The sequence below is a fragment of the Nothobranchius furzeri genome, chromosome 6 (assembly GCF_043380555.1).
Source record: "Nothobranchius furzeri strain GRZ-AD chromosome 6, NfurGRZ-RIMD1, whole genome shotgun sequence".
Taxonomy (NCBI): Eukaryota; Metazoa; Chordata; class Actinopteri; order Cyprinodontiformes; family Nothobranchiidae; genus Nothobranchius; species Nothobranchius furzeri.
The window spans coordinates 25300402-25444580 of record NC_091746.1 but is presented as its reverse complement, the minus strand read 5'-3'; the positions used below and the strand labels follow the sequence as shown (position 1 = coordinate 25444580).

General features: G+C 43.4%; 4 protein-coding genes, 1 long non-coding RNA gene and 1 pseudogene across 10 annotated transcripts in view; 5 read left to right on the top strand and 1 right to left on the bottom strand.

Annotated features, from left to right (window-relative positions):
* grk4 (G protein-coupled receptor kinase 4) overlaps positions 1–23887 on the bottom strand; it is a 73519-nt gene extending 49632 nt beyond the window's left edge. For 2 of the 3 annotated variants that reach the window (XM_015971447.3, XM_015971438.3), the window contains exon 1: positions 23641–23887. In XM_015971447.3, coding sequence (XP_015826933.3) covers positions 23641–23692 — 52 coding nt within the window. In that variant the 5' untranslated portion in view covers positions 23693–23887. Of the gene's footprint in view, positions 1–12036; positions 12157–23640 lie in introns of those variants that run through there. The other variant, XM_070552063.1, reaches the window with a different exon arrangement.
* A 6089-nt stretch (positions 23888–29976) lies between these two features.
* On the top strand, positions 29977–46100 carry LOC107393193 (target of Myb1 membrane trafficking protein). 4 transcript variants are annotated; one of them, XM_015971417.3, is made up of 15 exons: positions 29977–30170; positions 36068–36152; positions 36230–36308; positions 37623–37772; positions 38160–38294; positions 39354–39503; positions 39692–39808; positions 41918–42051; positions 42136–42178; positions 42248–42380; positions 42540–42606; positions 45249–45324; positions 45413–45475; positions 45544–45583; positions 45686–46100. In XM_015971417.3, exons 1-15 carry the CDS (start codon positions 30098–30100, stop codon positions 45829–45831), a joined length of 1491 nt encoding a protein of 496 aa, XP_015826903.3. In that variant the 5' UTR covers positions 29977–30097; the 3' UTR covers positions 45832–46100. The 4 variants fall into 4 exon arrangements, with proteins under 4 accessions (XP_015826903.3, XP_015826894.3, XP_070408166.1 ...); XM_015971408.3 differs by having other exon boundaries at positions 45541–45583; XM_070552065.1 differs by lacking the exon at positions 29977–30170 and having other exon boundaries at positions 35855–36152.
* Positions 46101–46321: 221 nt separating this feature from the next.
* Positions 46322–47331, top strand: LOC107393207 (noggin-3-like; annotated as a pseudogene).
* A 2432-nt stretch (positions 47332–49763) lies between these two features.
* Positions 49764–61714, top strand: get3 (guided entry of tail-anchored proteins factor 3, ATPase). The gene is made up of 7 exons (XM_015971375.3): positions 49764–50338; positions 56686–56833; positions 57089–57237; positions 57324–57474; positions 57583–57690; positions 60579–60776; positions 60888–61714. Exons 1-7 carry the CDS (start codon positions 50190–50192, stop codon positions 61014–61016), a joined length of 1032 nt encoding a protein of 343 aa, XP_015826861.1. The 5' UTR covers positions 49764–50189; the 3' UTR covers positions 61017–61714.
* A 116-nt stretch (positions 61715–61830) lies between these two features.
* LOC107393182 (bestrophin-2a) lies at positions 61831–72982 on the top strand. Its single transcript, XM_015971388.3, has 9 exons — positions 61831–62431; positions 62510–62604; positions 66948–67181; positions 67447–67601; positions 67706–67783; positions 69936–70088; positions 70158–70238; positions 70323–70477; positions 70568–72982. Exons 1-9 carry the CDS (start codon positions 62280–62282, stop codon positions 71301–71303), a joined length of 1839 nt encoding a protein of 612 aa, XP_015826874.3. The 5' UTR covers positions 61831–62279; the 3' UTR covers positions 71304–72982.
* Positions 72983–102284: 29302 nt separating this feature from the next.
* On the top strand, positions 102285–143476 carry LOC107393168 (uncharacterized). The gene is made up of 3 exons (XR_011520816.1): positions 102285–102381; positions 108584–108667; positions 143362–143476. It is a non-coding gene; the product is annotated as an uncharacterized lncRNA (long non-coding RNA).
* The last annotated feature ends 703 nt before the right edge of the window (positions 143477–144179 follow it).

The window sequence follows — 144179 nt, the reverse complement described above, 5'->3', positions numbered from 1 at the left end:
TAGAAGATGAAATTTCAGATTCTCAAATGATTACATATGGAGTCCCACAGGGTTCTGTGTTGGGACCTAAGCTCTTTCATTTGTATATTAATGATGTTTGTGATGTGTCCAAAATATTACAGTTCATTTTGTTTGCTGATGATACAAATATATTTCGTTCTGGGAATGACTTACAAAGTATTTGGGAAAATATGGATTGTGAGATGACTAAACTTAAGTGGTTTATGGACAATAAACTATTTATAAATTGGAATAAAACAAAATTCATGATTTTTGGTAACAGGAAGACAGATGATTCTGTTACATTTTCCATAGATGGTACTTCAGTTGAAAGAGTAAATGAAGTAAGATTTTTAGGGGTCATCTGGGATCATAAACTTCAATTGGAAACCTCATATAAAACAAAAACTGTGTTAAAGTATTGGACTTTTAAATAAATTAAAAAGTATTTTGGAGTCATCAACACTTCATATATTATATTATTCATTTATTGTTCCATACTTGACTTATTGTATAGAGGTTTGGGGCAACACATATAAAACAAACACTAATCCTTTGTTTTTATTACAGAAGAAAGCTATGAGAATTATATATAAAGTAGATGCTAGAGAACATACCAATAGACTTTTTATTGAATCAAAAATTATGAAATTCAGGGATTTGGTTCATTTGAAAACTTTACTAATTAGGTTCAGGGCAAAAATGAGGTTACTGCCAGTTAAGTTACAGAAGTTTTTTGTTTTGATTTCAAATGATGGAAAAAATAGAAAGAAGCCTGAGTTTAAAAGAGTTTTTGCACAAACAACATTAAAGCAAATGTGTATTTCAGTATATGGAGTAAAATTATGGAATAATCTGGATCATGACCTGAAAAAATGTTTAACTACCGATCAATTTAGAAAAAATCATAGAATCGTACGATTGATAAGTAAATATTGAATGAGTATATCGATAAGTTTTATTGTGATTTTGTTTACAAAGATAAGGAAGTTCTATACTTGGTTTGTGCATAAAGCCATTCTGTAAATTAGGGATGCACCGATACCTCTCTTTTCCAAACCGATACGATACCGATACCTGGATCTGAGTACTCGCCGATTACCGATACCGATACTTCCACCACACAAAAAAAATGCAATGATTTGGAATACAGATTTTATTTTCTTCTCTGCTTTCAACAGGAAAGATAAAAAGTAAACTATATGAATAGAAATCATCACAAAACTAAAATATTAGGTGAACAGAAATGACAAGTTACAGTGAAGCCATTTTCAAGCAACTGCATTGGTATCGGTTCCTGGTATCGGTTAACTTATACAGATACCGAAACTGGTATTGGTATCGGCACCGATACCGATACCAGTATCGGTGCATCCCTACTGTAAATTATATTATATGAAGTAGGAAGGGGTAGGTCATATAAGACTTCTTCTTCCTCCCCCCTTTTTTTCCACTTAGGAGACTGTTGATTGTATTTTGCATGAATGATGTATGAAACTGCTGAGTGAGAAAATAAATTAACAATTAAGAACCCAGATCTAAATCCTGTAAAACAAAAGCTACTAAACCTAAACGCTGTAGAACAAAGACACAGGAGATCTAAAAATAAGTTAACTAATGACCTCAATGGGGAAGGAAACAACACACTAAAGGAGATATGAACTAGAAAATCTGAACCTATAGAAAACTGAAGTGAAGTGACTGGGGGGGACCAGGAGGGGGCTGGGGACCAAAGGGACACAGAACATGACACATGGAGAACAAGGACAGCAAATGTTTCTCAAAAGTACCATAAAACTTCACAATTTGCAAAGAGAATGTTACGCTTTTATTTTTTAATCAAACTTCAGATCCACAGGAGCCGCTTAGCTCAAACTCCTGGTGGACGTTCAGAGCTTGTGGCACACTGAGGTCAGTTCACGTTCCCACCAAACAATCCAACTCAGTGACTGTTTATGGCCCGCCTCTCAGCGGTCTTGGATCAGTTGTTCTGACTCACCTTCTCTGTGTTCACACCTACACAGATGAACCAATCCAACAGCTCTGGTGTGCTGCAGTTTGATCTAAACTCGTTAAATCCTGCAGCTGCGAAGGCGCCGTAAAACTCACAGCTGGCTTTGATTTTAGGATGTTATCAGCAAAAAGTAAAAGGATGAAAAACAAACCCACCAAGAAACGTTTTTCATTTTACTCAACAGAAACAAATAAATGCAGGATCATTATTTCCTGGGTTTTATTCATGTAGAAAATAAGTGGCTTTTATTTTGAAAAAGGAACAATCGAAGCCTGGTCACGATTTCAGCAAACCCTCCAGGATCTTTGTGCACGCATTTGTCCCTCAGCTACTTAAAAACACCAAGTTGAAACCAGTCCAGGCTTGCAGTTCGACACCGACAGAGAGGGAAATCCTCTGCCCTGAAGTTCACGAGACACCAGCTGTCCCACCCGTGACATCTGACCGCTTTAACATGTGCAGGAGGCCAACACCTGCACAACAACAGTCTGACCGACATCCACAAGGTTATCCACCATCGCACCATTTTTATTATTGGATCTTTTATTAGAAAGCTCCATAAAAACCTTCATTTCATTCACGTCATTTAAGATTACAATGGAGCTTCATGTTTTTAAAGCCACCTGAGAGGACAGCTATTACCATCCACTTGGATTGACAAGCTAACAGCTAGTCTGTGTGGATTTTCCTTCTGTTATAAAGCAGCTCCAGTGCAAAATATTTTATAACAGATTATGCAAATTCTGCTTCATAAACTTTTATCATTTTGCATTAAATGGTTATTTATGTAGATTTATACGATAGCTTGCTAGCACAATTAGCAGCAGCTAGCAGCAGCATTTCCGGTGAACCCAGGAGTATCATAGGGTATGCTGGCACAAACCAATACCATAACTATCACAATACAGGAGAGACGGTACCATGTATCACGATAGTAAAAACCAGATGACCGTTTAAAACGGAATTTAATCAGAAAACTCAGGCCAGACGCTTCAGAGACTCATCCAGTGTCAGAATCAAGGCGGTACAACTGTCGCCACCTAGCTGTCGGAGTTAGAATTGACCGGAGTTGTTTTAAGACAACAACCATCCATTTGTTGGACTTGGCATTGCAGTGACTAGCTGTTAGCTCATCAATCCAGTCAGAGTTGATCTCCAAACTCATCTTAAATTTTTCTTTGCAAAATCATAATTTACAAAAAATTCATGAATCAGAAAAAAATTCTGGTAAATTTTGTTGTTTGAGATCAATTTTTCTGGATGTGAAAACTTAATCAATCATTAAAAAAGACCCTGATTAATCTCCGTATGAAAGAACTGCTCGTTTTTTATCTTAACCAAGCTTTGAAAACCTCATCCTGCATCAGAATGTTGACGGACCAGTTGTAGGACTGCAGGGTATAAACATGTTCATATACAGGCATGTAGCCAAAGGCGCGCGCGCATGCACACACACACACACACACAAATTCATTCTTGCTGCAAAGAAAGGATAAAGACAACAAACATTTGCAGAAGAAATGTGTGAAGCTATAAGAGCAAAAACATCAGAGTAACGATCAAGTTTCTTTTGAAAATTACAGAAAATACTTTAAATTTGAGATGAAAGAAAAATCACTGAACTGGCAAAGATCCTGGCGAGGAACAACAGGCGTTACTAGCGAGCTGTGGAAGCGTGCATGTGCTTTAATGCCTGTCACAGCCAGCTGGGCCACCCCACCCTGTTTAATGTCACTCTGACGTCAAAGCCATGTGTGCAGGCCCCTAATGCAGACAGGATGGAGCAAGTATTTATTTTACTTTGGCCCTCCATAAACACCGGCTTCAGAGCAGCTTCGCTCACTCATAGCCGAGCAGCAGCCAGGGCTGAGATCATCACGTAGCATCACGGGAACGGGCCGGAGCAGCGCAGACGGGGTTTTCAGATCTGCTGCTCAACTACGGGGACGCGCATTCCTACGGACCACACGGTCGCCCTAGTAACGGAAAAAATAAGATGTGCAACTTGTCGAATGCATCTCCGGTTTGCCTCACACCTCCTCCCCGTGTTTTGTGTCACTCGCCGCCGTCTGCCGTCCAACAAAAGCAAAAACGCAACAAGACATGGTTTGACTCTGGCCACAGCAAACAAACAAACAAAAACTTGAAGTTTCAGCTCGTTTAAAACCACTCTGGAATAAAAACTAAAGCTTTTCACAGTAAATCTTATTTATCCATCTTCCTTTGAGTGGCATGGACACTTTCTTCCTCTTACTTGAAGGTGAGGTCTAACTGGTCGTGTTCAAACTGAAACCAAATAAACATCGAGCAGAAGCGCGCCCTTCACGTCCGTAATTCACGCGTGTCTTGTTTATTTGTCTCACACTGTCTGTCTGCGGCGAGTTAAGACGATGGACCTTCATGGTCTCTGCTTTGTGTCCCGCTCTGGAGATTCTGCTCGTGATGCACGTGTGGTCCGAATAAACTCACAACACCTTCCCAGATATGCTCCAGGCCCTTTCACGGCTCCGTCTCAAACTGCTCCGACTCATCCGACTCGGTGCAGCTTCACACCTAAAGTTCTCGACCCAAACGTGGCTCACAGTTAATCAACATCCAGAGTAGGGTTGTCACGACACTAAAATTTCAAACTCGATTCGATACTTGAAAAAAAAACTCGATACTCGATTTCGATACTATTTAAAAACACCAATTTATTGAACAAGTTTATTCAAAAAATAACATTCCTCAATTTATATTGCAAAAATTAAATGTTAAGAATTAAGTGTATGAAGTGCTTAAACCTTTCAAGTATCAGCATTTTTTAAAACGTGCGTACAAAAACTGGCGAAAGTTAACACTTTAAATCATGAATTGTCTCACTATATATACACTATTTGCAGAGTGATGTTTTGCTGCTTAAACTCTGTTTAAGGTGCATTTTTGTCATAAGATGTAATGCCATATGTTTCGTTCTGTACTTTTGAACAACTCTGTTGGTCAATAAAGGGAGAAAACGAATTTCTCCACCGTAGGACAAAGGTACATCTACCGGTAATCTTAATAAAAACAGATTGGCGCACGGCAGTGACGTCATTAAAAGCGCCGGTTAGATTAGCCGCAGCTAGTCTGTTTACGCCTAGAAATCCCAGACTCGCTCCAAACGAACAGGGGAATCACGTTAATGATTCCTAACTAAACCTTTTGACATGAGGATGTTTTGGTGCAGATAATGTCTTATTTCGAGGCTGCACCATGGGTGCCCGTCCGCACCCGTTATATGGATATACACTAATGGCGATTCGCCGATGGATTTAAATACCCCGGCGAATCCAAGTAGCACCAAAGTTGTCAGCGTGAGTAAACAAACGTACTGCATGCTAGAAATTAAGTCTGGGTTGCAATAAACGGGAGTTTTCCTTTAAGCACATAAGCGTGAATATACAACTACGTGTCGGACTTGGTATGCTAATTAAGTTGGGCTGTGAAGCGCCTCCTAAATTCGCTGTTTATGTTTTTGTTTTTTTTATTTGGCAGACAAAACTTGGATCGGAGACAACTCGCGTGGGAAATTGCAATTTAGCCATGTGGCGTCTTCTTCTTCTGTTTGTCTGGGAGGCGGAGGCTGCTTTACGGCATCTGGCTGTCGTGCGTGTCGGTGTACTTGAAGAAGGCTGTGTATAATAGTCCATAATATCGATACCACAGGGATGGAATATCGAATTTAGATACCACTTTTAGTATCGATTTATATCTAGGTATCGATTTTTTTGACACCACTAATCCAGAGGCTGACGCGAACAAACGCAGAGCTTTGAAAACGTGGCATCGTCTGAAAACATGTGTATAATAGTCCATAATATCGATACCACAGGGATGGAATATCGAATTTAGATACCACTTTTAGTATCGATTTATATCTAGGTATCGATTTTTTTGACACCACTAATCCAGAGGCTGACGCGAACAAACGCAGAGCTTTGAAAACGTGGCATCGTCTGAAAACATGTGTATAATAGTCCATAATATCGATACCACAGGGATGGAATATCGAATTTAGATACCACTTTTAGTATCGATTTATATCTAGGTATCGATTTTTTTGACACCACTAATCCAGAGGCTGACGCGAACAAACGCAGAGCTTTGAAAACGTGGCATCGTCTGAAAACATGTGTATAATAGTCCATAATATCGATACCACAGAGATGGAATATCGAATTTAGATACCACTTTTAGTATCGATTTATATCTAGGTATCGATTTTTTTGACACCACTAATCCAGAGGCTGACGCGAACAAACGCAGAGCTTTGAAAACGTGGCATCGTCTGAAAACATGTGTATAATAGTCCATAATATCGATACCACAGGGATGGAATATCGAATTTAGATACCACTTTTAGTATCGATTTATATCTAGGTATCGATTTTTTTGACACCACTAATCCAGAGGCTGACGCGAACAAACGCAGAGCTTTGAAAACGTGGCATCGTCTGAAAACATGTGTATAATAGTCCATAATATCGATACCACAGGGATGGAATATCGAATTTAGATACCACTTTTAGTATCGATTTATATCTAGGTATCGATTTTTTTGACACCACTAATCCAGAGGCTGACGCGAACAAAAGCAGAGCTTTGAAAACGTGGCATCGTCTGAAAACAAGTGAAATCTCTCCTTAAAAAGAAGCATGTGACCGATAACGACGCTGACGTATTTAAAAACCAAAAAACTTTTCGGATAAAACTATTTTACATAATTCACAAACATCGTTTCATGTCTGCGAAACAAAAACTGCTGATTTTTACAGCTCCTCTAAGCCAGAAACGCACCGATTGTGGACAGGAAGGCCAATTTCCACTTGTGATCTGCTGATTGGTGTTTACTCCTCTGTGGGTTTGAAACTGCGCTTAAAGACGATAAGTAAACTTGCCCACGGTGCATTCATGGACTAAAACACCAGAGGCTCGATCGTGTCAAATGTGGGTTGATTTTGCTCATCTGCGGTTTTTAACGTAGATACATCATGAAAATAGAAGCTCAACTAATCTGAAGGAATGTCTTCTGATGAGCAGCACTATGAATACCAAAAGTCTGTTAAAATGCAGCGAGCATTTCCACCTTAACACAATACACATCCAGTAAATATGTCACACTGACTTGTTTGTGCAATACAAAAATGAGTGATGTAAAAAAACAAGTTATGCGATTTTAAATGATTCAACAACAACATCAGTCTAAAATAACACCGCCGTTAGCAGCATTTACATTTATTGCCAAAGTAATCCCAGCCTGACTAATGTGAGCCCGCCCATGCCTCCTTCCAGTCTCAGCTCGCACCGCCGCCCCAGAAAACAGGACTCTGATGGAAGGGGAGGGGTGGCCAGATGAGGCCAAATGATTTTTTGGGGTGGCACACCAAATTGGTCCTCGAGGTAACTCTGGTTGAATTTAATCTGTATTGCATTGCGCCTTTATTCGTTTTAATTAAAATAACAGTACAGATCCAAAACATTTAACTTAAATATTACAAACATAAACATTTTAGAAAAATACATTTCAGTAATTTAAAATGTTATCCCAACTTTAATTCAAAAATGTATTTTTTTTAGATTAATTCACCTGCTGTGTTCACAAAAAAAATTAAATAAAAACTGTGGAGATAAAAACTTTTTTTAAATGGTGAGCAGCAGAAACAAATGTATTTTTAAAAATTCTGATTATTTCTTTACTCGTTAATTGAAATATTTGATTTTGTTTTACAATTATGTCCTGAATAAACAAGATTAATTTATGGTTTGACTGAACATTAATAGGATTTGTTAACACTGGCTTTTCCTGGGGGGGGGGGGCAGCAATTTCCTAGGGGTAGCCATGGCCACCCCTTGGGGGCGTCCTTGTTAGATGGTGGGAAATAAAGGGTCAGCCGTGGCTGAGGCCCACTGTAGCAACAGCGTGGACGTCGGTAGTCTGGGTTGTGAAAAACAAACGCCCGGCTGCTTCTCCACTCTGGCACGGCGTAGCTGACTCTGATGAGGAAAACATTAGCTGTGAGTATCTGCAATGCCAACTCAAAGTAAAGACGCAGTGTTTGCATAAGGTAATCCATCTGTGTCCTGACACTAAAACAGCTGAGAGGGAGTGAAACATCAGGCAGCTGGGCTCTCTTCTGCTCCTCACCTCTCTCTCTCTCTCTCTCGTTCCATTTAAATGCTTTCCCTTCATTAATTCTTTACGAGAAGACTTCCCTGTGCCGCCATACGGCCGAGGGCAAACGTGACGGGTTACGCGCACAACTGTGAACAACATTACAACACCGGAGTGAACACCGGGACTCCACCACAAGCAGGCATGGAGGTGGGGCTCACACGAGCGGAGCAACGCACAGGAACGTGTGCTCTGGTCCATTCCAGCGGCCTGCTGTGGTGTTGTGCTTCCTCCTTCCCATTATACTTCCAAGATGAGATGTGTCTGAAAACAGACTTGTGTTTTCTCTAGGAGACCGTCAAGTACGGCTGGGCGACTGGACGAAGGTATCGACCATCAACGATAGGCCGAGCCCTTCACCGATCGCTTTTTAAAGAGCGATATTATTAATAAGCCTATGAATTATTCTGTGGATGGACACCACAAACCTCAGTGTCATTCTTGCAAAGCTCTATGTACACACACATATTAAACATCGGCAAAGAACCAGCATTTTTCTGATTTCAACGATTTATGACAGCCAGGATACAACCGTAACTGTCAAACCACTCAAAATAATGTCCAATGTCACCGTTTAAAGCCCATCATTGACAGATCAGAGTCGCCTAAAACAAAAAAGTGCAGGGGTTCTGCTGTCCTCCAGGTCTCGTCTCGTTTTCAACCCCTTTGTTTGGATGAGTTTTTACTTTTATAGTTCAAACTCTGAGTGATCCAGAGGGATCTTTTTGTGTGTTTGTTGGTTAAAAAGTTTAACTTGGTTTGTTGCAATTTTATTGACTCCGGTTTTAACACCTTCGGTTCGGTAAAGCTTTTAATATGAGTTTTTACCAGGTGTTTTTGTAGTAGATAATTTGTGTCATGTTAACCTTTTTGAGAGTTTTGTTTGTTTTTGCAATATCTTTATAATGCTCGCCATCTGTTTGCTTGTTTTTAGAACCTTTTACAGCAATTAAAACCATTTTAAACTCCACTGTCATATTTCTTATGTTACCCCCTCCTTCACATTTTAACATCTCCTGTCGGGGACGTAACGGGGTCAAATAAAAGTACTCCAATCAAAACCAGTTTGTCCACAACAAGTCTTGCGTCCACAATCCAACGTGATGTACCACCGAAGTCCTTCAGACGAGTCTGTTCTTCATTCTAACCTCCGTCACCATCGTCATATTAGCTTCAAACCTTTAATCGCCATCTTAACCTGATCCAACAGGTGAAGAGTTACACCTCTCCCTGGGCTGCCACCTTACCGTGGTGGAGGGGTTTGAGTGTCTCAATGATCCTAGGGGCAAAGTTGTCTGAGGCTTTCTGCCTCTGGTAGGGTCACCCATGGCAAACAGGTCCTAGGTGAGGGATCAGACAAAGTGCAGCCCGAAGACCACTTATGATGAATTATATAAATGGAAACCATGTTCCCTCGCCCGGACGTGGGTCACCGGGGCCCCCCTCTGGAGCAAGGCCTGGAGGTGGGGCACGTTGGCGAGCGCCTGGTGGCCGGGCTTTCACCCATGGAGCCCGGCCGGGCACAGCTCGTAGAGGAAACGTGGGTCCCCCTTCCCATGGGCCCACCACTCATGGGAGGGGCCAAAAGGGTTGGGTGCAGTGTGTGACGGGTGGTAGTCGAGGGCGGGAACCTTGGCAGTCTGATCCTCGGCTACAGAAGCTGGCTCTTGGCACATGGAATGTCACCTCTCTGGTGGGGAAGGAGCCCGAGTTGGTGTGTGAGGTTGAGAGGTTCCGACTAGATATAGTCGGACTCACATCAACACATGGCTCTGGCTCTGGAACCAGTTTCCTTGAGAGGGGTTGGACTTTCTACCACTCTGGAGTTGCTCCCACTGAGAGGCGCCGAGCAAGGGTGGGCATACTAGTTGCCCCCCATCGTGGTGCCTGTACCTTGGGGTTTACCCCGGTGAATGAGAGAGTAGGCTCCCTCTGCCTACGTGTGGGGGGACGGGTTCTGACTGTGGTCTGTGCTTAAGCCTGATTCATGCTTCCCCATCTGGGTCAATGCGGAGACACGCAACGTCCTTGCGGGCCTGCCGGAGAGCTCCACAAGGACGGACGGAGTCGAGCTCTCTTTTCTAAACATCCTTCAGTCGAGACGGACAACGCAAGCTTGTGATTGGTCGGATGCTGCTGCTGTCTACAGCACCGCCCTTGCGCCCTCAAAAACATAAAGAGAGCCGAGGATAACAAGCGGCAGACACGGAGCAGCTTGAAGAATACCTCGCAAAAAAACTCTAAAATATGAACGTTTAATTCCCCCGTGACTGGAGGAGTGAAAAGATACGCAGCAAGCGTTTTATTTGTGGACAGAAATGATGGGAAACGTGAGTTTAGTGGTGGCTAGCGCATGAAGAGGTGGAGGAGAATGAGAGACACATCTGTCTGTGTTAAAAAGTCTCTTATATAAAAAAAAACACAATATAAACACTATCTTGGACCGATACATGACAGGATACCACAGAACAACATTATGCCCTCTGTTGTCCTGCTGGGCAATTGCTTTGCAACACTCTCCAGGAGATGGAGAAGTATGAGAGCAAAACGCTTCCGTCAATCCGTGCGTGTCTGTCCCTTGCGGAGCTGACAGAGAAGCATGAATCAGGCTTTATGCACTACAGTTCGGACTACTCACCCTTTTTGGAGACCTTGGAGGGGGTGCTGGAAAGCGCTCCTTCCGGTGACTCCCTTGTTCTGCTGGGGGGACTTTAACGCTCACGTGGGCAACGACACTGAGACCTGGAGAGGTGTGGTTAGGAGGAACCGCCCCCCGATCTGAATTTGAGTGGTGTTTTGTTATTGGACTTCTGTGCCAGTCATGGATTGTCCATAATGAACACCATGTTCAGACATAAAGGGGTCCATATGTGCTCTTGGCACCAGGATACCTTAGGCCACAGCTCGATGATCGACTTTGTTGTTGTTTCATCTGACCTGCGGCCACATGTCTTGGACACTCGGGTGAAGAGAGGGGCGGAGCTGTCAACTGACCACTACCTGTTGGTGAGTTGGCTCAGATGGTGGGGGAGAAGAAAGAAGAAGAAAATATCATTTCTATACCGCCTCTCAAGATAAAAATCACGAGGCGCTTCACAAAAACAAAAAATGTAAAAATATTAAAAAGAATTTAGAAAATGGTTAAAAATATATTTAAAATGAGCAAAAAAACAGACAATCGTGATTAAAAAATGTTAAGAAAGAGAGAGAGTGACTAGGAAAGAGGAAAATCAGTGGATCCTGAGGAAGGTGGAATAGGTGGGGAGAGCAGAATAAAGACAGAATGGTGAAGAAGGTCATACAGGATGCCGGTCAGACCAGGCAGGCCCAGACGTATCGTGAGGAGAGTCTCCTGTCAGAAGGAGTTTCAATTCCCACCTCCGACAGAACTTGCCAAAATGTTCCGGGGGAGGCGGGGGACATCGAGTCTGAATGGACCCTGTTCCATGCCTCCATTGTTGACGCGGCCGACCGGAGCTGTGGTCACAGGATCGTCTGTGCCTGTCATGGTGGCAACCCCCGAACCCGCTGGTGGACACCGGCGGTTAGGGATGCTGTCAAGATGAAGAAAGAGTCCTATCAGGTCTTTTTGGCCTGTGGGACTCCAGAGGCAGCTGACGGGTACCGCCAGTCCAAGTGGAACGCGGCTCGGGTGGTCGCCAAAGCAAAAACCCGGGCATTAGGAGGAGTTTGGTGAGAACATGGAGCAAGACTTCCGTACGGCTTTAAGGAGATCCTGGTCCACCTTCCGGCACCTCGGGGGGGGGGGGGGGGGGGGGGGGCAGTGCGCTACCAACACTATCTATAGTAGGGACAGTGTGCTGCTTACCTCTACTCAGGACGTTGTGGATCGGTGGGCAGAATACTTCAAAGACCTCCTCAATCCCACCGACACGTCTGCCAGTGAGGAAACAGAGTCTGGGGACTTTGGGTTGGCCTCTCAAATCTTTGGTGCTGAGGTCACTGAGGTGGTTAAAAAGCTCCTCTGTGGCAAGGCTCCAGAGGTGGATGAGATCCGCCTGGAGTTCCTTAAGGCTCTGAATGTTGTGGGGCTGTGTTGACCACAGCTGGGATGAGAATCAGCTGCAATTTCGCGTGGACATCGGGGGCAGTCTTACTGGACTGACAGACCGGGGTGGTGGTCCCCTTATTTAAAAAGGGGGACTGCAGGGTGTGTTCCAACTACAGGGGGATCACACTCCTGAGCCTTCCTGGTAAGGTCTATTCAGGGGTTCTGGAGAGGAGGGTCTGTCGGATTGTTGAACCTCAGATTCAGGAGGAGCAATGTGGTTTTCGTCCTGGCCGTGGAACACTGGACCAGCTCTATACCCTTAGGGGGATCCTGGAGGGTACGTGGGAATTAGCCCAACCAGCCTACATGTGTTTTGTGGATTTAGAGAAGGCATTTGACCGTGTCCCTCGGGGGGCCCTGTGGGGGGTACTCCAGGAGTATCGGGTACCAGACCCTCTGATATGGGCTGTAAGGTCCCTGTATGACCGGTGCCAGAGCATGGTCCGCATTGCCGGCAGTAAGTCGGGCTCGTTCCCAGTGAGAGTTGGACTCTGCCAAGGCTGCCCTTTGTCACCGATTCTGTTCATAACCTTCATGGACAGGATTTCTAGGCACAGCCAAAGTGTGGAGGGCATCCGTTTTGGTGACCTGAGGATCAGGTCTCTGCTTTTTGCAGATGGTGTGGTCCTGTTAGCTTCATCAGAACGTGATCTTTTAACGTGATCTTTAGCTTTTACTGGAGCGGTTCGCAGCCGAGTGTGAAGCAGCTGGGATGAGAATCAGCTCCTCTAAATCTGAGACCATGGTCTTGATTCAGAAAAGGGTAGAATGCCTTCTCCGGGTCAGGGATGAGGTCCTGCCCCAAACGGAGGAGTTTAAGTATCTCGGGGTCTTGTTCACGAGTGAGGCAAAACTGGAGCGTGAGATCGATAGGCGGATTGGTGCTGCGTCTGCAGTGATGCGGGCGTTGTACCGGTCTGTCGTGGTGAAGAGAGAACTGAGTCAGAAGGCGAAGCTCTCGATTTACCGGTCGATCTACGTTCCTACCCTCACCTATGGTCACGAGCTTTGGGTAGTGACCGAAAGAACGAGAACGCGGATACAAGAGGTCGAAATGAGTTTTCTCCGAAGATTGGCTGGGCTCTCCCTTAGGGTGAGAAGCTCAGTCATCCGGGAGGGGCTCGGAGTAGACCCGCTGCTCTTCCACATCCAGAGGAGCCAGTTGAGGTGGCTCGGGCATCTGGTCAGGATGCCTCCAGGACGCCTCCCTGGTGAGGTTTTCCGGGCACGTCCAACCAGGAGGAGACCTAAAGGTAGACACTGAACACGGTGGAGGGACTATGTCTCTCACCTGGCCAGGGAACGCCTTGGGATTCCCCTGGAGGAGCTGGCCCAAGTGGCTGGGGAGAGGGAAGTCTGGGCCTCTCGCCTTAGGCTACTGCCCCCGCGACCCGACTCCGGATAAGCGGATGAAAACGGATGGATGGATGGATGCTGAGGCAATATCTTCAACTCTTGGCTGATAGGTCAAAAGTCCCCCCCCCAACACACACACATATTCTCACGGGCGTAGTTTGAACCAGTTGCATCCCAGCCTGTTGACTGATGCATCAAACAGACCAGTGTTGCCAAACTCCCTTCTCGAGGGCCGGTATCCTGCCTGTTTTAGTTATTTCCCTGCTTCAGCACAGCTGATTTTGCCCAGCGGGTGATTAACATGCTTCTGCAGGGCTGCACGAGATAATGAACAAGTGAATCAAGTGTGTTGGATTAGGGAAACAACTAAAACATGCTGGATACCGGCCCTTGGGGAAGGGAGTTGGGAATCAATGAAATGGACAAAGAAATCTGGAGAACAACAATCTCTCACGAGGACCCCTCATGGTCTGCTTCTGCAAACTGATTAAGAACATCTGTGATTGGTGAATGGCTGCGTGCAGTATGGGCCAGGCCAACAGGAAATGTAAATGTCACCGGTGCGAATCGCTATTTGTTGGACTGATGATTATCGGTTGGTAAGCTTTTACATATCGCTCAACCTTCCTGTGAAGGGAAGGCCGGAGAAGGAACAGAGTGGGACTAAGATACTGCCTGACACCGCGGCTCCAAAAGGGCAAACTGGAGGTGGATCACCTGTAAGTTATCTGCAGCTGCTTCTCTGAAGAGGAACCCACAGGTTAATTTCAAGGCCAGGCAGAAGGAGCAGAAACACACTAAAGCATCCTCGCGAGCACCGAGCCCTTGAGGCAGGAACACGCAGCACTTATTACTCTTCACCGATTATCTCTGATAAGACAAGGCATCATTTACCAAGGGCAGACGCTCAAACTGTGGATTTGGGAACATTTTCAAAGCTTAACTAATAAATCAGGAAAGACTGACATTTATCATACTTGCCACAGGACTTTTCAACTTTAATTTTCACAGTTAAACAATAATAAAACAATTTTTAACGTACAAGGTACAACCTGTTTATATCCTAGACGTAATTAAAATAGAGCTGCTTCGCATTTAGTCAGCTTTCCAAGAAGCTGTGAATGAATGCCCCGGTTTTGCTGCCAGTGCCATGCAGCGGAGCCGAGCATGCAACACACTGCATCACGCTCCCTCCACAGGCCATTTGTGGGTGTAATAAATGTGAAATGAGTCCCACATCAAGGGACAGTCACAAAGCGATGTGTTTTACGAGCCTCAGCTGGAGGAAACACCCCAGAGTGATGACAACAAGTGTTTGCCCAGCTACAACCACAAAACTAATAAAGCTACGCCGGCTAACGTCACAGATGAGCTCTCTCTAGTGGTCTGAAAGACCTGCTAGCCTACAATTTGAAGGCTGGAGGCAAACAGGCAGAGCACACAGAGGTTTTATAACTGCAGCAACAAAGGTGTGCCCTGCCTTTACCTGTACTATTCTTCAGTAAACATCAATGATTCGATTACACAATTCAGAAAGCTGTTGCATAAGGATTTACAGGATAAAGTTACTTGAGTTTGTGCCATGGACAAGTGCACCGGATTAAATTCCTCCTTTTTAATGTGGGGCAACAGGATCCGAGAGAATCACAGCAGGGAACAACGTTAGATATGAGGAAGTGCGGGAAAAAAAGACAAATGCATAAGAATGCCCGTGGAGAATCGGTCCGTATAGAAAACATTCTGTTCCATGACATCCGATGCCTGTTTGCACCAGTTTTCTAAACTAGAGCTCAGATAATAACAGTTCATGTTAGTCATTTTCCATCATGAGGTCTGCAGCATGTGTGAGATCCCAGAAAAACTTATTTTTAAATGAGAAAATCATTGTGAGTCAAACTAGTCGTCACGGTTCCCGTCTTATTTACCATAGTAGCTTTATAATTTACCGCCTCAGTTTGTTTAGTTAACAGGAAAACGTAGACCATAAAGTACACCCACTATAACGTCAAACGGGGATTCGAGATGAAACAAGCGCCCCCTTGTGGCTGGTTACAGTGCACTTTTTAGGCCCCGCCTCCCCCATAAAAGTAAAACATTCTCCTGAGTAAAGAATAAAAATGCACATCTTATATTTATTCCAGATGTGGACTTCTGTTGGTTTGTGTCGTTTTCTCCATGACTGCTTCGTGTTCGAATGTTCTTGATTTTTTTTTAAAATGATAAATGATAAATGACCCGCACTTGTCTAGCGCATCTCAGAGTAAGGACTCCAAAGCGCTTGACACTACAGTGTATCATTCATCCATTCACACACACATTCACACACTGATGGTGATGAGCTACAACGTAGCCACAGCTGCCCTGGGGCACACTGACAAGGGCGAGGCTGCCGAGCACAGGCGCCACCGGTCCCTCCGACCACCACCAGCAGGCAAGGTGGGTTAAGTGTCTTGCCCAAGGACACAACAGCAGAATTCTCTGTCCGGAGCCGGGATTGAACCTGCAACCTTCTGATTACTGGACAACCTGTTGAGCTACTGCTGCCCCTTTTTTACATTAGCTTGTAATAATAAAATATTGTTTTCAGCTAAATTATCATCATCATTTTATCATAACTAGTTGATGAACAGCACAACACAGTTTCTCTGTGACGAAACAAATAAAAGAAGAAATTAATCTGCAACTAATAATTAGCTGCCTTATGCTAGCGTCCTAGTAATGCCAACATGTTCCCATCTGGTGATAAAAATCACCAACCTACTGTTAAGTCGTCAGTAGGTCAGACGTCATCACAAGTAAACACGACTTGAGCATCACTAGCTTTATTTTTTCAGAATACAAATTAAAGCCATCAGACTCACGGTGCGTCAAGACTTTCAGGCAGAAACAGTTTTCTGTTCTCAAGCTTCCTAATGCAAGACAAATCATTGATAACAGCATATCGCCCACCGCTAGTTGTAATTAGATAGGATTGCATCCAGTTAAGCAGGCAAAACCAGATATAGGGAAGCCTAAGTCTACACCCTTTCCGGTCGGCTCACGGGTCCCCGAAAGAATGAAAAAATGAATGCAAGTCAACGGGGCTAAAAAGTTTTGAATCCGCTTTGCCTTAGACCCTGGATCACACATGTGTTGTACTGCAATTTAAATGAAAAGTAATGATGGGTGTTTCGACAGTCACGTACTTAGAGATTTATCAGCTTGTTAAAGTTTGTAAATAGCATGACTACACACCAGAAATCAGCACGTCGCATATGTGATGCCACCACATAATCTCCTCTCACCTAGCGTAGCTCCTACTTACCACATGACCAGAATTATGGTGGTTCTTTCCTCCTGTGGGAAGTTTGCTAAACTTACAGTAAACTTACAACTATTTTTGCTCAGTTTTCTCCATGTCTGGTTCGATGACGTCACTTTCGTGAACTAAACCTAGAAATGGCGTTTACCCCTGTTCGAAAATAAGCGTGTTCTTGGTATCAAAATGTGTCTTTAAAATTCATGGACATCGTACGTGAAATCCATGGAACATAACGAGCAGAATTAGAAAAAAGCATTTTTAGCCCCGTTGACTTGCATTCATTTTTTCGTTCTTCCGGAGACCCGTGGTCCGGAAGTAGGTGGGCGTGACTTAGGCTCCTTATTACATACAAGTCTATAATTTAACTTTTAAGTGGTAGTCATAAGTGGATAAGTTGTAGAGGCCGACCAATATGTTTTTTAAGGCTGATGCCGATACTGATTTAAAAATATTTTTGTTGCTGATAGCTAAAGCCGATTATTAAGGCCGATATATAGACATATACACGTTTTAGCAGCACATTGATCGTGAAAAACAACTGAACACTCACTGTGTGCAACATAAATTAAATAAGTCAATAAATCACTTAATATTTATTGATCTTCAAATATAAAAAACTCAAAACATTTTCAAAAGAACAGTGGTCCTTCGAATCCTTTCTTCAGCATAGTAGTGACAGCAGTTGGTCACACAGGTGCCTCAATATATCAGGCAGATATATTCAAATTTTTTCCTATATCGGCCGAAATTATTTTCAAACGCTGATAAAAAAACCACATTTGCTTTTTAAAATTATTTTATTTATTTTTTATCTGCTTTTGAAAATAATTTCGGCCGATATAGAAAAAAATTGAATATGTCGGCCCGATATATCGAGGACGATATATCAGTCAGCCTCTAATAAGAAGTCATATGAGGCACAACACAAATTAAAGCCCTTTGTGTTTTTATTCCACACTTGCTTATTTCATTAATGTTTTAATAACTCAACCACGATATTTGCGACTGTAGGGACAGTTATGTTGGTTAGAAGCTAAAATATTTGAGAATGACTGAAGGAAAAAAAAAACCAATAGGTCCTTTGATAATTGGATCCATTATTTGGCGTCTAATGCCTGGAACATACTGGCTTTTTAATGACCGAGTGTTTAAAATGGCTGCCTCACGTAACTTGCAGTGATTTGAAGCTTTGTGTGCGTCCCACAAAATTAACGCAATGCGTTCACACACTGTGATATATGAATAGACGGAGTTGACACGACATTCAGCATGGTAACTCCGTCTGGTGTTTAGAGGTCTAACATCTACGATACCGTTGCTGTCTTTTTTTTCTGTCATGACCTCAAAACATACCAGTAACTGATCTCTTCTATTGACGCCATGTTTGTTCGGGATTCTGAGTCTGAGTAATTTTTTTTTTTACCAAATAACCAAACTTGCACTGGCCTCCCACCAGTTTGAACTGCAATGCAGCATTTAATGACAAGAAGAACTGTTCATAATCTCCAAGATCATTAACATTAAAACCAACAACACATGACTTTGGCAGCTTTAAAAACAACTCTACTGGCGTGGCTTTGGTGTGAGAAACAAAACTGGACGCTGCCATCAGTAGAACTCGCCTATCTGTGTTTCATTTAAGCCTTTTTAAGATATGAGAGCCAGAGAACAAAAATCAAAACAACAATCTTTACTTTGTTTTACTTCCTGATTAAATGGACAGAAGTGAACCATGTGGTAGCAGCCAGTTCAAACAAACGCCTTTGTAGTTTATGGCATAATCAGATAATGCAAACGGACAGCTGAGAAGGCCCAAAACATTGTAAAACTTCAAATCGTACATATCTTAATGTAAAGCCACTAAACCTGGACTTTTAGTTCTCGCTTTCTCATAGCCAACGTCTGAAATTGCTTATTCTCCTTTGCAAGAGCATGACGTAAAAAGTTAAACCATAAATGAAATGGGGCTTGGTATTTTACAGCTCGGGAATGAACCTTCATTTTTAATCAACATACTTTACGTGGCCATCTGCTGCAGCGTGACACTTTTACTTAGCCAACGGATCACCTACAGCGTTGTCAACCGTGAAGTCGGCAGGACGAGCGATGATGACACCGTTTCAAAAAGTGATTTCAATTAAAGAGTCAAACAGAATTTCTCTGAACATTGGTCAGCAGAACAGGGGCCGATTTAGGACTGAAGAAGATCCGGGGCTTAACACACACACACACACACACACACACACACACGTGACACTCACTAGTCAACATCATATATGTTTGTCTTGTACCACATAATTTTTAATCTGAAGCTACATATTAAGCATATTCAGGGCAGAGTATTGTTCCTGTTAGTGTTTAGTGTGAGATGATAGTAAATATTCCCTTTCTTTCGCACGTGTGCGTATGAATAAATGATGTGAGAATAATAATTGTTAAAGTGTTTTAGCTCTGTTGACCAGCTACAGGTGTGCGTTCACAAACAAGGGACGTCACCTACAGTTGTAATCGCGGAAGTAGGGAGAGGGGCTTTTCGTGCATTACATTTTTTTCATCTGTGAGAAAAAAAATCTCCAGAATTTGCTTTTAAATTCTTGACAAATACGTAAAACTTTTCCGTCAATAGACTGATAAAATGACTCGAGTGTGTTCAGGGACAAAAGTCTCAAGTTTGCTCACAACCGGCTGAAGCTGAGAAGTAAAAAGCAACCAGAAGTGTCAACAATCTTTCCTCCTCCTCCTCCTCCTCCTGCGCGAGTCCCTCACTTACTTTAACTGGGAGAATTGAGTCAGATTAACACAGATGTTAGTCTACCCAAGACTTGAGCAGCAGTTGGCCTTTGTGAAAACTTTAAAGTTTCAAAGGTTTTCAGTTTGGACTTTGGAAAACAAATGAGATTAAAACATTTTTTATGCCTCTTAACAATGTTACAACATAGCTATAAAAATATTGGGAAGATAAAAATAATAATACTAAAGTGATCCTCTTGCATTTGTCTTAAAACCTCGGCTCGGTCCAAAAGCAACTGTTGAACCATCCAATTGCCATCTCACCAAAATGCTGCACTTCCCTGGGTCCTCCACTCATCACACACTCAGGTGTTCAGCACCAGAACACCAATGGTGAGAGAGGTTCTCCGCTCAAAAAACGCAGAGAGGAGAAAGAGCCGGCTGCTACCACTTCAGCTTTAGGACAATCTACCAGAGTCCCAAAAAGAGAATCACCGTTTCAATTCACGGACAAAAAAAGATGTTTGGACCTAGAAAACGGCGACTGGTGTTTAGCGCTATCTTGTTTCCTCTGTTACCTGAGCAAACTTTTTAAATATAGCTTTAAGGAAATATGTTGACTTGCATTGATGTAACATTATTCATCTTTAGTTTGAGTGTCTCTCGTAATTTATGGCGGACCACTTTTCGTTATCTACTCAATGCCTCATTGTACTCTGTTAGTTTTAGTCACCTTACACTTACGGACTCCTGGTTAGCCTTCCTACCTGATCTCTGCTAGTTTTAGTCACCTTACACTTACCAACTCCTGGTTAGCCTTCCTACCTGATCTCTGCTAGTTTTAGTCACCTTACACTTACCAACTCCTGGTTAGCCTTCCTACCTGATCTCTGCTAGTTTTAGTCGCCTTAAGCCTGAGTCATGCTTCTGCGCCTGCGTCAGCGCGGAGACGCGCAACGCCACTATCCGTCCTTGCGTAGACCCCCCGGCAGGCACGTAAGTACGTATGGAGTCGAGCACACTTTTCATAACATCCGTCGAACGAGACGGAGAACGAATGCTTGTGATTGGTCGGTCCAGAAACCTGAGATCACTTCCGATCAAAGACCTGTTTAGCAGACAGACATCCCACCGACGCCGCCGTCTCCTTTTATGCTCTCACTGGTATTTCAGCAAGATAAGCATTTCTTCGTCTACATCACGGAGTTCGCTTCCAACTCCGTCAAACTTCTCTTTCTCGTGTTGCTTGCCATTTTTCAGACCGCGGAAGTGATTTTCAAGGAAATAGTAACGTCACTGTACTGCTACCTACGCTACGCCCTCCGTTTTCCTGGCGGGGAATAGCTTTGCAACACCCCTTTCATCAAACGGGGAAGTATGAGAGCAAAATGCTTCCGTCGATCCGTGCGGGTCTGTCCGTTGTGGAGCTGACGCAGAAGCATGACTCAGGCATTACACTTAAGCCTGGTTTATGATTCTCCATCTGCGTCAGTGCGGAGACACGCAACGTCCTTGCGTAGGGCTCCGGCAGGCACGCAAGTACGTACGGAGTCGAGCCCACTTTTTTTAAACATCCGTCGAACGAGACGGATTACGCAAGCTTGTGATTGGTCAGGACACCGCTGTTGTTTACAGCACCGCCATTGCAAAGAGAGCCGAGGATAACTAGCGGCAGACATGGAGAAGCTTGAAGAATACCTCGCGAAAAAACTCTAAAAATATGAACGTTTCATCCTCCCGTGACTGGAGGAGTGAAAAGATGCGCAGCAAGCGTTTTATTTGTGGACGGAAATGACAGGAAATGTGGGTTTAGAGGTGGGGAGCACATGAAGAGGTGGGAGAATGAGAGACAAATATGTCCGTGTTAAATGTCTCTTATATACACAAAAAACACAATATAAACACACGATCTTGGACCGATACATGGCAGGATACCACAGAACAGCACTACGCCCTCTGTGGTACTGCCGAGCAATTGCTTTGCAACACTCTCCAGGAGACGGAGAAGTAAAAGAGCAAAACGCTTCCGTCAATCCGTGCGTGTCTGTCCCTTGCGGAGCTGACGGAGAAGCATAAACCAGGCTTTACTACAGGGGTGGGCAATCTCACTCCACGAGGGCCGGTGTCCCTGCAGGTTTTGGATGTGTCCTCGAACAAACACCGCTGATTTAAATAGCTAAATTAGCTCCTCAACATGTCCTGAAGTTCTCCAAAGGCCTGGTAACGAACTAATCATGTGATTCAGGTGTGTTGAACCAAGGTGAGATCTAAAACCTGCAGGGACACCGGCCCTCGTGAACAGAGATTGCCCACCCCTACTTTACTAACTCCTGGTTAGCCTTCCTACCTGATATCTGTTAGTTTTAGTACCAGTTTCACAGCTTTAGTTATGGTCTGCAGTTCTCCTTACACCAGGTTTCACCTACTTAGGAATTCCTTAGGAGTTCTCTTCTCAACCTCAAATCGATATGTTAATTTTAGTTTTAGTCTTCAATGTTTTCTCTCTTTTTTGTAATCATTGTTCATTTTTGTGTTTGTTGTGTCTCGTTATTGCTGTAAAGCACATTGAGTTGCCTTTGTGTAGGAAATGTGCTATAAAAATAAATCCAGGTTCTGCTAAAAGGGAGTTTTCCTCTCCACTGTCGCCGCATGTTTGCTTAGTGTGAGGATTGCTGTAAAGACTGACACTAGTCAGTGACTCGATGCAACCTTCCTTATACAGGAAACTTTTTACTGATTGGTATAATGAACTGAACCCAACGCACTGATAGGTCCAATTGGAAGGTTTACTTTATGAAGTGCCTTGAGACGACTCTGGTTGTGATCTGGCTCAATATAAATAAACTGAAACTAAAAAATGTTAAATAACTTTTTTTAAATGACGTAATGCCAGGGGAATTTATTCATCTGTTGCAAATTACATTATTCTCAAAGGGTTAACATTATTATAGAAATCTTTTCAATTCCCTAAATAAACAGTAAGTTATCCATAATTATACCAGGATGATTAGTATGGAAATTTAAGATGATAGCGTCCACAAATACCGCAACAACCATCTGATTAACTCACCGTTTGTCAAACATCTACCTGCACTAAATATCAAGTGAATCATATGAAGACGATGAAGAAGCACCTTCTAATCTCTGAACACACTCGTGTTTATCGCCGAGGGCCCTTTTCAGGCTCCAGCGATAAAAAATAAAGGTTATGTGCCTAGGCAGGGCAGTTTGTGTACAATAACCCCCACCAGACGCACATGAGACAATCCCAGCAGTATTTAACAACAGGGAGGACAAAGTAGTGGCCAGTAAAGACAAAGTGGTCCCATTAAACCGAGCCAGTGGTGCTGTGGGTGATCCATTTCACAGAGAAGGCACAAACGATGAGCTGCTGGGGTTTAAATGGATGCTTCAGCATCAGGAGTGGCAAAAGGTTGGGATGCACTTGTATTATTTCAGATTTAATATCACACACCCACTCACTGGCCGCTAAAGGGGCCTCTCTGCTTCGCCACCTCCTGGAGAATCAGATGGATCAACCAGCCCAGAACCCTCAAACCATCCTAATCAAAGCAGCAATGCAGCGGTGGAAGTTCTTCATGACCACCCTTTAGAAAACCAGGATTTTGGTTAAAAAGGCACCCGGTTCCAGTGTGAAAAAATGTGCTCGACAGCCTTCAATGCAGAGCTATGCTGCAAACCCTCCCTGCGCCGCAGCCTTCTCCTGCCTGGGCCTTCACGCTCCAACCTGCCTTACTAGTGCGCAAACGGATGATTTCATCTGAAGGTGTTTGCCGTTTGCCTGGAGACAAGAGCGCTGCGCAGTGATGGGAGACGAGCGGAGGAATAAAGCCCAAGAAAGCCAGCGAGGATTTTAAAAGCCTCCGGACACGACTGGAGCCGCGTCGGTGACAAATGGAGGTGGAAGAAACAGCGACTCACAGAAGATTTGGTGCGTTTTTGGTGTAGCTTACCTTCCCTCGCCTTCAGGAGAACCGTGTTAGCCACGATGTTTTCTATCTCCATTGTCAGAATCCCGAGCAGTCTCGATGCATTTCACTCAGCGGGGAAAGGAAGGGAAAAAAAAACGCTTTAACCGATCAAAGGTGCCGACGACGGTGAGCCTGCTGCACGCGCGCAGAAGGAACGCGGCGCTGACGCATAATAGGACTCTAATAATGCGCGGTATTCCTTCTCATTGCGTTTTGTTGGGTCGAACCCGAACCCACGGAGTGATACGGTAACAACGGAGCTTGTTAGCATTCACAGCCTGCCTGCTTTCCTTCCTTCCTGCTTCGGTTCCCACCTCCTCCTCCTCCTCGACCCTCCTCTGCACAACGAAGCGAGGGAGAGTAGGAGGGATCAATTTACAACCACTGCACACACACACACACACACACGCACGCACACACACACACGCACGCACGCACACACACACACACACACACGAGATGCGTTTCCGAAATTTGGTTTTATTGACAGCTCCGTTTTGCCAGGGGCGGTCCTACACTGAATTACTCCTTGGGCCTGATCATCTCATCTGTAGCTGTTTGAGATTTTCCTTTATGTTTCCGCTCAGAGTTATGATAATCTTTCTGGAGATCTTTTAAACTGATGGTTTTTGGCCACTTTCTGTACACCGTAGCTTCAGGCGTGTGCAGGCCGGGAGGCCATTTGTGGCCCTCTGAGTGTGTTTGTGCGGCACCCAGTCACTGTCATGGCAGCTGATCATCAGGGGAAGTCACACACTTTGAACTTGTGAGCTAATTTTAAAATGAGTAGTTGACTGTGATCCATGGGGGTCTGCAAAATAATGAAGTAGTGGTGACGGGGGTGTGATCGCTGACGCATAGTGCATTGACCTAGCCTAGAAATCTAGACAAACCGTAGAGGTAGCAATACAATCGGTCTGCTCAATGACGTGCCAGGTCTGACTGGCATCCTACCCTATCGAAGCCAACTCACCACCAGGTAGCGGTCACATGACAGCTCCACCCCTCTCTTCTGCCGAATCATCGAGAAATTCTGGCTCCCAGAAACTGAAGCATGGTTTAAACTTTTGCACGGAGCTGTATTAGCGCAAATGTCTTCTTGTATTTACGAATGAATGAGCAGCAAACGTTTGCATGTGTCAGTAATTCAATTCAATTCAATTTTATTTATATAGCGCCAAATCACGACAAGAGTCGTCTCAAGGCACTTCACATAATAAACATTCCAATTCAGGTCAGTTCATTAAGCCAATCAGAAATAATGTTTCCTATATAAGGAACCCAGCAAATTGCATCAAGTCACTGACTAGTGTCAGTGACTTTACAGCAATCCTCATACTAAGCAAGCATAAAGCGACAGTGGAGAGGAAAACTCCCTTTTAACAGGAAGAAACCTCCAGAGGATCCTGGCTCAGTATAAGCAGCCATCCTCCACGACTCACTGGGGATCGAGAAGACAAAGCAGACACACACACTCACACACACACACACACACACACACGCACGCACACACACGCACACACACACACACACACACACACGCACACACACACAAAGACAAAGTAATGTGTCTACAGTTATATTGTGATTTCTTAGTAAATATTCTTAAATATTCTATTTGGTGAGAGATAAACTTTATTGTATTTATCCTCGTGAATCTATAATTAAACGGATAAACTAGTAGTAGCACATCCGACGTCAAGGAACCATCAGCGCCATCAACCCCAGATACCCTCTCATTTATGAACAACGGCTCTGAGCTGTCACATTACGCCATGTTGTTGCAGTCTGCAGAGAAGAGATAAGGCTTTTTTTTTAATCTTCCACTTCACAAGCCAGCAGCACCCGGGGCTTTCGCATCTGACTTTTCTGAACTTTGTTGTACTTAAGAGAGTTACAGTAAGTGTCTGCAGAAACAGATGCTGCCCACATTGTGAAATGATGAGGTGGCTCCAACGTTTCGAACAACTGAGGTTTTAAGTTTCATTAGTGAGAGTTTGTAGCCTGTTTTCACTTTGGTTCTAGCTGCAAAAGTCATAAAACAATTAGAGGAGAGCCGGGAATATCCTTGAAGTGGCTGGGAAAAGCTGCTAACTTTGATCTTTACTTAAGTATGACAAGTGTCAAGCTGCTGCATAAATCAGATGTTCTCTGTCTGCACCAGAGCTGCTTTGTGTAATATAGAATAAATAAGTTAAAATATTTAGATTAAAAAGGTGTTTTAATGTAGGACTTTGTCATAAAAGAACCATCAGAAACAGTGTAGGTTCACTGCTGCCACCTAGTGGTCATGACGCAGAACTACAAGATGCCACTCCTGTCCTCACCCAGACTTTAGCTAAATCCTCCAGCAAATAATCTTCTTAATCTTCAGATTTTTCACAAAACAACATAATTATATAAATCCAGATTTAAATACACTATTTTTTCATGCTTATAGAAATAAAACAGATGAATAAATCAGGTTTTCAATGTCTCTGTGACACACTTAAATCCTGGAACGTGGCTGTAAAAGCAGACATTAATAAAGCTACATGTACAAATTTAAATTGTTATTGTTTTCTGTGTAACGGGAGCTTTTGTTTTCCTTCTGTGGGGTAGAAAACTTTTTGGACACCAGGTGGTGCTGTTTGCATAATAAGGGTCTTGGTCCTTTATCATCACTGATCATTTATTTGTGGTTTAACATCCTTTCATCTTTATAGTTCATCTTTCAATAAATTAAAATAAAGTCAAATATTTATGATACATTAAATCTGCTCTCTTTTTTTACCAAAAGCAAAGAGTTGCATGTGGTTAGGGAATTTGAAAAAAACATGGAATATTGTATAAACTTTTCCAGTATTTCAACACTTGCAGGAGTTTTTTCATGCAAAACCAAATGGTTGGGTAAAACAGGAGTATTCGAATCTTTAGATAAATAACTTCAAACATCGCTTTTATTAAATTTGTGAGAAATGGTGATGAAGAGCTTAGATTTGTCCTATCTGAAGCGAACAAGGTAACTAAACGCCAAGATACTAAAATTATAACAATAAAATATGTTTGGTAGCACTTTACAAGGGTCCCTTTACTAACGTTGCTTAGTGCATTGTTACGCATTAATAAACTATTAAATATATAATTAACAACTGCTTAAACGTGTTATGTGATGCATTTCTAAGAAGAAACCCCCAGTCCTTTGTCCTAACCTGATGTGACAGGGTGAGGATGTGACAGGGTGAGCATCCTGTCACATCCCGGTTGGTCATGCACCTGAGTGAAGTTGGCCCCCCCACCCCCACATTAATGGAATCAAACAAAACTGTCATCCTGGCAACCTGTCCAGGATGTACCCTGCCTCTTGCCCTATGACAGCTCGGATAGGTTCCAGCGCCCACACGCGACCCTTAGAAGGATAAGTGGAAGCGAATAGATGGATGGATGGAATTTTATTAATATCTTTAAAATTAAACATTAAAGAAAGGGGCTGGTTGAGCTTTAGAAACTTTTGGTTTCCAAATGAAAGCGGCACAAACGAAAATTTTTGCAGCACAAGCCAGCACAAACGTAGCACAATTGATTTACACCAGTTTTGTTCGATTTAATTAATGTGGGGGGACTGGTTGACCTCTGATGACCTTTAGAAATTTTTATTAATATCTTTAAAATGATAGTAGCACAAACGAAAATTTTTGCAGCACAAACGTAGCACAATGGTTTGATACCACTTTTGTTGGATTTGAAGAAGGTGGGGGGGCTGTTTGACCTTTTGACCTTTACATTTTCATTAATATCTTCAAGACAGAAGCAGCACAAACCAGCACAAACGTAGAACAGTTGATTGACACAAGTTTTGTTTGATTCCATTAATGTGGGGGGGCTGGTTGACCTCTGATGACCTCCAGAAATTTTTATTAATATCTTTAAAATGATAGTAGCACAAACGAAAATTTTTGCAGCACAAACGTAGCACAATGGTTTGATACCACTTTTGTTGGATTTGAAGAAGGTGGGGGGCCAACTTCACTCAGGTTGGTCATGCACCCTGGCCACTTGGCCGAGGGGATGTCCCTTTAGTGTGCATGACTCTCATCTGGGAGTCTGGGGATCGAATCCCGCCCGGTCCCTCGTTCCTCCACCTTGCCACACTAAGGACACTTAATAGTCACCAATAACGCTAATGAAGGTTTCTGAGTTTGCGATGACTCTGGAGGACTTCTGCATTACGGTTCTTTTTTGAACACAGCAAAAGTGTTATTTTTACCCGGTTTTTGCTGATCACAGTATCCTTCCACAGAGCTTTGCCTTCCTTCTCCGTTCATCACCACCAACCATAAAGGCTGCCATGCACAGGTGCTACCAGTCCCTCTGACCACCACCAGCAGGCAAGGCGGGTTAAGTGTCCTGCCTAAGGACACTACAGCAGCATTCTCTGGCGGGTGCCGGGATCTAACCTACAACCTTCCCATTAGTGGACAACCTGCTCCTCCTGAGCTGCTGCTGCTAACATTTATGCATTTGGTAAACACGTTCCGCCAAAGCGACTTAGAGGTGTGGCAGCTACGCAGCTGGCGCGTGCCGTCCAAGGACACCGTGGCAGAATAGGATGAGCTGGAATTGAACCGGCAACCCTCCTATTACTGTACAGGCAGAAACCTGAGTAAAAAAAGAGAAATAAAAATGGTCATTAAGGGCTTCCAGTGCCTGCAATAAAATAGATTTAACATAAAAAATGAAGAAAAAATATCTAAAAAAAATTATTCAACAAATATAATAAAAAAATATCTAAACATTTTTTTCAAAATATAATCAAAAATATCTAAAAAAAATTTCAAAATATAATAAAAAATCTAATTAAAAAGTTGATTATTACATAAATAATGAATCTGACAAGCCTCTGTGTCACAACAACACTGTTCAATAAGAAAACATAATAAAAAAGGAACAGAGAATAGAACTAATGGGTCACAAATGGTAAAAATACTAATTCACCTTCCTAAAATGTGTATTTGAATACGGGGGGCAATCTATTCATGTTGGGTGCAGTGGTGCCCCCAAGGAGTGGCCAGGGGTGGCCAGAGGACCACCGCAGTAAAATAATTGACCCCCCCAAAGGAAGACCCCCCACCCCCTTTGATGAATGTCCACACAAACTATACATTCTGTATATTTGGACATCTTTTCTCTGATTGGCTAACAGCAATACAACTCACTGTTTTTTCTGCAACATTTAATTTTTGATCTGCACAAATAACTCAAGCCTGAAGGAGTTCTGCTGTGTAATGAATTTGCTAATGCTAACGGTTAGCTTCCACTAGTCGAGACGTTTTCTGCTGTTTCCTGAACGCTAAGCCAGCAACAGCGTTTCCTGTCTTGAGCCAGTTTGGATGAGTCCGAGTGACAGCTTGGTGCAGAATGGTCAGACTTTTCTAATTCTAGAGTTTCAGAAGCTAATGCAGGAAGTTTGTGTGGGAGACTGTTTTCATGTTCAGCCTGCATGGTAAACCCAGCGACTGATCATTTCTAAGGATAATAAGTAAGAGATGGCAACAGGTGCGCAACCAGAAGCATTTCAGAGACAAAATGGGGCCAATTGTAATTCTGGGGGAGTTTAGCCTGTAGCAGTAAAAATGTCCTTCAGTGAGAACCCATCCCGTGGATTCATGAGACAAACAGAATTTTCTGGAAGTTGTGCATCATGCTGGTGATCCAGCCATCCACAGGTCATGGTAATCCAAAGAGGTCAAATTAAGGCAACTGGACATCTTTGGTTTCTTGAAGACATTTTGCTTCTCATCCAAGGAGCTTTGTCAGTTCTGACTGGAATATGGCCATTTTCTGCTCATTACGCAACAGTGGACAGCGACAGTTCCTAAGCGTGACCCTCCCATATTCCAGTCAGAAAGGACAAAGCTCCTTGCACGAGAAGCAAAACGTCATGAAGAAACCAAAGAAGTCCAGTTGCCTTCATTTGAACCCCATTTGGAAGCTGTACATCCTGTTAGGCTGGAGTTAAACTAACACAAGGACATATTGACAGTCAAGCACGGTAGTGGTAGTAGCATGATGGATTGGGGCCCATTTGGTGCTTCAGGACCTGGACCAGTTGCTGTAATTGAAGGAACCATGGAATTTGCTCTCCAACAGAAAATCCTGAAGGTAAATGTCTGACCTTTGACCTTAAAAAACTCCAACGTGGCTGAAATTCAAACAATTCTGCACAGAAGTCTGAGACAACTCCCCTCCAGCTCCTACTCAGGTAAATTTGCACGTCATGTGTCATGAAATGACGTCACAGCAGGGTTTTAAATTCATGATGTGATCAGCGCTGCTTCCTGTTTCTGTTCTCACGTGACCTCTGAGCTCCGGAGCGCCTCTGAAAACAAGTCTTAAAGCTGAAGGAAACTCGGCGGTCAGGCGCACAACTCTGCTAGAAAACCTAGCTGTTGAACTGAGGATGTTTTCTCTCGGGGAGACGATGGAGTTCCTCATCGGAAACCACTTTTCTACGCCCGTCGGCCAGAGAATCGGTAAGTTAGCTGCGGATTTCACCGTTTGAGCAGCAGCGCTTGAAGCCTTTTTTATTTACAAACTCACCGACACGTTTTCGGGATTTTAAACCCACGTTGCCGATTATTTTACTCGATTCGACAAGATTTTGGTGTAAAACGCTTCCCGCTTAACTTAAAAAATGAGTTAAAAACAGAAAAGTAAGTTTCAGAGGCGACGAGACTGGCGGGTGGGGCTTATTTGGGATCCTTGCATGCGATTGGTTACTGTAGCTTCATTGACAGCTCTTGTAGCGAATCAGGAATCGGCTCGGTGTCCTTTCACTTCCTCAGTGACTGGAGTGTTTTTATCCTGCCAGAGTTTCACATGTCTTCTCAGGAATTAAACGGATTTCACCCAACGAGCGGGTTTCAGCAGTAATTCCCGCCTTAATTTCCAGCTACTAAACAAATCCTGAACTTTTTTATTTGCGTCTGACTGCAGGCCAGCTGTGGGATGACTGCAGCATGCGTGAATACACTCCCATCTCAACACTTCCTTCCTCTTTATTTTATCGACTGGGTTTCTCTCGCATGGATGTCAGCTAGTTCTCAGGCAGATGAGAACAGAAGCAGCTGACAGTCACATGAAATGGAGGTAGCTGGAGGGGGAGTCAGAGGGGAGGGGAGGGGGGAGGATAGGTTGAGGCTGTGGTGTTTGGTGGAAAGGAATGAGATTTAGTCTTATGAGGTGGAGGGTTGAGTTTAAAAGCTGGCTGATTGGGAATAAATCTTACAACTTTGACTTTGTTTTATAGAAAAAGTTTTTTTTCATCCTGAGGATTCCAGTAGTATGTTTAACCTCCTCCGATTGGTCAAAGTTTCTCTAATTTATTTATTTTTTCTAAAATATATTTATCAAACAAACCAGACGTCCTGATTTAGGTGGGTCATCCATCCATCCATTTTTCATAGCTTATCTGGGGACGCGTCACGGGGGGGCAGCCTAAGCAGAGAGAGGCCGAGACTTCCCTCTCCCCAGCCACTTTGACCAGCTCCTCTAGGAATTCCTAAGGCATTCCCTGGCCTGACAAAACCTCCGCCCAGTTGGGCATGCCCAGAAGAACTCACCAGGGAGGTGTCTAGGAAGCATCCTAACTAGATGCCTGATCCACCTCAACTGGCACTTGGCGATGTGGAGGAGCAGCGGATCTAGTCTGAGCCCCTCCTGGATGACCGACTTCTCACCCCATCTCTAAGGGAGAGATTTGGCCGCTTGTATCTGAGATCTCGTTCTTTCAGTCAGTACCCAAAGCTCATGACCATAGGTGAGGGAAGGGACGTAGATTGACCGGTAAATTGAGAGTTTCACCTTCTGGCTCAGCTCTTTCTTCACCACGACAGACCGGTACAACGCCCGCATCACTGCAGACGCAGCACCAATCCAACTATCGATCTTTCACTCCATTTTCCCCTCACTCGAGAACAAGACCCCGAGATACTTAAATTCCTCCACTTGAGGCAGGACCTCGTCCCTGACCTGGAGAAGGCATTCTACCCTTTTCCGACTCAAGATCGTGGTGGGTCTACAGTTTCAAATGTCTCATGATGAGGCTAAAAGAGCCTGAGATCAAAGATAATACCTTCTGCAAAATGTTAATTTACAAGACAAGATCACACCCTAGAATGTTTTATTTCTGGTGCACCAGCACCATGCTGCTGGGCCTTCAGACGGACAGGGATGTAATTAAAAAAGCACAGAAGTGCAGCGTGGTTTGCAGACCTTCAGTAATCGTCTCAGAGGATGAAAATTCAGTGCTGCTGATCTTATTCCTCAGAGTCACGAGAAGCTGCTGCCTATTCAGTATGTGCTCAACACCAGATTTACATTGTGTGTCTCTTACAGTGTGCTGCATAGTGTTGGACCCAAGTTTTCCTTTTTTATTCGTGGTTTTTGTGGTCGAAGGTTACAGTTCTAGCTTACTGCCTATGTCTATACAGTGGTGTGAAAAGCTATTTGTCCCCTTCCTGATCTTATTCTTTTGCATGTTTGTCACACAAAATGTTTCTGATCATCAAACACATTTAACTGTTCGTCAAAGATAACACAAGTAAACACAAAATGCAGTTTTGAAATGATGGTTTTTATTATTTAGGGAGAGAACAAAATCCAAACCTACATTGTCCTGTGTGAAATAGTAATTGCCCCCTGTACCTAATAACTGGTTGGGCCTCCCTTAGCAGCAATAACTGCAATCAAGCGTTGGCGATAACTTGCTACGAGTCTTTTACAGCGCTCTGGAGGAATTTTGGCCCACTCATCTTTGCAGAATTGTTGTAATTCAGCTTTATTTGAGGGTTTTCTTGCATGAACCGCTTTTTTAAGGTCATGCCATAGCATCTCAGTAGGATTCAGGTCAGGACTTTGACTAGGCCACTCCAAAGTCTTCATTTTGTTGTTCTTCAGCCATTCAGAGGTGGATTTGCTGGTGTGTTTTGGGTCGTTGTCCTGCTGCAGCACCCAAGATGGCTTCAGCTTTAGTTGACCAACAGATGGCCGGACGTTCTCCTTCAGGATGTTTTGGTAGACAGTAGAATTCATGGTTCCATTTATCACAGCAAGCCTTCCAGTTCCTGAAACAGCAACACAACCCCAGACCATCACACTACCACCACCATATTTTACTGTTGGTAAGAAGTTCTTTGTCTGAAATGCTGTGTTACTTCTACGCCAGATGAAACGGGACATTTGCCTTCCAAAAAGCTCAAATTTGTCTCATCAGTCCACAAGGTATTTTCCCAAAAGTCTTGGCAACCATTGAGATGTTTCTTAGCAAAACTGAGACGAGCCCTGATGTTCTTTTTGCTTAACAGTGGTTTGAGTCTTAGAAATCTGCCATGCAGGCCATTTTTGCCCAGTCTCTTTCTTATGGTGGAGTCGTGAACACTGACCTTAATTGAGGCAAGTGAGGCCTGCAGTTCTTTAGAAGTTGTCCTGGGGTCTTTTGTGACCTCTCGGATGAGTTGTCTCTGCGCTCTTGGGGTAATTTTGGTCGGCCGCCCACTCCTGGGAAGGTTCACCACTGTTCCATGTTGTTGCCATTTGTGGATAATGGCTCTCACTGTGGTTCGCTGGAGTCCCAAAGCTTTAGAAATGGCTTTATAACCTTCACCAGACTGATAGATCTCAATTACTTTTGTTCTCATTTGTTCTTGAATTTCTTTGGATCTTGACGTGATGTCTAGCTTTTGAGGTGCTTTTGGTCTACTTCTCCTTGTCAGGCAGCTCATATTTAAGTGATTTCTTGATTGAAACAGGTGTGGCAGTAATCAGGCTTGGGGGTGGCTACAGAAATTGAACTCGGGTGTGAAACATCACAGTTGGGTTATTTTTTAACAAGGGGGGGCAATAACTTTTTCACACAGGGCAATGTAGGTTTGGATTTAGTTCTCTCCCTAAATAATAAAAACCATTTCAAAACTGAATTTTGTGTTTACTTGTGTTATCTTTGACTAATGGTTAAATGTGTTTGATGATCAGAAGCATCTTGTGTGAAACATGCAAAAGAGGAAGAAATCAGGAAGGGGGCAAATAGTTTTTCACACCACTGTATACACATGTACCTTTGTTATTATTTTTCTTCAAATTATTCCCTTAAGTGTCGATGCTGCTGTAGCAAGTGAATTTCCCCACTGTGGGATCAATAAAGTCTAATCGATTCGATTCTAATTTCAGAGGTGATCGGGTGAGAGGTGGGGGACACCTTGGTCAGATCTCAAGTCCATCACAGTCCCACCTAGGAACAACTTAGAGCAGAGGTCTTCACGACGAGGGCTAAAACTGTCAAGTTAAAATCCCTCGCCGGCCACAAAAATGCGATGTAGGGCTGCACAATATATCGTAAATATATAGTTATCACGATATCAGCATGCACAACATGCATATCGCAAAGAACAGATAAATATCGCAATGAATGGTCAGCTCAAATGTTTGCATAACGCATTCTGTCAGTCAAATGGAAGCATGATGTTTTTTTAACAAATCAAATAGAGCTCTTCACCCATTTGGCCAATAGGGTGGGTTCTCATAGGTTAGAGTCCCGCCCCCGAGGCAGACGGCACTTAATTTTGAAGGTTAGCAAACACCTCAGTTAGCTTAGTTCTGCTCTTTCTGCTGATTCTGCTTTTCCCAGGATCCACCTTTTCTTGTTCATTTTCTTTTTACCTTTCCTCTCATTTTTGCTTTTCTCATTTTTGTGACTTTTTTATTTCTTTGTTTTTGATTATTTTTGTTCCTGAAGTAAGTTTTTATTTATCGCAAGGCAATTGTTGAGTTTTCTGCTTTATTTTCAGATTTTTTGTTGTCCTGTGAGGATTCTTCTGATCCTGAGATCCTCCTATCCCTCTTTTCTGCCTCTTGCTGTGAGAACTTTCTGTCTTTCTTTGTGGACAAAGTCAATAAGGTCAGATCTAGCATCTCTCCTTCAGCCTTATTGCTGCCTCTCCCGACTCCAACCAGGCCCATCATCCTAGATAGCTTTGCTCCTGTTTCTTTGCCTGAGTTAACCAAACTAGTTAACTCTATGAAGACCTCTGCATGCCCCCTCCACATCTTACCCTCATCTTTGTTTAAAAGTGCTTTTCAGTCCATCGGTCCCAGCGTGCTCTCTATAATTAATGCTTCTCTGGTTTCTGGTCAGGTCCCTGCTTACTTTAAGAACGCTGTAATCCACCCGCTTCTTAAAAAACCGAGTCTTGACCCCTCTCTCCATAGCAGCTTCAGACCCATCTCTAAACTTCCGTTCATCTCCAAGATCTTGGAAAAGGTTGTGGCTAAACATCTCACAGCAGCTCTTGATGAACATAACATCTATGATAGCTTCCAGTCAGGTTTTCGTAGAGCTCATTCTACTGAAACAGCTCTTCTTAGGGTCTCTAATGACCTTCTGACTCACACTGATGCAGGGGACTGTTCTGTTCTGGTCCTGCTGGACCTGAAGTCTGCTGGAGAGATAAAATCTTAATCTAGAAGTTTTAGTGGGGCCGCACAACGTCACTCCAAGGGCCACAAATGGCCCCCAGACCACTCTTTGGACACAACAGATTTAGAGTCCCCAGTTCTTGGGAGGAAACTGGAGTAACCGGAGCAAACTCATGCAAGACTGCAGAGAGCACGCCAACCCAGGAAGGTCGCAGTCAGGATTCAAACCTGCAACCTTCTCGCTGCAAGGCAACAGTGCTACAGCCGCTCCACCTTACCGCCCGTGATTTATTTCCCCAAACTATTTATTATCAGGAGGAACTTTATAAACAACAAAATAAGCGCCGTCTTTGAATGTTTAGTAGTTCAAAATTTTTCCTAAAATAAATAATAGATGAATTAATAATAATAAAATGGCAGGATTTCCAGTTTTTCTCATTATTTTTCATGGTATCCAAACGTCTCGGCTAAACGCAACTCTTCCGCTGCCTTCGTTCGCCCTCGTGTTGTGTTGTGGAATTCCTAATGGCTAGCTTCTGCTAGCCGAGACACAAAATCAACACAGCCTGTCTGTGGGCAGTCCCAAACCGATGTGGGCGGGGCCACAAACGCTGTTTTCCCTGAAGAGACTGGCCTTTTCTGAGCCAATCGTTTCCCCGTCTATTTCCTTTCTGCGGCTAATGCAGGTTCTGGGGCTCGAAGACGTTTTTCACGTTCAGCGTGAAGATGGAGCTCAGAGTCACCGAACGAATTTTACAAAGGACAAGTGTCGCAGAGTTTCTCCGTGAACGAGAACTTAAAAGTGAAAATACGTCTTTGGAAGCAAAAAATAAATAATACAGGAAATCGTAATGACCTGTGAAAATGGATCATAACATTATTTTGTCAGAAGGAGGCTGTCCTAGTTGGTGTATAGTTCATGCAGCGATGATTTCAGCTTTGAGTTGTTTTGTGACAGAGCGAGCCACCAGCGGCTCTCTGCAGTCGGAGGACTGGATGCTCAACATGGAGATCTGTGACATCATCAATGAGACGGACGAAGGGTAGGGAAGATGACTTTCATATTTATTGTCTGTATTTGTTAATTCAAAGACGATGAACCAAATAGTTTTTATTCCAGGCCCAAAGATGCCGTCAAAGCCATTAAGAAGAGAATAGTAGGAAACAAGAACTTCAGAGAGATTATGCTTGCTCTGACGGTGAGTAACGACTGTTGCTTACGTTTGATTTGTCCCGTCATGAGGAACCGAAAGCTGCTTTAGCGAATCTACAGAACAAGCTAGGGCTTTAACGAAACCACGGTCACCAAACACTCACCCCTCCCCTCGGGTATCTTCCCTGAGACGCTTCTGCTGGAACCAGAAACCCGCATTACCAGAGGAAACGAGATGGAGCTAAACACCGGTCTGTTTTCTAGGTCCAAACGTCTTTTGTTGTCCGTGAATTCAAACGGTGATTTTCTTTTTGAGACTCTGGTAGTTTGTCCTAAATATGTGAGTGTGTGGTGAGTGGAGAACCCAGGGAAGTTCAGCGGTTTAGTGACACAACCGTATGGTCTGATGGTTGGTTTTGGTCCGAACTGTCTTATCGGTCAAAGTCCCATTAGTTGCCCCTGATGTGTGTGCGAAATTTGTTCTCCGCATTTGACCATTGGGTCTCATTTTTTCAAAGTCTTTGGTACGACCCGACCAGGAATCGAACCCTGATCTCCCAGTCTCAGGGCAAACACTCTACCACTAGGCCACTGAGCTGGTTGGTGGAGGTTTTTCGACAAATGTGAGAGAACAACTTTTTATTTCCATTATAGATTTATAGCTATACTTTATTAGAACGTTGTTAGGAGGCATGAAAAAATGTTTGAAGCTCTTTTGTTTTCTAAATGTGCCGTTGCAGCGTTAAGCCTGCTGTCTAAAGACCAAAGTGATCCTCATTCTGATTGGCTGCTGACCAAGAAATCACATTAGCTCGTTTGCTAAACAAGCATTAGAGAAACCCGTAAATAAAATAAAATTAGAGAAAGAATCACTTTTTAAAAGGATCATCAGACATTATCAGCAGATATCGGCATTGAAATGTAATTTTGGAAGCCATCGTCTTTTCTCCTTTAATGAAACAACCTTCACCTCGTACATATTACAAACCAGACAACCTTCACCTCGTACATACTACAAACCAAACTCTTCAGATTCTTCTCTAAGTCAAAATGTCCAAATATGACAGATGTGAGGTTTCGCTTTTGAGACATTTTTGTGTTTGTGTGCTAAAACGGACCTAACTTAGTAATGTTTGAACTTTATAATTATTGTTATTAATCAAACTTTATGTTTATAGCTGATGGGAGAAATGTGATGTTAGTGACCCAAAAGGATTTAGGGTTTCGTACGAGGGTTTCCTCCTCATATATTCATATTGGTTTTTGTTGTTTCTGGAAGTTAAGAGTTGGAATAAATGGAATATCCTGTCTAACATCTCTGCTTATTAAAGAATATTTGCTCTGTGCTTTGCGCCCTCAGGTTCTTGAGACCTGCGTGAAGAACTGCGGCCATCGTTTCCACGTGTTTGTGGCCTCACAAGAGTTTGTTGAAGGAGTTTTGGTTCGTTCCATTCTGCCCAAATATAATCCGCCCACAGTCCTTCACGATCGTATTCTCAGCCTGATTCAGGTAAGTGTGTGAAGGCACTTATTTATTTGCTCTATCAAACCAATTTCCTGTTATTGTTTCAACTGCTTCCTTGAAATGTGACAAACATAAACCCAAAGCATGTGATCCTCCAGATTTCACTTCCTACTTACAGGTGAACATGGTGCACAAGTGCAGTTATGTCAGTAGTCAGACTTAGACTGAGAGACCATCTAAAGCAACACAGAGCACTTTCCTGCTCCTCTGCCCTGCTGGTTGAAAGACGGAAAAGCTTTTGTGGAATCGCTGAATGGAAGGAATAAAAAGATTCGATCCAAATTGATTTTCTTTTTTTCCCTGCATTCTTACATGAATAAAGATTAAGCAGCCGCATTTGTAAATAATTCCAATTTTCTTTTTGATCCTCAGTCATGGGCTGATGCTTTTCGCAGCTCTCCCTCCCTGTCCGGGGTGGTGTACGTGTACGATGATCTGAGGAGGCGGGGTCTGGAGTTCCCCATGACGGACCTGGATGCGCTGTCCCCCATACACACTCCCAATAGGGTGAGGCTTAGCGATGGGTACCGAATTCGGTACTTTTTAAGGTACCGACCGAATTCCATAGTACCGACTGAGCACCGATTCACGTCATTTGAAACGGTGCCTCGTTTCGGTACCCGTCCTTCATAACGAGAACTTGCCAAGACAGCTGCGCATGCGCAAGAGCGTTATGTCGTCGCTCGCTGCGAGCGAGTTGTAAACAGAGCAGCATGGTAGAAAGAACGCACGCTAAAGCTTGGGTCCACTTCACTAAATGTGATGGGTAAGTGGGTGATGATGAAACCAGCGACAACGATCTAGTGGGACATCCTCATCTTAATCTGCTCCGGTAGGTAAATAAAATGTTTAAGATAACATTAGCCTGATATGTTAGCTTCCGTTCTGCTAATGGTGCGTTCGCTTTCTCCTCGGAACTCAGAATTTCCGACTAGAAGAACATGGACGCGCTCTAAAGTTTGGCTTCACTTTACTAAATGCGACGGGTGATTGGGTGAAGATGAAACCAGTGACAACGATCTAAGTGTGAGGCATCATCGTTTTAATCTGCTCCAGCAGCTAAATAAACTGTTTAAGATAACGTTAGCTTGATATGTTAGCTTCCATTGCCACCATTGTTATCAGCTAATGGTGCGTTCGCTTTCTCCTCGGAAATTCTAACTTCCCAGTAGGAAAAATCAAATGAAAAAAGACGACAAAAGGAATGAAGATACACAGTAAATTTAGTTCACAGTAAAGATGTTTGCTTCAGTTTAATTATCAGCTTATAAAACTACAAGGACGATGTTCAAATACAAACAGTTGTATGTTATTTATCGTGATATTTACCAAATATGGTTATATATTGAGAAAAAAAATATTTAATTATAGAAGAGAATTAAAATATTAAACACTCAAAAGTATCGAAAATTGGTACCGTTAAGTAACGGTATCGATTCCTAGGTACCGGGTATTAGTACCGAATCGATTCAAATGTCAAAGGTACCCATCCCTAGTGAGGCTTCCTGTAATCTCATACGTGTGTGATCATACGCAGTGGTTTGATCTTTCTGACTAATTCTGCAGAGCATTCCCGAAAGTGAGACCTCGGATACGACTCCTGTTGCTGCTTCCGCACCTCAGCCCCAACCACAAGCTCCCGCCAGCACCCCCAGTGAAAACACTTCACCCCCAGTCCAGCCCGGTGATGGACCGGTCCAGCTGTCTCCAGAACAGGTAAAAAAAAATCCTCCAATCAGTGAGCGTGTTACCTTGAGTTTATTGTCCCAAGAATCTGAGAACTAAATGAGCTTCAGGGTGTTTATCTCTCTGTTTCTATGGTGGTAAAAATAAAAACCCACTTTACGAAAAGCCCGTCCAATCCACCAGAACAACAGGCCGTTTTGTTACTTTTCAAACTTCAGGAGGAGAAGCTGCGGAGAGAGCTGGCGCTCGTGAAGGGAAATCTCACAGTAATGTCTCAGATGCTCAACGAACTCACACCGGGACAGGGCAAAGCTGATGATGCAGAGCTGCTTCAGGTGGGTCTTCGTATCTGGCTGATTGAAAGGTGTCTCATAGTTTAAATCCACATTTATTGTATTGTTGTTGAATAAAGGCAGCTTGGGGTGTCTGATGTACCAAAACTCTGAGTAATGTTGCAACGGTTGGTTCTGAGAAAATCCGGTTTAAAGGGACTTTACGGAGTTTTGAATTTTTATGCTCGTGATTGCCCCCTCAGGCCAAAAGCATAACGGCAGCTTCAATAGTAGGCTCGTGCACGAGGCGAGCATGCTGTACGTGCACACTCCTTAATGAAAATAACAGCTGAGACAGTCCCGTGTGTGTGTGTGTGTGTGTGTGTGTGTGTGTGTGTGTGTGTGTGCGCGTGTGCGTGTGTGTGTGTGTGTGTGTGGCCCAGAGGACAGGAGAACGCGCAGCTAGTTAATTAAATAATTAGGTTCTGTACCTTTCTCTTCAGCACAGCCGACAAAGGTTTATGATGGGTCAGTCCTCCTGCATGCTCAGATCATTCCCTTCCCTTGCTTGAAAAATTGTTCCAAAATGAAAGTCTTTTTTATCTGTGAATTCAATGCCGTTCGGCGAGTCTCAAATAAAAATTTGGGCATCTTACTGTTAAAAAAAAATAATATTAATGTAAAAAAGAAACTAAATGAACTATGTTCGTATCCGGATTCGAACCCAGGTCTTCTGCAAGAAAGTCCGATGTCTTACTAGGCGAGCTAAAGCGCCAATGACGTCCTATGTATCTGTACCATTTATATCCTTGATGACAGCTGAAACAACGTTCAAAGAACGGTTCGGAGGGCTATGCCTGAGCGTGAACGTGCATGAAGCAGCCTGCTCGACCCGAGCAGCTCTCTTTTTCTGTGATTTTACAGAAAAACAGGCAATCACAGTAAAAATGCCAGGGCTCATTCTACAGGACCAGGGCATTTCAGGAGAATGTATGAAGAAGACATTTATTATTTCTACACATGTTTTGGCTGTCACACTTCCATAATGTCCCTTTAAAGCTGCAACAGCAAATTTGAAAAAAAAATTGTTTAAAACATTTTTTTATGCGTCTTGACTCAATCACTTCCAATGTTTTTACTGTGTGGGCGTCGGACGAGCCCCCGCACCGTGAGAACAAACATCTCAGCTCTAAAGCCGATCTTCATCCACATATGTCACACGTCACGTGATCAGGAAGCAGAACATCCATGTGTTAGGAGATCGTTTTGGGCCGCTGCTGTAAAAAAAGTGAGGTGCGAACCAGAAAAGCTTCTGCCGATCTCAACTCAACAACGGATTATGAAAGAACAGATAACGCTCGAAACGCGCGGATTCTTCCTGATGTAAGACGTGAGTCTCCTCTTTGTTTTAGTTGTTTTGGTGTCAACATCATCCTACCGCGCAACGTTCTGTCACTCTTAAAATAACAGTAAAAATGGTGAGAAATGCTGGCAGCGAATGAGTTAATATCGGTATCTGCCCAAAATTTTCATATCGGTGCAACACTAGACTTTTTAGGAAACGTGTCATTTGTTTTTAAATATAAAAGTCTGTCCATCCATTTTCATCCGCTTATCCGGAGTCTGGTCGCGGGGGCAGCAGCCTGAGCCGAGAGGCCCAGACTTCCTTCTCCCCACCCACTTGAGCCAGCTCCTCCGGGGGAATCCCAAGGTGTTCCCTGGCCAGGTGAGAGACATAGTCCTTCCACCGTGTCCTGGGTCTTCCTTCAGGTCTCCTCCTGGTTGGACGTGGCCGGAAAACCTCACCAGGGAGGCGTCCAGGAGGCATCCTGATCAGATGCCACCTCAGTTGGCTCCTCTCGATGTGGAGGAGCAGCGAATCTACCCCGAGCCCCTCCCGGATGACCGAGCTTCTCACCCTATCTCTAAGGGAGAACCCAGCCACCCTGCAGAGAAAATCAATTTCAGCCGCTTGTATCCGTGATCTCGTTCTTTCGCTCGCTACCCAAAGGTCGAATAAATATATAAGTGTGAAGCAGAAAACTGGGAAACACCACTATCATAACAGGAAGCGATGACCTTGGAGCGGATTTGATATCTGTTTCCAGTTGAATCTGATGGGAGAGTGAATGGTTTGATCCTTTTTGTTTGTGTGTGTTTTTGCCCGAGCAGCAGCTGGTTTCTGTGTGTAAGAACATGCAGATCCGTGTGGTGGAGCTGATCCCACAGCTGCAGGACGAAAGCTTCATGGAAGAGCTGCTCATCGTAAACGACGACCTGAACAACGCCTTCATCCGCTACGAGAGGTCCTCCCCAGACGCCGAGTTTGAACTTTCACACGTTGGATGGAAGCGTTTGGTGCTGAAAGGTTTGCTGCTTCTGTGTTTCAGGTTTGACAGGCTGAGCAAGGCCCAGAGTCCAAATACCCAACAGGTAAAGTTTTAGAGTGGATAACGTAATTATTAATTATTAATGCTGAGTCATGATCCAACCCTGCTGCAGATCTCCGCAACAAGTCCGAGTCTCATGGACTTCAGCCCTGAGTTGCCCTCTGACAAACAGCCTGCTGTCATTTCAACAACCAGCCAGTCAACAGTCAGCACCTACAGCAACCACCAGCCTTCAGCCAATCACAGTCAGTGAGCCGTGTTCAGCCTTTGCTTCTTTGAAAAACAAAATATTTCTTGTTTTAGTGTTTGGTTCACACACACACACACACACACACACACACACACACACACACACAAATAGCTAGCTTCATGCTTTTTGTAAAAGCTGAGCATGTGTTTTGCAGAGGAGGAAGAGGAGTTCGACATGTTTGCCCAGACCAGAGGCAGCTCCTTAGCTGAGCAGAGAAAAAGGTGAGTTAGTCAAACCGAAAGAATCTGTGATTATGTTCTACTGAGCTGTGGTGGCCTCATGGAGGGGGCCATCGACTAGCACACTGCTGCTAACCACTTAAACATTCTCTCTCCTGATAATAACTTTTTGTTTCCTTGACTTTTGATGTGCTACTACTAGTTTATCCGTTTCATTATAGATCCACTAGGATAAATACAATAAAGTTTATCTTTCACCAAATAGAATATTTACTAAGACATCACAATATAACTGTAGACACATTACTTTGTCTTTGTCTTTGTCTGTGTGTGTGTGTGTGTGTGTGTGTGTGTGTGCGCCTGCTCTGTCTTCTCCATCCCCAGTGAGTAGTGGTGGATGGCTGCTTATACTGAGCCAGGATTCTCTGGAGGTTTCTTCCTGTTAAAAGGGAGTTTTCCTCTCCACTGTCGCTTTATGCTTGCTTGGTATGAGGATTGCTGTATTGATGCAAATTGCATCAAGTCAGTGACTTGATGCAATTTGCTGGGTTCCTTATATAGGAAACATTATTTCTGATTGGCTTAATGGACTGACCTGAATTGGAATTTTTATTATGCTAAGTGTCTTGAGACGACTCTTGTCGTGATTTGGCGCTATATAAATAAACTTGAATTGAATTTCAATCCCAGCTCTCTCTCCCAGACACTTAACCCACGTTGGCGGCTGGTGGTAGTCGAAGGGACCGGTGGTGCTCGGCAGCCTCACTTCAGGCGGCGTGCCCCAGGGCAGCTGTGGCTACGGTGTAGCTCATCACCACCAGCGTGTGACTGGATGAATGAGTCACTGTGGTGTAAAGCGCTTTACAAGTGCCAGCCATTTATCATTTCATTAGGTTTTCAGGATTAAAGCAACAATCCAGAGTTTTCCCCATATAGGAATTAAGCACGATTGTTTTAGGAAATCCATAAAGGTGATAGTCTTGACCTATGCTGATTTACACACACACACACACACACACACACACACACACACACACACACACACACACATATACATATATATTAAAAAAAATATATATGTAAATATACATACATATATATTTAAATATATATAAATATATATGTATGTATGTATATGTAAATATATGTGTATGTATATATAAATATTTATTTATTTGTATATATATATGTAAATATATATTTATATGCATTTATATATATATTTACACACACACACACACATATATATATATATATATATATATATATATATATATACACACACATATATATATATATATATACACACATATATATATATATATATATATACACATATATATATATATACTCAACACAAATATAAACGCAACACCTGTTTCTGCTGTGATTTTTCATGAGATGGACTTGAAGATCTAAAATTCATTCCAGATACACAATATCACCATTTCTCTCAAACATTGTTCACAAATCAGTCTAAATGTGTGACAGTGAGCACTTCTGCTTTGCTGAGATAATCCATCCGACCTTGGGTCTCGTCTGGTGTGGTAGATCTTGGCCTCTGGTGTTCAGGGCCTGTTCCTGTGCAGCCGTGATGAGCCTCTGTGCTGTCCTTCACACCAGCTCTTCCTAGCCAAAGCAACTTACAGGTGATAATGAAGCCAGCAGGGTGCCCTTGAGGTTAACAGCAAACACTAATCAGTCAGTCCTAGGTGGCGGTGAGGCAGCATGATAAATCATAAAGGGAAGTGAACAAGAAGAGGGCAGTACAGTGGGGGACGGGTGCTAGTTTAGAAGATGCACTCTGAAGAGCAGGGTCTTCAGGAGTTTCGTGAAAATCGACAAGGACGCACCTGTTCTGGTAGAGCTTGGCAGGTTGTTCCACATCCGGGGAACGACGCATGAAGAGTCTGGGTTGTCCTGAACGCGGCGTAGATGCCGCTAGCCGACGATCCTTTGATGACCGGAGTGGGCAGGCCGAGACGTAAGCCTTAACGAGAGGATTCAGGTAGATGGGAGCCGTACCATCCAGGACTTTTTATGCTAGTGCTAGCTATTTGAATTTGATGCGTGCAGCTAGCGGTAGCCAATGGAGCTCAGTGAGCAGAGGGGTGATGTGTGCTCTCGTAGGCTGATTGAAGACCAGGCGCGCTGCTGCGTTCTGGACCATTTGAAGAGGTCTCACAGTTCAGGTTGGAAGACCCGTTAGAGGGGCATTGCAGTAATCGAGGCGGGGGATGACGGTAGATTGCACCAGGAGCTGGGTGGCATGTTGTGTTAGTCACGGTCTGATATCAGCTACTTCAGTTATCTGTTGGTGGTACATCCCACTCCTCCTCCTCTGGTCACCGTTGTCTGAGACATGTCATCTGTTGGTGCCTTGTCGTTGATGTACTTCTGGATCTTGGATGTTCCATCCGGGACTATGGCTATCACACTCACTAGTCTTCAGGGCTAGTGTACAGTCTTGGGGGACTGGATTTGGGATGGAGCCCTCCATGCATGGTTAGAAGCTCCCGTGTCTTAACATCTGTGGTCTGTAATTCTTCCTTTGGCCAGCTTATTATTCCTGCAGGATGTCTGAAAACTGGCAGGGTGGAGCTGTTATTCGCCCGGGGTTTGTTCTTGCCATTGAGCTGACTTCTTGGGACTTGCCTCACAAATTTGTCTTTGTGTCTGTTCAGCGTGAGGTATGAAGATCCTGGAGCTGTGGAAGGCCTGGCGGAAGCTCTGGACTCACGGTTGCAGGTCACAGGAGGGGTGTGTACGCCACTAAAACACTCATGTGGATTTAGTTTAGATGAATATGATGGAAAGGAGTAAAAACCTTATATTGACTCCTTCTTAGATGCCACCAGCAAGTAGCTCTCTGCAGCAGAACGACGTGGACAGATGGTTGTCCGGCGACATGGTGAGATGAATGAAGAAATGTGGCGTTGACAGTGAAACAAAACTCAGTATGTGGTCTTTAAACAGCAGGAAGAGCAGTCTTCGGTTTGCGAGGGGGTCACGAGCGAAGGTACGTTTCCGTGTGTGTGTGTGTGTGTGTGTGTGTGTGTGCACAAAACAACCTTCCTCCTTTTTGCTTGAGCTCGTATTAATAACTAGCCCCTCCCCCCAGAGTTCGACAAGTTTCTGGAGGATCGGGCGAAGGCGGCGGACCACAGTAACCAGACGATTCGCAGCGTGCCGTCCTCCACGCCCAGACCTCCGCCACAACCTGCCCGGCAACAGGACAAGTCACATGACCAGCTCTTCTCCCTCTGAGTGAGAACCGAGGACGGGAACGGAATCGTGAAGGATAAATTCAGTCTGAGTGTAAACATCTGGATCAGACCTGGACTCGACTCGACCGCATCCTGATCAACTCATTTTACGCAGATGATACTTCTTCTACATCTGCGGTCGGGTGTCTTCATGTACATGAAAACCACTTTATGAGACTGTTTAAGATTTATTATAATAAGAATGCAAATAAAAACTAGTGTTTATAATTAAGCAATAACAATTTATAAATAAAGATGTGTTAGAAATTACACTGTGATGTGTCTTTGATCATAAAAGTCGATTTAGTGTAAAATCTGAATAAATTTCTCATAAAGTTTAAATTGAAAATGTTTTTTCTGTCTGAAAGCTAAAATTATAAATGAAAAATCTCCATTTTTAAAACTCCAGTCAGACCGAACCGAAGTGCTCCAGATCTGCGGGTTTAGTCCAAACAGCAGAACCTTCTGGGCGAGGGGGAACATGCGCTGCCTTGCTCAATAACGCCCTGTTTGTGTGATAAGACTCTTAGACTCGGTGACTTCTGCTTTTGGGAGCAAAACACCTCAGCAGGTGAAGATGAAGACAGAAAGGGACAAGTGTCCAGACCCTCCACATGCAGAGGCCATGTTTACGCCGTTTCGTTTGGCCTGGATCTGCTCTTGTTCAACACCAGCTTCCAACTGGGGCTCTGCTTAAAGACCAGGACGACACGGCTCTGGACTCTCCGTTTCTACAGCTGAGAGCTCATCTGCCTACGTACTCTCAGCCAGTCTGACCTTGCACCCTTCTGGCCAGTGCTGATGACTATCACTACATGCCCAAACCCAGACACTGCCGCCCTCCTCGCCTCCTGCATCTTCTTGGATCTTCCTTTGATCCGTTCTGGATGTCGATCGATCCGCCTTTGCAGAAAGGACGTTCTCAGAGCTACACCTCCTACAAAGAAAAGCTGAATTCCTCTCTAGAGCTGAAAGGAGCGGCAGCAAACCGTCGACAGATGCTGGAGAATGAGGCTGCAGATCTGGACCTTGGCTTGCTTTCTTCAGATGTCGCCGTATCAGTCCGAGCCTGGATGTTGGACTCTGCAGTGTGTAAACTGCACCACCGGTGGGCGGATCTGGGCCCATTTTTCTGGCCACGCCGACTGCGACAGACCGACTGTGGCGGAGCAGACGTGGAGCCAAGCTGCTCCTTCCCCAGCGGGATGAGGTGCGTGCGAGCTCAGACAGCACGCGTATGGATCCTGGCCTGGCACTGTTTGGAAATCAGAGATGAAAGTGATGAATCCAGAAGGATAGGAGGTGAAAAGTCTGACAGCAAAACCGAATTGGTGACGCGCTTCATGTCCTGTGGTCACTTCGTGTGTGTGTTCCTGTGACTAAATGATTTTCTCAGGAGAGTCGAGGAGTCCATCTGCAGCTTTTTCATTTAACTTTGCTAAAATGCTGAGTAAGCTGATTTGCTGTTTGTGTTTTTCTAATTCAGATAACTCGGAACACTAGAGTTGCCGACTTGAACAACAAGCCAAAAAGGGACAGGAGGTAGAGCGGGTTGTCCAGTAATCAGTAGGTTGCAGGTTCAATCCTGGCTCTGACCAGATAATGCTGCTGTGGTGTCCTTGGGCAAGACACTTAACCCACCTCGCCTGCTGGCGGTGATCGGAGGGACCGGTGACGCCTGTGTTCAGCAGGCCTTGCCTCTGTCAGCACGCCTCAGGGCAGCTATGGCTACATAGTAGCTGATTGATTGTGTTGTAGCGTTATTAAGATCCTATTGTCTGCCCTTAACAGCTGCCCCTTCACACAGTAACAACGTGTAGGAATCGCCAAGGTCGGATGCTGGTTTCAGTATGTTTACATTCCAGAAGAGACAGAAGAAGAGAAGAAGAACGCTTTCCATTAATTAATCAAAGTACTTTATTCGTGATAAAGCTAATCAAAGCAGATGTTGATCATTAATAATCAGGTGAATGATCTGTGAAATAAAGATGTCATGAGTTATGTGTTTAATGAATAAACACGCACCAGACAGACTGATCTACATTACCATGGAAACGCATGACACATTGTTCTCAACCAATCAGAACTTTCGTCTGTGGTAGGGCAGAATCTGGGTTGTTTAATGAAGTTGTCCAATCCGGTTTACTAAGATTTGAAAACAACTAGGGGATATAAAACAAGGCAACGCCATTTTATACTCAGTTCCATTTTAACCTCAGTTCTGTTCAGTGGAGGTCCTAAGGAGTCCTTCGTCATCATTAAAGAGAGGTGCAGACTGGCCAGCTGCACTTTCCTACTTTAAGCAGAGAACTGTCAAGCTGGAGATTTCCGTCGTCTGAACAACAAGACGACGTCCCTTCAAAATAAGAGTGAACTCGCTGACGCCTGCCGCTGCTACCGGAGTCGACCCTCAGACGGGCTTTGTAGTGTTGCGACCGCTGTTTCACCAGCTCCACACATCTAAAGGTCCGAGGACCTGGCAATTCCTGATCTACACGGGAGGCTCCACAGGGTACGTGGTTACGGCAAAATGGCGGCTCATGTCATCAGCTTCTGAAGCCTCGTGGTAGCCTAGTCATAACAACCAGATTCGCTACGTCAGCCTAGAGATTCTGAACCACACACACACACACCAACACTATAACATTCAAATACGTATGCATTCATCATTGAGATAGTCCTGGTAGATTGTAAGAATTTATAATTATAAAAATTAAAGATTCTTAAACGATCCCAACTCTCTCTTTTCTTGTCTCTCAGTCAATACAGAGTGTTTAAGTAAACTCCCTGATGATAAAAACAACCACTTCTGATTATAATATTTAGCTCTAATTACAGTGTATAAATATACAAACTATAGATCACTACAGTGTTGTGAAGTGCCTTGGGGGGTTGTAGAACCCTAAAGTGCTGCCATGACAGTCTTTGCTGCCTCTATAAACACTCCAAATGTTAACGTCCATGCATATTCTGTCTGTCAGTGTTTGATTTTAAAAATGAATAGCCTTTAACAGCCATTTCAAAAAGTCCCTGTTTGTGACATCACAAACTGGCGGGACCCTCCCTTGCCTCTCTAGGCTGGAGAAAAAGCAGCTCTACTCTGAGCCTCTCAGCTTACAGCAGCATATCAGGTGACGAGTGGGTGTGGCCAGCTCCAGCTTGTTTTCTTAAAGTGACAGATCCTTGAAACGGCTCATTCTGGAAGGTATTAAAACGGTTAAGAATAATGCTGCTGTGAGGAATTTTGTATAGAAAACTTCATGAACATGTTTTGTATCAACTAGAACTAAGAAAAAAAGTTGTAATGGGTTAAAACAGGTTTATCTAATAAAAGGCAGCTTTATGTAGAATATAAAGGAGGAGAATATATGTATAATGCAACAAAGAAACGTTTTCAAATAAAACTATTAAAAATAACGGAATAAAATAAAAATATATAAAAAAATTATTTCAATCAAACAAATAAAGTAAAAGTTTTTAAGAATTAAGATTTATTTTTAGATAAAAAACACTACATTAAGTTTCCTTTCTCCTCGTGTTTCTGGTTTGGTATTGTACCAATTATCAAGATAATGATACACAAATGTTGCTTAAAACACCAAAAGTGTTTTCTTAACAAATTATTGCACATTTTAAAATCCAGTTACAACCTCTGTTGCTATAAACCCAACAACATTACCTCATTTATCACTTAAACAATAATAAGATGATAAAACACTTCCGCAACAACAGTAAAACTAAAAAAAATGTTGCCTTAAATTTGGCACCACTTCTTTGTTGTGTGTGCACATAAATTTATCTTTTTAACAATCATGACTTTTAGGAGGTAGAAAGAAGAAAAAACATTTTTTACATAGCACCTCTCAATAATCGCAAATCGCTTCATGACAACAAAAAATTAAAAAGTATAAAAGAGTAAGACTGTTAAAAGGGGCAAAAGAATATTCTTTGTACAAACTAACTATGAAGAAGTCTATTATGTCATCCAACAGATTCATATTTTATAGATTTCACTGGTGGTCTGATGGAAGACCACCATGATGGTGTTTCATTGGCAAAAGTACCCTGTCAACAAACGCACCCCACGTCACGTGACGATTCATCCAGAGGCAGAACTTGTAAACTACAATTTTTTCAGGATGTTGTCTTTTTAGTTTGTGTGCTTTAACGCTTTTCTTTTGATCACACGTGTATGATACTCAGTTTACAAAGTCTAAAATAACATTAAAGGTAATTAAATGAATAAAAATAGCCAGTAGCATCTCAAGAGCTACTCACAACTAACGCATAAACACCCGCTGGACTGTTCGGAATTCCGAGGAGCCTTGAACGCACCGGTCTTGTCTGTGTACAAGCAAGATGGCTGCCGCTTCTGCGATGGAAGACGAATTCGAAGATGCGCCCGACGTGGAGCCTTTAGAGCCAACTCTGAAGAATATCATCGAACAGAAGTCACTGAAATGGATCTTTGTTGGTGGGAAAGGTGGTGTCGGTAAAACCACCTGCAGGTAAAGTACAGGAAGTGCTCACATCGACCTGAGCTAGCTAACGCAGCTAGCTAGGTGTCAACTCAGAATTTGACATGTGTCAGTTTCAGTAAAATAAAGGGGCAGGCCTTTTTCTTAACATTGTACCGATTTTAAACTAAAGTCTTCATGTTGTGTGTCAAGTAAAGTATCATCGTTCGATGATTGTCGACAACTGAACGCTTTCTAGCCCAGTCAGCAGCTAAAGTTAGCAAGATGACACATGCATTCATCAGGTTTTAGCTACTTGTTTTCAGCTGTTTGAACAAGAATCACGATGGAACCTGTTGGACTATCTGCAGATGTTGCTTCAGCCCAAACACTCGAGAGTAAATCAGTGATGGACCCAAGGGAATACAATTCATCACACGTGCCCGTGTTTGAAAAGCCTTATGAACATGTTCGTTTCGTTCAGTTGTTTTGGAAAACTTGTGAAGGTTTTAAGTCACTTTCTAAACTTTTATCAACTTTATTTGTTCGATATGAACCAGATATACGTTGATAGGCCAAGTGTACAGCCTTCTGCATAAGGTTCTCCGTCTTTTATCCATCCTTTGTTTAAAGACATAATCAACACTTCTCCTGGATTTCTGAAGGCTTTTCTGATAGACGGCAGCATTTTGTGACATTAAAAATGGAAGAAGGAGGAAAGATCAAGGAGAAAGTGTTGATACTGTAAACAATCAGCTGTAGATAAATTATTAGAGGTCATCTCTCAGATTTGGAAAACGATTCCGGTGTTATGACTATGTGCTTCCTCGTCGAATTTTCTTACCAACGCGCATTTCAACAGCTGATTCAGTCTGTCCATGTTAGCTACTGTTAATTTATTTTATGGAGAAAAAAAGTGGATAGTGTAAGAAGCATTTTAGTCATTTTGTAAAAATTAACCCCTTTGTGCCGGCTTGTTCACATACACGAGAGACACGAGCGTTCCTTTTACTGATGTTTAATGCGGTCTTGCATCTTCTTTATCTTTACACCACATGAACACCTCCTTGAACCGTCACCTTATCGTGGTGGAGGAGTTTGAGTGCCCTAATGATCCTAGGAGCTATGTTGTCTGGGGCACTTAGTGCCCCTGGTAGGGTCTCCCATGACAAATTGGTCTTAGGTGAAGGGTGAGACAAAGAACGGTTCGAAGGATCTTTCATGGCGGTTAAAACGAAGAGTCGGAGTACCCGGCCCGGAGGGTTACCGGGGTCCCACCCTGGAGTCAGGCCTGGGGTTGGGGCCCGTGAGCGAGCGCCTGGTGGCCGGGCTTTCGCCCATGGGGCCCGGCCGGGCCCAGCCCGAACCGGATACATGGGCTCGTCCAACTGTGGACCCACCACCCGCAGGAGGAACATGAAGGGTCCGGTGCAATGCGAATCGGGTGGCAGACCAAGGCGGGAGCCTTGGCGGTCCAATCCCCGGACAAGAAAACTAGTTTTTGGGACATGGAACGTCACCTCGCTGGCGGGGAAGGAGCCGGAGCTTGTGGCAGAGGTTGAGCGGTACCGGCTAGATATAGTCGGACTCACTTCGACACATTGCATTGGCTCTGGAACCCGAGACCTGGAGAGGGGTTGGACACTCTACTTTGCTGGAGTTGCTCCGGGTGAGAGGCGGAGGGCTGGGGTTGGCTTTTTGTTAGCCCCGAGACTCTCTGCCTGTGTGTTGGGGTTTACCCCGGGGGACAAGAGGGTAGCTTCCTTGCGCCTTCGGGTCGGGGAACGGGTCCTGACTGTTGTTTGTGCTTATGGGCCAAATTTCAGTTCAGAGTACCCACCCTTTTTGGAGTCCCTGGGACGAGTGCTAGATAGTGCTCCATCAGGGGACTCCATTGTCCTGCTGAGGGACTTCAATGCTCACGTGGGCAATGACAGCTTGACCTGGAGGGGTGTGATTGGGAGGAACGGCCCACCTAATCTGAACTCGAGCGGTGTTTTGTTATTGGACTTCTGTGCAAGCCGCAGTTTGGCCATAACGAACACCATGTTCGAACATAAGGATGCCCACCGGTACACTTGGTACCAGGGCAGCCTAGGTCGCAGGTCGATGATAGATTTTGTAGTCGTATCATCTGACCTGCGGCCGTATGTTTTGGACACCCGAGTGAAGAGAGGGGCGGAGCTGTCAACTGATCACCACCTGGTGGTGAGTTGGATCAGATGGCAAGGGAACATGCAGCGTAGACCTGGCAGACCCAAACGCATAGTGAGGGTCTGCTGGGAACGCCTGGCAGAAGAACCTGTCAAGACGGTCTTCAACTCCCACCTCCGGCAGAGCTTTGACCACGTCCCGAGAGCAGTGGGGGACATTGAGTCCGAGTGGGCCTTGTTCCACTCTGCGATTGTCGAGGCGGCTGTTGCTAGCTGTGGTCGTAAGGTGGCCGGTGCCAGTCGTGGTGGCAACCCCCGTACCCACTGGTGGACACCAGAGGTTCGGGGAGCCGTCAGGCTGAAGAAGGAGGCCTACAGGGCGTGGCTGGTCTGTGGGTCTCCGGAGGCAGCAGACAGGTACCGGATAGCCAAGCGGGGTGCAGCAGTGGCAGTTGCCGAGGCAAAATCTCGGGCGTGGGAGGAGTTTGGTGAGGCCTTGGAGAAAGACTATCAATCGACTCCGAAGAGGTTCTGGCAAACTGTCCGGCGCCTCAGGAGAGGAAGGCAGCAACTCGCTCACACTGTTTACAGTGGGGATGGGGAGCTGCTGACGTCAACTGAGGCTATAGTCGGACGGTGGAAGGAATACTTTGAGGAGCTCCTCAATCCCACCAATGCGCATTCCGAGGAGGAACCAGAGCTGGGAGGCCTGGGGATGGACTGTCCGATCTCGGGGGCAGAAGTTGCTGAGGTAGTCAAACAACTACACAGCGGCGGAGCCCCGGGGGCGGATGAGGTTCGTCCAGGGTATCTCAAGGCTATGGATGTTGTAGGGCTGTCATGGTTGACACGTCTCTACAACATTGCGTGGTCATCGGGGGCAGTTCCTAGGGAGTGGCAGACCGGGGTGGTGGTCCCCATCTTTAAGAAGGGTGACCTGAGGGTGTGTTCCAACTATAGGGGGATCACACTCCTCAGCCTCCCTGGAAAGGTCTACTCCAAGGTACTGGAGAGGAGGGTCCGATCGATAGTTGAATCTCAGATAGAGGAGGAGCAATGTGGTTTTCGTCCTGGCCGTGGAACTGTGGACCAGCTCTATACCCTTGCAAGGGTGATGGAGGGGGCATGGGAGTTTGCCCAACCAATCCACATGTGCTTTGTGGATTTGGAGAAGGCTTATGACCGTGTCCCCAGGGGCACCCTGTGGGGGACGCTCCAGGAGTATGGGGTGGGTGGCTTTCTGTTAAGGGCCATTCAGTCCCTTTCCCAGAGGAGCTTGGGTTTGGTCCGCATAGCCGGTAGTAAGTCGGACCTGTTCCCAGTGAGGGTTGGACTCCGCCAGGGCTGCCCTTTGTCACCGGTTCTGTTCATCACTTTTATGGACAGAATTTCTAGACGCAGCCGTGGTGTGGAGTGTGTCGAGTTTGGTGGCAGGAGAATCTCGTCTCTGCTTTTTGCGGATGATGTGGTCCTCCTAGCTTCATCCAGCTCTGACCTTCAGCTCTTGCTGGGTAGGTTCGCGGCCGAATGTGAAGCGGCTGGGATGAGGATCATGACCTCCAAATCTGAGACCATGGTTCTCGACCGGAAAAGGGTGGCTTGCCACCTCCGGGTCGGGGGAGAGGTCCTACCTCAAGTGGAGGAGTTTAAGTATCTCGGGGTCTTGTTCACGAGTGAGGGTAGGAGGGATCGGGAGATCGACAGGCGGATTGGTTCGGCGTCTGCAGTGATGCGGACGCTGAGCCGATCTGTCGTGGGGAAGAGGGAGCTGAGCCAGAAAGCCAGGCTCTCGATTTACCGGTCGATCTACATCCCAATCCTCACCTATGGTCATGAGCTTTGGGTAATGACCGAAAGAACGAGATCGCGGATACAAGCGGCCGAAATGAGTTTCCTCCGTAGGGTGGCCGGGCTCAGCCTTAGAGATAGGGTGAGGAGCTCGGACATTCGGGAGGGACTCGGAGTAGAACCGCTGCTCCTCCGGATCGAAAGGAGCCAGTTGAGGTGGTTTGGGCATCTGGTCAGGATGCCTCCTGGACGCCTCCCCGGGGAGGTGTTTCGGGCATGTCCTGCCGGCAGAAGGCCCCCGGGTCGACCCAGGACACGTTGGAGAGGTTACATCTCCAATCTGGTCCGGGAACGCCTTGGGGTCCTGCCGGAGGAGCTGGTGGACAAGGCCGGGGAGAGGACGGCCTGGAGCTCCCTAGTTGGGATGCTGCCCCCGCGACCCGGACCCGGATAAGCGGAGGAAGACGACGACGACGAACACCGTAGAACTAATGAAAAAGCATAAATCATGTACAAATTAACAAGTTATTTGCCTTAAGTTTGCTAACATACAGAGTTTATAAATAAAGAATAAACATACCACTTTGGCCCGCTAGTAGACAAACCGGTAGACTTGAAAACACTTAACCTTCTTCTCAAATGTTCTTAATTGGCACAAATTGTCCGTGCGCATCAATAAAATCTCCGAAGCTACGAGAGACAGGAAGTGACGTCACAGCGCTCTTAAACACACCATATCAAAATAAACCAATTCAAAATTACTCAAATATCAAAAATTATTAATTCTGTGCATTCTGTGTAAATGCTACGAAATGTATTGAAAACATGAAAAATAATACTTTAAATAAACATGTTAAATAAACTTTCTAGGGCATTAACAAAATCACAGTGCCATCTTGTGGTGAAACTTTGAACAAAAAAGTTGCTTAAACTGCATTTACACCCTTAGTTGCTAAAAACATTTGAATATTCTCAGAACAATGACGATTTACCAACTACTTTCACCCATGTCGAGAAAGTGATTCATAAAAATGGAGATTTGTAAGACGTTACCTCTTACCGTTCTATTTCTCAGCCTAATCCTTTATTAGACAAATTAAAACACATAGAACAAATATGTTTTCCCCCCAATACTTATAGTTATTTGTTTGAATGTATAATTTTGGAGATTATACAACTATTATAAATTATATGTATAATATAAAATTTTGGATATTAATTTGGGACTCTTTCAGAATGACTGTAAACAATGGGAGAAATTTATTGTTTACAGTATAACGATATTTTAGAAGCCATTTACAAGCTAACTGTCAGGTAAACATACAGCAAGCAGTCATTTAATAAAACAACTTAAAGAAATACTTACTGTGACATTCGACGAGTTGAAAGTAACTAGATTATTGATGAGATTGAACATTAACTTCCACAGGTAGCGCGTCTCGACTTGTAAACAGCCTGTGACGCAATAATCAGCCTGCGCATGCGCATTTCCCCAAAGTAGCACATTTCCACGGGGAGCACGGATAGTTGGAACACCGGACAGAAACTCTTACATCACAGCTGAGAGAATCACTGCTTATTTAAAGAGCAAGTCACCCCCAAATCTACTTTTTTCTGATAAACTATATAAATGTGTGTCTAATCGTGCTGCAGACACGTGTAGTCAATATTTTTGCACTTTAGTGCATTTTAGTTAATTTTAATTTTCTGCCTAAAACTGTCAGTGTTGTGCTGTTGTCAGGTAAAAACTCTGCACTGCATTTGAATTTAAATCTGCCATCGCTATTGGCTAAGAGGTACCCTAGAACGTTGGCTGGTACCATATGATGTCACAATGTCATTGTGATTGTGAGCCTGTGTGTGTGTGTGTGCGTGTACGTGCGCCCTCTCGGTCTGCTAGGCAACAGCATTTGTTGCATTTTTCAAACAGGAAGTGGGAGTGGAGTAATACTCTGGTAGGGGGGGTGACTTGCTCTTTAAAAGTCGCTCCTGCCAGGTTCTTACTCCACTCCCACTTCCTGTTTGAAAAATGCCACAAATGCTGTTGCCCAGCAGACCGAGAAGGCGCTTGCGCGCACACACGCGCTCACGGCATTGTGACATCATAATGTACCAGCTAACATCATAGGGTACCTCTTAGCCAATAGCGATGGCAGATTTGAATTCAAATACAGTGCAGTTTTAACCTGACGACAACACAACACTGACAGTTTTAGGCAGAAAATTAAAATTTTAACTAAAATGCACTAAAGCGCCAAATAATTTCCAAAGGAAACCCAGCCTGAGGACACGTTGCCCAGTATTGTGGGTTTACAACAGAAATTAGCTCATTGAAAGAAAATTACACAGAGAGCTGACGCAAACATTTTTGCAGTGCTGGAAAACCGTTGAGTACAAACTGGGTTGCTGACATAAGGAGTTTTTTTTTTGAGTGTTTAATTTTGATGTTTTCCATAGCTGTAGCTTAGCGGTGCAGCTGGCTGCTGTCAGGGAGAGCGTCCTGATCATCTCCACCGATCCCGCCCACAACATCTCCGATGCCTTTGACCAGAAGTTCTCTAAGGTGCCTACTAAAGTCAAAGGATATGACAACCTCTTTGCTATGGTAAGCAATGCAATGCCTAAAAATCCCTTAACATGTTTAAAAGAACAAAAATATTTTTACACACTCAAACAAGAAGAGCAAGGAGGCCAAATAAAGAGGTTTATTTATCTTGTGTCAGTGTTAAGAGATCTGTGAGTCTCCCAAGAACTGTTTGATAAAGCAGCGATAGAAATGCTGAATCGCTGGAGGGTGGGAACAAATCGTCAGACGGTTTGTGTGTTTTGCTCACCTGTTTCCTGTCGTGCCTTATTGCAGGAGATTGACCCGAGCCTGGGTGTCGCAGAGCTGCCTGATGAGTTCTTTGAGGAGGACAACATGCTCAGCATGGGCAAGAAGATGATGCAGGAGGCCATGAGTGCTTTCCCCGGTATCGATGAAGCCATGAGCTATGCAGAGGTCATGAGGTGAAAACACTCAGTCATATCGAGCAGTTTTTTCAAGTGTTTAGAATCAGTGTTGACGTGATTTCTTTATCCTGCCTGTGCATCAGGTTAGTAAAGGGAATGAACTTTTCTGTGGTGGTGTTCGACACGGCCCCCACCGGCCACACGCTGAGGCTGCTCAACTTCCCCACCATCGTGGAGCGAGGTCTGGGTCGCCTGATGAAGATAAAGAATCAGATCAGCCCCTTCATCTCTCAGGTGATGGGACCAGCAGTTTGAATAGCTGTGTTTAGATGATGTGTACAGCTGTGTTTAGATGATGTGTACAACGTTTAAACGGAGTTGTCTGTGTGTTGTGTTGTTTAGATGTGTAACATGCTCGGTCTGGGCGACATGAACGCAGACCAGCTGGCCTCCAAGCTCGAGGAAACCCTCCCGGTCATTCGCTCCGTCAGTGAGCAGTTCAAAGATCCTGTAAGAGTTTTAAAAAATCGTGTATTTAAAGCAACACTAAACAGTTTCCTGCTCCTCCACCCTACTGGTTGAAAGTGGTTTTGCAGCTGTCGTAAACAACCCTGCTGTAGCTAGCGCTAACAACGAGCTAACACTTGCATGAGCCAACTAATACTAAAATAAAACACAAAGTAACTATTGGGAAAAAAATATTATTACTTACAAATCCAATAGCAACAGAGCATCAGAAGCAGGGACCTGAAATGGCTCAACAGCTTAATAACAAAGGCTGGTTCTGTTCTGGGGACGACTGTGGAACCACTGGAGGAGATAATGCAAAGAAGGATTCTCCAGAGAATCAAGAAAATTATGGACAACCCTGAGCATTCCATGTTTATCTTTATGTATTTAGCAGACGCTTTTGTCCTAAGCGACTTACAAGTGATAATCGGCATGTTGCCCTTGAGGTTAACAACAGCAACAACAACAAACAATTTCCAGTCAGTCGTAGGTGGCAGTGAGGCAGCATGATGAATCATGGAGAAGAGTGAACAAAGAGTGGACAGTAGAGAGGGGGGTGCAGGGTGCAGGGAGGGTGCTAGTTTAGAAGATGCTCTCTGAAGAGCAGGGTCTTCAGGAGTTTCTTGAAAATTGAAAAGGAAGCCGCTGTTCTGGTAGTGCTTGGTAGGTCGTTCCACATTTGTGGAACGATGCATGAGAAGAGTCTGGATTGTCCTGAACGTGGTGTAGGCACTGCTAGCCGACGATCCTGTGATGACCGGAGGGCCGAGCCAAGACGTAAGCCTTTGCAAGAGGATTCAGGTAGATGGGAGCCGTACCATCTCGGACTTTGTATGCTAATGTTAGCAATTTGAATTTTATGCGTGCTGCTAGCGGTAGCCAGTGGAGCTCAATGAACAGAGGGGTGACGTTTGCTCTTTTTGGCTGATTGAAGACCACACTGAGTTCTGGACCATTTGAAGAGGTCTCGCAGTACAGCCTGGAAGACCAGTTAGAAGGGCATTGCAGTAATCGAGGCGGGAGATGACAGTAGATTGCACCAGGAGCTGGGTGGCATGTTGTGTTAGGTGTGGTCTGATCTTTCGTATGTTATACAGCTCAAAGCGGCATGAACGAGCAACAGAGGTAACATGATCTTTAAAGGTCAGGTGTTCATCGATCACAACACCCAGATTTCGAACTGCCTTTGAAGGAGCCAGATATAGGAAGTCATTTTGGATTGAGATATTGTGCTGTATGGATGGTTTTGCTGGGATGACAATTAATTCAGTTTTAGAGAGGTTGAGTTGGAGATGGTGGGATTTCATCCATTTTGATATGTCAGAGAGACAGTTTGATATTCGTGCAGGGACAGTGTGGTCTTCCGGTGGAAATGACAGATAGAGCTGGGTGTCGTCTGCATAGCAGTGGAAGGAGAAGCCATGTGATTGAATTATCTCACCCAGTGAGGTGGTGTATATGGCAAAGAGAAGAGGTCCTAGTACAGAGCCCTGGGGGACTCCCGTGGCAAGATGGTGCACGGTAGAGGATTGTCCAAGCCAAGATACACTGAATGATTGTCCTGTGATGTATGATTCAAACCAGGCGTGTGCTTTCTCTGTGATGCCCATGCTAGAGAGTGTGGACAAAAGGAAGCCATGGTTGACAGTGTCAAATGCAGCCGATAAGTCGAGCAGGATAAGCACTGAGGATTTGGCAGTCGCTCTAGCTTCTTTTAAGGATTCCGTCACTGCTAACAGAGCAGTTTCAGTGGAGTGGCCCTTTTTGAACCCAGATTGGTAAGGGTCAAGCAGACAGTTTTGAGAGAGGTATTCTGTGATCTGATTGAAAGCCACCCTTTCAATGATTTTGGACAGAATTAGGGAGGAAAAGAGGGTTGGTCGGTAGTTCTCCACATGATTTGGAGGAAGAGATGTTTTGTTTTTTTAGCAGCGGTTTAACCTGAGCATGCTTGAGAGAGGTGGGAAATGTACCGGATGTCAGTGATGCGTTGATCACATGTGTGACTAATGCGGCTACTGTAGGAGCAATAGCTTGGAGCAGCTTAGTCGGAATGGGGTCGAGTGGGCATGCAGTAGGACGGCTGCACAAGACTGTCCGACAACGGAAGAGTGTCTTCAGTCAGAGGCTTCTTCAGTTTGGCTGCAACACTGACCGCTACTGGAGCTCCTTCCTGCCAACAGCCATTGTAATATACAATAACTCTTTGATGACTTGATTATTATTATTATTCTGAGCTACTACAGCAATCAATTTCCCTCTGGGATTAATGAAGTATTTTTGAATTTAATTCAATTGAAAGCCAGGTCACACTCGGTCTGTTATTTTGTTGCCTCCTTTAGCTCCATCAAGCTAGCGTAGGCTGCGCCGATGTTCACTCTGGTTTTTAGCTCTTTGCTTCTCCAAAGACATTATGCTCTTACTTTTCCTTCCAGGCTCCGCCTTTATGCCAACAGAAAAAGCTAACTACCAGGGATGCACCGATCTATCGGCCCCAATCTTTTTTTTTTTTTTTTCAAGCTCAGCGATCAGCCAAGAACTGCAATCGGTGCCCCCTACTAACTACTCTCCCTGTGCTTTATCGACGGTTGGCCAACAGAAAAAGCTGACTGCTAGCCTTTATATTAGCCACCGACACAGTAAACGGCTGTTCCCATAAAGCAGGTTTCCACGGGTGCTGACCCAAACACCAAAGCTGTTTAGTGCAGTTTCTGGTCAGCAGAGTGCTGTCCAGTGTGCAGCTGCTCAAGAACCACCGAAACCGGTTTGAAGGCGACAGCTTGGAGCATTTCAAACTCTGTAGTGCTGCTTTAAGTTCAGATGCGTCTGTAGTTAACGATTTAGCCACCGAGAGCTATAACGATTCTCTACTCCGACTTTCCCTCTAGGAACAGACCACCTTCATCTGTGTGTGCATCGCTGAGTTTCTCTCGCTCTACGAGACCGAGCGGCTGATCCAGGAGCTGGCCAAGTGTCGCATCGACACGCACAACATCATCGTCAACCAGCTCGTGTTCCCAGATACGGAGAAGTCGTGTAAAATGTGTGAAGCTCGTCACAAAATTCAGTCCAAGTATTTAGATCAGGTAAGGGCGCGGCGTTTTTAAAGGTGGAGGAATGACTCGAAGCACTTGTATAGATTTGAGTGTTTATTACCTGAACAGGGAGGTAAACGGCTTCTTGTCCTTTTGGTGCAGATGGAGGACCTTTATGAAGATTTCCACATAGTGAAGCTTCCACTGCTGCCCCATGAAGTCCGAGGTGCCGACAAGGTCAACACGTTCTCTAAGCAGCTTCTGGAACCCTACAAACCCCCCAACAAGTGAGCCCCCCCCCATCTGCTGGACCTTCTCCTCAACCCCCCTCCCCCACCCTCAACAGTCTGAAGCTTCTCCGAGTGGTTCCCTCCATCCCTCCATCCTCAGTCCTCCCAGGCAGAGCAACGACCAACATTCCTGCGCCGATTGGGTCACGGCCCACGTCTCGCTGCGACGGGGCCGTTTAACGCCGCTTCACTCACACTTCATCCTCTCTCACCGTCGTTTTAGTCTTAATGTGTTTAACAGCCCTCCTGTCTGGTTTACAGCCTCCAATGTGGAAACGGCGTTGAGCGTTGCAGGCGGGCGGCGCCATCGCCGCGTTTACTCGCCGTGATTTGGTCTGGATTCAAACTCGTCTCTCGTGCGTCCATCCAGCTTTCTGATGGTGAGGATGACACCAATACGAGAAGTGGTGATTAAATGTAGTAATTATGGTAAAGGGGAACGGCTGCTCGGGCGGAGTTTGTTCTCTCACCAGATCCCCGGGAGACCGCCTGGCTGCATACCCACATGAATAAAGAGCGATGGTATTTGTGAACTGAAATGATTGTTTCTCAGTCTAAAATGATTGTAAGAATCTTCAGAAAAGACCGTTGATCGTGTTTCCTGCTCTTCTGAAAGCGTCGGAGTCGACAAGAATCTGTTTTCTATAGGTTTTATTTAAATTTTATTGGGAGTGTGAATAAAAAAACAAACTTTCCTCAGCTGCTGTGTGTTTGTGTTCATTTTACCAGCTTCTATGTTTTTTAGGGGAATTATTCATCCTATCCCATAATAAACAGGTCATTTATAAGCATCAGTGATATAGGTTCTAATTTCAGATCCTTAGTTTTGACCTGGTTTCACACAAACGTTTGCATGGTCCACTTGCTGCTGGTTCGTGATGTCCTGCTGCAGCTGGCGGCGTGGCGCCGCGGCCTGTCGTTTGTGGTCCATCATGGCGCGCCGCTCCCCCGGTCAGGGGCCTCACTAACGAGCTCCTCCTCCTTGTTTTTGGGGATTTACCCCGGGGGCACACTGAGGATTAAGTCCAGAACACGCCACTGCCAAGAGGTAAACTCTCGAGGTCACTTCTTCTGTGGTGCCAACAACGCAGAGTTGCTCTGAGCAGACCAGCCGGACATTAAAGGTGAGAAGATGCTCTCGGATGCATTGTTTCTGTTTTCACTCTTAATAAACGGTCCCTTTAAAGGCGTCTGACCTTTAATTAGTGATGTCGTGTTTTCTTCCAAGCAGCCTATCTGACTGGAGACCAGAAGTCCATCAGTAATGACCGTCACCTACACCGCCAGAGTCGCAAACGCCCGCTTCTGTGGCTTCTCCAAGCTGCTGCTGGCCTGGAAGGGAAGCATCTACAAGGTTCTGTACAAGGAGTTCCTGGCTTTCTTTGCCATGTACACGGCCATCAGCATCACCTACAGGTGAGACCCATACCTGTCTGATGGAGCTTTAGGGTCATTTAACAGTAAACTACATGTTTGCTTCGTCCCTTTTTTTAGATTCGTCCTTTCTGATGAGCAGAAAAGGTATTTTGAGAAGCTGGCCATCTACTGCAACCACTACGCCAGCCTCATCCCCATGTCCTTCGTGTTGGGTAGGTTTTTAACTTCTTATTTTTGTGCTCCACTCTAGAAAATGTCCTGAAAATCTTGTTTTGCATTTCAAGCCTTTAAGCAGCTGTTCATTGAAAGGTGTTCAGTGTTTCCTGAGTCCTAGAATCACGGCAGGATGTGACCTCATCGCGCTGTTCTGAGGTTTCAGCTGTCAACGTTGTAGACAAATAGACTTGACCGCTTCTCTGATGCGTTTTAGACGAGTCCAACATTTCTTTAGAGAAGATTTTACTACAGAAATGTCCTGCAGAATGACGACACGTGCGGACCAGTGCGGGTAACCATCTGCTGTTAGCAATGCTGTTATTACCATTTTAGAAGGTCATTATATTAATTAAATACCTTTGATATACTGGTTTATGATTTCTGATTCTAAACAAGCTCCCACAATGCGGGACAGAAATTGAGGCCAATGCAGAAGTGAAATAAATTGCAGTTCCACCGTCATCCGCTGGGGGCTGGTGTCAGAAGCATCAACGTTTACACTGGACAATTCATTTCCATAAGCTCCAATAACACGTTTTTGAGGGGAAATGGGAGGTGGCCACCACCGCCATTTTGACCGTCTCACAGGTTCCGTCAAGCCCAGACAATTCCACAAAAGGGAAGAGAGGTGGAGCTGAGGGTGGGGCTGGAAGGCTGGGATCAACTGACGACATCCGGTCGAACTAGCTACAAGCTAACCTGAAGCTAACCCAAAGCTAACGCGGAGGTGGGAGCTAAGCTAACGGAGGTAGCAACCTAGCTACAACCAACTGTGCACAACACCAGAGCTTCTGAATCAAGAGATACGCCAGGCTGACCGCTGGGTAAAACCGGGTGGAACACAGAGGTCTCCCGAGAGCTCCACAAGCCGGCAGCTGCACAGCAGATAAGCGCCGTAGCGATCTGAGATGCGCCGAGCTGCGGGGAGGGGAGAACGGGTGGAAAACATCGATCTCCCGAGAGCTCCACAAGCCGATAGTCGGAACCCAGCTCCACCAACACGTTATAATTCAACCCATTTTCTAAAGTGCAGCGTTATGTTAAATGCACTGGGTTTTACCCTATTACATTTAAATTTCAGGGTTAAACAGTACATGTTAAAATCTAAGCTCAGCTCGGCAGTGACCTAAAACACATAAATATAATTTTACTTATCGAAAAAAATGAAGTGGAGACTCCTTGGATGCTCTATTAGTGCAATTAATGCCACAGCAAGTCAGTTTGTCCAACAATTGCACATATAATGTCCAAAAAGAACGCACAAACGCTACAACTACTGGTCTAAGTTGAGAGACTGAAAAATGACGGAACAGTTTTCAGGCGAGGCCGAGGCTGAGGCCTTTCCACGGAGCTAGCTCTGTGGTCACGTGGGTCTGATGCTCATTAATTATACAGAATTTTAGGCTTTTAATACACTTAAACAGAAGAGTGAGAAAAAAATTCACCCTCACAGAGTTGTCATGAGTGTAAACTAGATCATTTAAACCCAAAACATGTTTTGGTACCAGGCTGTAAACATGCTTATTTCTGCTGTGAAATTGGTATTTTTAACATGGGAGTCGATGAGGATTTGCTCGCTTCTGGTTCCTGAAACAGGAGCTTTTTACCATGAGAGCAACTTACAGACATTAATTCACATGAGATAAAACTACAGATGTATTAAAAATATAAGTGAAGTAGACTTTATAAAAATTCACCAGATCACCACCTAGAGGTGGAAAAATGTATTGTACCTTATAGGGCCCGACCGATATATCGGCCGGCCGATATTGGGGTCAATAACAGTATCGGCCAAAAAGACGGCCGATAATGCACTACCTATCCAGCAGATGGCGCCAGCTTAATGAACTCATGTTGTGTGGCTCCACTCCTTTGAACTTTAAACACAAATTATTGTTTTGGAACTTTTTTATTTATTTATTATTATTTATGTTTCTTATGTGCAGTTATTTCCTGTCCAGGGTGAATAAGTTCACCAAGTTAACCTCCAGAGAGTGTTACTTTGTTACAAAGCACAAGTATTACGTTTTATTTATTGCTGTATTTTAATTATTTTAATATTCTTATAGGGATCTTCTGTCCCTAAACTTGTGTGTGTTGTTAGATTCCCCAGAGTTAGCCAAGTCAGAAACAACATGTTGTAACCAGTTTTAGCATAAAGCAATGGAAGGGAAGGCTTGCATTCACCTACATAAAAAAACACTACAATCTATGTGAATTCACTTACATTGTTTTATGCTAAACTAAGAAAACCAACTGCTGCCAGATCATATTGGGCTGGTTATAAAATGCTTTTTCTGACTTGTCTAACTCTGGGGAATCTTAACAAGACACAACTTTACTGAGTGGTGGAATATTCCTTGAAGTTAAAATGCATTTGTGGAAACCACAGTTTACAAGAAAAAACTTGAATGTTAGATTTGTGCTGTGACTGAGTTTGTGTGTTCTGTTGTTTTTGAGATCTGCTAAATAAATCTTATTTGCATTACTTGGAAGCCCTCGTGAGTTATTGAGACAGTTCTTTGGTGCGTAATAGAGAAATAAGTTTGCATCAAAAAGGCAGAGAATGAAGGGGTTAAGCTTAAGAATTTTTTTTTTTTGTGAGGGAGATATATCGGCCATCGGCCTTTGTTAAAAGTTTTATATCGGTATCGGCCCCCAAAAAAAGCATATCGTTCGGGCCCTAGTACCTTAAGCCCCTCTCCCTACTTACGCCTCCTAGGTGTGCTTTTTGGTGCGTGGGCTTTAGGAGGGGCTTCCTTCGTGGACGATACCCATGTGCGCTCTGTATGGCGTCACGGAGAACGGTCGCTCCAGTTTGGCTTTCTACCGCTGTAGCCAACTGCAGTGAACTTGCATGGTGACTTTCTTTAACCCTTCACGTCAGAAGACGCTCCTGTCCAGATGTTTACATCCGTGGACATCTCTGTAAGATGGTTGCACTTCCATCTTTCTTAAATGTTTGGATCACTTTTGTACTTCTTGCAGTGTTCTGACTGATGTGTAAAGCTTTGCTGGTCTTTTTGCAGCCCTCACCTTTTCTGTGTAAATGATTTCCTTTCTCAGATTTTGAGACACGTGGAGCCGTTGCTGACAGCATGAAGGGCTTTTCTTAGTTAGGCAATGCCCTTTTATAGTCACCCGTATGCTGGACGCCTCTTAAATGAATCATTAGACTCACCTGCTGTGGCTTTTCTCCTGAGACTGTAACTGGGGTGTACTCATTTTGCAACATGGGCTTGAATGGATTTGTTAGGAAAACCACTTTTATGTGTGAAGATCTTGTTTGTAATCGATGACCCACGTTTGTGAGAGAAAATGTTGATTCTGAAAGGAAACTAAAGGTTTTCTGACAAATGAAGTGGGGTGTACTCATTTATGCTGACAACTGTAAATGAAAATGAATAGATGGAAGTAAAAAACATCTCCCCCTCCATGGGTGGGCTGCCCCTTCCAAGCTCGGGTCCTCTACCAGACGTGTGGGAGCTTGAGGGTTCCTAGAGCTGCTCTTTTCTGGACTGAGATGTCTGAACTGGGATCTGCTTTAGGCCTAGTCCACACGTAGCCGTTTTTTTTTAAACGAATGTCCGCCCCTCCAAAAACTTGCATCCACACCACATCGTTAAAAAAACTCTGTCCACACGTACCTGGATAAATACGTTGTTAAGGACATGCCAGACCTGTAGGCGGCAGTACTTCCCCCGTTCTTAACCTCGTCCTTCGTCTGTGGTCTTCCGCAAGGAGCAGTAATTCCGCTTGCAAAAACAAACAAGCAAAAAGCGCTTGGACAATTGATAAAGCGAGCACAGCTCTGAGGGCATCCATGCTGTCGGCTAGTGTAAACACAGGTCGCACACGTGATGTCAGCATTTTTTGTCGCGGAAAGTGACGTTGCGGACCTTAAAACTCCGGTTTTGTCTGTCCACACGCAGACACCCAAAACGGAGAAAACGCAGATCTTCACTTTGGCCGGAGTTTTTAAAAAGATCAGTTTTCGTGTGAAAAAACTCCGTTTTCGTGTGGATGACAGGCCAAAACGTAGAAAAATGTCTACGTTTTGGCAGATCCCCGGCTACGTGTGGACAGGGCCTTAGCCACTCCTCCGGTCTGGGGGTTAGTGCCCCGAAGATCACGGGCACCACCGATGTCTTCACTCTCCAGGCTTTCTCAAGTTCTTCTTTGAGGTCCTGTTTCTTCTCTTGCATTCCAACAGAGCCAGGTTCCTGCATCTCACCCTTTTTCCATCTTGTTCCAGTCATAGAAAAAAGATGAGATGTTTAGCAGTTCGTGTCTACTGGAGAGCCCCTCTGCACCCTAAGCACCTGTGTTTGTGTTGCAGGTTTCTACGTGACCCTGGTGGTGAACCGCTGGTGGAGTCAGTACACCAGCATCCCGCTGCCTGATAGGCTCATGTGCGTTCTGTCGGGAGGCCTCCAGGGGAACGACGAGCGAGGTCGCCTGCTGAGACGAACCATGATGCGCTACGCCAGCCTGTCGGCTCTGCTCATCCTCCGCTCCGTCAGCACGGCCGTCTTCAAACGCTTCCCCACCATGGATCACGTGGTGGAGGCTGGTGAGAGGGTGCTGATAGAAGTGCCGCTTTACTTTTACCCACCAAGACAAACGCGAGAGCGTTCATGATCCACAATTCAGAGCCGTTAAATAAAGAAAAGTTGCAGCTGTTTAACCTTTATTTTTATGTAATTAATGTTTTATTTGCTCTGCAGACATGTTTGCAACCAAATCTCACAAGATTTAACAGCAGTGTGTGTGTGTGTGTTTTTCCTTAAATGATTCTTCTACGTGCCAAACAAGTCTTTCCTCTGCCGCGTTCGCAGGATTCATGTCTAGAGAGGAGCGGAAGAAGTTTGAGGGTCTCCGCTCACCTTACAACAAGTACTGGATCCCGTGTGTTTGGTTCACCAACCTGGCTGCCGTGGCTCGCTGCGAGGGCAGAATCAAAGACGATCACACGCTGAAACTGTTGCTGGAGGTGAGGCGCAGGCTGCAGACGCAAAGACACACACACACCTGGGTGTTCTGGTTCTAATAGATTCTGGCTCAGAAAGACGACTTGTTTCTGTTTTGTGTCAACAGGAGCTGAATACGTTCAGAGGGAGGTGCAGCCTGTTGTTTCATTACGACATGATCAGCGTGCCCCTTGTGTACACTCAGGTAGACACTGCTGATTTATTTACCTGCACACACACACACACACATGCACGCACACACACATGCACACACACACACGCATGCACGCACACACATGCACACACATACACATTCACACGCACACACACACATGCACATGCACACACACACACACACACATGCGCACGCACATACGCACGCACGCACATGCACACACGCACATACACATGCACACGCGCACACACATACACACGCACATGCACACACACACACACATGCACACACACACACATGCACACACACACGTGCGCACACACATACGCATGCACGCATGCACACACACTCACACACAAACACACACACACACCGCCATGAATCTGGTCTCTTCCAGCAACCTTCCAATCTGATCCCATCAGCTGCAGGATTTTCTGAATTCAAGTGAAGACATTTAATCTGAGAAGCTTCCTCAGTGTCACCGTAGAGGTGTGGCACACCAAGGCAGAGCGTCGTGGAAGTGAGCTCGCTCCCAGAGCAGTGCCCGGATCCTGATGACCTGGGGGACATGAGGGCCTTTGAAGTTCTGCTTCACCTGAAAATGTCCTGAAGCTGTTCCAGCAGCTTTTTTTAAATGATTAATGACCCTCACTTGTGTAGCGCCTTTCAGAATCAGAGGAGAAGAGCTTTACACTACAGCGTATCATTCACCCATTCACACACTGGTGATGATGAGCTACCATGTAGCCACAGCTGCCCCGGGGCTCACTGACAGAGGCGAGGCTGCCGGGCACAGGCGCCACCGATCCCTCCTGATGTTCTTTTAGAAATACGATCGCTCAGTCTGAGTTGTGTTTGTACGCCGAACGTGAAAACTTTCTTCAGCCCGGATTTTCTGCAGAAAGGAAATTAACGCAGAGCTGCCTGCCACCCCCACAAAATGCAATCTGAGTGATTTCACATTATAAGGTTATGATTGTATTGTTCTAACAACATATTTCACATTCTTACAACAAGGCTTCTTATCACATCTGTAAAATATTGTTGAATTGCAAGAAAGTGAAAATGATTTAGTTAGAACAATAAAACTACAACGTTCTTATGTGATGTTGCTCTAGTTTTATTTTGCAGGGTGGCAGCTCTATTTTACCGTAGGATTAGACGAGATAAAGAGCAGGTTGAACAAAGATCGTTTCTCCTATGTCAGGGAAAATTGGTAATCTTGGTCCCGCCCACAGGAAAGGGAGAGCAGAGCGAGTCTCGGCTAGTAGAAGCTAACCGTTAGCATTAGCAACTCTCAACATGGTGGAACAGGTCCAGGCTTGTGTTATTTGTGGAAGTAAATCGTCAACGTTTCAGAGCAAATGGAGTCAGTGGTGGAGTTGCTTTGCTGTTAGCCAATCAGAGTTGAGATATTTGCATATCATCAATATGAATTAGTAATACTCATGTTCCTGTTTCCCTCTGATAAACTTCCACCTGTTGAATCGAGACCGCATCTCGTCAGTAATCAAGTAATCGTCTTGTTCACGAGTGAAGGAAAGCTAAAACAGCAGATCGATAGGTGGATTGGTGCTGCGTCTGCAGTGATGCGGGCGTTGTACCGGTCTGTCGTGGTGAAGAGAGAGCTGAGTCAGAAGGCAAAGCTCTCGATTTACCGGTCGATCTACGTTCCTACCCTCACCTATGGTCATGAGCTTTGGGTAGTGACCGAAAGAACGAGATCGTGTATACAAGCGGTCGAAATGAGTTTTCTCCGAAGAGTGGCCGGGCTCTCCCTTAGAGATAGGGTGAGAAGCTCGGTCATTTGGGAGGGGCTCGGAGTAGACCCGCTACTCCTCCACATCGAGAGGAGCCAGGTGAGGTGGCTCGGGCATCTGGTCAGGATGCCTCCTGGACGCCTCCCTGGTGAGTTTTCTGGGCTCATCAACAGGGAGGAGGTCTAAAGGTAGACCCAGGACACGGTGGAGGGACTATGTCTCTCACCTGGCCAGGGAACGCCTTGGGATTCCCCTGGAGGAGCTGGCCCAAGTGGCTGGGGAAAGGGAAGTCTGGGCCTCCCGACTTAGGCTACTGCCCCCGCGACCCGACTCTGGATAAGCGGATGAAAATGGATGGATGTTCGAAATAAAAAAAAACAGGCTTGATAAAAAGTTGTGTGAATGACCTGTGCTCTTCCCAGGTGGTGACGTTGGCGGTGTACAGTTTTTTCTTGGTGTGTCTGATCGGACGCCAGTTCCTGGACCCCTGTCAGGGCTACCCGGGTCATGACCTGGACCTTTACGTTCCCATCTTCACGCTGCTGCAGTTCTTCTTCTATGCGGGCTGGCTGAAGGTCAGACAAATGTTGCTCTGACGTGAGCATACCTGTGAGGTGTTTTATCTCCTGCTGTTCGTCCCACAGGTGGCAGAACAGCTGATCAACCCGTTTGGAGAAGATGATGATGATTTTGAGACAAACTGGCTTATTGACAGGAACTTCCAGGTTTCCTCATGATGTTTTAGGTTCACCATTTAATCCTTTTCCTGTCGTTTAACTCCAGGTAATCTGCTTTCATTTTTCCTGCAGGTGTCCATGATGGCGGTGGATGAGATGTACGGAGATTTGCCGATGATGGAGAGGGACCGTTACTGGAACGACTCCAACCCTCGACCCCCCTACACCGCAGCCACTCTCTTCGTGCTCCGTAAGCCCTCCTTCCAGGGTTCCACTTTCGACATGGCGTGAGTTTCTGAGTTGCACCATTTCGTCCTTCTTCTCCTCCTCTTCTTACCATTTGGAAGTTTAAAAAAGTATCAATGTTTACTTGCCAGGATCCCAAGGGAGGAGATGCACTTCCAGCCTTTAGAGGACATTGCTGAGAACATGGAGGAATCAGGGACGCGCCATCCCAACATGGCCCTCTTCAACCGCCTCCTCAGTGCCGCACCTTCTCCAAATGGCTTCATGGGAGGAGCTCTTCGCCGCACCTCGGCACAGCTTCAGAGGCTGCACCGCTCCCCTAGTATCGAACGATGCACCAGCGATGATGATGAAGAGGAGGAGAGAAGCTGTGAAATAAGTAAAGGAGGGTCTCTGCCATCAGGGCTGGGTCAGGACACCCAGAGCACCGTGTGCAGCTTCAGCGAGGAGAAAAGTACCAGAACACCTCTGCTGAATATTCACTTTGCAGAGGAGCAAGGAGGAAACAATCCAGTCAGGGAGGAGAAGGAGGTGAGTCGAGAAGAAGGGAGGAGCAATATGGAGAAGCAGGTGACCTCCTTGGCTCCAGTGTCTCTGCTTCCCCTTCTCCCTGAGACATCACCTCGACCATTCTCCATCATTCCCGTCACCTCCGTCCGCCCATCCGCGTTCCCGTTTCACCCCACAGCCTCCTACAGTCTGGAGCACTGCAGCTCCCAACCAGCGATTAGTCACCACCGGGCCATTCACGCCATTCCCAAACCACCGCCCTGTGGAAACAGAAAATCCCTCCTCACCGTGCCGTCAAACGAAGAGCCTCAGCGTTCTCAGAGTGTGAGCATGGAGTCAGAGTTCACCGGGTCATAGGTGACCTTTAGATGGTGTGTTTCCATTGTTACGCTCAACTGCACCTTTAAGGACAAAACGCCTTAAAACACAGCTAAAAAAATCAAGTGGGGAAACAGGTTAAGAATTTATTTAAAATCAAAGGACATTACTAGTATTACCAGTATTACTAGTGCTACCAGTGTTACTATTATTACCAGTATTACTAGTGTTACCAGTGTTAGTAGTATTACCAGTATTACTAGTGTTACCAGTGTTACTAGTATTACAAGTATTACTAGTGTTACCAGTGTTACTAGTATTACCAGTATTACTAGTGTTACCAGTGTTACTAGTGTTAATAGTATTACTAGTGCTACCAGTGTTACTATTATTACCAGTATTACTAGTGTTACCAGTGTTACTAGTATTACCAGTATTACTAGTGTTACCAGTGTTACTAGTATTACAAGTATTACTAGTGTTACCAGTGTTACTAGTATTACCAGTATTACTAGTGTTACCAGTGTTACTAGTGTTAATAGTATTACCAGTATTACTAGTATTACCAGTGTTACTAGTATTACCAGTGTTAGTAGTGTTACCAGTGTTACTAGTATTACCAGTATTACTAGTGTTACCAGTGTTACTAGTATTACCAGTATTACTAGTGTTAATAGTATTACCAGTATTACTAGTATTACCAGTGTTACTAGTATTACCAGTGTTAGTAGTGTTACCAGTGTTACTAGTATTACCAGGATTACCAGTGTTAATAGTATTACTACCGCTGCTCCTCCGGATCGAAAGGAGCCAGTTGAGGTGGTTTGGGCATCTGGTCAGGATGCCTCCTGGACGCCTCCCCGGGGAGGTGTTTCGGGCATGTCCTGCCGGCAGAAGGCCCCCGGGTCGACCCAGGACACGTTGGAGAGGTTACATCTCCAATCTGGTCCGGGAACGCCTTGGGGTCCTGCCGGAGGAGCTGGTGGACAAGGCCGGGGAGAGGACGGCCTGGAGCTCCCTAATTGGGATGCTGCCCCCGCGACCCGGACCCGGATAAGCGGAGGAAGACGAAGACGAAGACGAATAGTATTACTAGTGTTACTAGTATTACCAGTATTACTAGTATTACCAGTGTTAATAGTATTACCAGTATTACAGTTGTTACTAGCGTTATCAGCAGTTTTGGGAAAGTTACTTTTAAAAAGTAAGTTATAGTTACTAATAACTTTGTCAAAAAAGTAACTCAGTTACTGAGTTATGAGATTATAAAAGAAACTAATTACCCAAAAAATAACTACTTTGTTACTTTTTTCATTAAAGAATGTAAGAAAAATGGGTTAATTGAACTTAATTAATTTACTATAAATTACCACTGTTACCAGCATTACCATTTTACAGTTGTTACTTATGTTACCAACATTATTAGTGTTATCAGTATTACCAGCATTACCAGCCTTACCATTTTACAGTTGTTACATATGTTACCAACATTATTAGTGTTATCAGTATTACTAATATCACCCGTGTTACCAGCATTACCAGTATTACTAGTGTTACCAACATTACTAATGTTACCAGTATTACTAGTATCACTAGTGTTACCAGTATTACCCATGTATTTTTATTTCCACATTTTCACTGATGCCAATAATATTACACCTCTGCACATTCTGCACTTATTTATAGCATAAATATTGCAATTTCACTTTTAATTAAAAGAGGAACTTGGTTGGCGGGGCTACACATCTGTCCTTAATTTAGTTAATTAATCTTTGTATTACATAAATAATTCACTAGATTATCTATCAGTCTTATTTTTAGGTATAACAAGTTTCCTTCCAAGTTCATTTTATCAAAAAAAAAAAAAAAGGTTGGAACAATTTTTTTTTTATAATGAATTATAAATACTAGCAATAATGATAAAATTTTTACATCCTTACTAATGAATAAACATTCATATTTTTATTGAGCAGTGCGTGATGTGTCATTTTATTTATCTTAAAACTACTGCATGCAAAAGTATATTAGGAAGAAAATACAAATTTATAAATATAAAATCTCAGGATTCTTCATTTATTCCATTTTATTTATAAATTCTTCATCAGTACCAGTATTGACCAGCAGGGGGCGAGATCAGCCAACATAAAACAGGTTCTGGATCCCGACACAAGTTCTAGCCAACCCTGGCCCTTGAGGTCATCTATCCTGGATGTTTCAAAGGTTTTCCAGGTCAGAACATCTCATTTGAATCTAAATGTCCATAAGAGGCTTTATTAGAGTGAATTCTGCCTCTAAATGTGATGCTGGAGCCTGATAATGGGCTTCAGGGGCCGGACACTGTCTTCTTCAGAGATGACCTTCGTTCTGCTCAACACTGGACCAAAGACAGAACTCTATCCTGGACTCTATCCTTCTGGTCTGCCTGGAGACCAGCTGCCTCTGCTTAGCAAGGAAAGACAGAGGAGCTGCAGAATCCTGAGATGGGCGGTGCTGCTGCAAAATAAAAAAAATATCATTTGTTTCTGTGACTTCCTGAAAAACTAGCAGAGAAATCAAAAGTCTTCCTGTGAATTTAGATCTAAATACTTAAATCAACGTTTTGACCTCATCAGCTCTCTAAATAAAAAGCTTAATAGTTAAATATAAAAAAGTAAAAGAGTGCTTCAGAGAAAGAAGAGCAGGACTAAAACACGACGGGGTTTCTGTGGGTACGGGTGTGAGATGAGCTGTGTGAGGACCTTTTATAGGAGAAGTGTGACTCTCCAATTACTAAAATTCTCATACATGAACATCCATCAAAGCAAACCCACAACAGCCTCCAGCACGACTAAGACAGATGCTACAGGTGCTGGCCAGTAAATTAGAATATCATCAAAAGGTTGAAAATATTTCAGTAATTCCATTCAAAACGTGAAACTTGTACATTATATTCATGCAATGCACACAGACCAATGTATTTCCAATGTTCATTACATTTAAATTTGATATTCATAAGTGACAACTAATGAAAACTCCAAATTTGGTATCTCAAAAAATTAGAATATTCTGAAAAGGCTGAATATAGAAGACACCTGCTGCCACTCTAATCAGCTGATTTACTCAAAACACCTGCAAAGGCCTTTAAAAGGTCCCTCAGTCTTGTTTTGAAGGCACCACAATCATGGGGAAGACTTCTGACTTAACAGCTGTCCAAAAGACAATCATTGACACCTTGCACAAGGAGGGCAAGACACAAAAGGTGATTGCTAAAGAAGCTGGCTGTTCGCAGAGCTCTGTGTCCAAGCACATTAACAGACAGGCGAAGGGACGGAAAAAATGTGGTAGAAAAAAGTGTACAAGCTCTAGGGATAACCGCACCCTGCAGAGAATTGTGACGACAAACCCATTCAAAAATGTGGGGGAGATCCACAAAGAGTGGACTGCAGCTGGAGTCAGCGCTTCAAGAACCACCACGAGGAGACTCATGAAAGACATGGGATTCAGGTGTCGCATTCCGTGTGTCAAGCCACTCTTGAACAAGAAACAGCGCAAGAAGCGTCTCGCCTGGGCCAAGGACAAAAAGGACTGGACTGATGCTGAGTGGTCCAAAGTTATGTTTTCTGATGAAAGCAAGTTCTGCATTTCCTTTGGAAATCAAGGACCCAGAGTCTGGAGGAAGAGCGGAGAAGCACAGAATCCACGTTGCATGAGGTCCAGTGTAAAGTTTCCACCGTCAGTGATGGTGTGGGGTGCCATGTCATCTGCCGGTGTTGGCCCACTCTGTTTCCTGAGGTCCAGGGTCAATGCAGCCGTCTACCAGGAAGTTTTAGAGCACTTCATGCTTCCTGCTGCTGACCAACTTTATGGGGATGCAGACTTAACCTTTCAACAGGACTTGGCACCTGCACACAGTGCCAAAACCACCAGCACCTGGTTCAAGGACCATGGTATCCCTGTCCTTGATTGGCCAGCAAACTCGCCTGACCTTAACCCCATAGAAAATCTATGGGGTATTGTGAAGCGGAGGATGCAATACGCTAGACCCAACAATGCAGAGGAGCTGAAGACGACTATCAGAGCAACCTGGGCTCTCATAACACCTGAGCAGTGCCACAGACTGATCGAGTCCATGCCACGCCGCATTACTGCAGTTATTGAGGCAAAAGGAGCCCCGACTAAGTATTGAGTGCTATACATGCACATTCTTTTCATGTTCATTCTTTTCAGTTGGCCAACATTAGAGAAACAAACATTTTTTCATTGGCCTTTAGAATATTCTAATTTTCTGAGATACCAGATTTGATGTTTTCATTGGTTGTCACCTATAAATATCAAAATTAAACGTAATAAACATCGGAAATACATTGGTCTGTGTGCATTGCATGAATATAATGTACAAGTTTCACGTTTTGAATGGAATTACTGAAATATTTTCAACCTTTTGATGATATTCTAATTTACTGGCCAGCACCTGTATTTTATCCAGGTGACCACATGTTGGATTCATAGACATGCTACAGAGCACATGGTGTCACTGCTCAGACGTTTGTTTTGCTCACCAAGCTTCGCCAAGCAGCCAGGATCAGTTTCTCCTCTTGTTCCTGTCTGGATTTCATTTTTTCACCATCAGACACGTGTAGCTGCAACATTCAAAAGAAATAATAAAAATGCTGGTTTTGTGCCATCAAGTTAACCCAACGAGACAACAAGCCCAACAAGGCTGCAGCCACTAACTCACCTCTGAGGCAGCGGCCTTCATGCTACCAGAGGGACAGGCCTCCGTGTTGCTGCTCATTATTCAGACAGGAGACGACGGACAAATCCAAGCAGATCACGACCAAACGACGTTCGCGTGACCGACCGACTCTGCTGGACGTGGGCGGCCCCGTGACCTGCCTCGGCTGTCTGGGGCTCAGCGCTGCTCCTGGCTGGACGTTGCAGCAGAGCCAATGGTTTGTGTGTGTGACTGACGGAGAACAATATGGAGGGGCGCTGCAGGCTTTGGGTTGCTCCTCGCTCAGTCACAGATGCCATCCTGCTGACTGTGGCACATTCACTGTTTGGCAGGCAGTCACCAGGCGGGAGATTAGTGAGGGAAAGCCATGAAACGCTGCAATTATCCTGACAACAGATACCGCTACTTGTGTCCTTGTTCAAATGTGGGGGAGAGGCTGTGGAAAGCAAATCCAGAGACTTGTGAGTCGTGTTGATGCTGAATGCATGAAATTTTAAATAATTTGCAACAGCAGCTAAATCTTTTACCCCTTTTTTATTAATCAATTTCATGGTAAGAATCGATTTAACAGCTCGACTCGGAGATTAAGCCTACAAAGACTAAAAGGCATGACTTGGTCTTTCTTGCCATTGATTTGAGACGCGACTTTGACCTGCCCCTCAAGCATTTGGGACTTAACTTGGATTTGCCTCTCATAGACTCAAAACATGACTCGGACTCCCCCCTCTGAAAGTTGAAACTAGGGCTGAAACCATTCCTCGCATACCTCTAAATAATTCGAGTACAAAAGATCCTCGAGTCAAATTCTCTGCCTCGAGGCTTCGTTTAATTCATGTTTAATTAATTCATGGCTTTGCAATCGCCTGGGGTCACGTTTCACCCGGACCGAAATAAGTGACGCACATACACACTGCACTGGATGCACACGCGAGTAGCGAATGTAACTTAACTTTCTCTTAAGCGATTGCGGACAACGTGGGCCCCGTTGGAGTGCGAAAAAGACACAAAATATCAAAGGTGTGGGACCATTTTTCACGTTGTAAGGCGGAAAACGTAGTTCAGTTTAAATACTGTAAAATGGATGTAGCCTACCAGAACACCACATCCTCCATGCTGCGACCTGACCAGGAAACATCCACATGTAAATGTCACTTCTGCAAGCGGACTCGGAGCCTCTACAAGATAATGCATTTTAGCCTGTATTTCTATATATTCTGTGGGCACTGTGCAACTTTTTCATTTGTAGCACTCAGTTTCAGCTCACACCGTACGTCTGGTAGCAACACGTCGGTCTTAAAATGTGCTAAAAAATAGCAGTTTTTACAACATGTTGGACTTTTTACTGTGTTATTATTGATGTCTGTTGTCCCTCTGGATCACTGCAGGAGGACACGGGTATTTATGAGGAAAACGAAAGGAAGAAAATAAATGTTTTGTGATCTGTATAATTTAACATAACCACGGCAAACATGCTTTCTCGACAATCCTTGTTAGTGTGAGAAAAAAAAAAGTGTAGAAATTAAAACGGACGGGTGTTAATAGGGAAACAGCTGGCGAGCCATGTTTGCGCATGCGCCGTGAGCGGTTCTGGTTCTGTTTGGGCCGCAGCCGCTCGCGTTTGTTTACGGTGAAGTAAAGTTGAAGTGCTGAAGTTTTGAAAACTAAATTTGAATAGAACTTGAAGAATAACTGGCAATTGCTTGCTCATTTTAAGAGGTCTTTCATATTTTATAACATGCTATTTGATATAATGGTTTAAAAACGCAAAAGAGTAATTTATTAGAGTACTCGATTAATCGATAAAAGATTCGATAGAGTACTCGATTACAAAAATAATCGATAGCTGCAGCCCTAGTTGAAACTACCTGAAATGGCCTCACAAAGACCTGAAGCTTGGCATGGACTCGCCCCCCCAGAAACATACTTGGATTTTTCCTTCCAAGTCTTAAGTATCACCCTCAAAGACTTGAGACTTGACCTGAATTCACGTCAGCCTGAAACCAAATGGACAATTAAAAACAAAGTTACCAAACATAAACCACAAATAGTAACTATTGTTCTAAACCAAATGTAAACTGTTAATATTGCAACACAATTAGTCACGCAAAGAGTTCCCAACCACATCAACTAATTAAAGTAAATTAAACCAATTTTATATTGTTTAATGACGGGGACAACAAAGATGTAACAATAAACATACATGGAATGGACATTCAAAGGGTGAAAGAAAGACAATTTTTAGGAGACATGTTTGATGAAGCTATCACCTGGAAGTCACACATAGGTTATATCAGAGGTAAAATTGCCATTGCAGTACTACATATACGCACTGCCCCTAAACATTAGGGGCTCTCCACCGGTAGCGGTTTTTAAAATTAGGCTGAAAACCTACTTTTACGATCTGGCTTTTGATTCTGTGGATTAGCGATTGCTAATGTTTTATATTTTGTAATTCTTATTTGTGGTTGTAATTAGGTCTGTGGCGCTATATGTTTTATAGTTTTATTCTTTTGTTGTGCAGCACCTTGGTGGCATGCTCATGCCTGTAAGGTGCTTTATAAATAAAGGCTGATTGATTGGTTGATTGATTGATTGGTTGATTGAAAGTTAAGTTTTTACTGAATAGTTCTGGATTGCGGACATTGTATAACTCACTAATTGTTCCATATTTGACTTACTGTGTAGAAATATGGGGATCCACATGTAAAACTCATACACAACCACTGTTTATTCTACAGAAAAGAGCATTGAGAATCATTAATAACAATCACTATAGAGATCCATCCAATCCGTTATTCATCACATATAAACTACTGAAATTTTATGATCTACTGAATATGAAAATATTGCAAACAATGTATAAAGCTAAAACCAATACGTTACCCACCAACATTCAGAATATGTGTGAAAAAAAGAGTCAGTGATTATTTCTTAAAAGGAACTGAAGTATTTAAAAAAACGAAATTTAGAACAAGAATGAAGGAAATGACTATCTCTGTAAATGTGTGAGAATATGGAACAACCTTAGCAAAGACATAAAAGAATCAAAGTCACTAAATATATTAAAAAAATGTATCAAATCAAGTGCATTACAGAACTACAATAACCTAAATTCAGTTGGTGTCTGATTAGGTCTGTAAGTTATAAGAATATAAAATGAATCTGTGTTTTGTTTTGTTTTGTTGTTTATTGAGAATTGTATGGAAGCATTATTAAAAAGTTTGGTTTGTAAATAGGGGCAGATAATATAAGATATTTCTTCCTTCTGCCCCTTTTCATTCAAATTGTTTGGTGTTCATGTTTATGTATGTTTTCTTGTTGTGTGTGTGTGTGTGTGTGTGTATATATATATATACAGGTGCTGGCCAGTAAATTAGAATATCATCAAAAGGTTGAAAATATTTCAGTAATTCCATTCAAAACGTGAAACTTGTACATTATATTCATGCAATGCACACAGACCAATGTATTTCCGATGTTTATTACGTTTAATTTTGATATTTATAGGTGACAACCAATGAAAACATCAAATCTGGTATCTCAGAAAATTAGAATATTCTAAAGGCCAATGAAAAAATGTTTGTTTCTCTAATGTTGGCCAACTGAAAAGAATGAACATGAAAAGAATGTGCATGTATAGCACTCAATACTTAGTCGGGGCTCCTTTTGCCTCAATAACTGCAGTAATGCGGCGTGGCATGGACTCGATCAGTCTGTGGCACTGCTCAGGTGTTATGAGAGCCCAGGTTGCTCTGATAGTCGTCTTCAGCTCCTCTGCATTGTTGGGTCTAGCGTATTGCATCCTCCGCTTCACAATACCCCATAGATTTTCTATGGGGTTAAGGTCAGGCGAGTTTGCTGGCCAATCAAGGACAGGGATACCATGGTCCTTGAACCAGGTGCTGGTGGTTTTGGCACTGTGTGCAGGTGCCAAGTCCTGTTGAAAGGTGAAGTCTGCATCCCCATAAAGTTGGTCAGCAGCAGGAAGCATGAAGTGCTCTAAAACTTCCTGGTAGACGGCTGCATTGACCCTGGACCTCAGGAAACAGAGTGGGCCAACACCGGCAGATGACATGGCACCCCACACCATCACTGACGGTGGAAACTTTACACTGGACCTCATGCAACGTGGATTCTGTGCTTCTCCGCTCTTCCTCCAGACTCTGGGTCCTTGATTTCCAAAGGAAATGCAGAACTTGCTTTCATCAGAAAACATAACTTTGGACCACTCAGCATCAGTCCAGTCCTTTTTGTCCTTGGCCCAGGCGAGACGCTTCTTGCGCTGTTTCTTGTTCAAGAGTGGCTTGACACACGGAATGCGACACCTGAATCCCATGTCTTTCATGAGTCTCCTCGTGGTGGTTCTTGAAGCGCTGACTCCAGCTGCAGTCCACTCTTTGTGGATCTCCCCCACATTTTTGAATGGGTTTGTCGTCACAATTCTCTGCAGGGTGCGGTTATCCCTAGAGCTTGTACACTTTTTTCTACCACATTTTTTCCGTCCCTTCGCCTGTCTGTTAATGTGCTTGGACACAGAGCTCTGCGAACAGCCAGCTTCTTTAGCAATCACCTTTTGTGTCTTGCCCTCCTTGTGCAAGGTGTCAATGATTGTCTTTTGGACAGCTGTTAAGTCAGAAGTCTTCCCCATGATTGTGGTGCCTTCAAAACAAGACTGAGGGACCTTTTAAAGGCCTTTGCAGGTGTTTTGAGTAAATCAGCTGATTAGAGTGGCAGCAGGTGTCTTCTATATTCAGCCTTTTCAGAATATTCTAATTTTTTGAGATACCAAATTTGGAGTTTTCATTAGTTGTCACTTATGAATATCAAATTTAAATGTAATGAACATTGGAAATACATTGGTCTGTGTGCATTGCATGAATATAATGTACAAGTTTCACGTTTTGAATGGAATTACTGAAATATTTTCAACCTTTTGATGATATTCTAATTTACTGGCCAGCACCTGTATATATATATATATATATATATATATATATATATATATATATATATATATATATATATTATTTTTTAACACTTTGAATGAAACAAATAAAGAGAAAATAAAAAATAAAGCTGGTTTAGCAAATCAACAGAACACGCTAGGTTTTTAACGCAATCACAATCACAAAACACTACCCCTCCCCTCGGGTATCTCCCCATGATGGTAAATGGCCTGTAATTGTGTTGCACCTCCTTAGGGTTCTACAGCCCCCCAAGGCGCATTACAACACAGTCAGTCACCAACCCATTCACACGCTGGTGGGGATGAACTAAAATGTAGCCACAACTGCCCTGGGGCGCACTGACAGAAGTACGACTGCTAAGCACCGGCCCCTCCCACCACCACCAGCAAGAAAGACAGGTTAAGTGTTTTGCCCAAGGACACAACAGCGGCATTTCCTAGCCAGAGTCGGGATAAACCTACAACCTTCCAATTACTGGACAACCTACTCTACCTCCTGAGCTACTGAGAAAACTACTACAAAAATTACTACTAAGAAAATTAACTGTAACATTCTCTACAAAACCCCAAGTTCAGTCTCTACGGCAAGTTTACAACATCCTGGACAAGACCCCAATTTGTGTTTCAACCAAGCCCTTACAATGCGGCTTAAAAATTTAAGCAATCCCGGAAGTACCAAAAATTGCAGTTCCACCCTCATCCGCTGGGGGCTGGTGTCAGAAACGAGCAAATCCTCATTGACTCCCATGTTAAAAATACCAATTTCACAGCAGAAATAAACATATTTACAGCCTGGTTCCAAAACAAGTTTTTGGTTTAAATGATCTAGTTTACACTCATGACAACTCTGAGGGGGGTGAATTTATTTCTCACTCTTCTGTTTAAGTGTATTAAAAGCCTAAAATTCTGAATAATTAATGAGCATCAGACCCACGTGACCACAGAGCTAGCTCCGTGGAAAGACCTCAGTAGAGCCTCGGTCTGGCCTGGAAACTGTTCCGGGAATTTGAGTCTCCGTGTTTGTGTATTCTGTTTTGGATATTTTTTTGTGCAATTGTTGGACAAAATGACTTGCTGTGGCATTAATTGCACTAATAGAGCGTCCAAGGAGTCTCCACTTCATTTTTTCCGGTAAGAAAAATTATATTTATGTATTTTAGGTCACTGCTGAGCTGAGCTTAGATTTTAACATGTACTGTTTAACCATGAAATTTAAATGTAATAGGGTAAACCCCAGTGCATTTAACATAATGCTGCACTTTAGAAAATGGGTTGAAATATAACATGTTGGTGGAGCTGGGTTCCGACTATCAGCTTGTGGAGCTCTCGGGAGACCGATGTTTTCCATCCGGTTCTCCCCTCGCCGCAGCTCGGTGCATCTCTGTCTGATCGCGGTTTCTGTCTGCTGCGCGTGCTGCCGGCTTGTGGAGCTCTGGGATGGATACCCTTCCACCCGGTTCTCCCCAGCGGCAGCTCTGCACATCTCAGATCGCAGCGGCGCTTGTCTGCTGTGCGGCTGCCGGCTTGTGGAGCTCTCGGGAGACCTTTGTGTTCCACCCCATTTTACCCAGCGGTTAGCCCGGCGTATCTCTGACTCAGAAGCTCTGGTGTTGTGCACAGTTAACTCCAGTTGTAGCTAGGTTTCTACCTCCATTAGCTTAGCTCCCACCTCCGCATTAGCTTTGGGTTAGCTTCAGGTTAGCTTGTAGCTAGTTCGACCGGGTGCCGTCAGTTGATCCCAGCCTTACAGCCCCACCCTCAGCTCCACCTCTCTTCCCTTTTGTGGAATTGTCTGGGCTTGACGGAACCTGTGACACGGTCAAAATGGCGGTGGTAGCCACCTCCCATTTATCTTCAAAAATGTGTTATTGGAGCCTATGGACACCCATTGTCCAATATTTATGTGTCGATGGTTACGACCTGGCTATATGGGCAACAAGACTCAACTGTTGCACATTACCAAGATATGGGGCATTCTTCTGATGGCAGTTATTTTTTATAACATTTCATACAGATGCAAGCTCAGTGGTTCTAGCTAGAAGTAAAAGAAGCCAGGAGGTAACACAGATCTGAATCTGATCCCTGGACAATTTCACAGCAATCTATGCCTTTAGGAATGTCAACTAAACTCCTTGTATGTGGACCAGGAGTAAAAAGACCAACAGCCTTCATGGATGACTGGTAAACTAGCTGGTAAACTTTATTATCAGGGGTGATAACCAGGGGCTACCAGAGGTTTAGAGTTGCTGAGCACCCAGAGATCTAGATAAGTTTCATTATCACTCTGATCTCTGTTCGAGCAGGGGTGGTGGTGAAGTGTTCCTTCGATCGTTTTAAAGGGTGCTGGGATTTAAATATGGGGTGCTTCAGCATCCATCACAAACGACCTGCCTATGGGCATTAGGAATAGTGACGTGACGTTCACGAACAAATCGAATCTTTGAACGGGTTTTCAAAGTGAACAATGAGAGCAGAGTCCCTGCAGAGAGCCGTTCATCTGGTCTTTTTCCCCGAAGTCGGTAAAGCACACCTGCTCAACCCCCACCCACCGCTGTGACGGACGTCGGAGGAACGCTACCCAACCACCGTGTGCCCTCACGGACACCTGAGGAACACGTCGCTCTTCTGGCTTCGCATCATTCAAAGGAGCCAGTCTTTTGAACGGCTCTTTGAGGTAAACAACCGACTAATGAACGGCTCCCATGAAAGAGCCATAAATCCCATCACTATTTAGGACAGTTTAAAAGCATGCTTCTCCACATCTTCTAAGGGTGTAAATCACTATTTTGATCACGATATTATATCGATACAGTGGACTGCAATACAGTATTTTCTAATATCTTAAGTTTGGTCACAATACCATTCCCATTAGATTTGATTTAGGATCCACAGATCAAATGAAACAATATTACGTGATCGAACACAATCCTTGGACAGACGATTAGCTCTCTGGCTGTTTTTTCACTGCTCGCCATGCTGATGCTAGCTTCTTTATTTAACACCTTTGGTTATGCAGGAGCCTCTGGAAAACGGCATGTCAGTGGAACGCCAACATAAAGAAATTTTCAAAGCAAAAGTGCGTTTGATTAATAGTTATTCTGTTGATGTTGGCATTTTGGATTGATGACCAAATAATCAATGTTTTGACGTAGATCCATGCTTTGTTACACAATTCAATTCAATTCAATTCAAAAATACTTTATTAATCCCAGAGGGAAATTGATTGCTGTAGTAGCTCAGAATAATAATAATAATCAAGTCATCAAAGAGTTGTTGTATATTACAATGGCTGTTGGCAGGAAGGATCTCCAGTAGCGGTCAGTGTTGCAGCCAAACTGAAGAAGCCTCTGACTGAAGACACTCTTCCGTTGTCGAACAGTCTTGTGAAGAGAATGCTCAGGGTTGTCCATCATTTTCTTGATTCTCTGGAGAATCCTTCTTTGCATTATCTCCTCCAGCAATTCCGAAACTGCCGAAACTCTGGCTGAGTCCTTGAAAGGGCTTGGAGTTCCTCCATCTTGTTGGCTAGTGATCTCACATTGCCCATTATGATCGATGGAAGAGATGGTTTGAATTTTCTCATTCTCTGTCTCCGTTTTGCTCCCGCTCTGCACCCACACTTCTCGCGTTTTAGCTCATTTGGGATTTGTGGCTTCAGTTGAGGTATTATTTCAGCCTTTCCAGTATTAATCAGCTGCTCCCAATTGTAAACCAGCTTGTTGCCATGGTTACGCATCATAACAATGCTCAAAAAGTGAAAAAAGCTAAAAAAAATTGCAGTAAAAATCCTCCAAGCTTCACAGCACCAGAAACAGAAAAGCAAAGTGTCCAAAAAAAAAAATTACAGTTTTTCTTGAGAAATTAGAAGAAAAAATAACCAAGAAAAGGCAAAACTTACATATAGTCAACAGAGCTACTCCATCATACAGCCACCCAGAGCAGCGCAGTTCCAGAAAAAAAAAACACTTCTGACGTATTCAGTTAAAACGGAGGAAGTTCATCAGATCTAACTGAAGTTTTACGGTAAAACTAGGATTACCGTGTCCCAGGTTACTGAGGACATTCATCAGCTGTAACAAAAACTTTCTTTCAGCTCAGCCGTGATCACACCCTGCAGCCATCTGGTGTCATGAGTCTGCTGTTTTTCCCTCTGAGTCTCTTTGCAGGTGGGCGTGTCGGAGAGCCTCAGCTGCTGCTGATTTCCCATCAGCAAGGCCAGGGGATTTAAGGAGTGGCGTGTCCACACTCCAGCGCTGGTTGACACTCTCACCTGGGTAGCTTCCAGCCTCGTCCTGAACTTGTAATATTTTTGCTTGTCCTGTTTTTTAATTGCCTGTCCTGCCTCCAGATCTACTACCGGATCCCAGCCTGAGTTCTCGTCTTTCCTGGAGTGTGAACCTCAACATTGTCACTCATCTCCCCTGGCCATCTGCTCTCCGCCGTTCACCTGCCCTGGATACCCGTCAGCCACATCCCTCCTGCCTCAACCCAATTCTCCTTCGACCAGACCTGACCAACCCTCTCCTCACATCCATCCTCTGTTCTGGCTCCATAAGATCTCCCTTCCCTCTATTTATATCTGGTTCTCTCGTTCCTGGTTTGACCTCCGTGTGTTTTTCTATTTTTAGACCGCGGCCCGGTTTCCGCTTCGTCGAAGTTTCGCCCTTAGTTCCCGTTGGCTTTTTCCAGCACCCGTTTGGAGCTGCGTCCTCTGTTTTTTATTTTTTTCATTTAATAAAACCATATTCTTATTTCTTACCTCCTGCCTGTGGTGATTCTTTCATGTGGGTCAGGAAGCTTCCTGCGATCAAGACATCTGGTGCTGCATCACTGACTGGCAATTAACTTCCTCTGAGTTGTTCAGCTTATTAAAATAAGTAACGCAAAGTGTTTTTGTGTATTTTAATTCCTGGTTCAGGCCAAAAAAGGTGTTTTCTTCAAGCTATTATGATCATATCCCATCTTTTCCTTTGACGGACAGATGCTGAACATCGAGATGAATGAAAATGAGTGGAACTTATATTGGCAGGGCATATTTTACTCATGGATGTGTCGTTATATCAAAGGAATGAGTCAGAAATGTTGAGTTTAGGCATAATTGCAACAGATGTTGTAACAGAAAAAAGAAATGGAAAAACATGGTTTAAATTAAGGGCAAATACCAGAATGTGGGATTGTTCTGCAAGTAGCAAGTCAGGTCCAAGTTCTCTATTTTAATTAATCAGGAGGATTAATTAGAAAAATAAGAGAAGAATTCCAGATATTATGATTTTTTAAAGGTGCTTTATTTTGACAGAAATAATTACAGACACAATTGGACCTGATCAGAAAAAGATAACTTGGTGAATGTTCCTAGGACTTGTCTTAAAGGAGTGGTTCACACATTTAATCAATACATCTGCAGTGTCTCTAGTAGGAATGAGTCGTACGCGGGAGAAAAAGCTCCGGTGCAGCTGTCTGAGGTCGTTGAAGTCAGCTGGAGGACAAAGTGGCTTCAGACAACATGAGTCTTATTTCCTTGCTTTCGTTCTTTTTAAACACAGAAACAGTTTTGTTTACCTGTTTTGTAGCTACAGTTTCGCCGGCGGCGAAACTGTAGCTACAAAACAGGTAAACAAAACTGTTTCTGTGTTTAAAAAGAACGAAAGCATGGAATTAGAACCACGACACAGCAAGAACACACCTAAGAAGTCTTATTTCCTGATGTCTGCCCTCTCTCCTCTGATTGGCTAACAGCAACACAACTCCACCACGGACTGTTTGCTCTGAAACGTTTATGTTTCATCAGCAGCGCTCCTCCGTGACAGCGGTGGGCTAGAAACTCTAGAAAACGACTTTCATATGTTCTTCGCATCGAGTCATAATCCTCAGATGCTCTCACAAAGATCAACGAGTTTCAAGTCATTATTGGTTTCAGCGGCCCAGAAGTTGTGTGTTTCCCCCAATTCTTGTCTGACCAGCTTCAAAGTCCATCAGCCTCTGCACGTCATCGAAGAATACCCGTCCGCCCAGCTGTCCCTTTGCTTATAGACATTTTTATCAGAGCACTATCTTTTGTCAACACGAGACAGTTTTTTCAAAGGTCAAACTATTCCAGCTTTCGTGCTGGCTTCGGGGGAAATCAGCTTCTGTCATTAAGTGTGAAAACACGAGTGCGGGGGAGGATTTCACAGAATTGCGTTTTTCTCTGGAACCAGGAGAACTGAGGTCACCAGACAGCTTTACTGAAACGTTCTCGCTTGAGCCTCGGCTTCAGAGTCAGCAGCTCCTCACAGAGTGATCCGACCGTATTTACCACACGTCCGTGCAAAAGTGAGAGCACTCGTGTGTTTGCGCGTCTCACCTCCAGCAGCTGTCTGTGTAGCAGTTAGAAGACCATGTGGAAAAAGTTCAGCACTCCAAAAGCGGCAAACACGAGAATGAGGGACGAGAGGAAACTGTTGGTACCAAAGGTTTCACAGATAGGTTTCTCTGAATCTGAAAGCCGCAACTGTTCACTCTGCTGTGAGAGACGTGGATCACGCTGCAGAACTACACACGGAGCGCTGCAGATTCCTGTCAGCTCGCTGAACGCCTGCTATGAAAGCGTCCTCCTACTAAGGCAGTTTCACACTCTGCATACCTCACTCCGCTTCCTCGCACCAGTCTATCACAAACGTCAACACGGTTGCGTCTCGGAACAAGCAGGAAGCACCGATGCATGTCCAATAACTCTTACTTGTGCTGTTTTGACTTCGTTACCAGTCAAACGGGTGTGAGGGACGGCGGATTCTCCTGATTCACTTTATTTTGAAGATAAACTGAAAGTGAACTCAACCCAAAGGTCAGGGATTGTCTTCCATGTGCAGACAGAACAGAAGTTCACTGAAAACTGTTTACTGAGCGTTTCGTGCAGGCTGAACATGAAAATAGTCTCCTACACCGATCTCCTGCAGTAGCTTCTGATAGAAAACAGACGGTGAAACTCTAGGATAGAAAATCCTGACAGATCTACGTCAGACTGTCACTAACATTCTGCAGAGGCTGCGTGGTGGCGCAGTGGTTAGCACTGTTGCCTCGCAGCACGAAGGTTGCAGGTTCGAAACTCGGCTGCGGCTTTTCTGCGTGGAGTTGCGTGTTCTCCCCATGCATGCGTGGGTTTCCTCCGGGTACTCCGGTTTCCCCCACAGATCACAACACGCCCTATAGGTTATAAACTGTAAGTCGCTTTGGGTAAAAGCGTCTGCCTAATGAATAAACATAAACAATAATGGACTCACCCATCTGGACTCACGACGGGGAAGACTGTTGCTGGTTTAGCGTCCAGGAAGCAGCAGAGAACAACTCAGCTAGTAGAAGCTAATTGTTAGCATTAGCAGCTCCATCACACAGCAGAACTCCTCCAGGCTTGTGTTATTGGTGGAGATAAAACATCAACGTTGCAGAGCAAACAGAGTCAGTGGTGGAGTTGTGATGCTGTTAGCCAATCAGAGGAGAGATGTCCACATATCAGGAAGTAAGACTACAAATCCCGCCATCCGAAGCCACGCTGGTCTTTTTTGCCCAGAGTACGATATGGTCCAACCAGAGATCATTGCTAATGAATTAATTAAACCAGTTTCCCACTCCTTTAAACATTATGCATCCATTCTGATTGATTAAAACGGTTACCAGCCGTTAATAATTACAGTTGTGATGCAGGATGCTGGAGGGATAAGTGCTCACTTTTCACACCTTGAATTATCCAACCTTGATCATGCCTTTTCCAGCAGCATGTTTTTAATAAACATTTCAGTTTATTTTTCACACAATTATTGAAAAAACTGGATATTATTTCTATAACTGGTCTGGAGTTTGCTTTAAATACACGATGGTTTATGTTTCATCTTCTAAACACACCTAAATAGCTTCTTTCCCAAATTAGGCAGATTTTTTTTAGCTGGAACAAATGAAATGAAGCGAATGACAGAATAAAAACACCTTGTGGGTTTTTGTGCCGTGATAACAGGAAAACAGGATAATTCCTTCACTGGTCATATTTTTGAACTGACTCAATGAAATTAAATACATTCCTCAAAACAAGTAAAAAAACTATTAATTTATTTGAACATTTTGTAGATACAGAAAAAGAAAACCAACGCAATTCTCTGTATGGTGTTTTGTGTTATTATTGTTATTAATGTTGTGGTTTTATTATTATTATTGAAAGCAAAGGAAGGTGAAATAAATATAAATGTGACAAATTCTGGGAGAGAAGAATGAACAAAAATGCAAGAGTTTATTTAAAATAAGCAAAATCAAAGAGAGACATTAATAGAACGGGATTTAGCACAACAAACACCGCTTGTTGTCTCTCTTCTTGTTATGTCACCAGATTTTATGTCCTCCTCTCTGAACAAACACACATGTGACTCCAGTCGGTGTTTGTTGTTCTATTTCCAGCCCGGTACTTTTACATTTTTCTGTCTGGTGTGTGTGTGTGTGTGTGTGTGTGTGTTTGTGACACTCCCTGTTTATCCCTGCTTTATAAGAAAGTACGTTGAGTGTGTGAGGACTGGTCTGTCTCGTTCTTTGTGTGTGTTCGAGAGTGTGTCTGAGTGCTTTCTATTAAAGATTACAGATTATTTCTTTTTCACACACACACACACACACACACACACACACACACACACACACACACACACACACACACACACACACACACACACACACACACACGCAGCTTGTCTAAATAAAACGATATCTGTAAAGTCTGATCCTGAGAACTGAACAAGAGGAACGAGGACTTTTCAGTTTTGTGTGTCCACGGCGCTCAGAGCTCTGATTTCTAATCATGCAGCAGATAAAACAGAAGAAAACATAAACACAGTGGCTCTGTCTGCACTTGTTAGAGGATGTAACGTATTAATAACTGTTCAAAATTATTTTTTTAAGTCCATTAGTCATCATCACATCTCTGCATGTCACCCGTCCCCGTGGGGAGCGGTGAGCTGCAGCAGTGGCGGCGCTCGGGAACTATTTGGTGGTTTAACCCCCAACCCAACCCCTTAAAGCTGGGCGTCAAGCAGGGAGGCGTTGGGTCCCATCTGAACTCGTTCACTGCGAATGATGACTAAAGTTGTCATTTGCATTTTTTTTACTGTGTGGGCGTCGGACGAGCCCCCGCACCGAAAGAACAAACATCTCAGCTCTAAAGCCGATCTTCATCCGCGTACGTCACACGTCACATGATCAGGAAGCAGAACATCTGTGTGTTAAGAGATGGTTTTGGGCCCCTGCTGTAAAAAAAAAGTGAGGCGCGAACCAGAAAAGCTTCTGCCGATCACAATTCAACAACGGATTATGAAGGAACGGATAACGCTCGAAACGCGCGGATTCTTCCTGACGTAAGAGGTGAGTCTCTGCTTTGTTTTGGCGTCGACATCATCCTGGCGCGCAACGTTCTGTGACTCTTACAAAACAGTAAAAACAGTGAGAAACGCTGGCAACGAAGGGCTTTACCGATCAGGAAACGGCTGGCAGCGAATGAGTTAACGTGTTTGGTATGACTCGACTGGGATTTGAACCACGATCTCCCAGTCCCAGGGCGGACCCTCTACCACTAGGACACTGAGAAATTTGTCTGCAACGCCAGTTTAAACTCCAGATTAGTTTTAGTTTGTTGTGTTGTTGATTCTGCATCATTGAAAAGAATTATATTTCCGAACAACCTGGAGATGCATCAATAACTGTGCAGATTGTAAACAAAGACCCACGCCTGCACATCTTTTTCGCTGTTAAACATCCACAAACCAGCCTTTGGACTTCACTGTTTGTGGCATGACTGACCGCATCCGCTTAGGCAACAGAGAAACTACAAGAGACAAACGACAAAAACAGGGAGAGAGACAAAAAAAGGGGTGAAGGGACAAGAGGAGTAACAACACGACCGGGACAAAACAGCAGTGAGGTCATCAGGAGCAAAGTAACAGAACAAATACACAAAAACCAGGATGATAACGTCCATGTTTGTGTTTGTGCACACACCTGTGTGTCTGAGTCTAAGCTGTGTTTAGCTGTGATGAAGTGTGTGTGTGTGTGTGTGTGTGTGTGTGTGTGTGTGTGTGTGTGTGTGTGTGTGTGTGTGTGTGTGTGTGTGTGTGTGTGTGTGTGTGTGTGTGTGGCACCACCGGTCCCTTTGACCACCACCAGCAGGCAAGGTGGGTTAGGTGTCTGACACAGATGGGGCTTGAACTTTCAACCCTCCAGTTCTGACTGAACCCCTCTGCCACCGTTGCCTGGTACACCACCACTGACGTCCACCCAGTGAAGGCCAGGGGCAAAGCCACCCTGACAGCCGGGAAGGGGGGGGGGTCTACCAAGCTAAGCCCCGGCAGTTAAAGCAGTGTGTGTAGGTGGTGTGTGTGACTAGTGTTTTCTAATCCGAACCTGTGTAAGGTGCACATTTCTAGCTTATCCTGTCAGCCGCGTTCTTGTTTTTAGGACTTTGGCAGTTTATTAGTTGGATTAGCCCTCACGTGCTCATGGGCTGGGGGGTGAAACGCATCTACACAGACTACAAAGACTATCCCGGTGGCGGGGTTCGCTCTGCTGGCATGGAATGAGAGTTATATAATCCTCATCCAAGTTATATTTAACAGGAATAATTGTCTCAGATGTGCTTCCAAGGGATCATCTTAAAAAATCTAATTAAACGGGGTCCGTGCACGGTTTAATGAAAATCACTTATGTTGGCAGCGGTTGGCTGTGGGTGGCGGTGAAGTCTTTGATACAGAAAAGCCTTTAAATCCTCACAATCACAAGATTTTCTGCCCAAGTTCTGAAGTGTGAGAATCATCCAAAAACAACAGTTCGGAGTCTTTTAGACACATTATGGTTCCCGTCTGACCGCCAGCTGCCTTCTGCAGCCCAGCCAGGCTCCTGTTTATGTCTAGGCTGCAGCTCTTTAGCAGGCAGTGGCACCAAAACATGTTTTTCTCTTCAGAGACCTCGGCAGACAGCGTCTCCACCGTCTGACTGCAGGTGGAGGTCAGCATCATCACGTTATTACTGGGAGTGAGGCGGAGTCAACGCTTCAGAGCAAATTACAGAGAAGTATATTGTTTTTGAGGACTAATTAGGTACTAATTTTCCTTCTTCAAGTGGTTTGTAAAAGGTATACTAATAGTGACGGGTTTAACTAGAGCTGGGAAAACAAAAGAAACTAAAAGCTGAAAAACTGTTCAGTCGGTCATCTACTTTTAATGAAAAGTAAAATATATTTCCATCCGTCCATCTATTGTCTGTACCTGCTTGTCCATGCAGGGTCGCGGGGGGCTCGCGCCCATCTCCAGCGGTGTGTCATATACTTGTTAGTATTTACATCACTTCTGTATTTTGAGAAATTACATCATTCTATAGCGAAAATTAACACGGAGAAACCAGCTAACTGCTAAACTAGCACAGAAGTTTGAAAAGGAAACATCTAATTATTGTCTGCCAAGCTAAGCTAACCAAGTGTTGCCTTCAACATCAACATCAGCATAAGACTAGAATAGAATAAACCTTTATTAGCCCACGAATGAGAAATTATTATAGCAGAAGGAATAAAGATGAAGTCACAAAAAAAGCGATTTAAACACAGAAACTAAACAGACAAAAAAACGTTCAAGAAGAAGAAATTAATTTCTGTGCAGAGCCTCTTAAAGGTATGGAACACTGAAAAAATATTTTCATTATTATTTCTGATTTTAATGAGTCACACTCATCGACATATAAATATTGGACAATGGGTTTCCATAGACTTCAATAACACGTTTTTGAAGAAAAATGGGAGGTGGCTACAACCGCCATTTTGACCGTGTCACAGGTTCCGTCAAGCCCAGACAATTCCACAAAATGGAAGAGGTGTGGAGCTGAGGGTGGGGCTGTAAGGCTGGGATCAACTGACAACACCCGTTGGAACTAGCTACAAGCTAACCTGAAGCTAACCCAAAGCTAACGTGGAGGTAGGAGCTAAGCTAACGGAGGTAGCAACCTAGCTACAACCGGAGTTTACTGTGCACAACACCAGAGCTTCTGAGTCAGAGATACGCCGGGGTGACCACTGGGTAAAACCGGGTGGAACACAGAGGTCGCCGAGAGCTCCACAAGCCGATAGTCGGAATCCAGCTCCACCAACATGTTATATTTCAACCCATTTTCTAAAGTGCAGCATTATGTTAAATGCACTGGGTTTTACCCTATTACGTTTACATTTCATGTACATGTTAAAATCTAAGCTCAGCTCGGCAGTGGCCTAAAATACATAAATATAATTTTACTTACCGAAAAAAATGAAGTGGAGACTCCTCGGACGCTCTATTAGTGCAATTAATGCCACAGCAAGTCATTTTGTCCAACAATTGCACAAAAAATATCCAAAACAGAATACACAAACACAGAGACTCAAACTCCCAGAACAGTTTCCAGGCCAGACCGAGGCTCTACTGAGGCCTTTCCACGGAGCTAGCTCTGTGGTCACGTGGGTCGGATGCTCATTAATTATACAGAATTTTAGGCTTTTAATACACTTAAACAGAAGAGTGAGAAAAAGATTCAGCCCCCTCAGAGTTGTCATGAGTGTAAACTAGATCATTTAAACCAAAAACATGTTTTGGTACTAGGTTGTAAACATGTTTATTTCTGCTGTGAAATTGGTATTTTTAACATGGGAGTCAATGAGGATTTGCTCGCTTCTGACACCAGCCCCTAGTGGACGAGGGTGGAACTGCAATTTATTTAATTTCCGCGTTTGCTTCAATTTTTCACCCGCATTGTGGGGGCTTGGTCACACTTGAGTGTTTCATGCATGCTGAACATGAAAATAGTCTCCTACACCTATCTCCTGCATTAGCTTCTGATAGAAAACAGACGGTGAAACTCTAGGATAGAAAATCCTGACAGATCTACGTCACACCGTCACTAACATTCATGGACTCACCCATCTGAACTCACGACGAGGAAGGCTGTTGTTGGTTTAGCGTCCAGGAAACAGCAGAGAACGTCTCAGCTAGTAGAAGCTAACTGTTAGCATTAGCAACTCCACCACACAGCAGAACTCCTCCGGGCTTGTGTTATTTGTGGAGATAACACATCAACGTTGCAGAGCAAACAGAGTCAGTGGTAGAGTCGTGCGGCTGTTAGCCAATCAGAGGAGAGTTGTCCAAGAATCAGGAAATAAGACTCCAGATCCTGACTTTGAATGAATGACGAATAGATCCGTAGCTTTTGGTCTAGTTTAAGCTCAGAGTAAGGGTTGAGTCACAGCTGAGATTCTAGCTTCAGGCAGTCATTGAGCCAGTTTGCACACAGCTAATTAATATTCATGTCCTGGCTGACTAGGCGGCGTTAACCAGTCTTTCCATAGTGGGCATTATTATGGGTTGTGTTTGGCCGTTTATCAGGGCTCATGGCCATTTTGAGTCCTACCAAACTTTTATATATTCTATAGCAGGGATGGCAGCTTTTGAACTTCTCAATGCGTGAGAGTGGGGATGTTGATTCTTCAGTGTGATATGTTTATGTTTATGTATTTAGCAGACACTTTTGTCCAAAGCGACTTACAAGTGATAATCGGCATGTTGCCCTTGAGGCTAACAACAACAATAACAACAGCAACTTGACATCAATGTACAGATATATTCAAAGTGTAGCGTGAGAGCATGTGAAGAGGGTCAAATGCGTGTGTTTTAGGGTTGTCACGGTAACCGGTGTAGCGTAAACCCCGGTAACAAAGTTGACAATTATAATAACCGCCTTGTTTTTTAAAAACTATATTATCTCGGTGGATTACCGTGGCTGCGGTGTAGGCGCGGTGACCCTTACCAGCCACCGTATCATCTGCTGAAGTTGCCGGCAGCACATGCGCGCTTTGTTGTTTACGACCAAAACTTCCTTGAAGCTAAAGCTGAAATAATGGCCAAAGGAGGAGACGGCAGCGCTCAGGACATTTATTATCCCTCAAAGAAGACAAAGTGGGAAGTACGGGCATCTTTTTGGATGTTTGAAGAATGCCGAGGGACAGTTGATAGAAGACGGCTATCCTGTTTGCAGCACGTGCAGAAAAAGTGTCTGTGAAAGGCAGCAACGCTTCATATCTCATGACACATCTGCGTGACCATCACCCACAACTCTACAGTCGATGCAAGGCAAGCTATCGTTAGCGTTTTAGCTAAAATGCGTGATCCGAGGATTTGGGTTGAGTGAGAATGCAACGAGTCGCTATATAAAGCAGCCGCAGCTCCGCTACCTGCATATAAACCGTGTCGCGGACACCCCCATGTTGAAATGACGCTATGCATTACGGGGCTCCCAGGGGCAGATAAGAGTTGGTCTCTCTCCAAGAATAATTATGAATTTATGACATTTTCCCAAATCTGCAAAGCTCACTGGAAGAACACAAACCAAGGACAATATTTTCCTGATATAGGGTTTATTACTCAAGTAAGGGTAAAAAAGTATCTGATTAGAAGGCTACTTGAGTACTGAGTATCATCTGATCTAATATTTTTAAAATGATGACATCAAACAGACAAAAAATAAGAAGTTACGGGCAAATATTGGTATTTTAAAGACTAAAGGGTAAATATGTAAACAAATAAACAACATAATTACAAAATAACAAATTGTAGGCAAAATTTAGACACAAACTGAGGACAATATTTCCTGACATACAGGGTTTATTTAGTTGTGTGAAAATGTAACACATTTAAAGAAAATACTGTGATAATACCGAAAACCGTGGTAATTTTGGTCACAATAACCGTGAGGTTAAATTTTCACACCGTGACAACCCTAGTGTGTTTCACTCTAAATGTGTGAGAGTTAGCAGCCGTGCTCTAAAGACGCTCCAATAACAGTATCCAATTGTAAAAAAAAGTGTTCTAGAACCCCTTTAAAGGTGGAATCAGCTTTCTCGTCTTAGCAGGAAGTTCAAGACAAAAGTAAGATTGTCTTTCAGTTTGAAGTTGTTTGTTTGATTCCGGTTGAAGTGTCCTTGGGCAACACAGAAACTTTTGTTTGTAAGAAAGCAAACAAAATGAAGTCATCTTTCTTTATTTCCTTTAGTTTTTCTGTCACGTGGTTTGCAGTGAGAGGTGCTCTGAATTATTCTGAGTTAATGCCAGTAACAACTGCCAAGACTGAGCGAAGAAGAAATCTTGATAAATCCAGCTGCAGGCCTACACATCTGCACTGTGAACAGATGGGGCAGGGAGGGGAGAGCAAACAAGTGCACTTGAGGGCAAAGGGGTGACTAGTCTGGGACCAACTTTCTACCCCGACTTCTCCCCCTCCCCCTTCCTTTCTTCTTCTCTTGCCTGCTTCCATGTCACCCCTGGGCGCCCTGATGGATGCTGACAGTAACGGCTGTCCTCCGTCCCCTAACCCATCACCCCAACCCATCCACACCCCGCTGTCTCCACCCCTTTATCTTCATCTTTCCTCCTCGCTCTCAGCTGTTCAGCTCTGACCAGCCCGACCTCGCTTTGGAAGCTCTGATCCCACGGCTTGGCTCACAGCTTCTTGGGGGGCAAAATTATCTGTGCCTGGCTGTCAAAAACACATCCGGAGCGTGATCTGAAGCCCATCCATGACTATTATTTCCCTGATGCTCATTTATGTTTCCTCATCACTACAGGCAAATCACAGCATGTCTCTGGGAGAGCAGCAATGTGGCATCAACGCTTGCCTTGGCTCCTGAATGACACGCAAAAGAAATGACTCAATTTGATACCTGAGATAAGAAAACGGATACGCGCCACAAGAGCACCTCAAGTCAATCACTTTTTTTTGTAAACTAGGTGTGGCGCTGTCTCTGCAGAGCACACACACTCCTTCCCGCTTCCTGTTGCACAATTTCATGCCGACAAAGACAAAACCTGCTGGACTAGATGGAAGATGGCAGCTAATCAGTTCTGCTGCCACGGAAACAAAACTGGGACAAACACAACGCATTTCACGCTGACACGAGGCCGTAACGATGAAATAAACTTCACCAAACAGCAGCTGATTCGGCGGGGAGAGTGGGGGATGTCATCTCTTTTGGGTGAGGACATGTATTATTCATGCTGTCGTTGGGGACGTTGTGAAGTCACAAGAGTGTAAGTAATAGTGTGTGTCACATAAATCAACAGCAATGATGACCTCATTTTATGGCACAACTCCCTCCCTCCACCCACACACACACACACACACACACACACACACACACGCGCGTGCACGTTCTAAAGTGTGTGTTTCTTCTGAGTCATTTAACTTCTAATCAGGACACGGAAACAGCTTTTAATTGTTAGAAGCAGGAAGTGGCTTTCACCACTTCTAACTCAATCTCTTACCTGGTTTTAAACACCTCTACGAGGAAAACTTACCACGATGAAGAAATTTGATTCGTTACATCAAACAAGTGTTTTCCTGCTGCAAAATAATGATTATTTTTACGTGGCTTTTGAAAATCAGAAGATGCTTCATAAGCATAAGTTTCATGGCAGAGGAGTTTTAAGCTAATTTTGTTTTCCAAATTTGCCCTTGCAGCTTTCTAGAATGACATAATTGCAGCATTAGATAGTGAGCAGGTCTGTATCGCCACCTTTATAGACCTTTCCAAGGCCTTTGACTATGCTGATCACAGCTTCCTTTTACAAAGGCTGTCCAATGTTGCTCTGTCAACCTCCAGCTGTAACTGGTTTGCAAGTTATCTTACCAACCAACCATGTCCAGCAATTAAGGGTGGAGGACATTATGTCAGATCCACTGATTGTCTCTAAAGGTGTGCCTCAAGGCTCCATTCTGGGCCCAATGCTTTTTTCTGTCTATATTAATAATATAGCCGAGGCTACTGGCACCTCCCCGATTCACCTCTATGCAGATGACACCATTCTGTACATAGTTGGTCCCTCTTCCATATCTGTGGCTTCCTGTCTTCAACTCAGATTAGCCTCCATAGAGCCGTTTGTTGATAATCTCCGCTTCTGACGGAACACCACTAAGACCAAGTGCATGCTTTTCAGCCAAATACCCGCTGCTTCAATTCCATCCACAATCACTTGTATGAACGGCATGATTCGGAAGTATGTCAAAACCTATAAATATCTAGGCATTTGGTTGGATTCATCTCTTTCATTCACCACACACATCAATAACCTTCGAGGAAAAGTCAAAGCCAGACTAGCTGTTCTATTCCACAATAAAGCTACTTTCACTCATGTCTCCAAATGCACCCTTGTTAAGATGACTGTACTGCCAATTTTGGATTATGGCGACATTATATATAGAATGGCGCCAAACACAGCTGTAAAAAAACTTGATGCACTTTATCATTTAGCCATCTGTTTTGCCACTAATGCTCTCTTTTATACCCATCATTGCGATCTGGTGGGCTGGCCCTCGCTTCACACCCGGCGCCTCCATCATTGGATTCTCTTCATGTGCAAGACAATCCTGGGAAAGACACCTCTGTACCTTTCATCTCTCCCCAACATCTACCACCTTTGGACATAATGCCTTTCGCTTTGCAGCAGCACACATCAAGAATACATTCCAGAAAACCTTAAAACTTATTTACTTGATGTCAGTCTCAGAACTTAAGCAGACCATCCAAAATAAAATAGCTGAATGTTGTTCCATGCTGACAATACTGAAAATACACCTATAAGCTCTTTTACTCTTCCTTTGTATTTACTACTGCTTTGTTTTACATTGTATGCATTGTCTGTTTTCCTTATTTATGCAGCCTGTTGGCCAGGTCATGTTTGTAAATGAGAAGTGGTTCTCAAACAGTTAACCTGGATAAAAAACTTGAAACACTTTATCATAAAACAAATAAATTATCTTCTAATTACAACCAGGTGCATTGAAGCAGGAATACCTTTGTGTCCAATCCTCGGGCCACTATCCTGCATATTTTAGTAGTTTCTCTGCTCTAACACACGTGAATGAATGGTTTAATTACAGAAGCCGGATAATTACCCACTGATGTAAACCAGGTGAGCTGAAGCTGTAGGATTAGGACGGGACACCACCGATCCAACACCTGCAGAGCAGCAGGACCAAAAGACGAAGGAAGTAAAAACAGTTGAATTTTAAGTTTTTAGCAACTGCTAAGGAACCAGTCAGGTTTAGAGATGTTAAATTACTCCAGCTTCGATAACAGGAGGGCTGTCTTTAGTTTTTACTTCATTGAGTTGAAGGAAAAGAAAACAAATAACTGCAGGTGCTAAAAATGAGGTTGGTTTGTTTTAAACGGGAGAGTTGCAGGTTTACCACTGCCTTGACTAGTTGTACTCTGTGTGTCACGCATCAGTTTGGACCCCTCCGACCACCACCAGCAGGCAAGGTGGGTTAAGTGTCTTGTCCAAGGACCCAACAGCAGAATTCTCTGTCCAGAGCCGGGATCGAACCTGCAACCTTCCGATTACTGGACAACCCGCTCAACCTGTTGAGCTACTGCTGCCCTGTCCAAGTTCATCTTAAAGGTCCGAATGAAACAGCCAGCAAAGGATTTTAATTCTCTACAACTTCATTTACCTCAGGTGGTCTGATCTTCCCACTTTCACGCATCACTTCTGCAGAATTTAGAAACGCAGCGCTTACCTCGCTCATGCTCCAACAGCGTGAAGTATATACATTTTAAAAATATCGTTATGAGAAATGGGAATTTTCCATGATAACTTTTCGGTCCTTGTTTAGGTCGGATCTTACTGCACCGATGATAGAGTAGAATATCTCATTTGCCTGCTTGTCTTAATTTGTTTGCAGGAGTTGTCCATGTCGCAGGAAATCTGAACGTGTTCTTTAAACAGGGCATCTGCAGGTTTAAGGGAGTCAAATTTAAGACTTTTTAAGACATTTTTAGGCCACTTTGACCAAATGTAAGCAATTTTTTAAATTAAATTTAAGCTATAATTTCCAGCTATTGCCTGGAACCGGTGCTAACCACGTCACAAACGTGGGATTAGCCATCCAGTTACCATTAAACTTGCACTTCCACATGGCGCAAGCTTCCGCTAGCTTAACCAGCTAATGTGCTCATCTAAAAATAGCCCCCTTTCACAACCAGCTGAATGTGTACGGTTCCGCTTACGCCAACATCACACTCAAAAAATGCTGAACGCTAGCTAGAAAATCACAAAAGTTTTATAGAAATAAAATAATCTTGTTTATTGGGTCTTTGGTCATTTAAGACCTTTGGAAACTGTATTTAAGGATTATTTGTCATTTTTAAGGATTTTTAAGGCCTTAAATTTGAAAACGCTAATTTAAGACTTTTTAAGGACCCGCAGATACCCTGTTTAAAGCCTGGGTGAGGCTGGTGGTCCAAGTTCCAAATAAAATGAGTGATTCACTATTGTTTTAACACAAGTTTCACTGAAAAGAACAAAGTCTTGTTTTGTTTCAAGCATTGGTCAGAACACCTCCTACATGGCCCCTGGGTATAGAGGAGGGCTTGTGAAGAGTCCCACCAGAGGAGCTGGTGGAGGAACTGGGGAGAAGACAGGCTTCTCTACAGAGCTACTTCACTGACCAGGATAAAGAGAAGATAACTAAACAAGATCTGTACATATGAGACATGTAAAGGTCTTTTATGTTTGCCTGAAAAAACAAATTCTCTCAGAAACTGTATTTTACATATTTTTAAAAATACGATCATGCAGGCTGAACGTGAAAATTTGCTTCTATCCCTATTTCCTGCATTCACTGCCGAAAGAAAACAGACGGGGAAACTCTTGGATTACAAAAGCCAGTCAGATCTACGTCACGCTGAAAATTTGCAACCACGGATTTGCCCATTTTGGCTTCCGACCACAGATGTTCATGTAGTTTCAGCGTCCAGGAAATAGCAGAGAACATCTCGGCTAGTAGAAGCTAACCGTTAGCATTAGCAACTCCATCCCACAGCAGAACTACCCCAGGCTTGTGTTATTTACTGAGATGAAACATCAACGTTCTGAGCAAACAGAGTCAGTGGTAGAGTCACTTTGCTGTTGGCCAATCAGAGGGTAAGACATCCAACTGACATGAATAATAATAATAATAATAATAATAATAATAATAATAATAATAATAATAATAATAATAATAATAATAATAATAATAATAAATGGAACCTAGATTTAATGGGTCAATTGTTTTCTAGTACTTGGTAACCAAAATAAATTTGAGGCCACACTAGAGAAGGATCTGGGTTCCCTTTTAGTCTTCATTCATGAGCAGAGCTCAAAGGCTGCAAGGGTTTGTGGTTGTTAACCACAAAATACAATTAAAGCAGAAAAAATGGGCGGACGATATTCTACCGTTCTGCTATTTCAGTCGAGGGCCAAATAAATCCCTCTAAGAACCACAAAAGGCCGCAGAGCCACACTTTGGACACCAGTATGTTTTTTGTTAGACGATGAGACGTGCTGATTTATTAAACATTATTCTAGCGTACGAGGACAAAACCTACACGGGTAAACTCTGTGAGGCGACAGCCTTCCTTTAAGGACGCACAAGCCTGGAAGGTGCTGAGATAATGTTGTGTGACTCCAAAGTAAGCCCAAAAATAACTCGGGTAAATGTTCTTTCCACCGGTACGGTGCACACCCTGTTCACTGTGTTGATGTCTAAGAGTCCGTGCAGGTGTTGTACCTGGCAGCCGACCCAAACAGTTGTCAGTCTACCACCACACCTGGCTGGAGCTTCAGACAACCACACAGTAATAAACGCTCTGCGCTGAGTCCGCACGACAACACCCACACACCGCCACGCTCTTACTCACTGCCACTGATCAGAAGATAACAGCAGCACAAGTCATCGCCACTGCCAAAACACAGACGCAGACAGACGGTGAGGCAGCAAGCAACATTCCCAACATGCAAGCATGAAACGCAGCCCCCCCCCCCCCCCCATCCTCAAGAAGACAGAAAGAGCCTTCACAAGTATGAGTTTCATTTTCCCATGGCCTGAGAGCCACACACAAACAAGCAACATCATAAAATAACAAAATACAGACGCTTGAGGTCTGCTTTGTGACAAAAGTCTGCAGAAACACACCTAACAGCAGAGCTCCCAACGTCCTCTCTAGTTCCCAACTACGGTACAGGTTCTTTCTAGACTCTTTGCCCCAGGCCGGCTTTAAAGGGATGTCAATAATTTGCCAAGCTTTTATTTTCCACATTGGTTCATTGCAGCTCTTGTCTTGTCTTGCTGCCTGTTGTTTTGCTGCTCGGGAACCTTGAGAGGTGATCTCATCTGTGCCGCGCTCCTCAGCCCCTGCTCCCAAAACAAGATTGTGTTTATCTGACCAAAATAGCCGCCTCGGGCTGGAAAAACCCTAGACAAACAGAAATAGGCCGAGAGTTTCCAAGGAAGACGGTCTGGGCTGGAGGTGATGCTGCTTGTGAGCGACGGCAGCTGCAGCCACAGAACAAGGAGGCTAGAAAGTAACGGTTAGAGACAGACAGGTAAATGGAAACTATCATTATTGTTGAACTACTGCAAACCGCAGCAGCCACTTGTGCTTCTCAGCTTACAAAATAAAAAAGATTTAGTTTTGGGAGAGATATGATCTAAATAGTCCTAAAATGTGTTTTAAATATGCTTTTCTTGTCTCATAATTTGTAAAATCCCATTTATAGAGTTTCCTATTTTCTCTAGAACTGTCAGTAACTTTAATATTTTTATTTGTAAAAAGTAAAAAGTTGAAAATCTGTGTCTATTTTGAAATTATTAATACAATCCTGGTTAAAATGGAATTTGAAATATGCTTTAATTATGTTATCATATAGACAAAAAGATTATTATTTACTAAAACAGAAAAGAAAATATTTATGTTTTATTTGGTTTTGAGGACCCAGTAAGTCTTTCACCTTAGATTTTTACCTACGGGTAACTTTAGTTACTTTACTCAGAGCAGTAGGCTGATTATTCAGGTTTTTGCAGACCGCGACTACAGCAGTGTCTAATGGACATACTGTAGACATGAAAATAACAAAAATTATTCTATTTTATCTCACTATCATGAAAGAAGCTTTAACATTATAGACAAAATCAGAATTTTAGGAGGTTTGGGCACACAACTCATTCCTTATCATGCAAACCAAATTATTTAGCTCCAAAAATAAATATTCCAATCAAAGTAAAATATCTAGTTAGTAACCTAAAAAAATGTGGGAGCTAAATATTTAACATGAACTAAATAAAACTATCACATGACTTGGACTCGAGTCATTATTTTAATGACTTCTGACTTGACTTGGTAAAATCTATAAAGACTTACAACTTGACTCGGACTTGAATGCCAATGACTTGCGGCTTGAATCGACTTGCATCTGTTGACTTGAGGATGACTTGAGCATATTTGATATTTTAAGCGCAAAAGTGGCGCGACATGGACAAAAATCATAAATCATTCTTCGTTCTGGGTTTGATTTACTGCTAACAGCAAGCAGCACTTTGTTTATAATCAGTTTAGGTTTCTGCTGTTTGAGCAAATAAATGAAGATTTAAGAAGCTTTTCTGGAATTTATTATCATCATTGTCATTAAATTGAAGTTGGACAGATGACTTGATTATGACTTGAAAATTCAAAGTTAAGGACTTGGACTTGACTTGGACTTCCACATCATTGACTTTGGACTTGACTTGGACTTGGTTGTCTTTGACTTGGACTTGACTCAAGACTTGACTAGAAGGACATGTGACTTGGTCAGACCTCTGATAAATAGTGCCTAGCTAGCTAACTAAATATTTAATGTATGAAAGACAGTAAATATGACTTTAAAGTTTGAACTCGCATTTGTTCTCTTAGGTGAGGCTAAATATCCCTAAGTACTGACATTTTGACTGTATGACTTTACAAATGGCTCCCCATAGTGTCCTGACCTGCAGTCCAATTAACTCTTTGCTTCAAACTTTACTTTTGTTTTTAGTCAGTGTTACTTTTACTTTCACTGCTGTTAGAACCGGGCTTCCTCTAAAATCCTTCTCTTCTGACTAAAGCTGCAAAGGCAATCTTGGAAAATAGATTACCTTAAACCTTTTTTTTCATGTTGCTAAACGACGTTCTAACATAGTATAGCTATGAATATATTGTGGAGATAAAAAATGAAAAAAAAAAAAAGAATAAAGTGGTTCATTTTGTCTAAAAACCTCCACCAATAACATGGCTTGGTCTGAAACAAGCAATAGGTTGTCGGTCTCACCGAACCGCCACTTCCCTGGGTCCTCCACGTTGCAACAGAACACCATTGGTGTGAGAGGTTCTCTACTCAATAATATCACAGAAGGAGAAACCACGCGGACCACGCAAACAACAAAAGATGTTTGGACCTAGAAACAGTGACTGGTGTTTGGCAATATCTTGTTTTCTCTGGCAATTGGGAGCCTGTCTACTTCCGCACCATGGGTCCCCGGATGAACGAAAAAATGAATGCGAGTCAATGGGTCTAAAAACGCTATTTTCTAATCCACTTTGCCTTACGCTCTGGATCGCACATATGTTAAACTTCAATTTAAATTATGCCAGTCACGTACTTTGAGATTGATCAGCTTTTAAAAGTTCGTAATGACTACAAATCGGACAACGATACGTCACATATGTGACGTCACCACAGAATCTCCTCTCCCCTAGCGTAGCTGTTACTTACCATATGGCCAGATTTATGGTGGTTCTATCCTCCTGTGGGAAGGCTTTGAAGTATATCAGCTCTGTCTGGAAGTTAGTCGGAAAACTTTCTCTTTCAGTCGTGAACACATTACTGAGCGGTTAAAATCTCAGTTTCTGGGCTTCAACGTCGGAAAATAGCTGAGTAAACTCGACGCTGAGTGAGAGGAGTGTTTAGTTTGTCCGAGACAGCGGAGCTGCAAACACCGGCAGCAGACGCTGGAAAAAACACAATGGAGGGGGTGCTTCAACTCTGCGCTAATGCCACAAAGCATCATGGGAGTTGTAGTCTTTGCTGTAAAATAGGCCAGCGGGTCAGTTTTAATATATTTTTGATATTTATCTCATGGGCCACAAAAAATACCTGAGGGCCACATCTGGCCCGCAGGCCTTGTGTCTGACACGTGTGAAATAGTTTAAGGAAAACTACTGTTTTCCTTTAGTCTATGTAGTATTAAACAAAACTGTTAAACATTTGTTTTTATGACTTGAGCTTGGCTGTGACTTGCTTTTAGCTCCTCAATCCAGTGAGAACTACAGGTCCTTCTAAAAAAATTAGCATACTGTGATAAAGTATTTTATTTTTATATTTTTATATTGATGATTTTGGCGTACAGCTCATGAAAACCCAAAATTCCTATCTCAAAAAATTAGCATACCATGAAAAGGTTCTCTAAACGAGCAATTAACCTAATCATCTGAATCAGCGTATTAACTCTAAACACCTGCAAAAGATTCCTGAGGCTTTTAAAAACTCCCAGCCTGGTCCATTACTCAAAACCGCAATCATGGGTAAGACTGCCGACCTGACTGCTGCCAAGAAGGCCATCATTGACACCCTCAAGCAAGAGGGTAAGCTACAGAAAGAAATTTCTGAACGAACAGGCTGTTCCCAGAGGGCTGCATCAAGGCACCTCAGTGGGAAGGAAAAAGTGTGGCAGAAAACGCTGCACAATGAAAAGAGGTCACCGGACCCTGAGGGAGATTGTGGAGAAAGACCGATTCCAGACCTTGGGGGACCTGCGGAAGCAGTGGACTGAGTCTGGAGTAGAAACATCCAGAGCCACCGTGTACAGGCGTGTGCAGGAAATGGGCTACAGGTGCTGCGTTCCCCAGGTCAAGCCACTTTTGAACCAGAAACAGTGGCAGAAGCACCTGACCTGGGCTACAGAGAAGCAGCACTGGACTGTTGCTCAGTGGTCCAAAGTACTTTTTTCGGATGAAAGCAAATTTTGCATGTCATTTGGAAATCAAGGTGCCAGAGTCTGGAGGAAGACTGGGCAGAGGGAAATGCCAAAATGCCTGAAGTCCAGGGTCAAGTACCCACAGTCAGTGATGGTCAAGGGTGCCATGTCAGTTGCTGGTGTTGGTCCACTGTGTTTTATCAAGGGCAGGGTCAATGCAGCTAGCTATCAGGAGATTTTGGAGCACTTCATGCTTCCATCTGCTGAAAAGCTTTATGGAGATGAAGATTTCATTTTTCAGCACGACCTGGCACCTGCTCACAGCGCCAAAACCACTGGTAAATGGTTTACTGACCATGGTATTACTGTGCTCAGTTGGCCAGACAACTCTCCTGACCTGAACCCCGTAGAGGATCTGTGGGATATTGTGAAGAGAAAGTTGAGAGACGCAAGACCCAACACTCTGGATGAGCTTAAGGCCGCTATCGAAGCATCCTGGGCCTCCATAACACCTCAGCAGTGCCACAGGCTGATCGCCTCCATGCCACGCCGCATTGAAGCAGTCATTTCTGCAAAAGGATTCCCGACCAAGTATTGAGTGCATAACTGAACATAATTATTTGAAGGTTGACTTTTTTGTATTAAAAACACTTTTCTCTTATTGGTCGGATGAAATATGCTAATTTTTTAGATAGGAATTTTGGGTTTTCATGAGCTGTATGCCAAAAATCATCAATATTAGAAACAATACAAGGTCTGAACTACTTCAGTTGTGTGTAACGAATCTAATATATATGAAAGTCTAATGTTTATCAGCACATTACAGACAATAATGAACTTTATCGCAATATGCTACTTTTTTGAGAAGGACCTGTACATACAAACATTTTCAGTTTTAGCCGGTGTACTACCTGCTAAAGGGTACTGAAAAAATCACCAGAGATGTTTTTGTCAGTGTTGTGTCACAAAATGTTTCAGTTAGTACAAGAAAGATTCAAGGCTTTTCACTATCGGAACATCACGGCATGCACACATCTCCATATCACTGGGCTGGCCAAAGGACCATTTTAAGAGCTGTTATCAGAAACCAATGGAGTACCTGAGCTGTACTGGGAACGGGCTGGTAGAGTTGCTGAGCGGGACTTTTGGTTAACTCTTACTGATTGGTTGTAACTCAGTATAGGGAGCCTAAGTCTACACCCTTTCTGGTCGGCTCACGGGTCCCCGGAAGAACCAAAAAATTAATGCAAGTCAACGGGGCTAAAAACGCTATTTTCTAATCCGCTTTGCCTTAGACCCTAGATCGCACATGCGTTGTACTGAAATTTAAATTAAAACTAATGATGGGTGTTTCGACCACACCAGTCACATACTTTGAGATTTATCAGCCTGTAAAAGTTCGTAATTAGCATGACTACACACCAGAAATCGCACGTCGCATATGTGACATCACCACATAATCTCCTCTCCCCTAGCATAGCTGCTACTTTCCACATGACCAGATTTATGGTGGTTCTTTACTCCTGTGGGAAGTTTGCTGAACTTAGACATTTTCTCTCAGTTTTCTCCGTGTCTGGTTCGATGACGTCACTTTCGTGATGCACACTTGTAGTCCTAGACTTATTTTCACACAAAACCTAAAATAGTGCTTCCCCCTGTTCGAAAATAAGCGCGTACTTGGTATCAAAATGCGTCTTTAAAATTCACAGACATCATGTGTGAAATCCATGGAACAAAACAAGCGGAATTAGAAAATAGCGTTTTTAGCCCCGTTGACGTGCGTTCATTTTTTCGTTTTTATGGGGACCCGTGGTTCGGAAGTAGATGGGTGTGATATCTGTTATTGGAAATGACATGGGCAGATGTCACCAAAACAATTTGCAATGTTGGTAGAGTTGCTGATGGAGCAAAGTGGAAGGAAAATAAGGTAGGCAGTGTTTATGTTACTCTACAATCATCGTTATTAAACCCTCAAAACTGAAAAGGAAGCGGAAATCCCAACGACGTAATTCACGAAGGTGTTGTCTCACTGGGCAACATAAAAAAACTGTTTTTTTCTGTTTTACAACCTCCAGGTCCTCTGACTTGATTACAGTATACTTTGACAGAATAAAACTTAGAATGTTACTAATGTTCGTGGATGCATTTTGGTACCAATCAATGACACCACTCACTGCCGAAGCAGTCGCAATTTGCTGAAATTTGATCCAAATTATTTGTACTTCTTTCAAGCTGAGTGAAAAGCCATGGAAATTGTCATTTATTGAACACGACAGTAATTTTAGTGGCAAAAGTTAATAAAAACCATGAGTTTATTGGTCACATTTGAGTTAAAATCTTCCTTTCAGACAGTTGTTCACCAATTATTACTGGAATGTTTCTCTGATTGTTTAAATTTCACCTGCTTCTAAATATATTACGAATAACAAGATTTACTGACAGCTCCAGAGAAAAAGGTCAGGGAAAAAGTCCACAATGTTTTCCTGAGGCTGTCCTAAAATGTGCGCTGTGTAACTGGACGTTTTGGGAGAAAATTGTTATCCCCCCCCCCTCCCCCCCCCGAAAAAAAAACCAACGAACACGGCGCAAACAGTCAATGGTCTGACCTCTCTCCTGAGCAAGGACGAGTTGGGGGAGGGAGGAATGAGACTTAAGAATTAAAAACACACTCCACTTCCCGTAAGGCCGGGAGAAGCAGCCGTGAGTCACCGTAGCAGTTTGAAACAAGCCCGTTTTATTCTCAGATGCACTGTGTTTGAGCGTCTTCACAGAAAGTCGTTGACATCTGATGACTGACGCTTTGTCTGTCTGCTGCAGCTAGCTGAGTCTAAACAAAGTCCTTCGGTTGACTACGGCCTGAAAGTGGTCGTCAGTCATCCGCCAAGTTCACCTGGAGGTCAGGTGGGTGAGGAACTCAGAGGTAATGGCGTGTGATGTTTTCAGTTGTTCAGCATACGCACACACACGCAAACACACCAAACACACACACACAATGTAAACACTCATTAAAACAGCCACACATGTAATCACAGCTAAGTGAGGGTAATAGACCACAGTTGTTTTTTCCCCCTTAAAGTTTTTACTTCACACTGAACAGTCATAGCAGGGGCACCTCTATAAAAAACAACCCCAAACCCCTAAAATGAGGCTGCATTTCCATGTGGTTTGCATCCTGAGTCACGCACAGCTTGTCCTGCTCCAGTCACAGTCATGCTGACAGCTTAATTACTCTGCTGAGGAAGAGTCCATGATATCTGTTGTGTACCAAGTCCCCTGCTGGTGGGACTGACTCACACACTGAAGTTCAGGTGGACCAGCTTTCAGCTGAATCTGTTGGCGCCCAACGGGGAGCCTGATTCAAATTCTGTCACATAATTTAGACCAGCTGGCTCACTGCGTCTGACCGTTTTCAGTCATCTCATTGTCTGCTTCTGATCTTAGCTCCATATCTCAGCACCTCCAGGTAAAAAAAAATAGGCGTTAAGTTTCTCCTAATTAGTTAACAGTTTATCGTTTGGTTTTCTAAATTAGTCATCTAAAAAGCAGGCTTTCCCCCCTTTCTCTGCTGTGCAGCTGTTCATGCATGCAAGTGAGCTCGGCCCCCTTTAACAGAAGATAACGTTCCTGTGGTGCTGACTAGTTCAGAGATGTCCTCCAGATCACTACGCTTCTGACTGGATCCAGGCCAGCTGCTGTGACCTGGAAAAGTGGTGCTGCAGACAGAACCAGAGAAGACCCAAAAAACAGAAGAACAGAAGGATAAACAAGTTTTTGAAAAATAAATATTCACTACAGGGACCTTTAATAAACACACACACACACACTTGTTTTTCTATCCTTATTAGGACTTTGTATTGACTTCCACTTGTTTTAGTAACTGCATTTATGCCTCACCCTTCCCTTAACCAGTGTATTCCTAAACCAAACAGTAACAAAAACTCAATTCACATCATACATCTAAACCTCACCCCTAATGCCGGTTTCACACTAGAAGCACTGGTGGAACGGTTTACTCGCGAACTTCAAAGCAGTCCGTTTCACAACGGGAAGAGTCTTGGCAGCAGCGTAGCCTCCTCTCTGTGCTCTGCTGGACTCGTGAGATCACAAGATCCCTCGAGACTTTGTTTATGCAATCCGCCATTAAACCAAAAAAAAAAAGAAGGAAATCACGTTTGATATCGCTGTTTGATGTCATATGATGTTGTTCCTCTTCACTGCCAGTATTAAAGCCATGAAAAACGCACCACTGCACTGCAATGCTGAGTAAATAAGTTGTTTGGTCACACGTAAGCTTCATATATATGAAACAGCATCACTGTAGTACTTTTATGTTGAAATTTACCAGTGATTTTACATTGAAACCGTGTGAGTTCCTGTCTAACCCTATGTTAACTGCAGAAATTGACGCATCCCAGAAGCTTCTGGAAATTGCCACGTCGCTGCTTGTTTGAAACAGTCCATAGACTACAGTGGATTCTATCTGAAGCGCTGCCGTTCCGCGCCGGTGATGCTTTCAGTGTGAAACCGGGGTAATCCTAAAACGGGGTTCACCACATAAGGACCGGGTTTTGGTCATATTAAGGCCCATCGGTCTTCAGAAGATAAGGGAATATGCCAGTTTTGGTCCAAAGTAGGACAGTTAAACAAGTACAAACACGACCCTTATTGAACTATAGATTAAAGCTGCAGATCGATGAGTTTAATGCAGTGATGAAACTGATCCAGTCAATTAGAAATTTGAGATTAAAAAGGAAAAATCAAGCTGAGTTTGTATTATTTTCATATATTTATTAATATTACTGTTTAATCATCTGGAGCAAGAGGGTTTTATATATACACATTATATACAGTACATATATATATATAACAATCCTATTGCCACCGGTACAAAGGATTTCCTGTGGTGGTCAGTTCTGCAACTCATTGACCCGAAATGCAGAACTGACCGCCACAGGAAATCCTTCGTACCGGTGGCAATAGGATTGTTTAACTCTTCCTCACCCTGCAGGTGATTCTCCTAATACCTTTACCAAGGTTATTCTGTTCCATCCCAGACAGTGCAATATTACCCAAGAGTTCTGACTGTAAAAATGTTTTTATCCCCCCATCATATCATATGCTGCTACAAACCCTTATTCTATTACACGATACTTTAATCACTTTTGTGAATCGCCTGCACTAACGGCTTAATTACTTATTCACAAGGATGCAGTCATGTATTTATTTGTTGAGATATGCGATTGTTTGTTTTGCACTATCCTACAGGGTACTACTGTAGATCATTTTTTACTGTATATATTGTATATCATATTTCTATTTCACCTGTTCCTTTGTCTCTCCTACTGCTTTGAGCATGTACATGACACAAGAATTTCCCTCGGGATAAATAAAGTTGTTCTTATTCTTATATATATATATATATATATACACACACATATATATACATATATATACATACATATATACACACATATATACACATATATATACATACATATATATACACACACATATATGTGTATATATATATATATATATATATATATATATATATATATATATATATATATATATACACACACATATATGTGTATATATATATATATATATATATACACATATATATACATACACACACACACACATTATATATATATATATATATATATATATATATACTGTATATACACACACACACACACACAGGGTTTCCCCCAGTGCTTTATAAGCCTGGCGGCAAGTCCCCCCCCCCCCCCCCCAACGGGGGAGTGCTGCGGGACGGAGTCACGGCCCTAATAAATATATATATTATATATATATTATAATCTAATTAATTAGATGCTTTGTAATTACTTAATCTAAATTAATCACATTTTTTGAGTGTTTCTGTTTTAACTTACACTTCTGTTTTCAACTTTAACCCCCAAATTCCACTACCTCCGCTCTGCTCCGGTCCACCCCCGACTTCCGCAGCCGCTCGCTTCCGAACTCAAATTATACTATACCCGCTCTACAACGGCTCCGCTCCGGTGCGGAGACCTGAGGTGGGCAAACAAGCATGCGCGGGATTTTCGAGATCTTGCGATACAGTCCGAGCAATAAACGCGGAAGTTAGATCCAAACACCCGTTGTGTGGGAGAAGCATCGAAATGAACTGTTTAATCTGCCCAACATTTGTGTTGAGAGATCAGCAGTGTTTGGATCAACAAAGCGTGACTACTTTGATAGTGGAAACTGTATTTATGGCTTACTTTTGTGCATTTAAAGTTCAGCCGCCATTGATAGTTGTTAAAAGTTGTTAAACCTGTGCATATGAAACAAAAAACGCTCTTTGTTTATCGATTTATTGTGAAAAACGGAAGTTGTGCTTGCTCCCTTTCCTGTTGGGCGGTTGTGATTCCTGTCCATTTACTGCGGAGGTGCTCCGGCGTCCGGCAAAAATAGAATCGATCCTATTTTTGCCGGATGCCGGAAAAGAGGGCGGCGCACTGCGCCGCACTGCCGGAACACGGCCGCAGTAGTGGAATTGCTCTGATTGACTACAACAGGACTGATTCTGCTTCGGAGTTCGTGCCAGAGCAGAGCGGAGGTAGTGGAATTTGGGGGTAAGACACGTTGTTTGTGATTGTTTACAGAGTAGTGAGAACATGGAGCGTTCTCCCAGCGGCAGCCAGGTGCCTCTCGTTTGTCTGACTACTTTCATAAACTACTGTTAGGGCACAGAATTATTCTGCCTGGTGCTTTCAGCGCTGCACAGATGTTACGTAAATGTTAAAAATATAGCTTACCGCAACTTTTGTAAAATTTCCGGTGCCACCGGGCAGCCGCAGCAGAGACGATCTCTGAAAAATGTCCGCAACACGGACTCAGTTGTTGTCTGGAAGTTTTTTTTTTCCCAAGTTAAGAAAAGAGGCGGACGGGTTTCCTAAATCCTGCATCAGTCCAAGCAAGGCAACTTCTTTCTGTTTTTATTCAGTTTTAGTAGCCATTAGCACTGTGCATTGTTGCGTGTGTCCGTGATATTCGGTATACGAGGAAATCGTGCAATGACAAAGGTTCCGCCTTGCTCGAAGTGCAAGCTTTGATCAAATGCGTTAATTTTTTTAAATGTGTCATTTTTTTCTAATTAGTTAATCATAATTAACACGTTAAAAGTCCCGGCCCTAATATATATATATATATATATATATATAAATAAAGTCTCCTACACCTATCTCCTGCAGTAGCTTCTGATAGAAAACAAGACGGTGAAATTCTAGGATTAGAAAAGCCTGACAGATCTACGTCACAGTGTCACTAACATTCATGGACTCATCCATCTTGGCTCATGACAGGGAAGGCTGTTATTGGTTTGGTTTAGCATCCAGGAAATCCCAGAGAATGTATTGCCTAGTAGAAGCCAACCGTTAGCATTAGCAACTCCACCACACAGCAGAACTCCTCCAGGCTTGTATTATTTATGGAGATGTAATGAAGAAGTTACAGAGATAAAACATCAACGTTGTAGAGCAAACACAGTCGGTGGTAGAGCCGTGTTGCTGTTAGCCAATCAGAGGAGAGATGTCCACATATCAGGAATAAGACTCCAAATCCTGCCGTCTGAGGCTGTCCTCTGATCTGGCAATCTTCTAGATCCTGAAACAGGCACACCTAGGATTTTGTACCCAGAGTACAGCTAACAAAGCATTCACTCCTACTAGAGACCACTGCAGATGTATTATTTAAACTAGTGAACCACACCTTTAATAACAAAACATTGGAATGCTTGCTTAGTATGAGGATTGCTGTTAAGACTCTGACACTAGTCACTAGTCAGTGACTCGATGCAACCTGCTGTGTTCTTTATATAGGAAACCTTTGACTGATTGGCTTAATGAACGGGGGTCTCATTTACAAAACATTGAGTAGAATCCTTACTAAAACCGTACTTAAGCTCAGCAAAAACAACTTGTACTTACGCCAAGTATGTTTGTGACTATCAAACATGGAGTACGCACAGCTGCACGCAATCCCCGCTTCATAAATCAGAGACTAATGAGAATGTTTGTCAGCTGCTTATTAGTCACATCCCGCCGTCACCACGCCCACTTACTGCCATAAATGGTCAATGCAAAGTGCCTTGTGGATCTCATGCATATTCATAAGCCGGCTGTTGCAGCAATTCGATCATGACCGCAGATCAAGGAAGTGCTATTTCACAAGCAGAAGTCGAGGTACCTGTGGGTGAGGCAGAGAAATGAAAGGAAGTGCTTTTGCAAAACAAATAAGAGAAAATCCACAGAGTGGCACAGCTTTGCTGAAGCCGTCAATGTTGTGAGTCCTTCAGAGAGATCTGTGGCGAATATTTAAAAAATGGTCCGATCAGGATGCGATCCCCAGACTCCCGAGTGAAAGTCACGCACCCTAACTAGTCAGCCAAACGGAGATCTCGCTTGCACAAGTAGCCAGGGCGCATGATCAATTGGGTCACAGTGACAGGACACACGCTGTAACAGACGCATGACATTCTGTCTCAATCTGTCCCCCTGCTGATTTCTACATTCCGTATTCTGCACTTCAGGCTGTGTGTGTGTGTGTGTGTGTGGGGGGGGGGGTTACTTGTTCTGTGTGAAAACGAAGCGGTACAAGTGATAATGCTGCAGGATTTCATAATTGTATCTTCTCAGCAGCAGCACTGCAGGTGCTCTCCACGTCCAAAATGTGCGTAAGCCAGGTCCTAAGGTCAACTTAAAGTTGCGCACATTTTTCCGCTAAGTTTTCTTTCATAAATCCCAAAGTTTGCGTGGAAAGCTGCTTACGCAGTTTTCCGACCCCGTTTTGTGCGTAAGCAAACTTAATAAATGAGGCCCTGACCTTTATTGGGATGTTTACTGTGTGAAGGTCCTTGAGACGACTCTTGTTGTGATTGGATGCTTTATAAACAAACTTGAATTGAACTGAATGATGATAAATATTTTATACAAACATCTCCATTTGTTCAGTTTATTAGTTTTTCATTCTACTTAAGTTCAGCTTCATGTTTCATTGAGAAACAGAGACTAAAATAATCTCCATGAAGGGAGTGACCTCATGTCGGATGTTTTGAGTGTGTTAACAGATCCAGCTGATGTTTATGTATTTAGCAGACGCTTTTGTCCAAAGCGACTTACAAGCGATAATTGGCATGTTGCCCTTGAGGCTAACAACAACAATAACAACAACAACTTGACATCAATCATGGAGAGTAGGGAACAAGGAGTGGACAGTAGAGAGGGTGGACGGGTGCAGGGAGGGTGCTAGTTTAGAAGATGCTCTCTGAAGAGCAGGGTCTTCAGGAGTTTCTTGAAAGTCAAAAAGGAAGCCGCTGTTCTGGTAGTGCTTGGAAGGTCATTCTACATTTGTGGAACGATGTAATGACTCTCATGTTGGTTAGTTTATTTCCGTAGCTTATGTCTAAAATTAAAAAAATGTTTCACCTTTGGTTTGGTTTGAAAACAGTTTGACTTGCTGATTCAGACATTATTAATACTCGATTCAGACATTATTAATACTCATTTTTATTTCATATTTTTCCCCAGGGAGGAAGCAACGTTTCCTTCAGATAAACTTGTTTAAATTTGCGATGAAAAAACCTGATATTCAGCTGCTTTACGTACATTTTGAGCTAGAAACGGTCTTGCCGTCGCATGAGGGTGCTGGGGTTGGGGCAGTACCCGTGGACCAACAAGCACATGTTTCTAAACGAGTGTGGTGGCTATTAAACGTGCATGTATGCACAGATACGACAGCAGAGCCTCGGCTTTCGCTGTAACTCACACCAACACACGAGTCCTTTTCCCTTGCCCCGGCTGTGCACCCGGAGGGGGGTTCTGCCGTGACTCAGAACGAGTCACTCACACACACAGAACAAACTCACACACACATGCAATTATTATCAAAATGCCAACAAACTTTATTGGTTACAGCCTTTTCTGCTCTCATCCTGGAATGATAATGGTATGTGATGCGGGCTGAGAGACAGAAAAAGGGGTTTTCTGACCATTGTCCTTCTCTTGATGGCAGATTTCGACAACATGTGGCTTCCTGATCTGTCATCACAAGGGGTCATTTATCTATGAAAATATTTCCTCGTGGTTAAAAATGAGGACACAGATTTTTTTGGGGGGTTTTAATCAATCAATCAATCAATTAATCGATTAATCAATCAATCAATCAATCAATACTTAATTAATCCCAGAGGGAAATTAGTTTTATTGACATTTTTTGTCTTTTTTTGTGCACAGAAGCAGTAAAACCCTTGTCACCTTTAAAATGACAGCTGAGTGGCCGCTAAATCAACAGGATTACAGGTTCCAGCATGGTTGATTTCCAAATGTAGGTTGCAGATGGCTGGAAGGGACAAAGGAGAAGGAATTTTGGCTGAGTTTTCCATCCACCCCCTATCCTCACGGAGAACCATTAATCAGAGACAATATGAAGTCATCCATCCCTCATGGGATTTTACTGTCCGTAAAAATAACCTTTAAATGCCTCGTAAGCAGAGTTGCTAATACCGATATCGCACCCTAACAAGCTTTGGCAGCTTTTGGAGCATTTTTCTAACTCAAAAATTAGAAAGCTGTGTTTATTTTAGCTTTAAACCCCACAGAGTTTAAAGCTACTAATATGAAATGACGGGAGTTTATCTGCAGGTTTAGCGAAAGGCTCTAAATTTAGAGGAAACGGGACAGAATTACGGTGAAAACATGAAGACAGATCGGGGGAGGGAAACGAAGGAGTGTGGAAACCGAGAATGGATGAGTTGGAAGAAGGAAAAGATAAGAGATGGAAAGATCAGAGCAGATGGATGTATGCTGTAACACAGAATGGGAAGGTGAAGGAGGGCGTTTAGCCGGCTTGGAGTTCGCCAGCAAATGTGTGCGTCACCGAATCTATTCCAAGACGTACAAATGCTCCACACACACACACACACACACACACACACAAACACACACACACACACACACACAAACACACACACACACACACACACACGGGATATGCTTTGGCTGTTTCCCTGACAACAGCATAGTATTTTGGGGATCAGAGGTAGCAGTTGTGCGTAAGTGTTTGTCTGAGGCAGCTGCCAGTGGATTGCTGGCCCAAAGGCACGAGGCCAAAAACTGGTGGTAAAACACCACCATGAGAACAACAGTCACACTCGCAAAACAGCTTCCTCTTTCACACCGTCTTAAACGAGTCACAAAAACCCGTAAAAGTTGTGTCAGTGAAGGCAACGTAAGAGAGACGTGTGTTCCAGGTTCGAATCCACTTCAGAACGAGGTCACGTGACGTGTTAAGCGACTTCTCGGCTGGCTCTGATTAGATTTAACTTAGATTAGATTAATTAATTAATGTCACTGGTGGAAAGCAAAGTGACGTCAACGCTAAAAGGATTTCTTATAATATCACCTTGCTTTATCAACGGCGGCTAATAAAACTGTCAAGAGGAAGCTGAGAATAAACAGGAAGCTCTAATGAGCTGCGTTTGATTCACGGCTGTCCTCAAAGGCCGTTTCATAGAAAAAATAAATGCAGTCTCACCGATCTTCAAATTAGGCTTTAACAGTCAAACACACACACACACACACACACACACGCAACAACCCCCACCAACACTTCTCACTAGAGGAAATCAAGCATTTCCTGCTGCACAGGATGTGAGGTTAGCAGCTCGCCATGTTTCAGCGTATTATGAATGAGAGCTACTCTCACTGTGCACCACACTCTCACTCAGAGGACTTTTGAAGTGCTCTGATCAGCGGTAATGATATTTATATGATATATTGCACTTCCCCTTTTTTTTTTGCAAAATCAAAATTTGTTTTTCAATGAAAAAATGAACATTAAGCTACGAATGTGTCACATGATATCATGAAAAAGTGTATTTTTGCATCATATTAAATCTATTTATCTGAAAATTAGCTTTTGATATGGAAGAATGTTTTCAACACAAAGAATAATAAAACTAAGTTTTATTTTTTATTGACCATTTAATGCTCGAGCTGGCTTTCCTAACATCAGTGTCCTGCATCTTTGTTCCTTGTAAATAAAGTTTTAGAGTAAATAAAGGTTAAAACGCTTAAGGCAGAAGAAATCTCAAATGTCAAAGTTTCTTCAACGAATGAAATGCAGTTCTGGAAAATTCATAATTAGCACTTCCCCCACCCTTTCCAGGTATTTAACTATAGTAAACACTGACCCAAGGTCATCTTACAATGAACCCACAGGGCCACTTTAGCTTCTTTATTCTGCTAAAAACTAGTAGAATCAATCATTTCTATCATTTATGCAGCAGTGAAGACAAGTGAACCATTTAAAAGTCTGGTGATGCATTGTTTAGTTAACTGAGGATTTCGGTGATAATGAGCTTAGTCAGAATATCTGAAATCATGCAAAAGTCTTTTATGAACGACAGACTTTTCCACCTCTCATGGTCTGAAAGCAGAGAGAATTCCCAGATTTTCCTCTTCTGGGTGACTCGTCAGCTCCTGCAGGGGAATCCAAAGGTTTACCCAGCATGTCTCGGCTAGTAGAAGCTAACCGTTAGCACTAGCAACTCCACAGCATGGCAGAATAGGTTCAGGTTTGTATGAAGCCTAATTTATACTTCTCTGTCATCGCCACGATGGAGGGATGCACACGTACGGACAGAGACGTTCAGCTCCTAGATTTCTCCGTCACCTGGGAAGTGTTGCTAAACAATTCCTTGCCAGGACAACAGAGAGCGTAGCGCTATTCTGAGGTATCTTGCCACCATTACAGTCACGTATGTGGTCATGACAGGTTATCTACTACAGAGAAATTTAAACACAAACAAGTTTCTCCCTCTTTCTCCTCCACCACTTAATGCGCTCGGTAACCCACGTTACTCGTCTTTTCTGTCCACAAATAAAATACTTGCTGCGTATCTTTGTACTCCTTCAGTCACAGGTGAATAAATGTTCATATTTTCCAACTTTTTTCGTGAGGTATTCTGTTCCGTGTTCGCCGCTAAATATCTTTTTACTTTTTGAGGCGGTGTTGTCGACTAATTTACAGGACGCAGCGTCCTGATCAATCACAAGCTTGCAGTCTTACGACATATAGTTAGTTATAAAAGGGGCGTCGCCCTCTGCGAGTCTGTCGGAGAGCTCTTGCGCAGACGCACAATGGTGTTGCATGTCTCCGCACTGAAGCAGATGGAGAAGTATAAATTAGGCTTTATTTGTGAAGAAGAAATGTCAATGTTGCAGTTTTTCCCCAAGAAAGAGGAGCGAACAAAGGCAGCGGAAGAGTTGCATTGCTGTTAGCCAATCAGGGGTGAGAACATCAAACATAATATTGATTAAGACTCATAATCCGGTCATTTTTAGCCCCGCCCAACAGGAGCACCAGAGATTTTTTTCACAGAAAACAACTCAGCAGACATTCATTCATACTAGAGACTAGGGGTGGGAGATAAACTCGTTTTTTAGATGCATTGAGATGCGAACATGAGCGATTATCAATCGATTTAAAAAAGTTAATAATCAATTTTATTAATGACGAGGCTCTAAAAGTGAAACTCAGCTAAACTGAAGTCTGGTGCTTTGACGGAAAGGTTATAATATGCACAGGACAACATGCCTGACCGAGAAATACGGCCAGCACTGCCAACATTAACAACAAATGTATGGAATTACTTTGGTTTTTATGAGTTTGAGGGGGAAAGAGACCTGGACAAAAGCCATACGGTGTGCAAGTTGTGTAAAACAAAACTGAAATATTTTGGAAACACAAAAAACATGAGAAACCACGTTGATCGTTTTCACCCGGAGGAGGAGAAAAAGATGCCGGTAGCTGCGGCCGCCGCCACCAACCAGAGAACTATGGAGCAGGCGTTGTTAAAATTTCCACCAAACTCAGAAAAGGCGGACAGATTTACAAAGTCCATTTAAAGTTTTATCGTGAAAGATTAGCATCCGTACGCAATTTTTTCTGCATGTATTTATACATTTAATTGAAGTTCTTGTCAAGGGTATTTATACTCTAAATTTTGGCTAAGTTGTCTAATCTTAATTTTTGAAAAATAAAATCATGTTCCAATTAACTGGACATCCAGCATTATGTTGTCTGGAAGCTGTTAATGACAGCATTTCTTTTCTTTAAAACATTGCACTGATAATTATGTTAATAAAAGATAATGGAAATAAATTCATGTTTTGTCATTACAAATGTTTTTCTTAAGTACCATGTAGTAACCTGGCAGCCAGGTGAGGGAGGAGAAAGAAGTATCAACAATCGGAGCTCCCTGAATCGTAATCGAATCGAATCGTGATGTTCCTGAAGATTCCCGCCCCTACTAGAGACCACAGAGACAAACAAGTCAGCGGGAGCATTAGGGTAAAGGCAGAGTAATTTGGGTCTGGAAATGAAGCCAAACAGGAAGTGACAAAAATTGCAGTTCCACCCTCTTCCACTAGGGGTTGGTGTCAGAAGCGAGCAAATCCTCATTGACTCCCATGTTAAAAATACCAATTTCACAGCAGAAATAAACATGTTTACAGCCTGGTACCAAAACATGTTTTAGGTTTAAATGATCTAGTTTACACTCATGACAACTCTGAGGGGGGTGAATGTTTTTGTCACTCTTCTGTTTAAGTGTATTAAAGCCTAAAATTCTTTATAATTACTGAGCATCAGGCCCACGTGACCGCAGAGCTAGCTCCGTGGAAAGGCCTCGGCCTCGCCTGAAAACTGTTCCACCGTTTTCAGTCTCTCAACTTAGACCAGTATTTGTAGCATTTGTGTATTCTTTTTGGATATTATTTGTGCAATTGTTGGACAAAATGACTTGCTGTGGCATTAATTGCACTAATAGAGCGTCCAAGGAGTCTCCACTTCATTTTTGTCGGTAAGTAAAATTATATTTATGTACTTTAGGTCACTGGCGCTCTTGCACTAGCTGAGCTTAGATTTTAACATGTACTGTTTAACCATGAAATGTAAATGTAATAGGGTAAAACCCAGTGCATTTAACATAATGCTGCATTTTAGAAAATGGGTTGAAATATGACATGTTGGTGGAGCTGGGTTCCAACTATCGGTACGGTCCCCTCCTCTCAGCGGCAGCTCGGCACATCTCTGATAGCAGCAGCGCTTGTCTGCTGCGCGGCTGCCGGCTTGTGGAGCTCTCGGGAGACCTCTGTGTTCCACCTGGTTCTCCCCAGCAGTCGCCCAGTGCATCTCTGACTCAGAAGCTCCGCTGTTGTGCACAGTTAACTCCGGTTGTAGCTAGGTAGCTACCTCCGTTAGCTTAGCTCCCACCTCCGCGTTAGCTTTGGGTTAGCTTGTAGCTACATCGCTTCAGTTCGACCGGGTGTCGTCATTTGATCCCAGCCTTACAGCCCCACCCTCAGCTCCACCTCTTTTCCCTTTTATGGAATTGTCTGGGCTTGACGGAACCTGTGACACGGTCAAAATGGCGGTGGTAGCCACCTCCCATTTTGGCTTAAAAACGTATAATTGGAGCCTATGGACACGAATTGTCCCGTATATATGTCGATGCTTGTAACTGAAATGCATGTAAAGATAACAATGGTATTAAGCAAAGCTGAAAGTTCTAAATCACCTGAAAAAATAAAATAAAATAAAAACCACAAACTCAATGATAAAAGACAGAACGTGTGGCTATACCTCCTGTACAAGGAATACAGGTGATCACTACTGTGTGCAACAACGTGTTCCTGCCACAATGATGACCGGTCCGATGTTGCTGCCGGGCAGAATTTTAAATATGCTTCTTGTGCCAAGAGTGTGTACTCCAGAAAAGAAAAACATCCGAAGGGCACACACCATGCTCAGCAAAGCACACATAATGTATGCAAGCATGAAGGAGGAGTGAAAAGAAAACAAAAATATTTACAAGGGACAAAACAGGGGAGTTCTCCGGAGAAACCCTCCGAGATCTTTGCCTCGTTATTACCAGGCGTCTGGACGATAAACGCCCTCCACCTCATTTCTGGGCATCAGGCTCCAAAAGCAATAACAGACAGCTGGCAGGCAAGACTCAAAAAGCAAAAGTGCAGTTTAACCGTTTCACTGCCAGAGAGAACTGAGTGTTCTGTGGTTGTCTGACTAAAACCGATCTCAGACTCTCTCTATATTAGTAGTTTCACTTTAGTGAGCCCGGATGAAAGTGTCGCCAGGCCTCTCCCAGCCACGACCGTCTCTCGTGCTACCTGACAGACTTCATCTATCTGTTAATGACTAGACAAGAATCCAGTCCACGTCTCTTGTAGAAACATGACAAATGAATTGGCTCCTCTTCTGTATTTCCCTGCTGGTGCTGAGGAGACACTCGTTTTTCTTATGACTACGTGTGACTCTGCATTTCCCCTCTGCTGTGTTTGTTTCCCCTCGACTCTCGTGGGAATCTAGGGGGACAAACACGAGAAACATCAAAACTATGTGATAAAAGACAGACGAAGCCTGGTTGACTTAGCAAGTGCATGGGCCATGAATGTAAACGTAAAGGTGAAAAAAGGTTTCAGTGAAAAGGCAAATTAGACGTTTAATGTTGCATTAACTACAGACTCAGACTGGATCTAATAATGTGTCTTTTGACAGTTGTAATAAAGACGGAAAACCACAATATGGTTGCAATGTGTTGCCCACCATTTGAGTTTTCAAACCAAATGATTTCTTCAGTTTTGTGATCATTTGTTTAGACTCAGGCCTTAAAAAAAGACGCTGTGGTGATGAGAGATGAGATTTGTGACCACCAGAGCTTACTCAGACGTGACGGTTACACGGCAGAATCTCAACGTTTCACCGCCAGTCATACCAGTCCGAGCAGGGCTGTGGCAGCTGCCACTCACTGGGATGTGAAGTGTGTTGTTAGATCACAAACGTGTTCAGTTTCTTACCACAGCTTTAAACCACACAGAGCAAATTCAACGGTTTTTTCATGATGGAGGATGAATAAATGAAAGCATTTAAAAACAAAAAGACACGGTTGAATTAATTTCCTACAAAATTAAACTATACAGCAATGTTTTAATACAGAGTTAAAGGGGCGTTATGGAGGTTTGACAGCCAAAACATGTATAGAAATAATAAATTTCTTCTTCATACATTCTCCTGCAATGCCCTGGTCCTGTAGAATGAGCCCTGGCATTTTTACTGTGATTGCCTGTTTTTCTTTAAAATTACAGAAAAAGAGAGATGCTCGGGTCGAGCAGGCTGCTTCATGCGCGTTCACGCTCAGGCATAGCCCGTAGCATTTGCTATCCGTAGCTTTAGCAGCAAAGAGAGAGGCAGTGCCACTTTGTCGCTGTTCCTAACGCCTAGTGACAAAGCTAGCTACATTTCTGAGGACCCTTAGCTACTTTCTGTAGAACTTTCTTCTAGATATTTCCTGCAAATTAGCAACAAAATAGCCATTTTCACTCCGAACCGTTTTTTGGATTGACGTTGTTTCAGCTGTCATCAAGGATATAAATGTTACAGATGCTGTAAATGTTACTAGAGTGTAGCTCACCTTGTAAGATGTCTGACTCCCATGCAGAAGACCTGGGTTCGATCCGGATGTGAACATAGTTCATTTAGTTTCTTTTTTACATTAATGGTATATTTTTTTACAGTAAGATGCCCACATTTTTATTTGAGACTCGCCGAACGGCATTGAATTCACAGATAAAAAAGATGTGGGTTCAACTTTCATTTTGAAACAATTTTTCAAGCAAGGGAAGGGAATGATCTGAGCATGCAGGAGGACTGACCCATCATAAACCTTTGTGGCTGTGCTGAAGAGAAAGGTACAGAACCAAATTATTTAATTAATTAGCTGCGTGTTCTCTTGTCTTATGGTCCACAAAAACACACACAAGGGACTGTATCAGCTGTTATTTTCGTTAAGGAGTGTGCACATACAGCATGCACACCTCGTGCACGAGCCTACTATTGAAGCTGCCGTTACGCTTTTGGCCTGAGGGGGCAATCGCGAGCATAAAAATTCAAAAGTCCGTAAAGTCCCTTTAAAAGTGAAAAGTCAACTTGCTAAACAACCACATTCATTTTTTTCCAGCTGGTATTTGAACTGACACGTTAACATCAGCAAAAAGAAATACAGTTGGACATTGCTGGAAACTACAAGTCTGTTTTTCTGTTGTTTATCAGCCCGTATTTCACTTCTCCAATCAGCTAACCCTAATGGTTTATATTTGTGAACGAGTTTCTGTTTACATCATGTATTTTTCTCCTGTGGTCAACAGAATACAGCACTACTTTTATCGTGTCTTTTGTATTGTATAGTTGTGAAAAGATGGTCGAACAAATAGACCATGGTAATATATAATTATACTGAATATAAACAAAAACTGTCAAACCATCACATATTATTTTGTAAACATTTAATATCTTTATTTTCATCACATTTTCATAAAATACATTATTAAATCCAATTTAACTCAACCTAAAGTTAGTTAACTTGAAATTCACAAACTTTAATTTAACTAATGTCACTTAACTTGAAAAAGCTAAATTTCGTCGTCGTCGTTCCCTTAAATGTAATTTAATGAGTTGTCAGATAACTCAACCTAACTTAAGCAAACATGATTCACTTAAACAAACCTTTGCCTCAACATTTAAGCTACAGTATATATATGGAAATTAAAATGAGCTTAAAATGTTTTTTTCATTGTCATAACAATGTCCTAACATAGTATAGCTATAAATACATTGTAGAGATAAAAAAAGGCTAAAAAAATTAATAAAGTGGTTCTCTCACATTTGTCTGAAAACCTACACCAATAACACGTTTTGGACTGAAAGCAACTATCGGACTATCCAGGTGTCGGTCTCACCAAACCACCATACTTCTACGTATTTAGCAACAAAACACCACTGGTGGGAGAGGTTCTCTCCTCAATATAATCAGAGAAGGAGAAACAGCCGGCTGCTACCACTTCAACTTTAGGACAAACTACCAGAGTCCCAAAAAGAAAAACTCAGTTTGAAGTCACGGACAACAAAAGATGCTTGGAACTAAAAAACAGAGACTGCTTTAACATCAGTAATGCCGATTTCTGCTTCCAGCAGAAACGTCTCACGGAAGATACCCGAGGGGAGGGATGAGCTTCCCGTGTCTGTGTGCAAAACCTAGCTTATTCTGTAGACTTGCTGCAGGCCTTGATGCTCAATTCTGATTTTTTGAGTAATTCTGATTTTTTTTTTTTTGTGTGGCCGTTCACATTATGACTGAAATGCGACATCAAACTCTCTCCACTGTGAACGCACCGTGGTCACAAAGCAACCCGCATGCGCAGAAGACAAGAAGTCACACTTGCCCCGCGGCGGAGCCGAAACCAGGAGCAGCGGAGTTGTGACGTAATCCTGATCCTGTGGAAACTTTTGCACCTGTTAATTCTTCCGTTTTGGGCTGGAAACGGTTTTAAAACTGTCAACTATTTTACTCTTTACTGCGCTTTTGCCTACAGTGTGAACGTAGCTTAAGGCTACTCTGTAGGCCTGCCCACATCATCCGGTAAAACTAAATGTTTAACAGAACATGTATTCAAAGAGTTTACACAATAGCACAACAATCACTGTACTATTAATGCATTACGTCTGGTATGTTCCTGCCATTGTATGTGTTTGTGTACATGTACATATACATGTGAGTGTGTGTGTATGTTTGTGGGTGTGTGTGTATGTATGTGTATACACATATATCTTTTATCTCCTAACATTGGTCAAACCCTTGTAATGTCAAAGCTTTATGTTTGTTCATTGCTTTTATTAACTGTATTTTATGTGAAACTTATACGGTAGCCTTCATGGCCAGGGCACCTTCGCAAAAGAGACTCAATCTCGAAGGATTTCCCTGGTTAAATAAGGGTTAAATAAAAATAAAAACAATATTGGGCTGTGAACCAACTTTTATGTTTACAATTTGTGAATTATGTTTAATCATAAATCTTACTGCGAGCATTTGCATTACAAGTAAATTAAAAATCTTCACAGTGGACTCCTACAATTATTATGATTTTTATTATTGTACGGTAAATGTTATGTTTTGTGTGCAACTGTTAGGAACAATTTTTGAAACATTTAAAGTTTTATAACTGCCCAGCAAAAACAAAGAGCTGTTAAAGCCTAAATAAAGATGGTTACTAAGCTCACACGGATTCATTGTTGTGAAATGATCACGTCTATGTTCTCAGGTCATAAAATGAAATCGCTGCTTGCTGCTGAGTCCACCGGTGACCCATTAAAGTTTACGGACTGGAAGAAATGCTTCATGAAGCTAATTTGCCAAATACATCTCCCTGATGTTGGTGTTAAAGAGTTATGGAAGGATTCTGATGAAGCAGGGTGTCTGGGAGGTTCTACAGGAAAAGTTCATTTATATTTGAAAGGCCTTCTAGAGACCGACTGATAAAATAGCCAAAAATTTGCTGCAACTGACCTGTCATCTCACAGAGTTTGTAGATTTACCTCGTGGTTGCATCGAGGTCATTCCTCACGTTGGAGGCCTGGCTAATTTAAACGACTGGAGAAAATCATAAACTTCTTAAGAAACTACCAGAACAGATTGTGCACAGATGGAGCCACTGTGGGCCACACAGAAGACTCCACAACTCCTAGCCAGGCTCTGAAGAGAGCTCTTCTCAACCCTTGGCTCTCCCTTCCTATAAGATTACAGGTGTGTTTTTCAAGAAATCCAAAGTATTCAGTCCAAGATTCTCAGGAACACTAGAAACCTCAAGCTTGGGACCAAAGCCACCCAGCCCATTCTGCAAAGATGACACACATGGCATTACCAAGTGCCGAACCTTCGCAAGGTCAAGGAATATTGAAGAGAAGAAAGCTTTAATTAATGAAGATCCTCTCTGTATCAGCTGTATAAGGAAATGACTACCAAAGACTGCAAAAGAAAACGCGTGTAGCAAATGCATTCGGCATCATTCCACTCGCCTGCACTTGGAGATGATCAAGGAGCATCAAAACACCAAGCAACAATTCCAACAGGAACAGGAAGTGAGGCCAGAGCTGGGCTAGCTACATTAGCTTGCAAACTAAATGGTTATAAGGTTACGTAGGTGCGCTATGTTAGGAATTTTGGTAGAAAAGATGCCAACAATGGGTCCAAAAAGGTAAGATAATAGGGATTCCCTTACAAATCCCACCGCCACGCCTACAAGATCCCAAGTTTTCTTTTGCGCCGTTTCCCGAAGAAGCAGCGGGAACTACTATGTTGTCGCTTGTGATCACAGCCGGTGGGCAGCAAGGAGCAGGCAGGGCAAGGTGAAGTTACAGCATAAGTTACTGAGTTTAAAATTAGAAAGGTAGCAGTGGATATAATGCTTTTTGGTTTACATGTTTCAATAGCATTAAAATAAACGAGTGTTGACGATCTTGACAGGGTTTCCTCCAGTGCTTATTAGGCCAGGTTCTCCTCCCCCCACCAGGCTAAGCATCACTTATTCATGTAAAATTTATTTATTTTTTCATGTCTGACTTTAACCGCATCTAATACTGTATTACGGCGTGAGCGCAACAGCGACAACTTAAGATCGATGAGTGAGCAGCCTGAGAGGTCGGGTGTTTCATCCGAACCCTTAAAACCTCCAGCAGGCTACGCTGCACTATTGACGTGTTAGCGCGCGGCACAAACAACTTAGCGACGTGACATGTCTCGGAGAAAGCGTAAAAACACGTTGGACGCTTCTTCTGAAGCGGGAAAATAACGCTTCTTCTTAAGCAGAGCACGACGTCGCCTCGGCTCGTTCACCCTCTGCCGAGCCGGACTGAGCTCGATAACATTGCCCCAGCACAGCCACTGGGTCGTTGGAGCTGCCCCGTGACTGCCTGATGGAAAACCAGCGGGTTTCATCAGACTCGTAAAGTTTCTTGTTTTTGCTGGGGACCCCCTGTATTTTACCGCTCCCTCCTGCAGTTTTCCCCTATAAAAATGATTCTGTAAACTCCGTGTATCAATAGAAAAAAATCTCTGCCTCTGCCAGCTGCAGTAAATGTAGTCTCCAAATAATAAATAAGAGGTGCATTCATCCGTGTATCTCCTTTGATCCGCATTAGTGATATTCTCAGCATCAGAACAGTGAAGCAAAGAAAGATTCCTGAGTTTGTTAGTAATTTTATTTATTAGGTGCATCTAACCTGTTCTATTTTTCTCTGAAATGAGATCAAATCGGTGTTTCTATGGGTTGTCTCCAATCTGCACTGGAAAATTTTACTTTATTTAGAGACTTGTCATAATTTCTCCCCAAGCGCCCCCCCCACCCCCCCACCCCCACCCCACCCCACACACACACAGCTGGAAAAACTCCTAGGGGAAACAATGGATAAATTTGTGTTTTTACTGTTGTCTGACTGTATTGGTTGTGACCGACATTTGCCTGTAGAAGGCATATACAGTATATACAGCATTTATGGAGAAAAAGATTTGTAAAGGTGTTGCTGAATGCTATGACTTCCATATGCATGCTGAACCATAGACGTGAATACGTAGACGCCTCATTGGGCGCTGGAGAGTTTAACATCATTACCCAGCTGGAGTCAACACAGGGTGAACAACTATGCCTGGGTGTTTCTCAATGTCAAGGCGCCTGGCCTTGCGAGGCGGTATCTTGTGAGGCCAGGCGCCTTGCTTACGAGGACACGGTCCTTCCTTGGTCAAAGAAAACGGTTAAATGGAACAGACTTGCATCATGTGACCGTGGCTTCCACAGCGGTCACGTAACATCACGTGACACAGGAGATAACATTATATTTTATACGTATAAGTTTCAGTATAAATATTTAATGAGCCTTTTACTTTTTAAATTGTGTACATGTTTATTAAATAAAAAACATAAGTGAGTTACTACCCACTAGCCACCGAAGCTGCAACTACAAAGCAACTAACCAACCATAGATAACTTCTTTGGATCTAAAAAAAACATTTTAAATTAGCTGACTTACTTTTAAACTTGAAATTTGTCCCCGAAGTAGCTGCCGGCTTCTGATCCGCCGTCCTTTTGAAAATGCCGCGGTGTATTCTGGGTAATTTTTGTCCAAGGCTAGGCTACAAGACACCTCCCGTGTGTCCTTGCTCAGCTAGCTAAACAGCTAACAAAATGGAGAACACACGCCTCGGCAGAACACGAACATTGGAACCGATTGGAACACGTCTTGGCGGCTGGCTCCCGATGACGTATCTCCTAGGCAACCGGGGTGGGGCCAAGACATCAAGGCAAGGTTCCTTGATATTGAGAAACACCTCGTTTTTTTGTGCAGCCGGCGCACTATTGAAAACAGATCACGTGGGATTTTTCTAGCCTACCTGTTAGGATTTAATTTTTTATTTATTTTCATGCAATTATACTTACATTTTAACTATCATCCCATACCACATGTCTGATTTAGAGAAAAAGCCTAATGAAATGTGTTTTTAAGTTGGGTAAATGCATTTCGAAATAAATGCACTGGGGGGCGAATAGAGACTCATCCAAGATGGCGGCCGGCCACTACGGCAACTTCAATAGGCAGTGCCAGTCCACGTCTGCGTATATGTCTGTATTCTGCATGTGAAACATTTCATCAACCTCCATTGCCTGCATTAGTCAAGGAAAGAAAATTCTATGGAAATGATCAGGTCAGAAAAAGCCTGTCTCTTCTGTGGCACAGAAAAATTACTACTGATGGCCCAGCCCACCTTGTCATGCAACCATGGAAGAATGATTTGATTTTGCAGCCAGGAGAGAGCAGAGCACATCTCAGCTAGTAGAAGCTAACCATTAGCCTTAGCAACTCCACAGCATGGCAGAACTGGTTCAGACGTGTGTTATTTGTAGAGATGACACTTAAACATTGTATTTTTTTTACCAAGAAAGAAGATCAAATAGAGTTAGTCAATCATAGGTGAGATGTTTGCATATCATGAATATTAATGAGTACAACTGTAATCCTGCTGTTTTCTGTTTCCCCACTCCTCAAACTCCTACCCCATGAAAGATGAGCGCCAGAGCTTTTATTTCACAGAACGTTACTCACAAGGCATTTGTTCATACTAGAAACCCCAGCAAATGTATTTTAAAAAAACAAGTCAATTAGTACGGTCAATGACAAATTATTACCTGCTCCCTGCCTGATAACTCCCTATATGGTTTTTAGTTGCTTCAGAAAAGAAGAGTTAAACCAGTTATCTTCAGCAAGTATGTTAACTATCAGTGGCCGTTCTGCAGAATCCCACTTCAGGCAATCTGAGCTATCGCTCAAAAACTAGTAAGACTGAAAGTGCATCACTGGGAAAATCCCAATTAGCGTCACAGACGATTGCATAAATTGGTTTCATAATAAGTCAAGATTAATACGACATAACAATTTACAAATAATAGTTTTTCTCCACTTCTTTGTTGAAATTAAAAGATACTGGGAGGATGTAAGGAATAAACAAATACAACCTTCTTGTCCTCCTACTCTGTATAAATGGATGATTAACATCAATAGAACAAGTCTTTCAATGTTTTTCACTAAAAGTGTGAATCCAAATTCTGAGAGCTTAAAAAATAGTGTTTCTTTTGTTAGCTATCACCAAAATCTGAGAAATGTAAACATTTACATGGAATACAAATAATAACGAAGAGCGGCACGACCAGGCATTCCTGTCTTTTACAGCTGTGCGGCCGGCGGGGACCAAAGAAGACACGTGATCATCGTTGTGTTCAAATGATCACCTGGAAACCATTTCAGTTGGTTTCTTATGTAAACAGTGGAAGGCTGCAACATAACGACTAATCTATCAGGGAAATGACATCAGAAGAATGTCAGATAAAAGGCATGAAAGGATGACAGAATTATCACACACACACACACACACACACACACACACACACACACATGACATCTGCTCTTTAAAGGCACTGGGAATCGTTTCTGATATTTAAGCAGGAGCATAATTGTTGCACGGCTCACTTCTAGATTTAAGAGGAAATGTTCATCATGAGCAGATATAAAAAAAATAACCTCTGACCATTGTGTGCTTTTGGCTTTCTTAGAACGAGAACAACTGTCCTTTGACAGGAAAGTTCCTCTGTGTGTGTGTGTGTGTGTGTGCGTGCGTGCGTGTGTGTGTGTGTGTGTGTGTGTGTGTGTAAAAACCCAGACTGGTAAACCACTTCTGGTAAGTAAAATAGAAGTGGGCTTCACTTGCTGCAGCTTTAAGACAGCGAAGAAGAAAATTCAGGTGAAATATTAATCTACATAAATGACTAATAAGCTGACTGGTGATTATAAACTGACTAAATAACTTAATAGAATACGCATGTAACCTCAAAAAGAACCACTTCATAATTATTTTATTTGCATAATTATTCTGAATGTTCATATCACGGTAATTAAGACTGTGTTTCTGTAAACAATGCTGCTGAAAATATGAAATCCTTCACAACAACTCAGCGGCTGCACACCCCAGACCCCCCTACGCATTAAGAATAAAGGGAGGCATATCACAGCATCCACTTCTCTGCAGCTCTACTGGCTCCATTTCCAGGAAGAATGAACCTCGTGCGCCTACACAGTTTCAGCCAGACTTGCACCAGCCACTAACTACACAGTTAGAAGTGCCATCCTCTCCCCGTAACCACCTAGGTGAACATTTCTCATCATTAGATGAGCAGGGATGCATCTACACCAAGCAACAAGTCCAGAGAGTTCTGCGTGCATGATTTCATGTTTTTGCTTCTGATGGCGTGCCTTACATCACGGCAACACTCGGAGCAGCTGGTGCTGCATGTTTCTCTGCAGCTCCTGTGACTGACTGGCACTTATAGAAACCATACATATGGAAAGCGGAGAAGTTCCCAAGCTCAAGCTAAGATTTACTAAGAAAACATTTTTAAGCTCAGCTACAAGCATTTCTCTGTTTTAGGGACTGGTTGTAGATTTTAAATATATAGGATATTTATATATCAGGGATGTGTATTGTTGAAATTCTGGCGATACGATACATCACGATATATTGCGATACATTCAGTCAGACGTTACAAGCAATTTTTTTTACTGAGTTTATTGTAAGAATGTTCAATAAACAGTCCAAACTGATACGTAACATGTTTAACATGAGGTATCTGAACCATGATGGAGGGATTTACATTTCAGTGGTGGAAACAAAACCCGCTGCACACTGCTGCCAACTAGCGGGTGGCGATTGAATTGCACAAAACGAAAAGAAAATACACAAATGTTTGTATGTAAATTCTTTCAAAAATTAGATACACAGCTTTTGAATGTCGATGTAATAATCACAGGAAAAAAAAATCACGATATATTGCCATATCAATATTTTCGATACACGGCTTTTGAATATCGATATAATATTGCTGGAAAAAATATCACGATATATTGCCATATCGATATTTTCTTACATCCCTTTTATATATATATATATAAGAACATGAAGAGTGAAATGATCTAACTGAAAAACCTGTTTACTGGTTGACTACGCCTGATATGTATGAACAGTATTTGGACAGAAAATTTGACATTTTGCAAATCTGTAGTTTCCCTTCTGCTGCATTAACACAAACTGTTAAATATGGAAGTCATTTAGTCATACTTATAGTGCAGAATGAGGCACATTTACATATGACAGCCGTGATAATAAACATTCAACTATCATTACTACTGTCCACTTTTCCATTTTCACCAAAGTCCGTGTTGTGGGAGTAGAAGCCCCACCAGAGAGACTCCCGGCAACCAGGCCCACCGACAGGATCCAGAGGCGTTCCCTGACCAACATGCAGATATAATTACTCCATGGTGTCCTGGGTCAACCTGGGAGCATGTTCTGGGGGCATTCTCAACAAATATGGGATTACTGCAACGCCCTTCTAACTGGTCTTCCAGGCTGTACTGTGAGACCTCTTCAAATGGTCCAGAACTCAGCGGCGCGTCTGGTCTTCAATCAGCCAGAAAGAGCACACGTCACCCCTCTGTTCATTGAGCTCCACTGGCTACCGCTAGCAGCACGCATCAAATTCAAATTGCTAACACTAGCATACAAAGTCCGAGATGGTACGGCTCCCATCTATCTGAATCCTCTTGCAAAGGCTTACGTCTCAGCCCGGCTGCTCCGGTCATCACCAGATCGTCGGCTAGCAGTGCCGACACCACGCTCAGGACGATCCAGACTCTTCTCATGCATCGTTCCACAAATGTGGAATGACCTTCCAAGCAGGGATGGGCATAGATATTCTGCTGGGGTGGGGCTGGGTTGGTGCCCTCGGACTCCGTGAGGCTCTGTGATGCTGCTGCTTTGGGCCCTGGCAAGATGGGCTGGGGTCTCCATGCCCTGGGTGGCATTTCGACAACAGAGGGGCCAGTGGGGGAGCTGGCTCCCTGGAGGGCTAAGCCCAACCAGCCATTCCTCCCCATCCCCACATATTTTTCTCCTCCTGCTCCCTCACGTCATCACACAAACATGCACATAGGACCTTGGGGGGTGGACAAGTCAGGGAGTGCGGGTATGGACCCCATTTCCGCATTCCTGTGGCAACCTGCCCCCAATTTTATTTGCACCTTAAACACTTCCACCAACGACATTCCACGCAAACACACAGGGCCTTGGGAATGAGCACATTCAACGCTAACGTTCCGACACCGGTTTTCAGCGACCACCGAACCACGTGTGTTGGAGCAGAGAAACCACTAAAACGTGCTGGATACCAGCCCTCCAGGCCCAGAATAGAATACCCCTGCTTTAAGGGCACACCTTAAAATAGATCCTCTTACCAAGGAAACCTACTTTTTGGAGTTATTTTTCATAATGGTTGAGGAAGAGTAACATCCCATCTGCAATAAAAAAGCAGAAATGTGGTATTCATAAAATAAATTTGCCAGTGAAAATAGAACATGTTAAAAGCCATGCTAAGTGTGACCCTAAATGCTCATTTCCTGTTTACTGACGTAGACTTATTGTTTATTTACGTATTTAATGCAAAACGTTTTTGCACAAGATTAGAACATCTTTTTGTATTTAGTGCAAAAACCAGGCGTTTGACTTTGTGCTGCTATAGATCAAAGTGAACTCGTGAGCTTAAATCCAAATTTTGTAAAATACTGAATGCTGACGTCAGGAAAAATAAATAAATTGTGCTGAATGTGAACTCCAGAAGGGAGAGGAATTTGTGGATATGTTTATTCAGAGTCATGTGTGGGGAGGAGGTGTAACCTTCAGCTCTGTGGAAGTCAGCAGAACGTGTTCATTTAAACCGTTCCTTAGCAAGGTTAAATCTTCTTTAAAGGGACGTTATGGAAGTTTGACGGCCAAAACATGTATAGAAATAATAAATGTCTTCTTCATACATTCTCCTGCAATGTCCTGGTCCTGTAGAATGAGCCCTGGCATTTTTACTGTGATTGCCTGTTTTTCTGTAAAATCACAGAAAAAGAGAGATGCTCGGGTCGAGCAGGCTGCTTCATGCGCGCTCACGCTCAGGCATCGCCCGTAGCATTTGCTATCCGTAGCTTTAGCAGCAGAGAGAGAGGCAGTGCCACTTTGTCGCGGTTCCTAACGCCTAGTGACAAAGCTAGCTACATTTCTGAGGACCCTTAGCTACTTTCTGTAGAACTTTCTTCTAGATATTTCCTGCAAATTAGCAACAAAATAGCCATTTTTGCTTCTAACCGTTCTTTGGTTTGACGTTGTTTCAGCTGTCATCAATGATATAAAAGTTACAGATGCTGTAAATGTTACTAGAGTGTAGCTCACCTTGTAAGATGTCTGACTCCCATGCAGATGACCTGGGTTCAATTCTGGGTGTGAACATAGTTCATTTAGAGTTTCTTTTTTACATTAATGGTATATTTTTTTACAGTAAGATGCCCAAATTTTTATTTGAGACTCGCCGAACGGCATTGAATTCACAGATAAAAAAGATGTGGGTTCAACTTTCACTTTGGAACAATTTTTCAAGCAAGGGAAGGGAATGATCTGAGCATGCAGGAGGACTGACCCATCATAAACCTTTGTCGGCTGTGCTGAAGAGAAAGGTACAGAACCACATTATTTAATTAATTAGCTGTGTGTTCTCCTGTCCTCTGTCCTCCGGGCCACACACACACACACACACACACGGAACTGTCTCAGCTGTTATTTTCGTTAAGGAGTGTGCACGTACAGCATGCGCGCCCCATGCACGAGCCTACTATTGAAGCTGCCGTTACGCTGTTTATGTTTATGTATTCAGCAGACGCTTTTGTCCAAAGCAACTTACAAGTGATAATCAGCATGTTGCCCTTGAGGCTAACAACAAGCAACGATTGCCCCCTCAGCTTTTGGCCGGGGGGGGGGGGGGGGGGATCGCGAGCATAAAAATTAAAAAGTCCGAAAAGTCACTTTAACCTGAAGTGAATTAAACAAATAAATGCACAATGGCATTTACCCCCCATCCACCCACACACACACACACACACACACACACACACAGAGTAATGCAATTACAAGGTAGACTTTTGCTTATCTACCATCACTTTGCGTGTGTGGTTATTCATCAGCATTAGAGTGAAACATGGTCACATGTTGATCTGGATTTTAACCGGGTTTCTTGTGAAGTCATGATTTTTATCTATGTGCAACACCTTCTGCACGGCTCGTGTGCAGCATTCCTCCTCACCAGCCCCTTGATTCCAGAAAGAAATTGGGAACCAACAATTCACACCGCTGACCTGTGAGAACGAGAACGCATTCGCACGAGGGTAAATTGTTGTATTAATCACAGTAGCTGGTAAATGACTTGGCTTGTTTTCTCTCGAGATGTCAAATGAAAAGCTGTGGTATTGGTTTGAGGTTAAAGCTTCAGCCTACACAATTTCCCGGCAGGTAATTTAAATAACAGTAGCTATGTTTATCTTTCTGTGCAGAGCTTGGCTGATATTGTCATCTATGTTCTCAGTTTATGTTATAAACCTATGTGTTGATGTAGTAAATGAACACGTAGGCGTCTGAGCTGCATCAGCCCCTTTTCCAGTAAAACACACTGTGTTAGGGTCGTCAGTATCACACATAATAATATAATTCATCAGCCAATTAAGGCTGTTGCATCAGAGGCAATCATTACATTACAGGTGATTATTAAAATGTATTGATTATTATGTGATGCCCAGAATTCAGAAAGCAAAGTATGACTTATAAAGATAAATAGAAGCTTTATTTGTTTAGAGATCTCAGCATCCTTGTTTATTATACCAAACATCTAATAGCGATTGTGCTTTGGGCTCACTGTGACCCGACTCATGATACAAACACATATTTGGATCCATCTGTTGTCCGATTGACCCGAACCATCTCAAACCTGCTGTCGCCACACTGATACCACATCTGGTCCATTAGAGCAACTCAGGGAGGAAATGAAAATGTGGTGTACCCACATCCTCCACGCCCTGGCCTCCTGCCACTCTACATTCACTTCCCCTATTTTTGTAACAAAAAGAGGAACTCCTGGCCGGGGTCAGACACAGCATCCCCCCCACTCCACCCCCCCAACCCTACACACACATATACACACATACAAATACAAATTCTGGGACGGAGTAAGGTTAGAAAAGCTTCACTTAAACATGCGTAGATGTCTGAACATATTCAGACTGAAGTTGTTTTAAAACAACAGCAATCCAATTTTGTGTTTGCCTTGATCGTGGTCTGCCTGTATCTCTTTATGTTCTTCATGTTTTGTGTGTAACCTTGCAGGGGCGCAGATAGGATTTTCAAACTGGGGGGGACAAAGTTCCAATGTACCCTCCCCCAAACATACACACACACGCACACATCCACAACCTATTGCAAGAGCCTCAACTGGAGCTCAGTCAGCTTGTTTAATTTCATCCAATGGTTTACGTAAAAACTAACACTATTATATACGTGTTTGAAGCCATTATGCAGTGGAACGCTGGTAACAAAGCTCTGCCTGATCAACACTATCCAAGTCAGTCATTTGTTATTCTCCCAATCAGTTACCAACCAAAACCTCGTGCTTTATACAAAACATTAAATGATTTTCAGCATAACAATCTTTACAGAAAACATAAAAGCCCTAAAAAACTGCACATAAAATATATTTAAAAACAATATTCACTTATAGCGTTGGGCATCGTTTGAATTTGAACGATTCCAATTCCTCGTTTCGATTCCGATTCCTATCGATTCCAAATTTCGATTCTTTCAAGACGTGACATGTTTAACATGAGCCAGCTAACCACAGGTCCTACTTGATGAAATAACCTCAACATGAATTCTAACTCTATAAACAACAACATCACCTTCATTTAGACAAAAACATGTTTTGGAGAAAAAAAGAAAAAGACTTGCAGCACAACCAGTGTGTTTGTTTCTGACCACAACCAAAGTGTGGAAGAAGCCTCTGGGATGAGAGGCTAAATGTCTCCAACACATCCAGAAACGTCCAGCTGTTTTCAGCTAAAACTCTCAGGATGATCATGTCCAGGATGACTGAGAACTACACCTCCATGCTGCAGCAGCATTCAGTCAGAACAGGAAGTGAATCTTAAATGTAGCTGCTGTCAGTAACAATCTAACAGATTTTAAACATTAAAACTCAACAGAAATAGTTCGTCGTCGTCGTCGTCGTCTTCCTCCGCTTATCCGGGTCCGGGTCGCGGGGGCAGCATCCCAACTAGGGAGCTCCAGACCGTCCTCTCCCCGGCCTTGTCCACCAGCTCCTCCGGCAGGACCCCAAGGCGTTCCCGGACCAGATTGGAGATGTAACTTCTCCAACGTGTCCTGGGTCGACCCGGGGGCCTTCTGCCGGCAGGACATGCCCGAAACACCTCCCCAGGGAGGCGTCCAGGAGGCATCCTGACCAGATGCCCAAACCACCTCAACTGGCTCCTTTCGATCCGGAGGAGCAGCGGTTCTACTCCGAGTCCCTCCCGAATGTCCGAGCTCCTCACCCTATCTCTAAGGCTGACCCCGGCCACCCTACGGAGGAAACTCATTTCGGCCGCTTGTATCCGCGATCTCGTTCTTTCGGTCATTACCCAAAGCTCATGACCATAGGTGAGGATTGGGACGTAGATCGACCGGTAAATCGAGAGCCTGGCTTTCTGGCTCAGCTCCCTCCCCCAGAAATAGTTCAGAAAGGAAATTAAAAATGTTCACAACTTTGTGTGTGATTTATTATTATTATTATAAATATTTATTGTGGCAGAAGCTGGTGTGGTCCACCACAGAGAAACTGCTCTGGCAAGATGACTTTTAATTATTCTACAGGTTATTGTTCAGCCTTCTGACACGCGCACACACACACACACACACACACACACACACACACACACACACACGAGTGTTGGTGAGCGGCTGCGTCTGACTGCTGACGCTCCGTGTGTGTTTTTATTTCTGCAGTGAGACAAACTCACCTCACACCGTCCAGAGTTTGTTCTTTAAAGCTTCTATTAAATCCACCGTGTTGACGTATTTAACACGTTTCCTCTACGCTGCAGGAGTAAACGTTTACATCACGGAGTAAAAGTTCGGCAGACATGTTTGTTTAGATCTGGGTGGGGGGGGGGGGGGGGGGGGGGGGGGGGCTCGTGCTGCACACAGACAGCTGGTGTGATCAGCTCTGAAAAGCCTAGATCACAATTTGCAGATCACGTTTATTTTTCACGGAGATCGGCCGCGGATTCCTCTTCTGGTCGGCGTTCTAGGAATCAAAACTAGGAATCGAAATAAAAAAACTTTGAACGATTCCGGGAAAAACTAACAGTTGGAACCGGTTCCAATCGATGCTCGACCCTATTCACGTATCACTTAGAGCAGTAGTTCCCAAACTTTTCAGCCTGACCAACAGATGTTCCTTCATATAGTTGCGTTATTTAGAAATTTTCATTATATTTGGAAAGTTTTAATTTATATATAAATATATAAAGCTGTTTTAAAATTTTATATTTGACCTTTTTTATGATTATATGACACACTTTGACTTCCATAAGTAACACATCGGCATCTGCCCCTTTTTTACGGCTTTTTTTTTACATTGTCGCTACGTCTGTCACGTTAGCTGTGTTTTACCATCGTTTCTACATCTATCACGTCCCAGAGAAGGTTAAACAAACATCAAACCCAACGTTTGGAGCTTGTAAACTCCACACACCTCTCGTGCAGCACCAGCTGTCTGATGCTGCAGCAGCGTCAATCTTCCCGGCTGGATGAGTGAATTTCTTCATCAGAGTCAATATTCTGCTTCATAATCGGAGTCAGTCATTAGCAGACAAAGTGATCAGTCAACAAAGACCAGACCTGCCGGCAATTATACGTTTTATCTAATTATTTGCCCTCTTCATGCTGGGTGCATCTCCTCCTCTTCCCGACTGGGAGTCTCTCGGCGGGAGGCAATTTTCAAACTCTAAAAACTCCAAAATTTGCTCAGCCTAGGGATGGGTACCTTTGACATTTGAATCGATTCGGTACTAATTCCCGGTACCTAGGAATCGATACCGGTACTTAACGGTACCAATTTTAGATACTTTTGAGTGTTTAATATTTTAATTCTCTTTTATAATTAAATATATATTTTTCTCAATATATAACCATATTTGATAAATATCACGATAAATAACATACAACTGTTTGTATTTTAACATTGTCCTTGTAGTTTTATAAGCTGATAATTAAACTGAAGCAAACATCTTTACTGTGAACTAAATTTACTGTGTATCTTCATTCCTTTTGCCGTCCTCCTTCATTTAATTTTTCCTACTGGGAAGTTAGAATTTCCGAGGAGAAAGCGAACGCACCATTAGCTGATAACAACGGTGGCAATGGAAGCTAACATATCAAGCTAACGTTATCTTAAACAGTTTATTTAGCTGCTGGAGCAGATTAAAACGATGATCGTTGTCGCTGGTTTCATCTTCTCCCAACCATCCGTCGCATTTAGTAAAGTGAAGCCAAACTTTAGAGTGTGTTCATGTTCTTATAGTCGGAAATTCTGAGTTCCGAGGAGAAAGCGAACGCACCATTAGCGGAACGGAAGCTAACATATCAAGCTAATGTTATCTTAAACATTTTATTTACCTACCGGAGCAGATTAAGATGAGAATGTCTCACTTAGTTCGTTGTCGCTGGTTTCATCATCACCCAGTTACCCATCACATTTAGTGAAGTGGACCCAAGCTTTAGCGTGCGTTCTTTCTACCATGCTGCTCTGTTTACAACTCACTCGCAGCGACCGACGACATAACGCTCTTGCACATGTGCAGCTGTCTTGGCAAGTTCTCGTTATGAAGGACGGGTACCGAAACGAGGCACCGTTTCAAATGACGTGAATCGGTGCTCAGTCGGTACTATGGAATTCGGTCGGTACCTTAAAAAGAACCGAATTCGGTACCCATCGCTAGCTCAGCCTGAAGGTTCCACATCTCCACTATCTTCTGGTGTAAAGTAGTAACTTCACGAGGGATCATATTTGTAGATGAGACTTGTTAAAGTCAGCAATGAGGCTTTGGCGTTTATAACGAGTAAGTCCCAAAACTGACAACAATGTACAGAAACTAGAACCAACATGCATAAACAGACAGATCGGTCCCGCCTACTTAGGCCTACGTTGTTGGTCTTTTTTAAATACGCAGTAAACGTTGCTTGTCTTTTTCGCTTCATCCTGCATCCTAGCAGCAACCACTTTGGCGCCTCTGGAGTTGGTGTTTGCTTACGTCATGCTGCATTAAATGTAATTGGAAAAAGGAGCTTCAAGCACTTAACATCCGATTTAGTTTTCTTTCTGGCCTTAAGCCTGGTTTATGCTTCTCCGTCAGCTCCGCAAGGGACAGACACACACGGATTGACGGAAGCGTTTTGCTCTCATACTTCTCCGTCTCCTGGAGAGCGTTGCAAAGCAATTCCCCGGCAGGACAACAGAGGGCGTAGCGCTGTTCTGTGGTATCCTGTCATGTATCGGTCTAAGATAGTGTGTTTATATTGTGTTTTTTGTGTATATAAGAGACTTTTAACACGGACATATTTGTCTCTCATCCTCCTCCACCTCTTCATGCGCTCGCCACCTCTAAACCCATGTTTCCTGTCATTTCCGTCCACAAATAAAACGCTTGCTGCGCATCTTTTCACTCCTTCAGTCACGGGAGAATGAAACGTTCATATTTTTAGAGTTTTTTCGCGAGGTATTCTTCAAGCTTCTCCGTGTCTGCCGCTAGTTATCCTCGGCTCTCTTTGCAATGGCGGCGCTGTAAACAACAGCGGCATCCTGACCAATCACAAGCTTCCGTAATCCGTCTCGTTCGACGGATGTTTAAAAAAGTGTGCTCGACTCCGTACGTACTTGCGTGCCTGCCGGAGCCCTACGCAAGGACAGATAATGGCGTTGCGTGTCTCCGCACTGACGCAGACGGAGAAGCATAAATCAGGCTTTAGCGCGGGGGACGGATCGGGGTCGATCTGAATTTTGGGGGACAGATCCCCCCCGTCCCCCACCCTAACTGCGCGCCTGTAACTTTGGTCAGGCTGGACTGCGGAGACACATTTCTACGCTTCAGGACAATAAAGTGGGTTCTGATTCAGATTCAAACTAACCATTAGCTTGTCAATCTGGTCTGAATTAAACTTCTCCCCTGCGAACTGAAGTTCTTCAGCGAGCTATCTAAAGCAGGTAAGATATCATCTATAACCTTTGCCCTTTAAACAACCACTAAACACGGTTTAATCATTTCTTTGTAACGTGCTTTATCACATTCCAAACTTCTAACTGCATCCCTTTTTCTCTAAATGGGTGCTTTCCTGGAATATTACAGAAAGTGTACTACAACCCTACTACAAGTGCCCAGAGCTGTGCATGCTGCTGCATGTCAATGATAAAGTCTATCCTAGTCCTGTAGCTCTAGGAATGTTCACGCATCTTCAAATGAAACGTGGACTTCCCTAAAATTTAATTTTACACAAGTACGATCAAGAGAATAACCACTCTTACATTTTAGATTTTACAAAGCCAGCTCTGTTAGAATAACAATCGAGCATGTAAAGTCAAACGGGATTTAATTGCCCCGCTTTGCGCCGTTTGCTTTTCTTTTTAAAGCCATCACAGTGACAGGGACTTAAAGCATCTGTGTAGATGGAGGAAAAGTGGGAAGGACGGCTCCATATGCGTTCCTTCAGCCCGAGGGGACAGCTTAGTCCAACTGTCTTTTCCTGCCATGCTCATTTGGCCTCAGCAGTCATCATGTCTTGTGCTAAAGGTCTCTCGTTGCTACGAGGCTCCTTGGCGCTATCTGCGAGCTACAGACGAACAGCACACTGATTAAACGTGTCTTCATTAAAGCGATTACATGCACAAGAGGGCTCGGTTCCCACGGGCAGCTGGCTAACGACAAAGGAGTGGAGGCAGAGAGGAACGGGGCTGTTGGTGCACGGGGGGCTTGGTTCAGCGAGGCCAGGACGGCGGTTTGATGGCGTTCATCTGCCCGATCTTTGAGGACTAAAGAGTCTTTTAACCAAACAAGTCATGTGAGGTGGTGAGCTGTCTCCTCCTGAAGGGGACAGACATCATATTTGCCCTGGCGAACATCCCTACCTGACTCACCACACCTACAGGCCGCTTCCGGGTCATTGAGCTTCCAGCATGGAGGACCTTGCCAAAGACACGGCAGAGACGTTGCTTCTGGTTCATTTAATAAAGTCAGCAAGTGTTTTAGTGTCTAAGACGGAAAGGAGAGAGAGTTAAAGTTGCAACGAAGGCCAAATGAACGTTAGCATTAGCTTTGAGGCGTTCTCTAGGCTTGTCCTTTTCTGACTAAAGTTCTGCAAGACGTGAAATTTTCCCCTGAAGCACGACTTGTGTTTCACGACAGCAAACTCACAGCAGAAACGGACTTTCAGATATTTTAAATTCTCTGAAACATGATTCACTTTAAATAACTGCAGGTTTGCAGCCGACTTTCCTCCTTACGAATGATCCATTAGTACAAAAAAGACGAATTTCATCGTTTCCTTGAAGTTGTGGGGTTCAGGCTCGCACAGTTCACCTGGCATTGGTCTCTCCTCCGGGCTCAGCCAGCAGCCTTCATGCACCGCTGTGATGTGCTAATGGCCAATGACGGAGAGAGAAAAGGCATCTTTATACGGCCTAGCCGCGGGCGCCGCCCGCACCGCTGTGGATGATTGCACCTCCACGCTCGTCTCTCTCTGTGCTGCTTTGTTCTCCCTCATCTTGTCTGTCAATGTGCATCACGCCCACGTTCAAAGAAACTGACAAAATTGTTCGTATGAGGTGTTTGCACTGTGCTTCTTTGAATTTCTGCCCGTAGTTGAGCATAATTATGCATGTGAGCAAAAAAAAAGCTTCAGAGCATCAGTGGCAATTAAAGGTCTCAAAAAGGAAGTCACGTTTCTGAAAAGCTCATTAAAGCTACTGAGAAAACGACCATAAAACACATCATAAAGAAGCATTCCTCATAACAATCACCAACAATGACCTTTAGTAAAAGAGTGAGGTCACTCTGAAACTGGAACTGACCACTTACTGATCTTTAGCCCGTTTCCCTGTAACGACTTCTGTTTTTCTGTTTCCTCTGATGTCCTCCTGACCCAGGTTTCTGTGGGAGGAGCTCCGCCTAGACTGACCGCTGCATGACAGCTGCCCAACCTTCACTCCCACGGGCGGAGGAGGACGCAAGACACGATGGGTGCTCAAATTAAAGTCTTCGTAATCCTAAAAGAATAAAAGTAGCCTGTTAAATCATCTTTTGTTGAGAAATGACAGAGTTGCAAATCTCAACAATGACACCGAATTTTTGCTCGTTATTGTGCCCTGAGCCGACCTTTGACCTTTTAATTTTGGTGTTCTAATAAAGATTCGATGTCATGAGCATGACCCTCCCATGTTCCAGTCAGCACTGACAAAACAAAATGTCTTCAAGAAACCAAAGAAGTTCAGTTGCCTTTATTCAAACCCTTTTGGAAATCAAGATTAGATTTTAAAGTTTTTCTGCTGTTTCATCTTTGCTGATGATAACTGCTGGTGGCAGTCGTCTTGAATGGGGTCGGCTGACTACTCCGTAAAATCTAGACAGTGGTTCAAGCCAGGTGGGTACTTAACCTGAGGCTGCTCCCACGCATTTTTAAGTGATGTTTTATAGGGATGTAAGAAAATATCGATATGGCAATATATCGTGATATTTTTTCCAACAATATTATATCGATATTCAAAAGCCGTGTATCGGAAATATCGATATGGCAATATATCGTGATATTTTTCCTGCGATTATTACATCGATATTCAAAAGCTGTGTATCTAATTCTTGAAAGAATTTACATGCAAACTTTTGTGTATTTTCTTTTCGTTTTGTGCAATTCAATCGCCACCCGGTAGTTGGCAGCAGTGTGCAACGGGTTTTGTTTCCACCATTG

Coding starts and splice junctions, on each gene's coding strand:
- LOC107393182 (XM_015971388.3), top strand. CDS start 62,280: ATGACCGTCACCTACACCGCCAGAGTCGCAAACGCCCGCTTCTGTGGC. Junction 67,182..67,446: donor GGATCACGTGGTGGAGGCTG/GTGAGAGGGTGC, acceptor CCGCGTTCGCAG/GATTCATGTCTAGAGAGGAG. Junction 70,478..70,567: donor GGTTCCACTTTCGACATGGC/GTGAGTTTCTGA, acceptor TTTACTTGCCAG/GATCCCAAGGGAGGAGATGC.
- get3 (XM_015971375.3), top strand. CDS start 50,190: ATGGCTGCCGCTTCTGCGATGGAAGACGAATTCGAAGATGCGCCCGAC. Junction 56,834..57,088: donor ATGACAACCTCTTTGCTATG/GTAAGCAATGCA, acceptor GCCTTATTGCAG/GAGATTGACCCGAGCCTGGG. Junction 60,777..60,887: donor AGTCCAAGTATTTAGATCAG/GTAAGGGCGCGG, acceptor CTTTTGGTGCAG/ATGGAGGACCTTTATGAAGA.
- LOC107393193 (XM_070552064.1), top strand. CDS start 35,974: ATGGATCATAACATTATTTTGTCAGAAGGAGGCTGTCCTAGTTGGTGT. Junction 36,309..37,622: donor AGATTATGCTTGCTCTGACG/GTGAGTAACGAC, acceptor TTGCGCCCTCAG/GTTCTTGAGACCTGCGTGAA. Junction 39,504..39,691: donor TCCAGCTGTCTCCAGAACAG/GTAAAAAAAAAT, acceptor TTCAAACTTCAG/GAGGAGAAGCTGCGGAGAGA.